The 142,153-nt window shown below is 46.7% G+C and overlaps 3 protein-coding genes and 2 long non-coding RNA genes across 23 annotated transcripts; 2 read left to right on the top strand and 3 right to left on the bottom strand.

The window, feature by feature from the left end:
* Positions 1-26,315: 26,315 nt before the first annotated feature.
* On the bottom strand, positions 26,316-38,934 carry LOC123617635 (uncharacterized). Of its 2 annotated transcripts, none has more exons than XR_012499153.1 (4): positions 38,726-38,934; positions 30,465-34,539; positions 30,027-30,156; positions 26,316-27,252 (listed from the first exon to the last, which is right to left on the bottom strand). It is a non-coding gene; the product is annotated as an uncharacterized LOC123617635 (long non-coding RNA). The 2 variants fall into 2 exon arrangements; XR_006725784.2 differs by having other exon boundaries at positions 30,465-30,636.
* Positions 38,935-51,834: 12,900 nt separating this feature from the next.
* On the bottom strand, positions 51,835-54,884 carry LOC141573444 (uncharacterized). The gene is made up of 2 exons (XR_012499152.1): positions 54,421-54,884; positions 51,835-52,513 (listed from the first exon to the last, which is right to left on the bottom strand). It is a non-coding gene; the product is annotated as an uncharacterized LOC141573444 (long non-coding RNA).
* ALKAL2 (ALK and LTK ligand 2) lies at positions 53,141-62,940 on the top strand. 9 transcript variants are annotated; one of them, XR_012499150.1, is made up of 8 exons: positions 54,219-54,594; positions 54,892-55,206; positions 56,533-56,586; positions 56,672-56,752; positions 59,417-59,482; positions 59,618-59,860; positions 61,668-61,898; positions 62,266-62,940. XR_012499150.1 is itself a non-coding variant. In XM_074341591.1 (7 exons), exons 3-6 carry the CDS (start codon positions 54,948-54,950, stop codon positions 59,479-59,481), a joined length of 459 nt encoding a protein of 152 aa, XP_074197692.1. In that variant the 5' UTR covers positions 53,141-53,495; positions 53,889-54,183; positions 54,892-54,947; the 3' UTR covers position 59,482; positions 62,263-62,940. The 9 variants fall into 9 exon arrangements, 5 of the variants coding, with proteins under 5 accessions (XP_074197692.1, XP_074197691.1, XP_074197689.1 ...); XR_012499148.1 differs by having other exon boundaries at positions 62,263-62,940; XM_074341591.1 differs by lacking the exons at positions 54,219-54,594; positions 59,618-59,860; positions 61,668-61,898 and adding exons at positions 53,141-53,495; positions 53,889-54,183 and having other exon boundaries at positions 62,263-62,940.
* Positions 62,941-64,948: 2,008 nt separating this feature from the next.
* ACP1 (acid phosphatase 1) lies at positions 64,949-79,719 on the bottom strand. 4 transcript variants are annotated; one of them, XM_010957847.3, is made up of 6 exons: positions 79,564-79,719; positions 73,668-73,741; positions 73,448-73,582; positions 67,405-67,466; positions 65,353-65,458; positions 64,949-65,227 (listed from the first exon to the last, which is right to left on the bottom strand). In XM_010957847.3, the coding sequence occupies exons 1-6, from the start codon at positions 79,604-79,606 to the stop codon at positions 65,150-65,152; spliced, it is 498 nt and encodes a 165-aa protein (XP_010956149.1). In that variant the 5' UTR covers positions 79,607-79,719; the 3' UTR covers positions 64,949-65,149. The 4 variants fall into 4 exon arrangements, with proteins under 4 accessions (XP_010956149.1, XP_010956150.1, XP_010956151.1 ...); XM_010957848.3 differs by having other exon boundaries at positions 73,469-73,582; positions 79,564-79,718; XM_010957849.3 differs by lacking the exon at positions 73,448-73,582 and adding an exon at positions 73,308-73,421 and having other exon boundaries at positions 79,564-79,718.
* Positions 79,720-79,771: 52 nt separating this feature from the next.
* On the top strand, positions 79,772-125,897 carry SH3YL1 (SH3 and SYLF domain containing 1). 7 transcript variants are annotated; one of them, XR_012499147.1, is made up of 12 exons: positions 79,774-80,273; positions 92,098-92,338; positions 98,315-98,425; positions 101,324-101,437; positions 103,554-103,618; positions 109,630-109,742; positions 110,590-110,718; positions 113,273-113,441; positions 114,046-114,124; positions 116,813-116,883; positions 120,490-120,546; positions 125,096-125,178. XR_012499147.1 is itself a non-coding variant. In XM_074341585.1 (11 exons), the coding sequence occupies exons 2-11, from the start codon at positions 92,218-92,220 to the stop codon at positions 124,684-124,686; spliced, it is 1,077 nt and encodes a 358-aa protein (XP_074197686.1). In that variant the 5' UTR covers positions 79,772-80,273; positions 92,098-92,217; the 3' UTR covers positions 124,687-125,085. The 7 variants fall into 7 exon arrangements, 6 of the variants coding, with proteins under 6 accessions (XP_074197686.1, XP_074197685.1, XP_045374669.1 ...); XM_074341585.1 differs by lacking the exons at positions 116,813-116,883; positions 125,096-125,178 and adding an exon at positions 124,568-125,085 and having other exon boundaries at positions 79,772-80,273; XM_074341584.1 differs by lacking the exon at positions 116,813-116,883 and having other exon boundaries at positions 79,779-80,273; positions 125,096-125,897.
* The last annotated feature ends 16,256 nt before the right edge of the window (positions 125,898-142,153 follow it).

The following is a 142,153-nucleotide window of genomic DNA, read 5'->3' as shown; positions in this document are numbered from 1 at the left end:
TGGACCCGCACCAGGGAGCTCCGCGAAGGGCCAGAGCATCAGACAGGGCCCAGAGCTCCCCTTCTGGGGCAGACCCTGTCACCCTCCTGCCACAGACGCAGGAAGCTCTCAGCTCCGCCCCTGTGATCGACAAGGAGGCTGGTCTGAGTTAGGGCGCCTCCGCCCGAGAAGACAGACTCAGCCTTGCTGGGTCGGCTCACGTCCATGTCTGCAGAGCAGCGGGGAAGACCGCCGAGTGTCTGTCCACAGCCCCATGAAGCTCGCTCCGAAACGTTACCTCCTCTCTCCACCCTCCAATTTATTCCATTCCCAACAAATTTCCAGTAAACATGAGAAATGAAGGCAAATACTGGTACAAAGGAGGTCATTTAAAAGCGTCATTACACTAATGCGCTTTTCCCGTTCTCTTCTCCGGGTGTGTGATCTCTCCCTGGTCAGACAGAAAGAGCCTTCTGCCTCGGGAAGATGCAAACTGCTACAGCAGAAGCCCGGAGGAGAGGGAGAGGCATTATCAGACTCCGACCCCCAGTGAGCGAGACATTCGCGTCTCGACTGAGACAATATTTTTAAAATTCACGTTGTGCGAGGATAAATAAATGTGTGCTCGTATATAAGCACACGTACACATGCGTACACACACACCTCTGTACACACACGTATAATACACGTGTGTGTGTCTTTCTACTCCCTGAAGCTTTTCCTAGGGCACCAAAGGCCAGGGTGGAAGAGCGCAGCAAAGCGGTGGGTGCGGGGATCTGAGGACGTGCTGAGGGCCCTACCTGCCCGGGGGAGGCCTTAGGACCAGGAAAGGCAGGGGTCCAGACACCACTACATTTTCTACCTGACCCCCAGGTGGCCTCTGCAGGCAGGACTCCAGGGAAGTGTGGGGTCCCCAAGGACATGAGGCCTCTGGCCGGTCGAGCATGGCTGAGCTGGTCCTGGCAGACCCTGAGCCCCAGCCCAGCCTCGCAGATGCTAAGCGGGTGCCCCTGCATGACACTCGGGGGCAGGGACCAAGGTTCCTGGGCATCTGGAGAGGCCTGGTCCCTGGACACGTGGGGCTGGTTTCGAGCCAGGGGACCACACTGTGGACGGGCCCGAGCACCAGCCAGCAGGCAGCACCAGCACAGACCTCTCCCCGGGGGCACAGGCAGCTCCCCAGATCTGGACGTGCCCCCAGGAAGCTGAGCCAGCCCGGAACTCAAAGAGCCCGAAGTCCGTCCCGTGGTCCGTCAGCGTCCCTTCTCCATCCGGGAGGCGGACAGGCGCCGAGTAGCACGTAAAACATCTGGTGGGAAACAGACAAGAGAAATCGGGAAAAGGCTGAGTCCTCCTCCCACCCAAGCTGGAAGCCTCTGTGACAACATCAGGACCGACCGATAACTGAGTTGAAATACAAACACAGACATAAACGGTCCTACGTTTACATGTGACTGTTCAGCCTTGGAGGACAGACCAGGAGAAGCCACTCTGAGCTGTCGTGGTGGTGGCACTGCGCAAAGCGAGTTTTTCTTTTCTCTATTTTATGTTTTTGGTACCATGGTCACTTCACTGCCGTAAAAAGAAGGTACATTTATAGGAATAAAATAGTCTTGAGTCCACATTTTCTCCTGAAGATCAGTTTCACACATGTAAAGTCAAATTCGCTTTCTTCCCAGAAATTTTCTTGCTATTTGAACTAGTTTTCAGCTGTTTTCTCTCCCTCGTTCAGAGACATTCACAGAATGAGAAGTTTAGAAATTCCATTTATCGTTTTGGCATGCCTGACCGGTGTGCAGCCCCCTCTGGAATGACGAAGTAGCTTGTTTTTAGTTAGTTGTGAGTGGTAGCTGGTCTAGAATTGTCTGTTTGTTTGCACTTTGCGTTTTACTGAAGGACCTGAGGAACATATAAGCTGTTACTTTGAGGTTAAATAAATAATAGAGAAACCTGTAAAGCTACTCATCTGATACAGATTTGAAAAGTGAACATTTGCAGTGAATCTGGTGTGGGAGCCAGTTCTGCTCCCTGCTCTCCATTTGACAAACCAGCATCTGAGGGTTTGGGTGAAGCGAGCACAGCCGTCCTGACTTTTGCTGCTACTGACTTCTAAAGTCGCTTTTTGGAGAAGACGGAGTGAAAGGGGCTGGAATGCGTGCGTTTGGAGGCAGAAGTGAGTCTGGAGATGAAGCCCAGAGCCAAGGCCCCGGGGGCGGGGGGGGGGGGGGGTTGCTGGGCGCGGGGCCGCGGACAGGGCCCTCGCCAGAAGCTGAATAGAAGCGGACTTGGACCCAGTAGGATTAGTCTGTTAATCTCCTGAGCACTGACCGCCATGAGCTTTTCTATTATGCCCTGTTTTCTTATTTCAAAGCCAGACCCTTCACTAGTTTCCCACCGCCCAGTAAGTGCTTCAAACCAGCCTGGGGTCAAGTGTACCACACCTACAGTTGTTGCTTACATGTACTATTTCCACTTAAATCAAAATCATCCTTTATTATAAATCATATTTCACTGTATTACAATCTGTTATGAGAGCAATTCTGTCCAAATTCTGCAGCCTGAAGGTCTCTATACTATTCCTTGCATGAAATAGGGAGTAAAAAGAAACAGAACTTGGCCACAGGGAGTCCCAGAGTCTCCGAGGCCGTGTCCATTTCTTGTGAAGTGTCACCCAGACCCGCGTCCTCGGCCCCGGGCTCCTGAGTCTCCAAGTCTCCACCCCCGTCCGGCATTGCTGTGTAGACACCGCACAGGTCACCTGCTATGTGACATTCCGACATTCCTTTTCAGTTCATGCTGTTCAAAGAGATAGTTGTAGCCAGAAAAAATGACATTAATTTTATAAGCAGAAGAGTCAGCTGGACTTGTATATGGACTTCCATGTACAAGTGTGTGCAAATGCTTTCAGACACTTCATCACAATCTTATGCAGCCAACCTGTCATCAAAGCTCGTCAAGCACTGAAGAGCATGAGCGACACTGAATTACACGGAGAGGCATCACCAGGGAGGAAAAGAGGCGAAGAGGGAAACTGGACGGAAGCGAAGCCAAGACAGAGGCTGCTCCCTCTCCTCACGGACAGAGACGGGCGCTGAGGGAAGCACCGCCACCGCGTCTCCAGCTCAGAGCCTAGGTCCAGGGCCGTGTGCCTGGCAGGGCCGTGTGCCTGGCAGGGCGGCGTGTGGCTGGGGATCCTCCCGCCTGGACCAGAGAGGCGGCTTTGTGCTCATCTCTCCTCCCAAGGGTCAGGGCGCCTTGGCCATCATTTCCTCATCAAAACTTAATGGAGCAAAATGTCTGTAATTTGGTCCCATTTCCTGGCCGTGCTCACAGCCACCCTGACCGAGTCTTTCCTTTTCCTTCATTGCTCTGTGGGTTTTCTTAACTACTTTTTCATACTTTTTTCTATTACAGGGTGACAGCAGGCATCTCTCGTCCACATCTGAGCCCTGCACATGGGTGTCCCGGGGCTTTCCCATCATGCATCGGTACCTGAGCAGGTCGTTATTCTGGATTTTAACAAAGGCCTGTCCCAGGAAAGCGCCCGGCCTCGGCAATGGACAGACGCTAGGCTCAGCTCCTCACGGTCACTGCCTAATCCGTGACCTCCGTGGGCTATGCAGGCCTCCCAGGGCTCAGTCATAAACGTCACCGTGAAGTGGGGCAGTAGCGGAGCCCGATTCACAGGACAAAACGCCCCCATCTCCCACCACACTCAGCCTCTGGTTGAAGGAGCTGATGAGAACGTCCCCAGGCCTCAGAGTCTCTGGGGTGCAGGCTGCCACCTGCTCCGGCCCCAGGTGCTTCCGGAAGCTTCTACCTGTGCGCTTGTCCTGGGAGTTGCCGTGTCCCCTGAGCATGGCTGAGCTGAGCACCACAGACTCACTGAGAAACAAAATTCCACTAATGATCTTGGATGGTTTTTGTCTTACATTCTGTGCCTGTGTTTTATTTTTTATAGAAAATGGTTAAAGATTAGCATCAAAACGTTTTTGTGACTGAGATGCACACACATATAGCTGCATGTCAGGGTAACAATCTCCCCATGGGTGTCTGTGGTTTGCGGGTCTCAGGCCCTCAAAACCCTGAGCACAGCACCCCCATCAGGTCACAGCCCCTGAGCATCTGGGTTCCGGACCTCGAGGGACTGGCCAGTGGGAGCTGAGGTCCACTTGGTTCCCCACTTTGCCGAATTCTGGGTTCAAGCAGCTTTAAAGGGAATTTCCCCCAGAGGGTCTCAGCTCACCCATCAAGAGCTTGTTGTTTCTTTTATTAAGTGCGTGTGCTTTGGTCTCTCTGGAAGGCTTTGCTTCTGAAACCTGGGGAAGTGAGGAATCCCACTGCCGCGTCCAAGCAGGGTGGCAACGCCAGCTGAGGCCAAGTGCCCCGTGTGTGGCCGTCTCTGCCTGTCGGCTAAGCTGCCATGCTTTGCACCTGCTCCACACAAGATACAACAGCAGAAAGGCCTGCTTCTTCCTGGACTGCGTTTGGGTCGAACCCCCAACTCGCCTGGAACCGTTTGTGGGACGAGGCATCCGTCCGGTGAGTCAGCAGGACTTCCTTCCGTCTCACCCCCTGCACCCCAGGAAGCTGCCCGAGTCTGGGGTTACAGGGAACTGTGGACGGAACTCTCAGGGCAGGGCGTCTGCCGGTGCAGGGCAGCCGCGGACCGAGAGTGTCCCGTCCACGGCACTGGCCTCCCCGATCCTCCTCCGGGGACACGAGGGTGCCCAGCTGACGCCAGCAGGGCGTCCACATCCGGAGCCGCTGAGCCACCTCTCCTGTCGGAAGGCGAGTCCACTTCCCGTCTGTCCCCACGGACCTGCGTGAACCCTGCATTCTTAGAATTTGCTGAGATATATTACACCTACTTCATAAAATCAGCAAGTTATCTCAATAAAGTTCTGATAAGAATCCTCCTGTTTAGAGAGGTTCAGAAAACTTACATTTGTGTTTTAACAGCCGCACAGAATAGCACACAGTGGTCCAGCTGCCACAAAAATTTGGTATTTCTTTTGTAAAAGTAGAAAAGAGTGGAACCAAGGCTGCCATTTTTCAGAATCTTTCTTCATTCTTTGTATTTTCAGTGTCTGTTTAAAAGCATAATATTTCAAAGAAAGACAAGTATCAGTAAGTAAATCTTCATCCACACCAGAGACACACGTCATAAAGGTGTGTGTGTCTGATAAAGCCAGAGACGCCGCAAATGATCGAGGTTTTTAAGGGGAAAGTGATTAAAAAGAAATAAATGACAGACAGATTAATGTTCATGATCATAATTTTATTTCTACAACTAATCGTGCACATTCAATGTCTGCACTGTGGTAAGTTATACAAAGCTTACCAGCATGCTCGGCCCAGTGGTGCAAATGGTCCACGTGGCCACGCCACCTTCACCACCGTCCACCCCCAGAACACACCTCACCTTGTACAGCTGGGCCCTGTCCTGCCTGCACACTGAACCCGTCCCCTCCCCCAGCCCTGGCACCTGGAATCACGCCTCCCGCCTCTGTGATTTTGACAACCCTCAGCACCTCGTTTAAGTCGAATCACACAGTATTTGCACATATGGCTTTTAAGAGGAAAAACCAGAACTTCATCACAGAAGTTCTTCATCTTCTCTGAGTCCAAAGTAGATTTATTGTCATGATAACAATGAAATTTTATGAATCTGATTTTGTATCACTATATAAGTACATTACAAAAACAGCTTTTAAAAACCAGAAAACAAAAACAAAAAATTATTATTTTAAAAGCCAAGTTTTCACTTTATTTTTAGTTGTCTAAACTTAGCCTGCGCCCTCTGGCTGGTTTTTACAAGCTTGAAAGCAAGCCAGTTTCTTTCTTGGGGCGTTGATGGCTCAGGGGACTGGAAACAGGAGACAGACTCTTACATATGCTGCACTCAAGCCCTGAGGACCCACACTTGGGACTTGGGAAGTTGGGTACCTGTGGTCCCAACACTCGGCCCCTGGCCACCACTCAGTCCACACCTAAGCGGGGTGTGTCCTGGAGAGAAGGAAGGACCCTCTGGGCACAGGACGGCCAGACACTGGATTGTCCTTTGTTCTCTGAGAAACGTCTGGCTGCTGTCTGTTCAGGTAGCCGGTCGGTGAGCTGGACACATGACCACGGGGCACAGCTCAGGGACAAAACTCCACAGGGAATGAGGGTGCGTGGGTCGTGGGGAACTTCTCTGTCATAACCTGCTCTTGGAGAGTCTGGACATACCCTGAATGCCCACTGTCCTCAGACACACAGGAAACAAAAATGAAACTTTACTTTGAATAATATCAGAGAGAGAGAGGGAGAGAGAGGTTTTAAAAAGGAAGACAAAACTTCAGAACTCCAAGATTTTAGGACACACAACAAATTGAAGCGATGCCATAGATTTACCTGAAAACAATTGGACTTAATAAAATTTGCTTGGTCTGAGGAAGTTATGAGAGCCCTCTCACTTAATGAAATGTCAGCCAAAACAGCACTAGTAAACTTAACTCATCTTTCAAAACTATATTCTTGGACAAGAGAACTTCATCATGTTGGATGGAATCCACAGTAAACTGGTTCTTCTTAAGCTCCAGTGAGTGTGTGGTCCTTTATCACGTGAAAAACACACAATTTGGGTTTTATAATTAAATCAAATCTCAAAACACACTGAGCAGAATAGATATCTGTGTGAAAAACTGTAATTAATGCTCAGAGAGAACACATGTCAGGTAGGCTGTCACTTTGAAAAATCTCAGAATCAGCTCATCTAAGCCGTCCAGTACAAACATGGTATCTTTCCTCTTTCTGTAGCAACTCTATTTTCCAAACGTGACTGCTCTGGTAAACGGCCTTCCCGTCCACCCACAGGGAATCCACGAAGCAAACACAGCAGCTGAAGAGAACCAGCTGAGCCCGCTGACCCAACAAAGCGAGACCACCGGCTTCTAGAGGAGAAACACCTTATTCTCTTATTCTCTTTGCTCTGAAGCTTACAGTCGAAGCCAGCGTCTCAGCCAGAATCCAGATGGCTGAAGAGAGAGTTGCGTCTCATTAGGCAAACACACTGCGTTCCCGGGAGGGACTAGCCTTCAGCGACACTTAGGGAAGGTTGTTACCTAGACCTCGGAATTCTGAGCTGCTCGGGCCTGTGGTTCCGAGCAGCATACGGGGCAGTTGGCCTCTAAAGAAGGCAGCAAGACGCTGGCTGCTTCTTGGAGGAAGGGAAGCCTTGTCCCAGGTTGGCCAGTCTGAGGACACATGAATGCTGGAGAGGGAGCGGACAACCAGGTAAGGGTAGGATCCGACCCATGTCCGGCGGGGACCCTCTTGCTGGTTTGCAGATGCCCGAACGCAGCAGAAGCAGAATCTGGGACCTACCCTCACCAGGCAACCCTCCTGACCGGGTCACCTCTCAGAGGCCCCACCTCCCAGTACGACCACACTGGGGGCTAGGATTCCAACGTGAACTTGCAGGGGACACAAACATTCAGTCAACAGAGCCCTCGAAGGGTCACACTTTTTTCCACTAATTTTCTGTCCTTACTCTTTTTTCTACTTTCTGGAAAATTCCTTCAATTTGCTTCCACCCCTCTGTTACTATTTTTTATTTCTGCCAGCTTCTTGGTTTCAAGGCTTGAAGCTTCTTGGTTTCAAGGCTTGAAGCTCTTCTCTAGACGCTTCTCCTTTTACAGCGCCGTTTTCTCCTTTTGAAGTCAGTGTCTCATCTCCCTGAGGACACTGCTCACAGTCTTGGCCTGAGGGCTCTGGAAAGACCGTGGTGATGCTGGATGGCCTTCGAGTCCTTGCAAATCCACCTGCAAGCACACGGGCTAAACTGCCGGCAGAACCAAACCCCACAGGCAATGTTCACGGACCCCGAGGATGAGGTACCCCAGCCTCCACGGGGAGCGGACCTCCCCAGCCTCGGGACGGGTGGCACCTCCGTCTTCTCTTCAGACTTCATCCTCTTTCTTTTTCTGTGTGTGTGTTGTTCTCAGTCGTCCGCTTGGTCTTTATCATTCAGCTTTCCGTCTCCTTTGGGAAACTGCTCTTATTTTTCAGGAAAGCTGGTTGAAAACGGAATGGGCAGCTTGTGAACCGGTGGGATCCCCTGCGGATCGGAAGGGGCAGGGTCCTGAGCTGAGCTGTCCCGCCGTTGGGGGCGTCGTTCCAACCTGCACGGGGGTTTTCTTCCGAGGGCGATCCTCCCACCTCCTGCCTCTGTGTTGGGAGCCGAGTGACAGGCACTCTTGGAACAACGAGGAGGAAGGAAGGAAGGCCCACAGGTGCTCCCGCCACACCTGCCCTGGTGTCTCCAGGCCCACAGAGCCCTCCAGGCTCCCGTGGGAGGGAGGAGGCGGTTCCCTGGCCCTGGGATCTGGGGAGAAGACGCCCTAACGGTCCAGCCCCCACTCACACAGACTCTCTTTCTCCACCTGGCTTCCCTGCCTCACAGGTTCTTGGCGTCTCCAGACCCCAGGGAAACGACCACTTTGCGGTCACTTGGCTCCAGCCCTTCTCAGACCCCACTCGTCCTCCAGCCCCAGACTTCCGTCGGCATCGCTTGTCTGCTGTCCCCTCGCTGATGCTGCCGGCCCTGCAGGCCCAGCGGCCTTCACCTGTTTCTGCTGGGTCAGAGAGCACTGAGGTGGAAGCGGGACCCAGCCTCCTGTCAACACGTCTGCCCGTGGGCTCCTCTCTCAGAAGATGGCACGTGTCTTCCCGCCCTTGAGGGGCGGTGGCGGAGACCAAGCAGCCCCAGACAGCGGTGGGCCTGGCGCGTCCCACGCTCGGGGGGTGGGGGCTCTCTGGGTCTTCCTCCCTCCCCCCGAGGTCCTTTCTGAGCCCACCCCACGTCTCCACGTTCCTGTGAAGCAAACACCCCACTTCAGTTGTTGGTGTGGTCTTTGGGGTTAATCCTTTCAGCGCAGCTGTTTAGTTTAGTTGATAGTGGCCCTAAAGCACCAGGAAAATAAGAATAACTCACAGGGGGGTGGGGGGGTACGGTCCTGATGGCTTTGCCAGACATTCAAGCAGTGTTCCTACCGGAAATTAGTAATAAAACCAGTAAGCTAGTTGTCAGAAGCGTCAAACCTAACGCCACACACGTGCACCCAAGTAGCTCAGGCTGAAAACCGTCTGCGTCCCGTACCTGGCAGGTCGGACCGTGCCCAGGAGTCAGTGAGTTCCACCCTGGCTCGGGGAAGCCACCTCTGGTCACTCCGGGTCACTCCAGGCTCATCTTCAAGGGCAGCGAAACCCTCATCAAGTGTTTCTCCAGCTAGAAAGCCCAGGGGCCCCAGCCCAGTCTCAGGCCCTCCGAGTCTCCCACCCTCCTCCCGGTCACCAGCTGCCCAGAACCACCGTGAAAGCAGCGAGTCGTCCAGCGTTGCAGTCGGGATTTACGTGCGACCTGCGTTCTTCCCACAGGGCCTCACCCACAGAGGAAGACGATCTGCACTGAGCATCAGAGTCAAGCCTGAACTCACAGAGCCCACCAGCTTGTGGCCTTTGCAAAGGTAACTGTTTTCCCACAGTCTGAAATCTCAGGAAATGGCGGCTCCTCTGAGTGGGACAAGGCCCCTGAGAGGCGTCCCCATGAGGCCACGGTGCCCGAGCAGAGGACCGCAGCTAACGCAGTGCGTCCGCGGCCCCTGTTCTCACCTGCCTTGAACAGAGTCAACAGAGACAGTTCTCAGAATGCTCCAAAGCTGAGAGGCTTAGGAATAATATTTTAACATGTAGTTTTTGTCGTCATTGTTAATGTGCCTTCTGTATCTGTAAACCAATGTTCATCTAAGTATTAATTTGATATTGTGAAAAATAATATTGAAATATTGAAATGTTGAAATAATGAAAAATAACCATTTTTGTCCCTAAGTTTCATCTCAATTTTAAAAAGTTGCAATTGATTATATTGGGTTCACTAGATTAAATACGAAGCTGAAATTACCCAGGTTGGTGACATGCTCATTAAAGCCTGCACTGACCAGCTGCCCACAATCAAAACCCTCTGGCTGCCCGGTGGTACCAGGACGGTAATGAACTTGACCGCGGTGTGAAGGGGGCCCTTCTGGAAATCCGTACCTCAAGCTGTGTCTGTAACCGGGACCCTAAGGACCCTCAGGGAGGAGACAGCACTTAGACACGGAGAAGCGGGTGGGCTCAGTGGCAGGGACGGCACACGCAGAGGGATTTCTGGGAAGGAAACTAACCCCTGCGGCAGTGACTGCTGCTCGGCCACCCCACGGCCAGGCTCCCTTTTCTCTTCTTAAGCAACTGCCTGTGTTGCTGGGAATAGCAGTCGGCTCGGCCCAAGGGGGCTACTACATTGGCCTCAGGCCAGTGAGGTCTGGGATGGAAGCTTATGGGAGGCAACTCCAGGCAGGCTTCTCCAGGTAGGCTTCTCCAGGCAACGGGAGCTGAATAAAGCCCATTGCTGCCCCCCACCCCCCCGCCGACTGGAAGCAGGTGCAGTGGCTAAAGCTCCAGCAGCCTCCCTGTGACCTTGAGGATGGGATCCAAGGGGGAGAACGGTGCCCAGAGAAGCTGAAACAGCCCGGGCCCTGGCGCCCCACACGGTGTCCCGGCTGTCCTCGCTCTTCTCTGCGAGGGAGTAACCCTTGGTGGTTTGGGTTTCTGTCATCGCGGCTGAACCCTGACCTGATCGACACCTTTAATGGGGAGTGGGCATTTCAGCGACAGTGCGTCCACATTACGCTGTGAGTCGGTCACTGTCAGGAAGAGGGACGTGTAAGTCTTGCAGACGCCGTACCCCGAGGTTCCTGAAGAACAAGTCCAGGTCATCTGGGCCTGGAGAGCGGACCCAGGAGCCCCGTGCTGGCGACCGGGGAGAGGCCGGCAGTCGGGAGTCTGCCTGGAGGGGCCGCGGAGTGGACGAGGGAAGCCTTTCTCCACGTGGGGGGGCGTGGCTTCCCAGCGCCCCTCGGGCCTAGGTCCCCAGTCAGCCAGCCGGAGGATTCGGGTCGTTCTGGGGAGAGACCCGACATGGACATTCCTCCTGCTGGTGCCAAGCACCCTTGGAGCTGCCGTGGCACACGAACCATGGAAGTGGGGCGTGTGGCCATTTCTGATGAAAAACATGAATTTTGTAATAGTGAAGTTTGTGTCTTCAACATTAGCTTAGCACTTTTATTGTTAAATAAAATTTCTGTTATTTTTATTTCTTTCCGTTTTCATATTTTACATTGTTTATTTTAATTACTAAATAACTGCTTTTCAAGTTACTATGAATTCCTATTTTTATTTTTGAAGTATATATTAATAAACTCATTTTAATAATTTATCCCCTTGTATATTTAATCTTTTGATGAATTTTATACTTTTTAAGACACTTTATTCTCTACCTTTAACTTGCCTTTTGTTTGTCGCTTCACCCTGTGTTTCGTTTCCGGCACCCTTGAAGCAGACGGCCAGGTAAGGGCTGTGGAGGGGCTCCGAGGGCGGGCGCCGGGCGCTGGGCCTCTCCCCCCTCTGCCGGCTGCCCCCCTCCGTCACCTCCCACAGGGGTCGGTGATGAATCGGAAGGAAAAACGAAATCTTAACCTGGGGAGTCACATGTGAATGACCCGAAATGCATCTGCTCTCTCCGAGGACGGAAGTGCGTGGACTCCGGGTCTGGACACCTAGTGTGCGTCACCAGGACTGTGGTTTGCAGACTCAACATCCCCCCGGGCAGGCAGAGTGTGGCTGAAGTCCAGGGGCTCCCCCACACGCCCAGGGGCCAGTGGAGCCTGGAGGGCCCGGCACAGCCTGACCTCCCTGTTTTCAGAGAAAATGCTGATATGTAGCTTTCAGTGTAAACTCTCCTGATCTGTAAGAACTGTCAGCTTACTTTTTAGAGGGCCAAGAGCATGACTTCTGTGAGCCGCATACACCCTCAAAGGCACTGCCAGGCCTGAGGAGCAGCTGGACAGCCTGCTGGTGGAAGCCTGGACGTGGTCGAGCCAGGAAGGGGCCAGAGCCCCCTGGACGAGGTCGCAGAGCATCTGCAGACCTGCCACCCTCCTCTTGTCAGGACTAAGGTGGTTACTCCTGTTCCTCAGCAAAAAGCAACACCAGCGTTTACTCAGCAGGGAGACATGGGTGGGGGGAGAGAAGAAAATAACAGAACTGACGTCTGCAGACCCCTTCGCGGGCACGTAGAAAGGGGGCAGCCGGGCCAGCGTGCACTTTCTCACTCGCCGGGGACGAGACACCCGGCTGTAAACACGTGCCCCCCTCGTGTGAGCTGGGCTAACGTGCGTGGGAGCCCTGACGCAGTCTCTGCTATTTCAGTTTAAATTGAGATAGAACTTGGCCTGAGTTGGGTGCCTCCTGTCTTTTTTTTCCCTTGGATGAAATGAGACAGGGGACCACACGCAGCCCAGCTTGGAGGACCGTCCAGCTTTGACAGTGCCCACACGGGCGCGCTGTCCTCCACTGCTGCCCGCGACTCTGGACTCGAGCATCCAACTGCCTGCTTTCAGCCTCCTCTGAAGGGTCCACAGGCACGGAGGCCACCACATCCCCAAGCACCGTCCTGTCTCCCCGTCACCTGCTGCCCTACAGCCTGCCCGCAGCTCTTCCTGTTCTGGGCCGTGGCAACTCCACCTCCGGTCGCTCAGGCCAAACACCTGGGAGTCATTCTCTTTCCCGCTGTGTCTCATGTTCCAGATCCAACCTGGCAGGGACTCGGGTTGGCTCCACCTCTGAGCAGACCCAGGCCTGGTGTGTTTCTTACCTGGTGCGCTGCGTGCTGTCACACCTGTGGCGCCCCCAGGCGCCACACTTCAGCTGCTACTCAAAATGCCACATGTGTCCTTTACCTGCCGTGACCTCTGTATAGTTCTCACCTCCTCAGACGTAAGTGTGGTGGAGCTGGACACTGGAGACCAGTGCACTGGCGCCTTGTACAAGGGACTTGCGAAGTTGGAACAGACCTGCTTTCCTGACACAGCAGACGTGAACCAGCAACCACACAGAGAGCCCTGGGCAGACGGAGGGGCCCAGCTGAGCCGCTCTCGGCCTGGAGCCCCACCTGCAGAGGGAGAGGCCTGGCCAGCCTCTCACCTCTGATGCCGGGGGCCCCGCAGGACTCGCAAGACTTCCAGGTCTTCTCAGAGCCCTCGGGGTGTGACATGACAGGCTGAGCAAGATGGCCTCGTTTCGCTCTCTCCCCCTTGGTCAGCCCAGGAGCCTCACTGTCCATTTGTGGCCTGTCTCCTGATTAATTGAGATTGTAATCTCATTGATCAGGGCTCAGGAGGATGTTTGCCGCAACGGCTAATAAATTGATGGAGCTAATACACGTCAAGCCACAGCCGGGTCTGGGGGGCTGGGGCCTTCCTGAAATGCCGTGTTCAGGCCCCACCACCGGGGACCGGGGACCCGCTGGGAGTTTAACCTCTTCTCTAGGCCAGATGGCTTCATCCAGCAGACACCGTGGACACAGCACCTCAGGTTAGAAGAGGGCTCCAAAACACGAAAGAAACAACAGGATAAATAAACTGATCTGTAACTGGCATTTTCCACTTCAGCCACGTGGCCACGGCCCAGCACCCAGCCTCTTCCTCAGGTGTGTTCTCCTGAGACATTGCTGCGTCTCAACACCTGGGAGCGGGGCGCCGGGGTCCAGCCCCTCTGGCCCCATCTCTGGCGTCGGCTGGGACATCGACCTTGCAACCTCAGGCCCTCCCTGCACCCCCGACGACTTCTTTATGTTCCATGGTTTGGGGGTGAGTGAGCCTCTGACGTAAGGTCCTGAGACATCATTGCTAATATTCTCAGTGTTCAAAGTTGAAAACCTACCCTGACCACTTAGATAGGTTCTAAATTTGAGTAAACAGCTTCTCAGCCTACCTTCTCTGATCCCAAATGTCTATCCTTTCATGCTTGAAAAATAGCATTTTTAAAACCTGGATGGGAGGTGGTGACAAAGATATGATCCGGTAGAAAGAAAATGTTTAGCAGCTCAGTCATGATAAAAGTTTCTTTCTTTACTCCCTGAAGAAGGAAAAATGAAATCTTAAAACAGAATTACCAACTTAAGCAAGTTAGAAATCGATTTGCTAAATCACTGTCTAGACTAATAAATTCCCAGATCACAGGTTGTTGGAATCTGAGGTCAGTACCTGTGCCTTTAAGGTGGTCACTTGCGTTGACGCTAAAAAGCATCACTGTTTTCTAGCTTTTGTCCAGCGACAGCCATCGTTGTAGAAAGTGCAGGTCCCAGCAGATGTTAGCAGGAATCACACGGTTCAGTCCTCAACTTGTAAACTCTTGTCCCCAGCTCCCCACCAGACAAACCTAGGGTGGCTCGGCCCATTTTTAGGTGCACAGCTTATGGGCATTCAGGCGTCCACGTTGTTGTGCAGCCATCACCACCACCGTCTCCAGAACTTTCCATCTTCTCAAACTGATGCTCTGTCCCCATGAAACAGACAATCCATCTCTTCCTCCTCCGGCCACACACGGATCAGCCCATCCTGTGGGAGCACCATGAGTCTGCAGGGTGCTGAGTAGGGGGCCGGCTCGCTGAGCGTGGGGCAGGGGCAGCTGCTGCAGTGGTACCCCCACCCCCACCCCCACCGCCGACCAGATCCGGTTCATCCTGCCAGGGCTGCATCCACGACCACCACTCAACTCATCCCCACCAGGGCCTCTGCCGGGGCCCTGGCCCAGTCCTAGTGCTTCATTTGTGCTGAATCTGATGTGAAATTCTATCTTCTCAGCAGTCAGATCTTTGACCTTTGACCTCAGATAGGATATGAGAGGATAATGTGGATTGTTTGCGGAAGAGGTGGAAATGAGGCTGCTCCACTCACCGTCCTCACACAGGACAGGTGGGGCGGCTCAGTGCAGACAAAGCAGCCAGAGGCCGGGCCAGTGAGGGGCCCTGCCTCTGCAGACAGCTAAGGCTGACCTCCTGGGGCCCCAAAGGCACTCTAGAATGCGGGGGACAGCCTGCCTGAGCATCGCACGTGCTGGGTGATCCTTGAAACTCATTCCAGCCCCAAATTTCTGATTCTAATTACGCTAGTCTTTTACATTCTTGGGAATGTTGTCATTTGAAATATGATCTTGGTAATGTCCCAAGCTAGCAAATATTCATGAAAGAGCCTTTTCCCCTCCCTTTGCATGTGAACCATATGGATTTAGAGTCTCTTTCAAGCACAGTATTTGGATTTTGGAACAAATACAGCTCTAGTTTTTGGAACAACTGAAGCACTTTTATTATATGTTCTTTCAGTATTTGTAGACGAAAAATATCTGCACTTTAAAAAATTGAAATGTTCTCCAGGCCGACTGAAGCTTTGTAGCTGCATCAAGGATAAATTCAAAGACGTCAGTTGTTCGGGGAAATAACAGACCCTGGAAGCATGAAAGGCAGAAAGAACTGCATTACAGCTCATCAGTCTGCCGCGTGTTTTCTCGACCTTGGCCCTGCTGACATTTTGGACTGGATGGTTCTTCACCGTGGGGCTGTTCTGTGCACTGTAGGATGTCAGCCCCTTCCCTGCCCTCCACTCATTAAATGCCAGTGTCCTCCCCCCATGTGACAACCAAAATGTCCCTAGTCAGTGCCAAATAGTCCCTGGATGGGGTGGGAATCCCTAGTTAACAGGCAATGACCACAGGACCCACAGCACTGGACAGAAGCCCCTCATTTGCTCTCCCACAGACCCACCAAGTGAGCATAACGCTCCCACAGGAACAGTAAAAAGACCATTCACTGGCACAGATTGCTAGTGAAATGGCTCCAGGACCCGTCTCCCAGGGAACGGAATAAATCGATCACAGCAGCCTGTGTCTGAGATCTAATTAGATGTCCAGAGAGGTTAATATATTTATCAAATGTCACACAGCTAGTTAAAATTATTCACATAATCTGGAAATTCCTGTGAACGTCCTAGATTATAAAATAAACTTAAAATTCTCTATTTCTAAAATTTCAATGAAATTTAGTGAAAGTGTTTACTTAAAAATTTTAAAAGTCCTGTTCCTACACTCTAAAGTTTTTATACACTAAAATATCTTAAGGGTTTAAGTTCAGTTATATAAATTGATATTTGGCAAATAATCACATACCAACATGTTGTCCTAAATATAAATAAAATTTTTGGCAGAATCTAATTACCTCTTCCTCCTCCAGTTTCCCAAGCAAGTTAGAAAGTTTGTGGACAGACACATGGGGAGAGGCAGGACTGGGAGTTTGAGGAGTGATCTAATGCAGCCACTGCACCTCTCCAGTGCCCTGGTGTCTCCCCCTCTTCCCATGAAGCCACTAATGAAGAGATAACATGCTGAGACTGATCATGGCGTCAGCCTGATGGAAGAGGCTCTTCCCTCTTCACATAGAGGGGAGACAGAGCAAAGAGAACATGCCCAGGCTTAGCATCATACACTGAGGACCCCTCCCCAAGGGGCTCTCACCAGATTGCCCCTCGAGTCAGGGGTGCAGACACAGTCGCACCCAGAGTTGTGCTGCCCACCACTCCGCAGTGTTTGCAGCGCTGCCTGCTCCCCACCCATCTTCTTGGACCCTTCGGAGGCAGGGATCTCAGGGAAGCTCCAGGTGGGGAAGCAGCTGCTGAGGCTGAGGGTGGAGCGGGGCACTGCGGTCGTCACTGAGGCTCTGAAGAGGCAGAGGAGGGTCTCGGTCGTGATGTCTGCAGGGACTTGCAAGCGGGAGTTGAGTGACCATCAGCTAGATACATGCTCTGGGACGTGAAGGGAACTGAGAACTGCTCTAGAACATAAAGGAAATGGGAGAAAGTCATGGGAATGAAATGGGTATTTGTGGAGGACAGAAAATTGAGGATTTTTATAAGGATCATAATGATATAAAGAAAGCTGCCAGGAACATGCAAAAACAATAGAAAAGAAAAACACAGGACACTTTTCTGAGCTGAAAAGCAGTGTATGCAGTCATTCTAGCTCAAAAAAAAATCAACAGTGACAGAGCCGTGTGGACAAGAATAAAGTAAAAACTGAGGTTCTCTCAGCACCAGGGCACAGGGGGGATGGCCATCTTGGCAACTGAAATATCATTTCCTCTCAAACATGAAATGTCAAAATATAATGGATGAAGGCCACCAGTATTTGAGGGTCTCCCCTCAAATTTTAACCACAAGGGTGTGTTTCATAAAATAAGCACAAATAACAGAGTTCAGAGTGATCCCACTCACGGACTTTCCTCAAGGAGTGGTTCCAATCCAGGGCGACGTGACACTGAGAACAGAAAAGCCACGACATGGCAAGATCACCAGTGAGTGCTGAGCTACCTAAATGGGGGCATGTCCAAGAAATCTGCACAGAACAGGCCCAGATGTCAAAGACACGTTTTAGCCACAGACTCAGAATGTGAGGCGTGTCCTGGCGGGAACTGTGTCCCCCAGGTCCGCAGGCGGAAGCTGTAACCCGCCGTGACCGTGTGTGCAGACCGGGCCTCTCAGGAGGTGATCGTGGTTCAAAGGGCCCCAAGGACCGGCCTCCCCGTGGGAAGAATGCAAGATGCTGGTGCTCACGGAGGGGTGGCCATGTCCCCGAGCCAGGCAGACAGGCACCACCAGAAGCCAACCTGCAACTTTCATCCCCAGCACTGAGAGAAATTACGTTTCTGCTTTTCAGCACCAAGTCTGTGCTGTTTTTTATGGCAGGCCGAGTAGACTAAAATAATATACCATAAAATGAATGATCCCTGCTTTGAAAGACAGAGTGCTGGGAAATCAACAAATTTAATTTGACAGTTGGAGGAACACGGGCCCAGGTGATTTTGATGACAATGACCAGCCAATAAATTATACAGTCAATAAATAGCACCTAAAGTGCTGGTCAATAGTGTTTTATCACCAACATTTAAAACTGGAAATAGAGCAAGCATGCAATTAATAAAATAAGGATAATGGTCAGAAAAAATAAAAATAAAAATAGGGAATTAGAATATAGGAAAATAATAAAAACCATACAATTCAAATGCTAATTCTTTAAAAATAAGCAATAAAACAATCATTTTATGAGAGTGTTCAATAAAATAAAACAAAATCACAACATTGAGAGCACAGCTATGGGGGATATTTTCCAGTTTAGAGACATAAGCCCTGTATATAACGCATTTACACATTTAATAATAGGCGTTTTAACATAACCGTACATTCTGACCAAGTAACATTCACATCAAAACTGCAAGCATGGTTTAATGTTAACATACGCATTATCATAATTCATCACACCACTGCTGAAAGAAAAACTAGCATTTTTATAGATAATAAAGCTATCTTATAATCAAATCCAACATCTATTTATGGAAAAAATCTCCTTTTATATAAAAATTGGGCTTAATTACAAAACATCATCAAAAATGTCAATGTCAGGCTGATACAAGAAATTCATTCTTAAAAATGAGTAAGTCAAGTGCAAGCACACGTGCCCACATCACCACCACCTTCAACATGAACAGCAAGTACAAAAAGATGCACACTTCCAACGCTCTGGTCCCCTGGCCAGGAAAATGACAAGATTATCTCCAGTCTTTACATCAACCCACGAGGCAGTGTAGTTTCATGAGGACGCATGGAGGCCCAGGGGAGAGTCTCCCAGCAGTGAATGCAGGACCGGTGAGGAAGCCGAGTCTGTCTAAATCCAAAGACATTAACTGACCACTTGCCCCTGATTGCCTTGTCCTGGACGGGCCACCGAATGAAATAAAACCAAAGGAAGAAATAAGAGACAGTATGTGGACATGGGGGCCAAACCAGTGTTGTTTGTAGATCATGACTGTTAGCAGGCAAAGTCCAAAGGCGCCTGGTGAACTCAGCAAGAAATAAGGTGGTCAGACACAAATAAATGTGGGAAATCTCTGCAGTGGCATTAGAAAAAATAATGAAAAAGACTCCCTTTATAATAGCAACAAAAAGTACAAAACACATAGGAACGCACACCTGCAAATGTGAGGACCTGCGCACAGGATCTGTCACCTCCCACTGGGAAGACTCTAAAAAGACCTGGGTAAGTGAACAGTTAGGGTGTGAATAGAAACAAAATATTATAAAGATATTAATTCTCCCCATATAATCTGACAGAACAAGTCAAATTTATTTATAGAAACAGAGAAAAACTAATTTTAAAACATATAAATGCAATAAGGTGATACTTGTACAAATAATATTAAAGTGTCTTTAAAAGTTGTAATAACTGTAAAAGTATTACAATGATATAGCAACTGATAAATACATAAAAAGAACACACTAAAAATAGACTCAAGAAATACATAATGTTCTTACACAATGAATGTTGTTTTTTCCAATAAACAACATGAATGAGGTGAATAGAAAGCAAAGAGATCCCTAAAAGTATTTAAATTATTTTTCAATTGAGCTGTGATTGACAGACACCATTATACTAGCTTTAGGTGTACAACACAATAATCTGATATTTGTGTATGTTGCAGAGTGACCACCGAGTCTGTCTGATTAACATCCATCACCTCCCCTACTTACAGATGTTTTCCTGTGATGAGGGCTGTCAAGATCTACTCTCCCCTCAGCTTTCACATATACACACAGTGCTACTAACTCCAGTGCCCGTGCTGTGTACTACGTCTCCAGAACTGACTTATTTCATAACTGGAAGTTGGTATTTTGACCACTTAAGGGTTAAATTTTAAGAAAACAAGCTGCTGTTGGGATTTTAGATAAAGCAGTGTCTTCCGGGCTGTATTATGCATCCAGTGCTGATAAACCAGGTTTCTCTCGAGCAGAGAACATGCAGTGTCATCGGATATTCATAATGCTAATCCTGAAGCAAGACTCTGAACTGCTCTGAATCACCAAACAAGATTAAATTATGTGCACTATGACTTATGTTCTCGGTATTTTAATACATCTGAACCCTTGGAAACTGACCAGGGAGGAGGCTGGCCGGCGGCTTCACCCGCAGGTCTCTGCTTGCGGTCTTCCTCACTCCATCCTCCGCTGTCCTGCCAGAATTCAAAAACAATCCATTTCTCTTCGAAAAAATGATTATTTTCTTGATTAATCAGATAATTTCTCTTCCTCAGCCAGGCTTGGAAAAAGACTCTTTCCTACTTAGATAGTTGAGACAGAATCTGGACACATTTCCAAAAATACAAGCCCTATTTTGCACAGTGTCTTTTCATGAAGGAATTCAAGTCTGTTTCAAAAGACATGTGGGTGGTGTGGGTTTTTACGACTTTGGATATTGCACCTGAAAAAAACAACAATGGTGTTGAGCCTGAGTCCGCGGAGAAAGTGAGTGGTGGTGAGGTAGGATGGGGCCAGGTCTGCCAGGCAGCCCTGAACTTCAGCCTGACCCCTGACATCCGAGGGCTGCGTTTGCTCGTGCTTCTGACTTCCTTGTCCTAAGAAAACAGCTGAGAAGAGGGCGTTCTCCCAGCTCTGAGGAGCCCCTGAAGGACAAAGTCTCAGAGCACAGAGGAGCGTCCTGCATCAGGCGCTGTGTTGGGCCTGACTCACTTCTGCAAAAGCTGGGAAATAGCTGGAAGTGAGCTCTGTGGAGAGGGTCTGCTCCACCCTGAGAACCCTCTTGCTTTTCTGTCTTCTGGCACCCAGCCTCAGGTGTCCACACAAATGAGATTTAACCTAGCAATGACCGGAAATGGAAAGCAGCTTCAAGGTTTCTGCTGGTAATAAATCAGGATTATCAGAGTGCATTTATTACATTCTCAATTTTATTATTTTGTTCTTTGCAAAATACCATATGAAGAGTATTGCGAAGAGGAAAGTATTTCAAACACTTGAAACTGCCTGCAGGGTGCTGTGGAGTTTTCAGGTTCCTTTCCGGACTCAGTCTGGCAGCTAACGTTCAAGGACTTCAGGAAATGCACAAAGGCATATTTTAAATTAGGTTTTCTAGATATAAAATCACTGCTTAAGGCTGCATGATTTTTCATTCAGCAAACATGGAAGAAGGAAATAGAGATGGGAGAAAAGAATAGGAGAAATGAAGAAAAATAAGAAAGAAAAAGAAGCCCAAAAAGAAAGACCAGAAGGAGGACAGAAGTCAACCCGAAAGAGCCCAGCACCCTTGGGGCTGTGGAGGTAGGCGAGTGGTTGGGCCCTGACCCCCAGAGAGCACACCACCGGCTGCCGGCAACACAGCACAACATGGTCCTGAGAAAGAAGGCTGAACATAGACTTTACATACATACACTTAACTTTAATTATCAAAGTTGTTTTAACAGCAAAAGTTGAATACTATGATAAATCAAATTTTATAAATAGTTATCTAAAATAAAAGGGAATTTTAAACTGTCTTGGATTTTCATTTTTTCTGGAAGAGCTAACTTTTTAAAAATGTAAAATAAGTATATATATCCTCTAATATCTTCAGAAGCACGTGAGGAGAGAAGACAGACATGAATTTAGGAAATTGGATATCAGTTCATCCACATGTGCCACAATTTTATAAAGGATATCTTGGGAAAACATAACTATTTTAAGGATGAGACCATTTTTGATAAAAACTCTGCATATCCTATATATTATTAATGAAGGCACAACTGTACAAAATCATTAACTTTTGTAATCCAAATGAAAAACTAACACCATAATGGAAATTACTTCAAAACGTCAGCAACAGTACTACAGAGAAAAAGCCAGAGTCAACAAATGTTACGATTTTGATACATCTCACCTAGACACACAATAATGCTTAGGAAATCTTTACCTAAAGGAAAACATTCCACAGCTAAATTTGATTACAAATCACTATTGATCAAAAGAAAAAAAGTGACACTGAGCTTGAATTAAATCAGATTTCATATGTTCATATGTTCTCTGTGTGAGGTCAGATAACAATAAACAATGTTTGACTATTCTTATCTTTAAAACCTAAATAAATTTGTTATGAATTCATGGCAGCATTATAAACTTGCTGACTAGGTATGTTAAATAATTTATTATGGAATGGAAGTGTCCATAAACAGAAATAGACTTTTTGTACATTTATCTTAATATGGTCAATGTCCACTTATGTAAAGCCTCTGACTGGCAAAAGTGTACCCAACATTATCCAGGTAACTGCAGCCTTGGGTCTTGACCTGGGATCATCAAATAAAGCTCAGTGTAAGTGACATAACACAGGTGTGAACACGTTTACAGACTAACAACACTTTCTGGCAGGCTGAACCCAACAGCACATTAAAAGGATTCTGCACAGTAGGATTCATACTGGGAATGCAAGGACGGCTCAATACAAGTAAATTAATAAGTGCAACATTGCATTAATAGAATGAAGAAAACACACACATGATCATCTCAAAAGATGTGGAGAAAACACTCAACAAAATTCAACACCCTTTCCTGATTAAAAAAAAAAAAACTCAGCAAACTAGGAAAAGAAAATAACTTCTTTAACATGATAAAGGGCAATTGAAAATCCCACAGCTAAAATCATACTTAACAGTGAAACACTATAATCTTTCCCCCCAAGACCAAGAACAAAACAAGGATGCTCACTTCCACATAGTACTGGAGGGCCTGCCCAGAGAAATTGGGCAAGAAAAAGAAAGAAAAGTCACTGAAGTTGGAAAGGAAGAAGTAAAACTGTCTCATTTTGCAGATGACATGATTCTACACATAGAAAACCCCACAGAGTCCATGCCCAAACAAACTTACTACCAGAGCTAATAAAGAAATTCAGCAAAGTTGCAGGGTGTGAGATCAACACAAAAAATCAATTCTGTTTCTAAACACTAGCAGTAAATAATCTGAAAAGAAAGTAAGAAAATTAGATTTATAATAGCATCCAAAAGATTAAAACATCTAGAAAGAAATTTACCCGAGGAAGTAAAAGACTTATACACTGAAACTACAAAACATTGTTGGAAGAAATCAAAGACCTAAATAAATGGGAAGACATCCCATGATTATGGCCTGGAAGACTTCATATTGCTAATATGGCAATACTCCCCAACATGGTCTACAGACCAAGCATAATCCCACTCAAATGTTATGGCATTTGGGGGCAGAAATAGAAAAGCTGGTCCCCAAATTCATATAGAACCATGAAGAGTCCCAAAATAGTCAAAACATTCTTGAAAAGAAAAAAAGTAGAACGACTCATATTTCCCAGTTTCAAAACTGACTACTGAGCATTTACCAATTCCCCTACTTCTAGAATTTATTGTTACCCCAGAGTCCATATTGGAAGCACCTGCTCACGAGGTTACTTGCAGACATAACCAGGGTGGTGGAAATTTGAGTTGCCCGAGGCCCAACAGGACTACCCTCTGCCTTTCTGTCTCAGGCCTCAGCTGTGAACCGGGGAGCAGGTGTGCTGTTGCAGCATATTCAGAGCCAATTCTGTGCATTTTTGTGCATTTTGGGGGTGATTTTGCTGTTTGAAATGGCCCCTATCCGTGCTCGCTGTGTCCCTAAGGGAAAGACGACAAAGTCCCTGAAGAAATGGCCCTCATGTGCAAGTTCTAACAACTTTGTCATGAGCACCCGTATTTTGGCCTCATTAATTTTTAGTTTTACTTTATCAAAGTTATTCAGGCAATGGATTTTCCTCTTCGTACCCTTCGTACAATAACTCCTTATTCTATGTCACCTGTTTGAGTGGACTAGGCCCATTCCACTGTGTCCCCACTTCTGCACCATCTGGCCCCGTTTTCTGTCCTCCAGGCCCTGCGTGAGCGCCCATCTTCCTCAAAGAGCCGTCTTGTAATTTGGTTTTGATCAACTTCAGCGTTCAGTTTGTCACTGCAAAGCCAGCTGACAAAGACATGCAATAAACTACGGGTCTGTTTTAAAGTGGTTTTCGCTTTCTCCAGAGTTAGTAATTGCCTTGTTTTTCATCTGGTTGTTACTCAAGTGACACAAATCTCCTCTCCAGGCTTTCAAACACGTCCTCAAGTTCTCTCACAATTTCCTCTCTTTGGAGACAGAACTGTCTACACTGAGTACGGTCTAAACTGGATGCACGGGGCTGGGACCGCACCAGCCATTGTCCTGCGAAGGCTGCTGCCCCCTCTTGGTGTTTCTTGGTGAAGGACACATTCCAGTGGCTTCCTCAGAAGGGCAATTATGAGGCAAATTTCTTTGTCTGAAAATATCTGAAAACGTCTGCATCCCACCCTAAGTTTCAGTCAATAGCTTGGCTGGATTTGGCACAATACAATGGAAGTCTTTTCTCATCAGAACGCGGGCTGCTCTCCAGCCTCAGGGCTGCTTTGTGGGTGGCGGTCCTTGTGTTCTGCCTCAGGGTCTCAGCTCCCCTGCTGTCCTGATGGCCCCTAGCCCCGTGCTTTGCCTTGGTGGGGTTTTCATCAGTTGGATGGACCCTCGGTGTCCCCTTCACTCTGGAAAGCCATGTCTTTAATCCTGAGACTTTGTCCTGGAATTTGTTTACAGAGGTCAAACTGGCACCTTCTCCTTCTTCAGCAAGAGCAGCTTTGTCCCCAACACGGCATGGGGACAGAAGAATCTTGAACTCTCCTCTCGGGGGATCTCTAGGACTGGCTCGGCCAACTTGCACCTGCCCAGTTTCCACCTCGAGAGTGAGACAGTTTCCATCCTCAGTTAAAGCCCCACCAGGGAGTCCAAGGCTCCGCTGTCCTGTGCTGTGTGAGGTGGCCGTAGCTTCTCTTGCTAAGAAGGAAAAGTGCACATTCAGCCTCTACAGAGAGAATAGGGGTAGTGGGAGAAAGAAGGCAGCCGGGGGGAGGAGGGTGCTGACTATCTCCAGTGCAGTTGGCACCTCCAGGAAAGGGAAGTGGACCAGCTGCTTCCCCACGTCCCTCAGGACCTGCCAGGCAGCCTCCCCAGCGACTCACCCTGCACCTGCAGGGGCCACTGCCGAGGGAAGGTTCAGATGCCCCTTCTGCAACAAAGGAAAAAAATAAGAAATTGCCTAATTTGATATAAAACTCAGTGTGCACACAAAGACATGACAACCAGGTGGAACGTCCTTCAGAGTCGTCTGTAAGCGTGGCTCAGGCTTCAGGACCACGTGCTCCCTGGGAGTTATTCAGCTGAGGGTCGGTGGCGCGGGTGCGCGCCTTGGTTGGGAGTTGGGGTGGACGAGGCGCGTCAGCCTGAAATGCACAAGGGCTGGCGTTCAGCAGAGCCAGCTGAGAGCTGCAGACTGTGTATCCAAAGCAATTACATTTTTAAACATGTTCAAAGTTATTTTTAACCTTTTATAGTCCTTTCTGGTTTTCACTGTTCAGAGATTATTTTAAACCTTTTCTTTCTTTATTAAATGTGGAAATGCAGAAAAGGACATTCACTGTAAAATGTGAATGAAAGAGAACCTGGGGGCTGACGGAAGGGCACACCTGAGTCTGGCAGGTCCGGGCCCGGCCACCCCACCTCTGCCAGGCCAGGCCTCGGTGCTGCTCCGGGCCCAGGCATGTGGCTTCTGCACCCCCTCGAGGGCCTGTCTCCATGCTGCCTCAGGCACAGCCCCACCTTTACGTCCACCTGCGGTGGGTGTAATGCACCCAGAGCCTCACAGGTGACTGCTCACCCTCCCTCCACCTCTCGCCCTGAAACCGGCCAGGGCACCAGCAGGCAGGCCCTGCACCCTGTGGGTCAGCTGCTGGAAGCCCTCCGACTGACGAGGATGAAGAGGCGCCCCCTCTCGCAGACACCCTTTAAGATGTCATCCTGGGGCATCCACGTTCCCCTGCCTGTTTCTCGGTCCGGAGCTACCTGTTCAATCTCGCCCTGCGTCCCTCGCTCTGAAGGAAATCACTCTCCCCAGGTCTCCAGTCACCCCCAACAATGCTTTGATCTTCCAAGGCCTCTTTTCAGGGATGTGCTGTGATTGGGAGGAGGGACAGGAGGGGCAGTGGCAGCACTGGTTCCTTGGGGGAGGGAGTCGGCTAGTGGAGGGGATGTCGATGGAAACCAGTGTGAGGAGGCAGCTGGAAGCATGAACACCAACGTGAGGCAGAGTTGGTCTGACTCTGTTGCTGTGATTTAGAGGAACTGAGGTCTGACAGGCCCAGCTGAGGACTTTTTCACTTTAAAAAATAAGAACCGTGGAAAAAACATCGTATTTGATTTTCCCCAGAAGAGCACATCAGATATTACGGACTCCCATCTTGTGGATGTGTATATTTTTATGTCTAAGCATAGGACAGATGTTTTTATTTCTTTTTCTTTATTTGTTGTTTTTGAGGGTTTTTTTTTTTAATTAAGGTAAAATTTTCATGCAGTCAAATTTACAGATCTTAAGGGTACTTTTTTAAAGACTTTCTTTTAGGTTTACAACAAAATTAGGAGGGAAGTATAGTGATTTCTCACACCCCCCCTCCCCCACCACACAGCCCCCTCCACCCCAAGGGGATGTTTGTTACCAAGATGAACCTGCACCGAAGCATCACCACCACCACCCAGAGTCCAAGTGGCACAGACTTGGTGGTGTCCCAGTGGGTTTGGACAGATGTACAATGACATGGCCACCGTGGTGACGTCTAGAGCATTTCACTGCCCTGAGCACCCCTGTGCCCCACTCTTTTCCCTCCCTGCTCCCAGACCCTGGCCTTTTTATTGTCACCATAGTTTTGTTAAGGGTACGTTTTGCTTTTAAGGAATACGTATAGTCATAAAACCAGCTGCCAGTTGTATCAGTTTCCTGGGACAGCAGAACAGAGCACACTCACGGGGGCTTGAATCAGCCCACACTTACTCTCCCACAGTCTGGGCAAAGTCCAGGTGGGCTTCACTACACAGAGCTCAGGGCCCGGGAGGGCAGCTCCCTCTGTAGGTGCCAGGGTGGAGCCCGTTCCCTCTTTGCCCTCGCTGTTTCGCCCATACTCCATCACCCTGTCCCTGTGTCCCTGGACTCGGCCCTTCCCTTCTGCCCCACACCTCCTGGGCCTCTTCACTGGGTCCCTGTGATTATATGTGAGGCCCCCGGAGAATCCAGGCCCATTGCCACACTTAATCACAGTGCCAAGTCCCTCTTCCATGTAAGACACCATCCCCGCGTCCAGGGGTAGGGCCTGGAGTCTGGGGCAGCCGTCCAGCCCCGGCCAGGATGCAGGCGGCTTCCGTCACCTGGGGAGGCTCGTCTGTTCCGGTCGGCAGTGGACACCAGCCCCTTGGGCAGCCACAGTTCCAGCTCAGTCTTCACTGAGGGAGAAGATTTTCTTGTCCATCTCGGGTGAACAGCAGGGTGGCATCCCCGGGTTAAGCGGCAGGTGCATTTTCACCTTGTCGGGAACTTCTCCAGGTGGTCCAGCCGCCCACCATCAGCACAGGTGAGTTTAAGCTGCTCTCCAACCACCTACACATCCAGTGGGATTTTAATTTCAGCAAAATGGCATCACACTGTGACGTTAATTCACACTCCCTGAAATCTCATTTCTGACCACCTCTTCCTGTTTGTATTAGCTGTTCGTGGGTCTTTTCTGTGTACGTCGTTGAGTCGCTCTCATTTGTTACCTACCCTCTATTGGTGGTTGGATTGTTTGCACACTGGTTAAAGGTCCATTGTCAGATGTACGTGCTCTGAGTGTTTTCCAGCAGTCTAAGATTTGCCTTTGTAAATTCTTAGTGATATGTTTTAAAGCTATCTTTAATTATTTTTTATGTAGGGGGAGCTAATTGGGTTTTTTTAATTTATTTACTTATTTTTAATGGAGGTGCTGGGGATGGAACCCAGGACCTCGTGCTCGCTACGCACTTGCTCTTCCACTGCGCTACACCCTCCCCAAAGCTATTCTTAAATTTTGATGCAGTTTGATTTTCCAATTTGTTCTTTATATTTTTGTCTCCTTTGTCCTCTTTAAGAAATCTTTGCCCATTCTAAGGTTGCCAGTGTGCCCTCCAGCATTTCCTTCTAGAAGCTGTATATTTTTTGCTTGTATTTGGTGTATGAACGATAATGTGTTTTATGTATAGTGAGAGGCAGGGACAGAGGCTGTTTTTCCCACGTTTATTCTATGTTGTTCCAGCGCCATTTAAAAAAAACACCTTTCTCCACGTAATTTCTCTAGAATTTTTGTCAACAACAGACTGACCACCTACGTAGGCGCCTGCTTCTGAGCGGTCTGCTCCTCGCACCGGTGGGACTGCTGATGGGGGCCAGTCCCAGGCTGTCTCGTTAACGCGCCTGCAGGGTACGCCTTGGATAAGGAGTGACAGGGCTTCTTCATGAGAAGGACCTGGGCTATGCCAGGTCCTTAACATTTCCATCTAAATCATCTAAATTTTAGAATTAACTTACAAGTTTTTAGAGAAGCAGCCTGTTGGTATTTTGATTGAAGTGATGTTGGATTCATCTGTGGGTATTTGAATTCTTAACAAATTAGAATCTCTGCATTATGAAAGCAGAGCTTCTCTCCATTTACTTAGGTCTGCTTTAATTTCACTGCACAATTCTTGCTCATTTTTATGAAGTATAACTCCACGTATTTTATATTCCTTCTTGATTCTACTGTGAATAAAGTTTTATTTTATTTTCTGCTTGATCAATGCTAGTATACAATTAATTTTTATATTTATTTTCTGTCTTATGGCCTTGATAAGTTCACTTTTCTTCCTAGTAGTTATCTGTAAATTTCTTAGAGCTTTCTGGATGAATGATTGTAACATATGTAAATTTTAAAGTTTTATTTTTTCTTTTCCAATCTGTATGCATATTTCTCTCTTTTTCTTGCTTGAATGCACTGGCCAAGTGCTGCGCACGGGAACAGAGTTAAATGGGGATCGGAAAGAGCACCCCATCTTGTTTCTGGTTTTAGGGGAAAAACCTTCACTGTCCCACCATTCACTGATCTGCAGTTTTTTCACAGGTGCCTTTTATCAGTTTGAGGAAATTTCTCTTTACTCTTTGTTTGCATTTGCTATCATAAATGAGTGTTTAATCTTGTCAAATATTTTTCTGCATTAATTGAAATTATCATATGATTTTTCCCCCTTATTTTGTTAACATGTTGGTAAATTGATGGTTTTTCAAATATTAAATCAATCTTGCTTTCCTGGGATATATCTCACTTGGTAATGTCATAGTATCACTTTATTTTCCAATATTTTGTTAGATATTTTTAGGGTTACGTTCATGAGGAATACTTGTGTATATAAACATATATACATTTTATGCCTTTCTCGTGTTTTGGTATCAGGGTGGCATGGCCCCAGAGAGCATGTGGGGATGTGGTCCTTCATCTCCTGCTGTCTGGTGAGAGTGCAAGTTTGTCTGACTTACTGAGTCAGCATGTAGGTGGGGGCTATAACATCCCTGTGAGATATTAATGGTGTTAAAAACCAGAATACATGGAATATCTGTACAGCAGACTCTTGGACAGCGAGGAGGTTAATCCGAGTAACGTATAGTTGGCCCTCCACATTCATGGTTCCTCCAATGCTGAGGATTCGGTCAACAGCGGATTGTACGGTACTGTGGTATTTATTGTCGAAAACTATCCAGGTGTAAGTGGACCCACACAGCTCAAACCCACATGGTTCAAGGGTCCACTCTATATTTACATACGGTTATCCCGAGGTTGCTCTAGCAGAGAATGAAAATGTCCCAGAGAAAGAACGGGACCCATTAAAAGCATTGTTGGTCATTAACTCACAAACGTCTTAAATACAACAAGTTTGTGTACATGTCTATGGGCACACAACCCTCAGTATGTGCCACTGATGAAAAAACAGCTGAATCAGAACATGAACAGAGACTGTGCCACGACCCGTGGGGGGCGCCAAACCGCAGTCACTAGACCGTGGTCACATGTCATCAACACTGGCAGGAGTTCCCACGCTCTTACTGATTGTGGTATGGAAAAAGACTTTGCACATAAATATTTTAACATTTTATATATAAATTAAAAAGAAATGAAAATTTCAACTCAGTAACACTGTGGAGCCCCAGAATCATTTTCTAATATAAACTTCAAGATCCCTAAGAAATCACCCAGGGGACTAGATTATTAGGTACTGCGTTGGCTAAACTCTTATTTGTTTCCATGTCCTCACAGCCTCAAAACACAACGTTTTATTTATGGGAACTCTTAAACTTGGAAAACTGAACAAAAACAAACAGATATGGCTTGCCTTTTCAGTCATGAGAGGCCCAATGAGTTCGCTGGACCTTCTGCAACCACATCAGGGCAGGCATGGCAAAGACAGGAGACACGAGCCACCGGCCACTCCTCTTCTGAGCCATGAAACTGTTGTCTTGGGCCTGAGATAGAGAGAGTTCCAGGTTCAGCAGGAGGCAACCCAAGGGTGGAGAGAATAAGATTTCTGCCTTCTCATCCTGTATCTATAAACCATGAAACCTGTGGCATCTGGAAACTAGACTCATGCATTACAGGATGGATGGGGGAGTCCGTCCGGGGCCGGGGCCTACAGGTTATCTTTGCCGGCCGCTTGGCTCTGGGAAGAGCTATGTCTCCATCCGTCTTCTGCCCGTGACGGCTGTTGGGCATGACCAGGGAATTCCAGGACACGAGCCAGAGTTAGAAGCCAGAGGTCTGTTTTCACACTTACCTTTGTGGATTCCGGTTATCCGTGTGCCCTGGGAGGTCTGGAGACCCGCGCACCTGCACTGAAGCCGTCACAGCCTCCTCAGGCAGGTGGAACAAGTTACACCCTCCTAGTGCCATGCTGAGAACTGAGGGCCACGCTGCCCACCTTGGGGGTGTGAAGACCCACAGTTAGCCTGCAAAGACCAGAGAGAAAAAAGCATAACTTAGAGCAGGCGCGCTCCCTGAGAGGCGCTCCTCCAGCTAAGCCGTTCTGCCCTCTTAGCCGCGATGCCCACCTTCCCAGAAACCCTTCTCCGTCCTCCGTTTCCTTTTAAGGCTTTGGGAATGACAGTTGATACAACAGACAAGTGGGGGCTGTGGGAAATGCAGAGGCTAGAAACAAAAACTCTATCCTTCATGCAAATCTCCACAAATTTTTGAAAGAAACTGGCTTTTCAAACTGGCACTGCACTCCTCACTCAAGCTGCAGAAACAGCCTCCTGTTTCAGCATGAAGCCACACCAGAGGCTCTGAACTGCAGGCCACATTCTGCTCCTCCCCCAGAAAATTCTGCGAATCCCTAGGACTCAAAAGGTTCCAAAGGAATAGACTGGAGGACTTCAAGGTCCCCAGCTGCTCTGCGGGCTTCTAGTCACAGTGCCGTGGCTTGTGCCCAACCCGGGCCGCCTAAGCACAGGCTCGGCACCCGGTCCAGGCGGAGGTTGGATTCTCCTTCCCTCAAACGACGCAGGGCGGCTCCGTGGCCGATGAAGGACACTGCCCCTCAGGACCTCCCACAAGCACCGAGGACAGTTGTGGAAAAGAGCCCAAGAATTCTCACCGAAATCCGTGGGACCCCACTTGGGAATCTCCTTGGCTCTGGGAGCTGCGGAAGGAAAAGGCCCCCAGCGGCCGGCGGTGGGATGGTGAGGGCCCAGGAGAGGCCAGCACACAGCCCCAGGAGCCCGTAGACGTGAGCAGTGACTGGTGGGGGATGGGGGCTCCCCACAGCAGACCTGCTGCCTTCCCAGGGCTGATGACCCTGCAACACGGGCCCCGAGGCAGCCCCCAGCCTGCAGGGCGCAGCTGCACCCTGCTTCCCAAAGCAGCGTGTGTTTCTTCCTCTGTGCTTCGTGGGGCCTCAAGACCAAACCTCAGATTCGAAACTCCCCTCCTCCCAAAGCAGTCAGCCCCAGAGCAGGCAGGTCACCTGCAGGCTGCGTGGGCCCAGCCAGCCCTCTGAGATGGTGGCCAAACGCCAGTCACATCACCCTCCGCAGTGCTGTCCGGCCTCCCCCTGCAGGTGCTGGAGGACAACACTGTCCCCTTTACGGGGCAGCTTTTACCTAAAATGTTACCATTTCAGATCCAAAATAAATATATTCAAACACCTAAAATTGAAAGTGTTTTAGATGCTCAATATATATATATTTTAATTTGTTACTATTGGGGGCTGACTAGATTTATTTATCTATTTTCTCTTAGTGGGGCACCAGGGACTGAGCCAGGGCCCCGTGCCCGCTGCGCCTGCTCTTTGCTGCTGACTGCACCCTCCTCCCCAGGTGCTCAGTGTGTTTTTAAGTTTCTCTCATGGCAGTTACTGCCCTGCCTGGGAAGCGTGCCCTCAAGTCATGTTGGAAAAGAGGAGAAACAGCCCTGACTGTCACCCACCCGCCAGACCTGTGTCCACACAAAATGTGCTGCCTTGGGTGTCAGCCGTCTTACAGACGAGAGACCTGGGGACTGAACTCACCCGAGGGCACACAGCCTGACCCCACCCTGCCAGCCCGCCCCCTCTTCTGCCCCCAGGGGACGGGGACGTCCCTCCTCGCCCCTCTGGCCTGGACACAGAAGCCCCTCCGCGGCTGGGCAGACGCCCTGGGACCCTCACACTGGCCTTGTCTCCCGGGCTGGGACCGACGCCCACCTGCACCTCACAAGGCTGCACGCCCAACCCCGGGCACAGACACTGCTCGCGATGCCTGTCAGCGGCTCAGGTGGGACACTCCGGCCCTGCCTCTGTGGTCTCCCGCTCAGGGCGGTCCGGGCCCACGCTCAGAGGGGAGGCACCTTCCTTTGTGGAAGGTGTGGGCATCTGCATGGACTCCTTGAATGGAACTCTTAACTTGTCTGTTTGAATATTGTATAGAAATATAGGAAAACGTCCTACCGGAGTGCCTTCGACACCCCGGACACTCCCTCCCGAGAGCTCTAGCCACAGGTGACCCGGGGCTCGGGCTCTCGAAGCTGTGCCTGGGGCTGGCCTCCCCGGGACACGGTGCGCCCAGAGCTGGCAGGGCGAGGCCCGGCTGTGTCCACGAAGGCTCGCGGGCCCGTCCAGACTCCCCTCCTGCCCTTGGCTTCAGCCCTGCTCTGCCAGGCGGGGATTTCCTGACTGACCGCTCAGCAGAAGGGCTTCTCTCCAAGACAGGGCATTGTCCACAATGACTGGATCCCATCATCTGCTTCTTCCTAAAAGCGGAGCTGTATTCACTTGTCAGTCCTGCCTGAACCGCACGGGAAGGAAAGGGGGGAAGCTGGCAGATTCTGACATTTCAGACACAGCAGTTTTCACACCAGACTCACTTTGAAAAAGGTGTGTCCAGAAATAGCCCCACATGCTCAGCATCTACCAGTTGGAACCTGTAATAGGCAGATGGATCCAGACTTCAGCTGCAGACGGGGCCGGCCGGCGAAGCGCAGGCACCACGGCCAAGGCCACCCCCACCCCGTGAAACCTCACCTGGAGAGACAGCGGAGGGAGCGCACATCACGGAGCAAAGTCAGGGGGCGTGCACATCCTGGAAGCAGGTGTGCAGACCCTCGAGGGTGCTGGACAGTCACGTCTGAGCAGAGAAACTGTAAACGGATGGGATCATCTTCCGCTTCTATTTTACATAATCGCCAACAGAAAGGAGACAGAGCCACCCAAGGTTGTGGAAATTAGCTGGTAGTCCTAATACTCAGGGGTCTGTAAACTCTTTTTCCTTTCTTCTATTTAAAACAATAGACTTTTTTAAAAGCCCCTGGCATGGAATTGCAAAGGTACAAGGCTGCGTGGTAAGGTCACCCCAGGGACGGGGGCCAGTCCTGCACCTCCTGCCCAGTCTCTGCTGATTCTTAGCTCCAAGGGGCGAGCCTGCTCCTCTGCCCCTGGGAACAGCACAAATCAGGGTCTCCCACCTACACTCTGCTTCTCAAAATGTCAAACGCTCCCCTCTCTGAGGCTCGGAGCACGACCGAGACCGCCTGCCTTTGATTAAAAGTCGGCCCATTGCTCGGTGCCCTTGGAGAACAGCCCGGGTCCAATCTAACTTGACATCTGACTCGAATCACCCTTCTGTGACTCGCACGTGCTGTGTTGACTGCACATGTCCAAAAGCCCCAGGAGCGCGAAGAGCCTGAATTGCTGCAGGTCAAGCCCGGCGACGCCGTGTCAGGGCAGGGCGGGGCTGGCCCCTCTCCAGCCTCACTGCAAACACAGGGCGGCGTGTTTACATCTCAGTGCTTTTCCTGTCACTTGCTAAGCCACCATGGGGGAGATGAAAAATTCGAGTCCTGGTGGTGCAGGAGTAGTTTGGCCAGATGCCGAGAGTGGCCAGTGGACAGCCATGCAAAGCTGATGGTGGAATTTTGCCTTTATTTGGTGCCAGAGGAAGAGAGAAAATGAGCAAGTGGGACGAATGGAAGCCAAGAATATCTTCTCGATGAAAAACCCTAATTTCTTTTTGCATTTTGCCTCTGGGGGGCCAGGGGAGCTCTCCTTACAGTTTGGTGCCAATGAAAGAAAACTCCCACTAGTCCTGGTCCACGTGCACAGACCACCCAACAGATGTCCTGTGTCAGGAGCAGGATGCTTGTGTGGCGTTAAACAAGGACATATAAGGTGGAGGGCACACGGACCCTTTGCTCAGGCCATGTCACTGGGGATGATTTACAGCCGGGCGGCAGAGTGAGTGGCCGTGCCCTACGGTTAGGCTGTAACTGGCTGCTTGTTAGAAGGCGGGTGGAGGGGGGTCGGCGTGTTTGCTTCTGCCCCTTGAGACGGGCTCCTTTTCTCGGCTGACGTCACATTCTACAGGTATCTGGTGGTGGTTCTATTGTGAGAACAATAAAAAATTAGGGTTCTTAATCTATTTTTTCTTACATCATCATTACTACAGCCATGACTTAGATTTTAAATTTGCGTGTTACTAATCCTGAAAGTTCACCTCTTATAAAACAAAGCTGGTATGTTGCAAGGCAATAGGAAATTTGAATTTTAGAGGATAAGAAGCCAAATTTTTTTTTCTCAAAGATAGGATTAACTTTTTGCCAAAATGACAGAGACAAGCTCCCCTGAAGCCAACAAGGGCTTAGGTACCGATCTGATGCAATCTGCTGTCACCCCTGACTCATCAAACATTCCATGTCACTCTTCTCACTAAGAGCGCGGTGACAGGGGCACGCAGAGGAGCTGTTGTGACCTGGCACGTGGGACTCTGATGAGGCTCCTCTGGAGTCACAGACCCTGCTCAGCAGCCGGGGTCGTGGCTGCTGCCCCCCGATGTTCCGCGGACCCCGGGCGCCCGCCAGGCAGGAACGAGGCCCAGCAACCTCACAGCTGCAACACCTCTCGGGCTCCGCCCATCACAGAGCCCCCTACAAGATCCCTGCCCCCAGCGGGGCTGACAGTGACAGGCCCTGACTTTCATTCCATCTCAGTAATGTGTTAATTAAACTAAAGCCTCGAACTCGGTTCTCTTGTGTGGGTTGACAGCTCTGACTTTACAACAGAAAGCAATTTAGTTGAAAAGTGAAAAACACAATTTACTGGGGGAATGGTGAGTCATGAAACTAGATCATCGAATCTGTACAGAGCATGAGTGGTCCCAAGAGTCTGCCTGATTTCGTCTTCTCATTGCACATTTGAGGGCACAGAGGCCGAAGTCCAGGGTCACAAGTTAATGAGCTGCAGCTGGAACCAGAAGCCTGTCCTGAGTGTGGACTCGGCAGCCAGTGCAGGTCGCTCCCTCTGCTGCCCGGAGTTCCATCTCCAACGAGCCTGACTTGGCTCGGCCAGACAAGCTCACTGTTCACTGTTCAGGGACTGAAAGTAAATGTTCTGCCCATCATTTCAGCCAGGCTGACTGCGGTGGGTGGTTTGAGAACACCCAGTTCCCTTGGCCAACATCGATTTAAGTTTTCCATGACACTCACGGACCAGGGTTGGGGGTAAAAGAATCACTACAGGGTACCTGCCCTTCCCACTCGATAAATACCTGCTCAGCGATGATTCAGAAGCCCACCTGAGCTCCACATCAAAGCCCGGCTGTGAGTCGGCTGAGAGGTGTCCACCTGTCCAGCGTCAGTGCAGGAGGCACTGGCTGCTGTGTGACGTATATTCTAAATGTGGAACTCGGGGCACACAGAACCTGCCTGAGACGCACTTGCTGGTGGTCCTAACCAAAGAGACGCTTCCTCTAGGAATATTAACTGCTATTTTGACTAATTAGGCCTTTCTGAGTATTTTTCTGTGATAACCACTATAGCTCTTCAGATGTCAAATAGCTGTTAGTTTTAGGGCAGAGCTTTCAGTATTGCGCATGCAAGTGGTTTTGATTGGAAAATAACTAAGAGCCTAAAAATGTCCGTTCTTGGTCATTAAGCTGAGTAGAGGCGTTGATTCGCTCATTCAGAAATATTTATGGAGTATCTGCTGTGTCTCAAACATTCCCCTTAATGTGGGAACAAGACAGATGTGTTCTTGCTCTTAACAGGCTCACAGTCTCGGACAACCAGAAGCTCCTCTGACGGGACACAGTCACTGTCTGCCCCACCTGCGGGCACTCCACGAGGACACAGGTGTGCACTGCTGACTAGGGTTGCAGATAACTGGATGCTCTGAGGGTTTGGACCCACAGCCGCAGCCCAGAGGGCCGCTCCCCACATCAGAGACAGTGGCTGAAGGAAGCGAAGCCTCTTCTTTCTCAGGAAGGAGAACCGCAGAGGCCCTGCCTTCTGCCCTGTGTGGACCACACCGTCAGTAGCTACTTGGTGCAGAAACTTACAAGGTTCACTGTTGAAGGCACCGGGTGACCTTGGCTTTATGTGCAAATAAATTATCATTTTTCTTTTTTCTCCTCCTTCCAATTCAAAGATATTCTTTTCATAAAGCCCAAGGGGAAAAATCAAGTAAATGTTAAACAAACGCATTTAAGAATAAAAGCTAAAGACTGAAACCAAGCAACATCTCGGCAGACTCAGGTAAGCAACGCTGGGGGTGGCAGCAGCCTCCGGTGTCGGGGCGAGGCCGTGGGAGAACTGGGTGCCCCGGGCTGGGCCCTCAGCAGTGGGTGGCCTGCTCCAGGTAGGGTTGGGCCTGGGGCTTCGGGGGAGTCCTCAATGTGTTTCCAATTTGGGGAACAGAAATGCACCATAAAAGCTGTTCATACACAGCCTGTCCTCCCCATGCAGCTGACCATGTCTCCAAACACCCTTTCCAGTGGGCGGTGGTGGTTTCAAGAGAGTCAAGAGACAGACAGGTTTGACCCTGGCTCCAGACCAGTGAAGCAGCAGCCGGAGGCTCGTCCCTGAACCTGGCGACAGAGGAGGGAGGGCTCAGCCCCAGCTCCTGTCCGGACGCGCAGAGAACAGAGTGCGTCTGTCCTCCTCCAAGTCTGGGCCTCCAGCACCAGGCTGCAATCTCTCTGTTTGCTTTGGACTCACTTCAGTGGAGGGTTGTTGCGCATTTCTGACCTGCACCAAACGCTGCTTTCAGACCGTCCTGGGATGAGGAAATGCTGAGAAGCCAACTGGGGGCCAAGCCCTTAAGCAGAACGTAGCCTGAAAGTGCACTGCCCCCTCACGGCCTCCCTCTTCCGTCTGAGTGGAACTCCAGATGTTTCACGAGCACAAAAGGTCTGTGTTGTCCTCTGGTCAAGTGGGGATGCCATCCCCCACAAGTGCAAACAGCACCTACAAAGCGCCCCCGCCCACCAGCCCCGGCAGCGAGAACGTGGGCCCCCTGTGCAATCTTCTTTGTGTAGAACCAAGCTCGCTTAAGATACAGTTGTAAATTCAAGTGCAGACCTGCACCGCCTCACCTCCAGCCTCTTCCTCGACACGTGTATCTTGTACCTTTCTTACTCAGTACTTCTAAATGCCCAATTTCTCGTCAGACTCCCAGGATTAAACTCCAGGTCTGCCACTTACTCCTTCGTGAGATGTGGAGGGGGCGTCATGAAGGCTCTGAGACTGACTTTCTGTGTCGGGAAGTGGGACAGTCTCAGTGCACACTCCCGAGGCGAGGGGAGGCCCAGGCCCCGCCGCAAACTGAGCACCCGCCCTCCCCGCTCTGCCTGCCGGCTGTATTGTTCTCCACGGCGTTTCACCGTCTGACACACTGTGGGTTTATTATTTGTTATTTGTTATTATTTGTTTATCACCATTCCCTTCTCACTGGAATGTAAGTTCCATGAGAACAGGGTTTTTCTCTATGCACTTCTGTATTTCTGGCCCTGAGAACACTGCTTGACACACGATGGGGACAAATGTTTGTTGAATGAATGTGTGTTTCTAGCTCACTACATGTAGGACACAGCCCCTAAGGGTTAGCAGCCGTGGTGCGAGCCATGGGAGGTCAGCAGCAGAGGGTCTGCTCCCTTGTTTACAACCAGGAGCAAACAGTATTGTTTTTACATGAAACAGTCAATGTGTATTTATAGATCAGCTTCTCCAAAGAACACTGAAGCATATTTTGCAAAACGTACTCTAAGCACCAGCATCAGATCAGTTGAGGGAGCTTTAAAGCAGATTATATTCTGTGTGTGTGTGTGTGTGTGTGTACATGCATATATATACATATATGCAGGGGAGACCCAGGGCCCTATTGCAAACTGCACCTGCCCTACCCTGTACACACACGGAGAGCCATATACCTGTACACATACGTTCACTACATACATACACGTGGGTGTGGACGTGGTTTCCTCACTGAATCTGAATTCACTGCTGATAAGAACAGTATCTTGCTCTCTTTCATGGCATTCATAGTTGACACAGGAATCACCTGGCATCTTGTTCAAGGAACAAAGAGCTCTGGGACCCCTGCAGACACCTGGGTGCAGCAGTCCTGGGCACATCCAGCAACCTGCCTTTTGAACCCCCCCCCCCATCTGATGCTGGTGGTTACACAGCACGTTCTGCAAAGTATGCTGCAATGTTCTGTGCAGAAGCCACTCTGTAAATACTTGTTAACTGTTTTCCCTAAAAAGAAAGAAGTCATTCTTTGTTCCTACTTACAAACAAGGAGTCGAAGGTAGATCGTTTAAGCAGAAAAGTAACTCTTTGAAAGCTGTAAGGTGGTGAATTATCTCCAAGAGCCAGACTGTCAACTTTCAGGGGCTGCTCTGAAAGGTGCTTCTGCCGCATGGCGTCTGGGAGGCTGGCTGGTGCCAGAGGTTTCTCCCCTGCCCTTGCAGGTGGCCACCTGGTCTGACTGGGGCTGAAGCCACACACCTGCAGTCTGCACCTGGGACACACCAGACAGGGGAGGGCATTCAAGATGCCTCACAAGCATGAGGGTAAAGTCCACGGCAAGAGCTGAAACCACACCCAGTGAAACTCTCCTCCCTTCCCAGAGACCATGAAGCACTGCCTACGACTGAAATGCATCAGAATGGTCACTGCGATCACTGCTTCCTTGTCAGGGGTGCAGTCCCCATGTTCATGGTCGGAAATGCGTTAGTCCAGAGACAGACACCAGCCATAAACTTAAATGTGCATTGGGGTGATCTCCTGAAGCAATCAGCCCCGTAAGTCATGGTAACTTCCTGCTGCCAAATCGTGGCAAGAGGTGCCTGTTTACCAGCATCGCTTAAGGAAGTGGGGCCGGACACTAAGCACCAGGGTTGGTTAGAACTTTGATAAAAACGTCAGGAGATTTTAGGAATGTATCTCAGGAGGCAGATTTCCTTTCACAGTGCAATGACATGAGGTCATTAATAACTGAGAACGGCATTAAAAATAGGCAAAGCTGTGTAGCACAGAGACTAGACAAAGCGCTTTGAGTCGGGAAGGCGAGTCACTTCAGAGTAAGGGCATCAAGGTCCAGACCCACAGGCCTATGCAGCCAGTCCACGCACCGCCCCGGGTGAGACTGCAGGTTACAGGCTCAGGGTTCCAGGTCTGAACTGACGCTGGCACTGCCGACGCGCACACAGCAGATCAAGTCTTCTCACCTGTGCTGCCTCTAATCCACGGGGAGGTCTTTGCACCCTCCGTGATCTGGGGGAGGAGGGTGACACTTCCCCTAGGACAAAGTGCTTTCTGTGACAATCGGCTACCTGAAATAAAACTGGGAAGTAAAGCTACGCCTCATTCCTGGGCCACTGGACATTGCCATGTTTCAGTGCAACATTGAGTCCAAGGCAACCAGTTCACTTTGTTGAACCCACAGAATTATATCAAGTCAATTATTAGTGGAAGTAATGAATGTGTTTCCATTTTATTATTTCAAAAGTTTTGTGGAACCATTTAAGGAGATGTTTTATCCTCTAGTGGAGGAAATCTTGTACATTGGAGACATTCTTCAATTAAATGGTGAATGTATTTCCAGTCAGATTCTGAGTCACCGACTGCCAAGGAAAAACACTGATCTCTGTCTGGATAAGCAAGAAATGTTCAGGAGAAAACCTTGGGCAAAATAAATGAGTTGTGTTTTATTTTTAATGTATAAAAGATTCAGAGGCAGAGAGAACAGGAGAGAGACAGGGAGAAAGAGAGACCGTTAACATAAAATGTGTAGGGACAGACTATCAGGACCTCTCCCAACCACTTAGGAGGCACGTTGAGCAGGGAGGAGAGTCCAGATTTATTCTGTATAAACACAAATTGTGTATTTCTTTTACAGAGAAAATGTATTTTCACGTTACTGGTGTTATTTAACAAAATGCAAAAAGAAATCTGTATCACACTGTACTTTTAGATATGTGTTAGTGAAAGTTAGCCATCGACACACACAGTAAATAACCAAACTGTTAGAAAAAGATTCAGGAGGGAAGAAACGCTCGCAAGCAGAGGGGCAGCCGGCTGTAAAATCCCCAGACTGAAGTCCGGTGGCCAGCGGAAGGCTGAACTCGAATGCTAATTAGCGCTCCATTTGGCAAGAAGGATAAATTAAGAGAGTGGTTACTGCAGCAACAGAGGGAGTCTGAGGGTGTCGGGGCACCCCGTTAAGACAGGTGGCATCCTTGCTGATACACCTGTGGGATGAATTTACGTGGGTGATCCATCGCACTGACTCTCACCTGAGAGTGTATTGCCCTGGCTCAGAAGAACTGGGCCAGACAGGACCAGGGTACTTTTCACAGATCACGTGAACAAATGAACCAACAGAAAATACTAAGGACATGTAAGACAGACTCATTTTGTTGCCACCAGTTGGCACTGGGACTTCCCAGCTAGGAAGCTCGTTCACTTCACCTGCCCTCAGTGTGGAGGGGTCCCAGCAGGGTCCCACTGGAGACCCTGGGTGAGCCTGCCCCCACCAGCCTCCTGACGCCTTAGATGCTCAGGCACTGAAGCTCCGGTTCTGGGATGTTGGGCTCATGGCCCTCGGTGGCTCTGCCCTCACCTTTCCCTCACGCTACTCTGTGAGAGGCACAGCCCAGGCCACTGGTCCCTCTTCTACCCAACTGGCCCCCAGGGAAACTGATGTCCACTTGTGTTATTTTTATAAAATAAGCCTGCATTTCCATGTTGTTTACACAGTTACCTTAAAAAAGTTAGCACAAGAAACTAGGAAGCTGGGGGAAGAGTCTGGAGTCCACATCGAAAGCCTGCCTTCCTGTCCTCTATTCTGGCACTTAATCAGCAGTGTGATCTTAAACTTAACTTCCCTGAATGCATTTCTACAAAGCTGAGAACAGGAGAATAGATTAGCAATTTTTAATTTTTTAAAGCAGTAAAATTCTTTATTTTTTCTAAGTGTAATATTAAGCAGAAGCTTAATTTGAAAAAGAAAGTAGGGTTGTTCTAGATTACAGGACCTAATATCACACTTCCTGCACATCGTGGAGGTCCCTGGAGCTCTGGAAACACCCACACGAGTTCCCATGAAAGATTATATGATTGTATGAATTAACTCAACAGCAGGAAAAACAACGGAGATTTTCATACAAAGATATGGCAAGAAAAAACTCATGTTGTGTACAAAAGGAGATGCCTCAGCTCTTGAAGACAAAAGATAAGAGTAAGTTGTGATTTGTAAAGGAAATAACCCAGGTTAATATTTACAGAGCAGTGAGTCCCAGCAACTGATGGGGTGTAGGTTGCTTCACTATAAACTAAAGTAACGTGTATTAAGACTGAGCTTGGGTACAGGGACCAGGAAACCCAACTGGCAGTGGCTCCACCAAACAGAGAATTGTCTTTTGCATAAAACAGGCATATTTTAGGCAACACAGCATGCACACAGCATGCCCACAAGACCAGCAGAATCCCACTGGTCTGCTCCACACGTCCTGGGCTTAGCTTTTGCCTGAATGGCTTCCACGCAGCTCTCGCTGGACGCAGACACGTGCCAGGCAGCTGGGTCTCCACCTGACCTTCCCACGGGCTGCTCTCCCTGCGTCCAAGCCTGGGGCTCGTGTACAGCACCTCCGACGTCCCTCCTTCCCGCTCCAGTGGGGCCTGAGCAAAGCCCAGCCGAGGGAGAACACAGGCCTGGGCAGCACCCCCGCTCCCTCCCTGAGAGTCGCCCCAGACTGACTTGTCCTCCCCTGAAATCAACCCTCTGCGTGGTTCTCACCCTCGTCCTCTTGGGTCTGGGGGTGTGGGGCCTAGGGGAGCAGTAGCCCTTGTGGTTCTCCGAGAGCCTGTCCACCACCTTGTAAGTGATGCGTCGTTACATTTCCCCTCGCTGTTCTGAGGACAAGTGAAGTGTGTCCATGAGCAGCAGGGTCTCTCTCTCCATCTCTCTCTCTCTCTCCGTCTGTCTCTCTGTCTCTGTCTCTCAGCCCCACCTGTGACCAGCACCCATGCCATCCCCTGTCCCTCTCACCTCATGCTGCCCTCATCTCCAAATCCGGGACCACAGATAATGTGACCCCCTTCTGGTGAGGACCAGACCCACCAACCCATTCTCTCAAGAAAGAAGAGCAGCCGCCCTGCCCACACGTCCACTCCACTCGGGGGAGAGGAAACGGGAGCAGCACCAGGCCGCACGGTGAGCCGCAGGCCCAGACACACTGCAGACACTGGCCCGTGGCCCTCGTGCACCGGGGCTGAGGAGGCTCTCCCTCTAAGAACAGGGAGGCGCAAAGCCCTGGGCCTCAGGCGGCCGGCGTGCGACCGAGGTGGAGCGTCCAAAGGAATGGCATCTGAGAGCCACTGGCCAGCCCAGAGTCCCGTCCCCTGACGTGTGTGTGTGTGTGTGATGTACACACATGCGTGTTGACCTGTGCACGCATTGCACGTGCCTGTTTTAAGCCACCTGTGAGTTCTCTGTTACTTATTACAAAAATCATTGCTAATCATTCATCCTCAGCTTTCAGGTCAGCTGTAACCAGTGACTGACAGGCTCTCTGGTGGTCTGAGCAGGACGTGTGAGCTATGAACCTTGGCGTGAGCAGCAGAGTCCCTGAAGCCAGGTGGGGGAGGGGAGAGCAGAAGGAAGAAAACGCCTGCGGAGAGGAAGGTCTGTGACAAGCGTGAGATTAAGATGTGCGTATTGGGAAGTGTCCAGTGGGCCCAATGGAAAAGCAAACACAGAGAAGCAGTTGTGTTTGTACTGGGTGGAGGGAAGAGTCGGTGATGGTGCAGAGAGCTCAGACATCAAAGGACACGATTCAGAACCAGCCGAAGTGTTTAACCTACTGTAAATTCACGCTTCTAACCTTCATGTGTGCGAGAATCACCTGCAGTCCTACTAAAGTGCAGGCTCAGCTTCTCTGGCTGCAGGGGGTGAGGAGGGGCCGGGGAGCCAGCGCCCAGCGGCACCGCTGCACCTGGTGGCCAACACTGGGTCGTGGGAATGGTTTCAGCAGTGGAACCATCACCGGGGAGGGAGAAGGGAATCAGGGCCCGTGTGTGGCTTTTCCCTGCCTGAGTCTTGTTTCCTTGATCTGACCATTAGAGGTCAGCTTTTTGGAAAGGACAGTGTACACACAGAGAATGTGGACACGCTGCAAAGATTTCACGGAATGTGATGAACGATGAAGATGAGAATGACATCAAGAAAGGTGCATCTTTCCTGAGCAGTGGTTTTACTTTCACGGATTTTCCAAACCCCTTGCCCTCACCCCGCACTCGAGTGCAGCCAAGTCCGCCTGGTGGTAACGAGGCTCGGGATGCGGAATTCCACGGCAGTAAACACAGCATTTTTGTTTATCTGCAAATATCACAATGTTCTTATGGAGCTTAGTGTAACTTAAACATTAGGATTAAAATAACTATTGTAAAAATGAAAAGAAATAATCAAAATAATTCTGAAACGTCCAAGATTGTTTGAAAAATCCATTTCTATGTAGGGACATAAATTTAAATTTACGAAAAGATGAATAGCGATTTTCCTCATGAAGTGCTTATTTGCTTTAAAAATAAATTAACCAGATTTTTTAAAGAACAAACATCCTTAGCACATTTAGGAATCAACTCAACTTAAATTTCACCCATGTTCTCAAGGATGTACATAAGTAATTGCAGGCATCTTCTCAGGGTCAGCTCTGCAAAAATACTTTCTAAGAAACAGCTAGTCATTCAGATGGAATTTCTACATATGCCAAACATTTGAAGCATCTGAATGATTGATTCCATTTTTCACTTTTCATTTGAATGTTCTTGCCTTTTGCAGAGTAGATACTGCCATCGTATGTATCAGTTTCTCAAAACTGAGTGTGTTTTAAAAGACGGAGGAAATTAAAATTACCAAACCCTTACATATGGGACTATCCTTCACAAACTTGCTAGTCAGAAGGGTTCAAATAACAGTCAAAAATGTAAAGAGTTCTTTTACCTCTTGTACGTACAAGTTATATCAGAAAAAAGCTGGGCCCATGAAAGCTACAACTTGGGAATTGATATAAATTTGCCTACTATTTTCTATCGCTCTGATTTCAACATGCAGACAATAAAAAAGACATTTCTTCTTATTGTGGTAAGAACGTGAAATTCATCATTAGAAACATTTTTCAAGATTGGAGTAAGAACATGATCCGGACGTAAGAAGAGCGGTCACCATTCGTCCCTTGGAAACTTCAGCAAGAAATGCTTTTAAAATTATGTCAATCAATTCCAGGCTGTTTCAACACAGAGCTTCGTTAGGCTGGCTACACCCTCATCAAGGTCACCGTTACTGGTGACCTTCCGTGAGGGCCCACCTGAAGAAAGTCGATGGCCAGGATTCTGAGCAGCATGAGCTGTGTGCACTTTCCACTGCTGATGCCCAGCGACTGTTTCATGACAGAAATGCAACATAATGTTGAAATAAAGTGCCCCTTTCAAAGATGCTGTCTCCTCTCAAACTCCAATGCTCCCACCCCCTGGGAGGAAACTGCCCTTGGCCCGAACCCTGCTGGACAAGACGTCCTTCTCATTTTGCTACGACTCAGTAGAATGGGCTCACGTGTTCCTGCTCTAATTTTGAAAGGCTGTTCCTGTAACTATGCAGTAATGATCACAGATGAAATAAAAACAACCCATTAGCGAGACTCAAACTTGCAGCTTTCCTGTAATTCTCAGTGAAGGAGAGTCTGGACACCCAGGGAAGGGGCGTCCCACCAAGTAATGAACCGACGTTGAGGAGGATGAGGGAAACCAGTGACCTTAACTCTCTAGGTCTTTAAAGCATCCGAAAAGGACCCACAATAGGGCATAACAATTACACAACCGTGGTCACTTGTTCACAGGTGGAGGGAAAAGGCAGGAATAAAATGGACGTCTCCTGGATCCCTGAGTGTACGCGACGTTGCCCCGCACACTGGCCACACGTTCTGAGTCCACAGGCCGATGGCGTGAGAGTGTCAGGTTGCAGAATATTAAGCTCTCAGGAAGCATCGACCGGGGCTTCTAAGCTGCGAGGAAACACAGTGGATTTCAGCCTGAACAGATACGGGGGAAATCATCTGAAATGTGTCTGGTGCACGTGATCAACGTTTAAGCACCCAGCAGAGAGCCGGGGGTCACTGCGGGCTGCGCTGAGAAAGAGACGGACCCGTGTGCTCAGGGAACCGGCCCAACACCGTGGCCAAGGCAAGGGTGGCACGTGCAGTAATAACGCTTTGATGAAGTTGTCAGGGCCACTCGTGTGACAGGTTCTAAGACCAACAACAAAAGACAAACATTGCCATATAAGGACAGTCACCAAAAAGTAGGATTCAGAAAGGACAAAAGCCAGGAGTGTATTTGGTCAAAGGCAACCAAATCATGACTGGCACGAAAAAGCAACACTGCCTGCTGCTGAGTTTACCAGAGACATCTGCGTCTTTTACCCAGGCAGCGTGGGAGCAGACCCATCACTGCAAAGGACAGGCAGGAAGCCCATTCTGCAGACGGGAACTTGAGTGTCGGGGTCCCTGTGGCTCGCAGGCCAACACACGGCCTCGGTGCTGGATTCCGGCAGCAGAGGACGGGCTGGTCCAGGCAGCTCCAGATCATGCTTCAGATGAACTAAGAAAGTACTTTAATGAAAAGTAAACTTAGGAACTCACTGCCACAAGATGGGGCATAAACTACAGACGTGAATGTGTCCAAAGGCATCTGTGGGGAACTCTCCAACACTGACTGACATCCTCAGGGGTGACGGAGCAAAATGAGGACTTTGGCAGACACCTGAGGTTAGCATCCACGTGTCAGCTGGTACCATCCCAGCGGCCCCTGGAACCCAGAGCTGGAGGGACCTGGGGCCCTTCCTGGAGGGTCATAGCTTCATGCTCTCGGCGCAAAGCTCTGCACCTGCAGCCAGGTGGGCTGGGCCACACCCACGGCATCCACCTGTGCACAGGTGCTCAGCACCAGGGTGGCCTCACAGATCAGCTGTGGCCATGCGCACAGCAGCAGAAAGTGGCCACGTGGGCGGCGGCATCCTCCTTCCCACACGGAGTAGGGTGGAGTAGAATAAGACTTTTACTTAAACTTCTGCTTTGCAGTTGTTTTTGTGTTGCCTGATTTTTCCTAAGTAGGCTAACGTTACCTCTTAAGCCAAGTAAAGAGCACCTACTCTGCACACTGCAGGTCCCCACATCTGCAGAGACCACGTCGGCACACGCTGAGCACGAGGCCAGGACTAGCTGAATGGAGGAACGCAGGCTAAAAAGCTCCAAGTTCAAGTTCACGTTTGTTCTTTTCCCTGTGTTTGTAAATGCACACACAGAGCCACGCGGCACTGGGAATGCTGCTCTCAGGACGAAACAATAAAGAAACTCTTCTCCCCAACCCTGTTCCCACGACTTAGCCCCGGCTTCTTCCTTTCTCACCGGTATTCCCACTAAAGCGGCCACTTCTACCCTTTGGATTTCAGCTCAGGTGGCACCTCTTCAGGGACGAGTTTCAGACCACCCAATGAAACGTAGGTTCCTCTCCACCTTATCATGCCGTCTCTCTCTCTCTCAGCATCTCTTTATTTTTTTCTTCTGCACTTTTTATAACTTGCTGGTTTGTATTCTGTCACCTATTTGACGGCACAGGGTGGGGACAGTTCCACCCTCCCTGGACACCCTGCAGGTCCACTGTCTCTGTGGAAGGACAGGGTCTACCTGGAGGGAGGGGTGGGCTTGTGAATGAACTAAAAGTCTCTTCCTGTCCACCCGCCGCTGGCAAATCCCTCAGGTCCATTCTCCACCTCCACCCCCAGCATGACCTACATCAAGTGCAAATCTGAGCCTCCACCACCACACGTCACAGAGCCCAGGAGAATGTTCGCAGAGCTTAGAATGGCTTCTCTTTTCATGTCCTCCCTCACTCTGCTCCAGAGAGGAATTCCTCAGATTTTCCAAATACGCGATGACCTTTTAAACTCAGACAACTTTCCCTCCTTATTCCCCATCTCCATCCATAAACCACCTGGACTCCAGCCCAACACACATGCACTCTACCCGCCTTGGTCTCACCAAGTGACATGTCCATCACTCCAACAAACACGAGGTCTCAGAAGCAGAAAATCTCCCCCCTGCACCTTGCACATCCACAGACTTATAACAGTGGCAGCTGAATGTGAGTTAAGGCTTCTCAGCATGGACTCACCCTCCCTTGGTAGAATTATAGAACTGTTTCTGTTTGATGTCAGTTAAACTCGGAGTTCCATCAGCCCCAGGAATCAGCCTGTGTTTGATGGGCACTAAGTAACCCAAATCCTGTTTGTCTAATGGACTGCATCATAAAAGTGGCAAACAGTCAGAGGAAGCAGAGCTGCCATGTTCAAATGTTCCTGTGATTACAAGGAAGAGTCAGGTGAGCAAAAATGACCATTCTTATATATTCATATCCCTGGCCAACCATACATACACATCATCTTCACCTAGGAGCAAACTGTGTGCCTCCCCAGGCTGCAGCAGTAGCCCTCACCCACTGGCCCGAGCCCTCACCCACTGGACTGAGCCCTCACCCGCTGGCCCTAGCCCTCACCTGCTGGCCCGAGCCCTCACCCGCTGGCCCGAGCCCTCACCCACTGGACCGAGCCCTCACCCACTGGCCCGAGCCCTCACCCACTGGACTGAGCCCTCACCCACTGGCCCGAGCCCTCACCCTCACCCGCTGGACTGAGCCCTCACCCCTGGCCCGAGCCCTCACCCCTGGCCCGAGCCCTCACCCCTGGCCCGAGCCCTCACCCACTGGCCCGAGCCCTCACCCACTGGCCCCTAGCCCTCACCCACTGGACTGAGCCCTCACCCACTGGCCCGAGCCCTCACCCGCTGGTCTGAGTGCTGGCTGGTCATGTGGACAGTTAATAATTCAGGATATTTCAGTCCACTTTCTAACTATAGATTTTCCATGCAGCTGTGAACGAGTCACAAAATTTTGCTGCCCCAGAGAGTCTATAGGATTTGAATGATGCTCTTCCATGGCATTTTATAAGATATGATGAAGTATAAAAAAAGGCTTTGAGGCCAGCACACACTACGAAAGACAGAAATTTTTGATCAGCTTTTTAAGTATCTTAGACACTGTACTACAAGGTTAACATATATTATCTTGTTTTAATGTTCACAGAATTCCGGCAGTAACAGGGTCCTATCGTATACTTGCAGACGTGAAGGAACGAGGTTCAGAGGGGAGTCCAGCCCGGTTCACACGGCTGGGGAGTAGGGATTGGACTTGGGCCCAGGCTGGTGCCCTCATGGCCCGGGTCCTTTCCCACCCACCTCGGCACGTTGCTCAGCGGAGCTTCCGCCCAACCCCGCCACCTGCCTTCTCACGGCCAGACTCGCTGAGGCTCTGCGCTTCCACCTCCAAGCCGTGCACGCACGCCCCCACCCCAGCGGGAAGGCCCCATCATTCCAGTGCATTTCAAATATCTCCTTTGCTGCAAAGGGTAGCTTCAATTGGGTACCATCTTTTATTTTCAGCAACAAATTGGTCATAACTTTACTCTGTGATCAGATACTTTGTAAAGAGATGGTCTATGTTCAAGCCACCTTGGTAATTCTACAATGCTAGTTTTCATAGAATAGACACCTGGTAAATATTTGTTTAAATTATGTTTTATGAGCATCTGTCTGAAAAAATACATAAAAATAGTATCTTTATTCATCTTTTCAAGAATATATACTTGGTGTGCACAACATTCCCTGTGATACTAAGCATTGGTGAAATAAAATAGCCCCTGGCTGCGAATGGTCCTCTAATAGGAGACAGAAGAGTCGGTCGGGCATCTCGGGTAGGTGTCCTGACAGGAAGGAGTACGAATGCAAGGCTTCCAGAGGTGAGGGCAGGGGTTCCCAGAAGATCCGTGTCTGAGTTGAGAATAAGGATGAGTTATTCAAGGAAAGCAAGGAGTAGAAGGGAGGACAGGAAGTTGTCCTGGACAAAAAGAGCAGTTCGGGTGAAGGTCTCGGAGGCGAGGATATGTGAATAGCTCCATGTGGCTGAGGCACAGACCCTAAGACTGGGGTTGGCTTCAGGGAGGCAACACTGTGGTCCTGCCTTTCCGCCCTGAGTGTGGCATCTGGCTGCTTAAAGGAGGGAGGCGGAGCCTCCCAGCCCAGGGCCGTCGCTGGCACACGCCTCCCTGCCCAGCCGTCCTCGAGATGGGCCAGTGCCCAGCCCTCAGCCAGGGGCTGGGGATGGTTTCTTCCTGAACTGCTCAAGGGAAAAGAGAACAAACCAGGTATTCGTTCTGGGAAGAGAGCCTATGCCTCATACTCACCTCGATCTGAACCACCCACTGTGAGAGCACAAGCTGGCATGTTTGGCTGAGTGGTGACCAAGGGAACGAGGGCAGAAGTGCCGGGTGCCACTTCCAGGCCAGGTGCAGAGGACCCCGCGTGGACTTCCAGGCCCTGAGAAGGGCAGAGCCTGAGTCACAGCGTGAAAACATACTGGACCACGACTTGAGAGAAATCAAGCTCCATTACATTAAGCCACTAAAACACGTGGGTGATTTGTTAGAGGGGTATCTCACCCTAAAGAAACACCGCTTGGCTTGGGAGCATCTTTGGAATATGGCCCCCATACGGCATGTGGGGCATGCCTACCTGACCCCATTCATTACATCTGTCACTTTTGATCAGGACATTTGATCTCCTGCAGAAAAAAAAAATCCAGAAAACATCTGGTTGTGGACACATTGTGTTGCTCCTCAGCCTGACTCTACTTTGTACAGATACTCCCACGGACAGATCTGACTGTTCATAAACTTGAGATGCACTTTTTACCAAACAGGAGGGTCTGTTTCGACCTGTTGATGCCAGGCATGTACTCTTAACTTCACTCTCATTGTTGCCATCAAAAGGTGCCAGGTTGGAGCCTCAGAGGGCAGACTTGTGTCACCAAGCCTTGAAATCTTCTCCAGCTGGATTTTGTAGCCAAATCCGTTCCAAGGAGCAAGGTAAGGTCTGTACCCTCTTTAAGCCTTTGCCTTGTGAGTGGTCTTCTTCCGCTTGGCCAGGGGACAAAGTGAGTCCTGCTACAGTGCAACCTCAGCCTGTGCTTAACAGTTGCTCCTACCTCTTCTAGACTAGCAGGCAATGTGGTTTTGCAGATGCAAACATGTGTATCAAGGAAGGAAAAGAGGGTGAATCACCTACACATCCTTAGAATAGCGTGTGCCCTCTTACAGATGGGGGAGAGAATTTGGTAGAAGCTGTATTCTGTTCGTCCAGAATACACGGCTACATGGCGTTGTCACTTACAGTGGATTGCAGGTGTTACATTTATGCTAGGAAGACAGGTCCTCTTAGAAAGGGTGTCTTCCTAAATGCTTTGAACAATGTCTAGTGCATCCTCGCATGCTAGTAACATACTAATAGTGAAAATAACAGAGCTGATAAAAGCTAAACATTAAGCAGTATTTCTTCACAGCACATAATATTACCCTTTATGAAAGGTAAGAGTTTTCTCTCTAATAAGAGTTGTATTAGGTTATTAAATGATAAAACAATGGTTGAACAAATACAACAATGCATTTAAAAACATAATTGGTAAATATCTACTTTAGAAGTCTTTAAAGGTAGTTAATGTTCATCTCAAATAAAATACATTCTTTTTGAAGGGAAAGAGAAAATTGTAATTGAGACACTGGAGTTACACTGTTTGTAAATTGACAAAAACAGCTTTTGCATCTCGTTACAAGGACCTGCAGTAAAAGTCAATTAAGCAGAACTCGTCCCTCTCTGGTTACTTTTCTTTCTGTGATCCAATGTAGTTTCCTCAAAAAACTAAGTCAAATCTAGCAAGATAAATTACTGATTATTTTTTGGCCAATAATGCTAGACTATAGTTTGTTGTGTAATTTTCTCTTATCTTTTTTGGTATTTTATAGTAGAAAGTTGTTCACTTACTAAAGGAGGGGATTAAATTACTTAATATGAATCTATCACCTCTTCTTGTCTGAAAACAGATGTGAAACTTAGTGATTATTTCAGTGAATTATTTTCAGCTTTTTGTAGGAACATTGCATTTTGTTGTTTTTAAAGTTTTTTGGTAACAACCATAGAATTATATATGTAGACTTCAGAAACCATTCAGTCCAACCACCTCATTTTACACAGAAGTGACGAGTCTAAGCGATTTGCAGTTACAACTTCACATTTCCATGTAAGTCAGTTTACATACACTTCACTTTGCCTTCACCTGCACAGATTAATTTAGCCAATCAAACTGTGCTAAAAACCTGCACAATACACATGCTCCTGGTGATTGTAGTGCTCCAAGGAATTCATCCTGACAACACCACAAACTGAAAGGCTCAGCAGAGATTCTAAGTCAGCACGCTCTTTTATTAAGTTGAAAAAATCTGTAAAAATGGCTCATTAAAAAGGAGTTCACCAAGTCATTTCAGCACAAGGTTTGCAAAAAGGATGAATTAACACATGAGCCGTCTAATCTTTAATTGCCAGATCTCATGAATCTGAACACCAAGTCCCAGTTTTGTCCCTACTGTTTACACATCCAAGTATCTAGTAAGCTGTCTGAAGTGTTGGCGCGCCATGACCGGGTGGTAGGAGTCACTCAAAGACTCCATTTGTCTGTCCCATTAAAGACTACAAAATAAAAAAGATGAAGTCATTACTAGCAAGACTTCTTTGGTTCCTATAACTTGGAAGAGGGGGTGGAGCATAGTTCTTACCGGTATTTTTTAGGAAAAAAAAAATCCAGCTTTTGATACTATTCAGAAGGAAAGATTCTACATAAATTTAAAATAATATGTGGTTGGGCTAATTTCTTTTCTTTTTTACTGAAGCAAGATGTTTTTCCAGAAACAGATTTACACTCAAATACTTTACAATGGAAGCTTCGCATGTTCCCACTATGCTGGGCACTGGCGTCCGGCCCCCACGGCAGCCCGGCAGCGTGAGGGACGGGTGAGCTGAGTGCCGGCAGGAGGGGACACTGGTCACTAGGCGGTGCTCTCCCCAGAGGAGCTTAAATCTCCATCTACACACAGAAAGGGGAAAGAGAAAAGGGGAAAATTGCTGATTTTATCTGCCTAAGGTCAGATTGATACGAATTTTTACTTTTTCTAGAGGATATCTTGACAGAGAAGTTCACTTTTAGTCATACTGCTTGAAAAAAAAAGGCTTACTGAGAAATCAAACCGTTTCCTTTAGACACATAACCCCCAAAGGTGTGTGCATGGGAGGGGGTGGATTTAGATGATCACAATTTAGAATCCTCCTCTCTATTCTGTTTACCCCACCTCATTCTGCCAAACACGTCTTCCTCCAGAGGAAACAGCGAAGGGAAGGGAGGCAGAGGCGGAGAGAGAGGTGCCGCCCCCGCCTCGGGCACCCCCCTACCGGCCCACCACCCGCCTGCGGCTGCCCTGCTAATGGTCGAGCCTTTTAATTCTGGCCCCCACGCTCCCTTTCTGGTAGTGTACTTAGAACACCTTTCCCAACCAGATCGCTGACTTGGAGGATGTCCAGCTCTTGCCCAGAAAGCGCCAATAAAATGGGAAAGTGCGCAATTGATTGATAATACATTTTACAAGAAAAAAAATTAAAAGAGATACATTGTTGAACTATCACAAGTGTGCCTGCTTACATCCAAAGAACCAAAACTTTCTGAAATACGCGGGTCTGGGGGGAGGCGCCCCAGGAGCGCTCTTGGGAAGAGGAGCGGGAGAACCAAGCCGGCGGCCCAGATTGGGGTCCCCACGCCTGGGCTCCGGGGCAGGCGGGGGAGGGGTGCTGCCGCGTGACCTGCGAGGCAGCTGTGTCCGCTGGTTCCCATCCCAATCCAGCCCTTGCCCTCTGCGCTGCCCGCCTCGGGTCCCGGGAGTGGCCCCAGCCTCGCCCTGCGCAACCCTCCAAAAAGGAGAGACTCCCATTGACTTATTAAATGTCGAGGCAATCAGGCAGCTCCTTTTTTAATAGCCCAAGATCTACATTTAGACAAAAACAGATCCGAGTTCCTGGTAAAGGCGTTTCTTCTCATCCTGTCACAAGTGACAGGAACGGAGGGAAATAGACTGAGGGAGAGAAGGGGGGGTGAAGGGGAAAGAGAGAGGAGGGGAGGGAGATGGGGAGAAGGGGGAGACGGTGGGGAGGGGAGGTGGGGAGGGGGAGGGGAGCGGGTGTGGGGAGGGGGAGATCGGGAGAAGTGGGCGACGGGGGAGACGGGGAAATGGAGGAGACGAGGAGATGGGGGTGGGGGAGGAGATGGGAAAGACGCGGCGGGGGGAAGGGGGTGCGGAGAGGGGGAGACAGACGGGATAGGGAGACATGGGAGGAGTTGGGGCGGGGGGGGGGCGGGGGTCTGACGAAGATCCGCGCGAGGATACGAACACTTCAGCGTCTTCTAATTAAAGCCCCGCGCCGGGCCCTCGGGGACCTGCCTGACGTCGGCGGCCGCGGGGATAAGAGGCGCCCCGAGGTTCAAGGCGAGACTCGTCTGGCGCGCACCCCAGGAGGCTGTGTGTCCCCCTCTCGGAGCGGCCGAGGCAACACGTCCCAGTCCCCGAGCGATCAGCGCGCTCCACCAGCCCGGGTGCCGCCGGCCATGGAGTAGCGAGGGGGTGCGCGGCTCCAAGGCTCGGGGAAAGACGCCGGACAGACGCCGGACAGACGCCGGAGGACACCCGCGGCTCCGGGGCGCGGAGACAGGTAACTCGGCCGCGCTCCTGAGCGCAGGTGGCCCTGGGCAGGTGTGGGTCCAGCCCGCTCCCCAGGGGCCGAGGGTTCTCTAGAATCTGGCTCAGCGGGCGCCGGAGCGAGGGTCCCCGGTGCGGGGGTTCCTCGGTGGGGTTCGGGGACACGGGGAGGAGGGGGCGGCCGCCACACAAAGGCGCTGCTGGAAACTTGAGCGCAGCTGCAGGGGCGGGGCGCGCGGCCCCCACTCACCCGAGCGCGGCCACCGTCTCCGAGGGAGATGGGTGTGGGCCGGACCCTCCGAACCGGCCCCGCTCGGCTTCTCCAGGTGACGGAAAGTTGTGCGGATGCCCCGCTCGGCGGAGCACAGGCGGATACGCCATTTCCATGAAAGTTCGGGGGGCCAGCGGCAGAGGCCGGACGGAGGTTGGACGAGGGCGAGGCCCGTGGCGCCCGAGCGCGCAGAGGGCCAGCAGCACCCGAGGCTCGGCGTCCGCGTCGCCGGGAGGGACCTCGGTCGGGTCCTCCTGGAGACCTAGGCCCAGCCTGCCGCCGCTGGGCCCTCACCTGCCCTCCCCTCCGGACGGTGCAGGGCGCCTCTGCGCGGGGTCGGGGGTGTGGGGGGTCCTCGGGGGTCCGCGGGGCCGGGGCGCTCGGTCTCCCCGCCCTCCCCGCCATCCCGCCGACTTGCGTTCCGGGTCTTCCCACACCCTGTCCCTCCAGCGAGCCGAGCTCCGGGAGCGCGTCGGATCCGCCCAGCCCGGCCGACCGAGCGCACGATGCGCGGGCCCGGGCGCCCCCTCCTCCTGGGGCTGCTGCTGGTGCTGGGGGCGGCGGGGCCCGGCCAGGGGGTCGCGGAGCCCCGGGAGGCGGCGGACAGGCAGACGCTGCTGCGGCTCATCCTGGAGATCGTCCAGGAGCTCAGGAAGTACCACTCGGCGGAGTCCAAGAGGCTGCAGCTCTCGGGCCGACAGGACTACACCCTGGGACGCAGGGAGGTCGCGGACTACGGGGCCGACCCCGAGGAGCAGAGAGTGGGTGAGTGCCTCTGACCGTCTGGCTGTGTAGACGGAGTGGACCGCCGCCAAAGGCTTCTCCTGTGCTGTGTAGACGGAGCCTCCAGCGTGTTTGCCTGTCATGTCTCAGGAGACGCTGGCAGAAAGAGTACTTGCTTGGACATAAAATTGCTTTTGAGAAAACGCACATATTTTTAAAATATGAATACATTTCGAGGAAATATATTTTTTAAAGAAGGAAATAGGAAGTCCATGAATGAAGCCTGGCAGGTGACAGGTATCTTGTCCACGTCTAAGACATGAGTTGTTACCTGGGTCAGAAATTTTGGCATAGAACTCTCTCATCTGTTATTTTGGAAATGGAAATACTTTCAGCAAAGCAGTTTCAACTGAGACAGAAATGTTTCAGATCCCACCCTGCCCCCTCCCATGGCAGAGTCTTCCCAGAGTGGCTGCCCCTTGGGAAATTTCTGAGGAAAGCATGCAAGCTTTTAATGCTTCCATGACACAATTAGGTCAAATATGATAAGGTCAATTTTATGTAGACTGACTAAAGTTAGTTGTAAATGAAGACTGACATTTAGGAGATGTCTAAACCTTGCAAGTAAGATTCAGGTGGAAATGAAGTGAATTTGTGGTAAAATGTGGCCACATGCCATCACAGCTAAGCTGCTAGTGCAGAACAGGTGAGTGACAATGAATCCCGATGACAGAAAAAAGCAAAAGCAAGGCTGGAATCAGAATGTCAGTCAAGGACCATTAGTTTCCAATACAAACTAAGAGCTGTGCTGGGTCCAGTCTCTCCCTAGGAACTGTGCTTTTAAAAAGCTCATTTGCCAGGATGATGTCTGTTTCCATGCATTCACAGCGGCCTTCAGAACAAGTGGTTTTGAGGCATCTCTTTTTCTAAGTGTGTACCTAGAAGTAAAATTCCACAGCAATTTTTTTGTTTGAAGTATCAGATCAGATTGTCCTTCTAGAACCTTGAGAGACTGTGCAATTTGATTCCCAAGCTCTTCAAGAAGAAAACTTCTAATAGTGATTTTTATTCACTGGATGCTGACACACACACACACCCGCTTGCACACCTCTCTCCTCCTACAACTTGAGGGTCACTACCTCTATCCTCTTGGGAGAGACCAGCAGATAGTACTGGAGATTTGAGAGAAGTTAATACTACTTGAAGAATACGTGCCCGATTGCCGGCCTCCACACTGTGTGGAAGCACTCAAGGGGTGGCTGCGTTTGGGGCAGAGCTTCCAGTAACTCTCGACATTTACTTCGGGTCATGTGAAAAAAAATGCTTCTTTTAGGCAATACAGTAATTAACTTCTTTCCCCTCAAACAGAAATTGTTCCTCGAGATCTAAGGATGAAAGACAAGTTTCTAAAACATCTTACAGGTAAGTTTTCTCCTCATTCCTTTGCCCTCCCCGGATCCTTGCATCCCATGAACCCTCACCATCTGTTTCTTCTTCCATGTTCCAGGCCCTCTGTATTTCAGCCCGAAGTGCAGCAAACACTTCCATAGGCTTTACCACAACACCCGAGACTGCACCATCCCCGCATGTAAGTGACTTTAGAAATGCCAGTTCGAGGGAGACGTGACTCTGTGCCCCTCAGTTAGTTGACAGGCCCCTGCCTTCTGTCGCCCGTATTTGCTAATAATTACTCCCTGAAGGCTATGCGGTCAGGGGCTGGGGTGACCAGCTTACTGAAGGTAACGACATTCAGCAGCAGCTGGTGCCACACTGAGCATTATTTACATTCCCTGGAATTAATCAGCTCTTGGAATGGGCTGGACCCTTCCATTCACAGTCTCCGTTTGTTTATGAATTCTGGCCTGATGCCTGGGCTTGTATCTCCTCAACTCTGACAATGGAGCAAACTGAAGAATCAGTTGCTAAAACAAGGGCCGCAGGGTGTGAAGTGCTGACGGTCGTGGACCGTCTCCACCACCCAGATCAGAGACTTCTTGTTTCCCCAGCAATTGTGACCTCATCACCCAAGAATTCCATTGCTGTTTCAAAACCCTGCTCTTCCGCATGGCTTCACCCCTACTGCAGAAGCGCAGGTGCCCTTCCCTGTCTGGCTCTCAGCTGCACCTTTCTGGTTTATCCACAACAGAATGTATTTCGTGTCCCCAGAAGTGGTTCCTTGTGCTCTTCACAGAACATGCAATGATGACAAGTAACTTATTAGCTCGAATCACGTCTGCTTAGGGCCCTAAACCCTTTTTCTTTTTTTAGAGTGGTAACTTTCCTTTCACTTAAGGCTCACAGGAGGAAAGTTGTGCAGGTGAGCCTGTTGTCTTAGCAGCTGCTGTCGGGACCACCCCAAGGGGCAGCGGGCCAGACCGCCTGTCGTTTACACGGAGCAGACACTTCTCTGTGTGGGCAGCAGTTACTATACAGAACTCCTTGCCCAGCATGTCCCCAAGCATCGCAGGCCAGGAGGGAGCTGAGGTGCCCCGGGTAAAGCTGTCCTGGGGACAGTGGAACAGGTCAGCAGGCAGCCTGCTGACCCAGGCAAGTGGCACGTGTCCCAAGGGCACCGTGCTTCTGTCTCACCCTCTCATCCAGGCCACGGGGACCTGGAACACGTGACCTCCCTCTTTCCTTCCTCTGAAATGGAATCACCTGTTTGAGAATTACTCACCTTCTTCTAAAGAACCTTCTCATTTTTGTTTAAATGTGTATATTTTTTAATTAAATCTCACCTTACAATAACAGGATCATAGATTCTAAATTTGAAAGTGACCCTTGGGGTCATTACTTCTGATCCTTTCACTCATGGGTGAGGAAAGAGGCAACACACTTAAACTGTGTGTGCCCTGTCACAGACTCCGCTCGTTCTATCCGCAGACCCTCCTCCAGGACCCCCTGCCCACACCTACTGCCTCCTTTGCTGACATAACTGAGCGCACGCCACCAAGGCTGCCAGTCAGGTGGGACCAGGAGAGGCAGTACCAGGACCCATCAGAGCTGCTCCTGGGCCTGGAGACGGATCTGTGTGCTGGACAAGTGGCTACTTACATGGTTTCCACCTCTCTCAGCCCACAAAGAGCTGCAAAGCCAAACGTGGGCCACTTCTGTGCTCTCTAGGCCGGCTACGACAATTCTCAGAATCCCGGCGGGTCAGACGGGAGGGAACCACAGGGCCTTCTCACTCAGGTGTAGTCCTGGGGGGGCTCCTTGGAGGAGCAGGGCTTTCAGGCCCCACCAGACCTGCTGATCGAAGCCTGCACATTGGCCAGACCGCCAGGTGGGCATCAGGGTGGAGGACAGTGGCCCTGGGGGTCTCAAGGGGTGTGGCAAGTGCAAGTACTTCATGAGCTCACATGCTCCACTGCATCCACGAGTGATCTGTGTAGGAAAATCACACCTGAAAAGGCGCAGTGCACCTCACAAAGAGCAAAAAGCCAGGAACCCTGTGACTCTGCCTCCAGCGGTCAGGCCACTTTTCCTCAGAGGCCAAGCCACCGTGTCCTCTCAGTACTTGGGGGTGAGGCTCAGAGGAGAGCTGGTGGCTCGTCTGAGGTGCTGTGCATGTTTCTCTCTGTCGGTTACTCAGTCACTCAGATTTCAGCTAAGAGCATGAACTCTTCCATTTCTAAGTAGAGTTTTGTGACTTCTGGGATGTAAGCGTCATGCTAAAGAGTTCCCTTACTCACAGTGTCCTCTGAGGCAGAGTCCTACCCGAACATGGCAGGACAGCACAGGGGACGTCTAGGAACACCAGCCTCCCTCAGGTCTCTGTCACTCTGCCAGGCTTTCTGCTCTGCGGCTCGGCCGCCGCCCCACTGTCTTTGGAACCTTTATGGGGAAAGCTCTGTGTTACCATCTCAAGTGGGGACTCAGCCTGCCCAAGCCCTGAAAGTTAAGTGACATGGGGCCCAGCTGCTAGGAAGCAAAACTAAGGCTATTGCGATGAGCCCAGTGGCCACTGCGAGAGGAAATGTGCAAAGAGCAGCTATGTGGTGCCCTGCGCCTGCCCCCACCAAAGCCCCCCTAACTTCTGCCGCAGGATGCCTGAGGCCCTGGGGTACCATAAATAATCCCATCAGCAGCCTAGAGCCGCGATCGCAAGTGACAGTCTGGGTACCGCTCCCAGGGATTCCCAGTGTTTACAGAGATGAGTGGCTTCAGCAGCTGATATGCTTGTTCAGTAGGAATGCTGTTTACTTAGGGTGCCGAGGTCACTGACCACAGTCTGTAATTTATCCCACTACAGACTATAAACGGTGCGCCCGGCTTCTCACTCGGCTGGCAGTCAGTCCGCTGTGCGTGGAGGGGTAAGGTAAGCTGACAGCCCAGAGACCTGGTCTGCTTGAGACATGAAAATCCATGAGGGTTTAGAGACATTCATTCTTTGGCTAAAGTAGCCTCGCTCTGAGTAAGGGAGAGCGGACACTCCAATCTCGAATTCTGGCAGCAGGAGGAGGACCCTGCCAGCTCCACGCAGCATCGGGAGCCCGGGGACCCGGCCACCTATCCACGTGCACACAGCCCACTGGCTACGGACCTGCGTGTGACACAGTGCACCGACACCCGCCTGTCCACTTCGAGGCCCTCGTTCTGACATTCAGAGCTGAGATCTGACTAACCACATCCAAGCACATTTCAGAGGCACGCAGGCAGATGTTTGAGTTGGAGTCTATAGAGGAGCTAAGAATAGGTATCCTCTTTGAATGTTTCTGTCAGAGTTATTTTTCGTAGCCTCTGCTGGTAAAAATGCAAACGCACACAGAGTTTATGAACTAAACTTTCCGCTTGGCCTCGTGAAGGCTGACACATAACGTGTAACGCCAAGCTCTGCCCGACAGTCAGGATGGACTGAAAGGCTTTGTTTCCCTGAGACAAATGCCACCGATTTCAGCCCCAAACTGTGACTTCCTGACAGCACACCACCTGTGTGTGCTGGGCGCTGCCGCTGCGGGGCTCCCCCAGGGACCCCCAGGCCGCTGTCCCCTCAGTCCACTGGCCATGTCTAGGCTGCCGAGCAGGAGCTACTGGAGCGCCGTCCAAACCAGCTGCCCCCTTCCCAGGCCCTGCTGATAGATGGGCTCCGTGAGACGCGAGGCTGGGGGATGTGAGCCCACGCTGCAGTCTGAGAGACTCAGGGCACCTTTCACTTGCGAATGCCCAGCTTCTGGTGACGGAGCTGAGACATGCCTGCACCTTCACTTCTCACCTGCACACTGCCCAGTTTCTCTCCCACTGCCCACGTGATGAAAGGAAAACGTCTTCTCATAAACGAATGAATGGATTTTTGTGAGTCTCCCAAAGTACGTGCTAGGGGAAGTGAGAATGTTGTTTTTATTAAGCATTTCTTTATAGTTAAAGCATCATGGTTTCCAGAGATGAATAGGCACAGCCTTGGAAAACAACTCCATTCACTTACAAGTGGGAGACCCGCTGCCCTGTGTCCACATCCACAGGAACAACCACTCAGGCCAGTCTGCCCTGGAGACACCGCTACCTGCCGTTAAGATAGCACGTGTACTCATTACTCAGGGAATGGAGGCTTCCGTGGAGCTACCCCTGAGCGTGGTCTCCCTCCGCATCTGCCTAGGACGAACACGCCCTGGAGGGCACACCTGGGCAGGCACCCAACATAGAGATGTTCTGTGAAAGACAGAAGGATCAAGGTGTGTGCCCCCAGGTGTCCACTCTCAGAAGGGCACCATGCTCAGCATCACACTTGTCACAATTCAGTGATCGTGTTCATCTTGGCTAAGAAACGGGTAGTTTTTAAAAAAGATATTTCTGCTAAAATAATTTCGTAACATTTTAAAAGATTGATTTCTTCCAGTTCCAGTTCTAAGGTGCAACAGCGAGCTCTTAGCTGGTTGATGACGATGCAGACAGTCAAGGGTCTCTGTGTGCCCTGAAGTGCAGGGCAGTGGCATTTCCTTGTGTGGCCAAACACCTTGCTGCTGCATTGTCATCCTGAAGACGTCAGGATGGAGCTGCAGAACAAGGCTCCTCTTCCTGCTCCAGATCATGACTCAACTTTTTTTTTAATCTACAGGATGCTATAAATGAAAAAAATGTTTTAATTGAGGTATAGTCAATGTACAGCATGTTTCAGGTGTAGAACAGTGATTCAATTTTAAAGGTTATGCTCCATTTGTAGTTAGGAAATACTGGCTGTGTCCCCTGCTTTGTACAACATACTCCTGTAGTTTACTTATTTTATACAAAGTAGTCTGCACCTCTCATCTTGCCCCCGCCCTCTCCCCACCGGTAACCACTCTCTTTATCTGTGAGTCTGTTTCTTTTTTGATAGTCACTGGTTTATTTTTTAGATTGCACACGTAAGTGATGTCACACAGCATTTGTCTGTCTTACTCCGCTTAGCATAATACTCTCCAAGTCAGTTCATGTTGTTGCAAATGGCAAAACTTCATTCCTTTTAATAGCTGAGTAGTGTTCCTCATACATACACACATCTTCATCTGTTCCTCTGCTGATGAACACAGGTTCTTCATGACCTCAGCTTCTTAAAGGCTGTCTGGAAGAAGTAGGCCTTCAGCGGGTCCGAGCACAGGGACCCTCCGCACCTGTGATCTCACAGCAGAGCCCTCTGCTGCCTCTTTCTGAAGCTCACTAACTGCTGCTTCTCCAGCCAGAGGAGCTGTAGGCGCCCAGCCACCCTCCCACAGGGCAGGACGTCCTCACACACACACTCATTATCAGGACTTGCCCCTCAGGTAAGTTAAAAGCCTGAGCTCTGGAATATTTTCAGAGAAACAGAGTTTTGAGTAACAGCTACCCAGCCCATTCTACAAAATGCAGCCAAATCTGAAAAACCCAGGATGGCCACAAATCAACAAGATGAAGTATCGAGAACGTGACAGCCACACATCACCACTAAGCCCTCTGGCACACAGGCCCACAGCAACCGTAGGACCCAGCTCTTTCCACAGCAACATAGACCACACTTTTCCAAACACAGAGAAACACATGCAGACCGAGATTCCTATTCTTTATAAACACACTATGCTACACATAATTTAGTCTTCTAGGATCAACAAGTGTGAACCATTCTACGAAACCGCATGTGTTTGTTTCCAGCAGTGAGCAGAGGTGCAAAGGAGCGGCAGCCCAGGAACCACGAGAAGTGCCTTGGACACCCGCAGGCGGCGACCTGCTACCTTCATGGACACCAGCAGGAGGCAACCTGCTACCTTCATGGACACCAGCAGGCGGCGACCTGCTACCTTCGTGAACACCCGTGAACAAGAGGATTATTTTTGCAGACTGACTCTCCCACATTCCTTCACCGAGTTCTGTATGTTGCTGACTGTGGACACACGTGCAGTAAATTGGTGTACCTGACAGTAAAAGTCGCCACTCACCATTTTAAAAAACAGGAACACTCGAAGCGTCACGCGGTGAAACGGCAGAGAGAGATCTCATTTTCCTGATTAGATGACATCACAAGTATTTCTTTAGAAACATAAGCAGAATCAGCAGAATCTGAAACTATATTTTCATATAGCATATGGTATTATTTAATATTTTTTACTTTTACAATTAAATTCCCAGAGTGTTATTTGGAACTGCATGAAAAATTATAAAAAAAAACCAAACAAACGAACTTCAGTTGTGGAGACATTGGAGAGTAAATCTGTGAACATATCCAGGCTAATTTCATTTGTCCTTTGTGTAATAAATGTAAAATAGTGTCCAGATACTGTGCAATATGTAAATACTGTGAATAAACCCAGGTAATAACGGTGCTTGTTATAATGAAGTCTTCACAGTGACTCTTGACTTCCGAGCAAGTTCAGGGCTAGGAATTCATGATTTACAAATCTGCAAAGAGACCGGAATACTGGCAGAATGTCACAGGACACAAAGGGTGTAAACACATAAAACAGGAAGGCTACGGGTTCCTGTGCGGGACAAACATGTTAGCATTTTTTAAGAGAGCAGCCCCACACATTGGCAACATACTTATGACAGAACCTGACTTGGTGGCGAGTATTTCAAACAAGGTTGCAGCCATATTTCCTGTATGACTGTAATGGAAACACTAAACTAAGAGGGACCTTGAGGCTTCTAAGCAACCCCAGATTTTTACAGTCATTTTGATGTATTTTGAACAAATCTTACTGGATCTATTAAAAGACAAGTGAATTCAGCAATGAGTTTCTCTGTTCACGTGGCCCCTGGTCTGGGCACAGCCATCAGGACAGAGTCGACTTGAGAGTCCTAGCATTTGTCTGAGGATCCATATTTAACACACACCTGTAAACATTAAAGAGAGCAAACGACAGAGGTTTACCGGGGAACATACAGGAACACAGGAGAGGAGGAAACGTCTTCACTTGGAGACTATCAGCGGTCACTGAATGGTGAGGGCGCGAGGGGATCACTTCTGAGGTGCTTACTCAGTCCTGTTTTCTAACTACAATCAAACGTTTTTCTTAATCTTTACTTTTTAGGGCGACCATTATTAAATTCAATCTCTGTAGTCTCTCAAGTCCCTGCTGTCCTGTGGCGCAGCCGGTTAAGGCCCTCACGGAGCAGACGCCCGCACAGCCTCTCCTCACCCTGACCCCGTGCCCCCCCCAAGGCCCCCGGTGTCTGGTGCGGGGCTGCAGGCTTCTCCCCCAGGGCCACACGGCTTTAGGAGACACGGCCCCCACCTGGGACCTCGTGATACTGAGGACCGGACGCCAGCCCTCTGGCGTCTCCCTGCATCCCAGCGCCCGTCCACTCAGACTGATGTGTGACTCGGGGGCCTCCCAGGACTCGGGTCACCAACCGTGACTGAGACGAAGACAGAAGTGGAGGAGAGCTGCCACTCATCTCCTCCCTGGGCCTGACCTGGGGTACCGGCTTCAAGGAGGAGTGCCCGCCCTCTGCTGCAGATGGGGGAGGCAGGGACACTGAGGCCACGGGGCTGCCACCTCTCCCAGGAACGGACGTCACTGCCATGGAAGCCACGCGCCTCCACGTGCACAGCACCCCCACTCCTTCCCACGTGCGGACGGCACACGTCACACGTCGTCCAGAGGACAGTGAAGGCAGTGGTTCTGACTCCTCTCCACCTGCCAGCAAGAAAACAGGGAGGCACCGGACCTGTATGTTAGCTGCACTTTTATGATTTCCCCAGTTTACTCTGAAAACAATCTCTGACATCATCCATGAGGATTTTAGTTATCTCACAGAACTGCACGGAAATTACCTGTATTTGCCTATAAACTAAGCACTGATTAAAAAAACTCTTAATATCTCCATATTCAAGCATTCCAATGTAAAAGAACCTTTCCTAACTTACTGTTTTTCCTACCTGCATATAAAAGCAGACATATTTCTCAAACTGACCATAAGCTAAATCAGCACACAAGTGTCCTTCTTCCTGATACAATCGAATTCCCAGAGGCAACGTGGTTCAAACGGGAACAAGCTGAATCTCCTCACGGGCTTAACCAGACACAAACGATGAAGGAGGAGCGCTGCAAGGTCACTCCCACCAGGGTTCCTCTCCTGACCCGAGACTGCGGGTGAGTGCTTGGGCATGTGAACGAGCACCTCTCCGTGGCTGTGCTCCTCCCACGCCAGGCCCTGGCTTCCGTCCACACAGGGAGAAGGAGTGCGGGTGACCTCAAGGCCCTCTGGCTCTGATGCTGACCGGGGCCTTAAAGCAACGCTGGACTTCACTGTGGTTTGTTCTCCACTGTTCCATCTGCCCTAGTATTTCTGTAACTGGGGTGAACGGAGGTCCAGCTAGTCCAACACTTACCCCATGAACTGTCTGAATCAGAAATTTTTATTTATTTTTCCACCAAACACAACAACTGATTTTCATCTACAATTATTTTTTAAGGTAAGAAACAGTCAACTGAAGGAAGAAGGGCTGTGGCCTTGAGCCAGCGGCACGGTTACACGGTGACACGTAGCTGGGACTGCGGGTGGGAGATGAGCCTGGGACCCGCAGGAGCAGAACCGGTCAGTGAACCTTCTCCAGGAAGGCCCTGCAGCACCTCAGACACTGCTGGTAGACGGTCTCGAAGTCAGAGTCGTTGCCCTAGAAGGACAGGGAAAAGAAAAAGTAACAAAAGCGGCCCAAGAGAAATGCCCTTCCGACAGCCTCGCTCTGACTTCCGACGGCCGGGCGCCCAGACGGCAGGACGGGGTGAGGGCCGCACTTACATAATAGGGGTCTTCGATAATCAGCTGCTTCTGTGGGTCGTAGCTCCCAAGTAGTTCTATTTTTGCTTTGCAGTTTTTAACTTGATTACTTTTTCTATTCAAATCTCTGTAAAATTGAAGCATGAACTTAGTTTTCTGACCTATGGTTTAAAGTTAAACTGGGACATCTGTTAGGGTCTTATGAAGTCTCCAGATCAAAATCCAGCAAAAGGAACTTGATTTAAATAGGAAATCAAACACTCAGCAGCACAGGACGGCCTTCCAGGGAGCTGCAGTCACTGGGCTCCGTGTCTCCAGCAAAGGAGCTGGGGACAGCAGTGACTCTCACACCTTCTACACAGAAGGTGCAGCTTTACGACAACGATAGTTACATATCCTCCCGTGAAGTGCAGGTTCAAGAACATCCTGTCTCAGAAACTGAACAAAGGTGACACAGTGGAACTCAAAGGCCATGAGAACCACGTCCCAGAGGGTGGCAGGCTCCACCTGACGCAGCCGTTCCTGCAGCAAGCCCGCCGTGCCGCCCACTGAGGACACTCCTCCCTTGCTCTCACTCCTGGACGCAGCGCCTCAGCTTTCTCACTGAGCCCACTGTTCCTGTGTTTCGTTAACAAATCCCTGTGAGAAGCTGGAGTGGTGGATGTGAGTGTCCACCCGGAAACCTGCAAGGCCTTGGAGCAGACCCCTCCCTGAGAAGCGACCTAGGCTGAACCCTGGGGGGCAGGTGGGAGCAGGGCTGACCAGGCTGCACCACCGAATGCCAACCATGTTTAGAAATTTAATAAACAGAGTACCACACAGAGTCCCCTAACAAGTTATTGCTGATAATGCTGATAAGCTATTCTGAGAAAAAATGAGAACAAAACAAACTGGAAAACAAAAATGGAAAGTTTATGTATTTTACTGAAAACCCAGGTAAGCCTGTTGCATCTGTGTCTGCCCAGCCTGCAACAGTGATCAGAAGGAGTTTCTCCTAATCAAACACATGCAGTATTTTTGGATCAGCAGTGAAGCATGTCACTGTCCCCTGCTCCCCCAACCCCAGCTCCTAGGGGCTGCAGGCCCGGTCCCAGCATCTCACCTGGCAAGATCTATCATGTGACCACAGCACAAGGCCCGCCTTACAGGGGAACAGGGTTGCATATTCCCTTTGGTCACGAAACCCCACCCAGTCTGCTTCTAAATCTGTAAGACACGTTGTATTCACTCATCTGGTAGGCACACTGTGCTACACTATTTCTCTGTTAAGGTGAATGTTAGTACAGGGGAGCCCACACCAGTCAGGAAAGTGCCTCCTCGCTGTCACCATGCCAGGTGCACAGCTGCAGAAATGCCACCAGTGCCCTGCTGCCCAAATTCGCATCCTCCCAGGTCAAATGCACGTGCAGGCGACAGGGCCCGGGGTGAGTGTGACTCACGGGCCTCACAGAGCTGGGGACGCAATGCCACCACACCCGCCTCTGAGTCTGTGGACTTGGGCCAGTAACTTAACGTCTCTGTGCCTCAAATTCCTCTGATGAGACGCAGCAACAGTGCAAACCTTCAGGATGAGCGCTCCAGTGTGCGAGCACAGGACACTGCTCACCACAGTTAGCCATCTGCACCTAACACCTCAGTCTGACAGCTGGTGTTTCTTAAATCAATGGAGGCAATCAATAATTTAAATAGAGTAAAGTTGTCTTTGTTGTCAGTCTTTCTTCTGGGGTTGGGGGCAGGGCAGCAGTAATGGGGAGTAAGATGAGAAACACAATAAAACACCACACTGTCCACAGATCCTTATAACAGCGACAAACTCATTCTCCTGTGAAACAAAACGTCACCTTATATAATCAGACTCCCCCTCGCCAAAGGTGTGTCTGGCAAACATACCCATAACACAACTCTACATTACTCTCTGGATTTCCTTCTATTCTAAATAAATAATTCTGTGTATTATGACCTTCACTATGTATCAAAACTTTAAAGTAATTTTAAAAAGTCAGTTTGGACAATGACTGCTTGGCCCATTACTGAATCAAGTTGAACAGAAACACCCTTTAAAAGTGTGATTACCTCAGGTTGCTCTCATCCATACAGAGTATATAATCAAAGGTGACAAAGTCTTCTCTGGTAACCTGAAAGTAAGCGAGAAATCAAACTTAATGTTTACATTTAGACCAGTTAAGCCTAGAGGACCTAAAACAGAACTTTAGGTTAAAAAACAAAAGCTATATTAAAATCTGTTACTAATCAAATTAAATCACTTAGGTACTCTTAAGCTAACATACAGTTAGCCTAATTTCCTAAAACTATCGCAGAGAAATTTTATAAGGTTCCTTGGAATAATCATGAAATAGTATAATATGTGAATACAAACTTTATACTTCATCTTCAACTTCAGAAACAGCCTTCAGGGTTTTGCCCTGTTTTTCATTCTGCAAGTACGTAACCCCCTCTGCCCCTGGGATGTGCACCAGCTGAAGGACAGACGGCCGTCCCTCCCATGCAGGGTGGCGGCTCAGGGGCGACAGCGCCTCACAGAGAAATGGAGCGGAGAAGGGGAAGAGTTCTGGGGAGAGAAAGAGGAAATCTTCAGTGGGGTTCGGGGGAGAGCCACCCAGAAAGAAACACATGAAGAGCTGAGTGTCTGGGTCTTTATTCTGAATGAATTCCATAATGTAAACAAGACACTGAATATTTTTACTGATTCTAACCTAAACCTTGTCATTGTTTGCTGTCGTCATTTATAAATACAAACCACTAAAATATAAATGAAAAACTATTTTACGATTTTTGACTATTATAATGACAGAATAAGAAAGGGACAAACAAACATGCCACAAAACAAAGGTGAAAATAATTTCTAAGAATGCAATTCCAGTAATTATCTTCCTCACTAAAAAGCCCTCTAAAATACAGCTGTACAGTGAAACTACAAAGAAGACACTGAAAACCTGGTTAAACAGAGTCATGACACTCTAATCAGTGCAGCAAAGAGACAACAATACCCTCGTTATTCTTCTGGGAAGCATCGGTCTGGACTCTCTGTGTGCACCTGCACTGATGTTCAGGGCAGCACCTTAATCAAGTGCTGGGACTGAATTCTGCTCACACTCCCAAGGTGCTAGCTTATTTCAAGATCTATTACAACAAATATCAGAAGCTATTTTCCCAAATTAGCTGTATGAGAAATGTCCTGGGATTAAATATTAAACATTCTCCTCAATTTTGGAATGACTGCAGTCACAGAATCTAGGAAAGACAGACTTAGTCAGTGACAGCCACATGTAGCTACATGATGATTAATGTTAAAATAACTGAGAAAGAGGAGGAACAGCTAAAATTAACATCTTAGGAAGAATGCATGGTAAAGGATTTCCGCTTGCAGCTATAAATGAAATAACTTGTGGCAAAACAAACCTACTGCCAAAAAAAACTAGAAAATGCCTATCAAATCTAAACACCTCTGCAGAGTCACCGACATGCTCCCATGACAGCCAGGCTCAGAAAGGCCAAAACCCCAACCGCGTGCACAGGGCAGGGTGCACGGATGGGGACCCTCTGCGGGCCAAGCCCCACCCAGTGCCCCCACCACTGCTGCGGACAAGACTGGCCTCCTGGGAGGGGCCACTGGAGAGAACTTGGAGGAGAGCCCTCAAGCTTCTGGCCTGAAGAAATTTTTAACTCTTAGATTATTTAGGCCGTCCCTATAAGCAACTTGTTTTATCTACCGAAATTTACCAAAGCTATTAAAACCTGAAAATTTAAAAAATCCATTATTCACTTAAAAATAATGAAAATGCATTACCCACTATTACATCTTTTTTAAAGGAAAATCAGCTATACTCTCCAAACTGAAACTCATGGAGGAGAGTGGACTGTTTCACATTTGTGCAAATCTCTTCACGGAGCATCTACTCCCTCAGAGACAGCCGGCCTCCCGTGCGCCTGGGCTCTGAGCTGTGGAGACCCCCTCCAGCCCAGCCTCACACGAGCGCACGGGCTGACGAGCAGGGAACAGCCGTGGCAGACAGTGGTGGACAGTGGTGGACGCTCTCCACCACAACACCAAAGCCCACTCAGTGGTGGCTGCTCGCAGGTTCCTGGCAACACAGAACATGAGCTCGCACCAGTCAGCTTTACCTGCTCTGTCCACGGCCATGGTCAGCCTGACCCTTTGATCAGAGCCCTTCCTCGCACTTTGGTCTCATGGGCCCAAGGTCCCTGGACCCCACTCTGGGGACTGTGCTCTAGACTCTCATGGGGGGCGGTTAGCTGTGATGGGCAGGGTGAGGAGGACAGGGGCGCTGGGCAGCGAGCCGCTGACAGAGGCAGACGCACGAGGACCACACTGACCGCCCGGGCTGGAGAAGCTGGAGGCGGAGCCCTGGGAGAAGTGAGCCTGGCACCCCCAAGTCCTCTTCAGCTACTCTGCGCAAGAAGTCAAGAGAACAAGCGGACGGCCCCAGGCGGTGGCAGGAGCCCCTTGTGCGGACGCCTCACCCAAGAGGCCCACCCAGCACAGCCCCGGCCTCCAGGGCAGGACCAGTTCCAAGTCAGCTCCAAACCAATTCCCCTCCCCATGGGGCAAAGGGCCACCGTCCAGACTTCTACGTTTTTAATACATCAAGTACAGCATTTAATCCAAACGAGCACGCTTACCAAGCAATGACATAAAGAAGAAAAGAAAAAAGGGAAGGGGAGGGAAGGAGGCTCCAGGATGCCCCAGGCATTAGTTACCAGACTTACTTTAAAATAACTGCCATCTGTATTGTTCAAGAAATATATGGCACCTTGTAGAATTTCACCAGAAAACTGGAATCAATAAAAATAAATAAAACTTAAAGAATTAATAAAATAATAGACACTAAATATTCAATAAACAGAGGCTTACGGACTTGAAAACATCAGAAAGACAAGTACATCAGAAAAGAGGTCAGTAGAAGATTTCAGACTGAAAACCAGTGAAAGGTGTGGAGAAAGGAGAAAAAGCACAGGGAATTCACATTCCAAATACATTCAGGTTGAGTCTCAGCAGAATGAGAGGAGGGAAAATATACAAAGACAACAGCCCTGAGTTTTCCAGCACCGATGAAAACCATCAAGGCACAAACTCAGGAAACAGAGTTGACCCCATAAAGCTGCTGGAAACTACACACCAAAGAAAAATGAAAGACACCAGGAGAAAATGACAGGAACTGCAGGAAACAACAAAAAAAACAATGTATCAGATGAACCCTTCCAAAAGATTAAAACAGAAATACTATCATTGTTTGACAACTTTTTTAAGAGAAAAGAAAAAGGAGCATTAGCCAACTTGTCTTATGAGGCCGCTCCACTCTGACAGTGCGTGATGCCGGGTGTGCGTCCACCTGACACAGTGTGTGACACCAGGTATGTGCCCAACAGAACTGCACACATACAAAAATATTCACAGTGGCATTCAGCCCCAAACTACTAATGACCCAAGTGTTCGTCAGAGTGGAACTGACAAATCGACTGTAGCATGACAGTAAAACAATACTGAATCCATAAATGAAGATGACTGGAGACTCTCACAAAGGAGAAACAGGACAGAAAGATGGCCACTACAGGGCTTCCCTACCGTCACAGTAGGGGGAGGCAGTTTTAGCGCTGAGCCCTGGAGCAGAGGCCGTGGTGCTGCCCCTCCGGAAAATGTCCAGAGAGCACTGACAATCTGCGTATGCGCCCAACAGAGTTTACGGAAAGGGGTGAGGATTTACAAGAAAGTAAACGTCCCCACAGAACCAACCAGATGTGAGTGTTCACACTCCAGAAAACTGGTTACATGGGTTAAAGGGAAAAAGACACCCTGAATGTATTTTATTTATTAAACCCCGGGTTTGATAGAAATACTACAAATCGTTCTCAAATTGTGACACTCGCTGAAGAGGAAACTGCAAACATTAGAAAGATGCTAAAAAAATAACAATACTCTGACATGATACTGATGTATAAAACTAGGACCTAGTATCTTACTAGGACTTGGAAATTTTTTAAAAAATCATTGTTGAGAAAACTTTCTTAAAAGCAACAGGGAAAAGAAAAAAAAATGTGGAAATACTACTTCTAAAACTGGTAATTACTTGTGTTCTTAAAAAATAAAAGTTTCTAGCTTTGTTTTTTTTAAAGGCATGTGTATTTAAAATATTTCATTTGTATCCACTTTTATTACGTATACTTTGTGTATGAAAAATGATTTTAAAACAGAAAACATGAAAGTATGATTGCCCATATTTCTGAAGGACTACTCAAAAAAATCTACATTACTTAAAAAACAGAAAGTAGAGATTGGCAAGGTATATAAAATCCTGAAGAAATTAGAATGGACAAATGATATAAAAAAATGTTTAATCTCTGTCCAATGTAAATTCCACTTGAGAAAAGACCAGGTCCTTAAAACAGTTCATTTAAATAGTAACTTCTTAACAACAAGCAGCGTCTACTGACAGAACCAAAAATCAGAAGTTTACAGGTCTCAGAGTAAAGTTATCTAAGCCACGAATAATGTGTGTATTACTAATTCCTGAGACACCATTAATGTATTGGAAGTGTTTCTATGGTAATTTTGTGAATTTTCTGGCTCACATGTCTAGATGTTTTTTATTAAAACAAATAAACCTGCAACTAAATTCCAGTTCTACCACTTGGCAGCTGGGTAATCGTCAACAAGTCATTCATTTTCTCTCCAGAGCTGTTTCTTGATTTGCGAAATGGGTTTACCAACTACTCCCTTCCGTAATGAGGTAAGACAAGAATAAAGAGAGGCAATCAAAGTGTAAAATGCGACGCGGTGACAAAGCGACCTGCAAAGGTTAAACAGAGGTGAGACTTGGTGTAGCACTCACAGAGGAATCTTCACCCAGTCTCACGGGGGCTCTGATTCACACATGAACAATAAACCACCCAGAAACACGTGGTTCATCTGACAACCGCGCTCAGCATGCCTGGCTCCCAGCTGCACCGCCTCCTGCTGCTGACACCCAGCAACAGCCCTTCTTGGCCTGCAGAGCCACACACTTCATGAGGATGCACACAAAAGGAAATGAGCAAATTTTAGCTAGTTTTTTTAAAAATCCAACTGAATCTCCATAAAAGCATCATCATACCGATAAAAGTAAGAGTCCCTGCAGAACATGCTGGGCACTTAGTATCAAAAGGAAGCCAATCTCTTTAGAAGCTGGTCCCTGTGATTATGGCCAGTGGGTCCCAGCACACACACCTACCACTGGCTCCTAGAGGGGCCCGGACATGCCCGCCCACCACCCCGATGTCCCACCACGAATGCTGCCACGAAAGCCTCAGCCTACTGTGGTTCTTCCTGAGTCTAGAACCCTACAGCCCAATGAGGTGCCCACCAGACCAAATGGCTATTTAGTTAAAATTTAGAATGCAGCCCCCTCTGCCCCCCTCCTCACTGGACGTCTCTCAAACATGCAAGAGCTGCACGTAGCTGGTGGCGTCCACACCAGGGAGAGCAGATAAGGTGCATGGCCCTCAGCCCAGGATGCTCTGCCGGGCACACTCCAGAACCTAAACCCAGAAGCGCTCCCACAGCAGGACATGCAGCCACAGTAACAGCGGTGCTGGCCTGGATTCCTAAGGCACTGTGCAGCTGAAATGTCCTTGTCTTTGTAACAGAACTGCACTGTAGCGGCGCTCCTATAAGGGGGGGCAGGCCAGCCACCATGGCGTAAAGGCTGAGACCACAGACAGGAGGAGGTGACTGCAGCTCCAGCCTTCCAGCTCGTGGCCAGGGGTCTGTCCACGAGGCATTCTAATAAGTCAATTCCAGGACCATGCAAATCTTTCAGAAGTGTGGAACCAGAATGGGAGCGCTGTGGCCGGTGAGGCCAACCCCAAACACCCTCATTATACGTAAGTCTGGTGAAGCCCCTCACAACTTCTCAGCACAGGGGCTCAGCGTACTAGAAATTAAACAAGCTCTCCTCTACCTGTCTTGCTTTATGGGCTGTGTTAATGCCGTGATTTCTTAGGCAGCTCACAGCTCTTGCATCTGGTGACCGGCCCACATTCCAGTCAGAAACAGCGCCGCTGTCAGTGACCCACTGCAACACAAAACACACAAGTGCACCTTCAAGTTCCAGTGCGGTACCTGCCGGGCCACGTGGTTCATTGGGACCCCGTGCTTCTTCATGCAAGCCTGCCCCCGGTGATCAGGAGGGTTTCCTATTTCATACGTGGACGTCGCCGCACTGTCTATCCTCCACTGCAGGAGAAAAGAGAACTTTTTCACAATTTCCTGCCCGAGAGATATTCAGGTCGGCCTCTTTAAGACAGTGAAAAGTACTTACCTTATCTGAAACGTTTTGATCAGTTACAAGTTTCCTGAAAACCGCTTCCGCGATGGGTGAGCGACAAATGTTACCTTAAAAAGGGGGGACAGGGGCAGAGAGTAAGCGTCAGGTCTGAGGGAAGGGCAGTGCTGAGTCCACACACCCGAGGACAGCGAGGGAAGTGAGGCAAACACTCTTCTTGGAGGTGACGGTCCTGCCAGGCATAGTGGACCTGGGAACAGCTGACTGAACCTTGCTCAGCAGTTTCACACCCACTGTCCAAGCACCCCAAGTACAAATGACAGAGACATCAAACAAGTACAACCAAAGCCGCTGTTTCTCAGGTTGCCTCACTGACCCAGAAGTGAGTCATGAAATCCATGAACTGGACTGCAGCCAGTCCATTTTAAAATGCAATACAACAAAAAAGAGTTAAAAATATGTTTTCTCATGTATACTGCACATAATAAAGATGAATATTGTTTCATAAAATACACAAGCAAATGCACTGAGGCAGAACAGTAGTCCTTCTACACAAACTTCTACCACATGATCTGCACGAAGCCCCTGCTTGAGTGCTGTGGACCCAGGAGTCAGCCAGCTGGGGCAGGGACGGTCCTCCAGGCCGTCCAGTCTGCCCACAACTTATATCATCGGCTGCAAGTTCACGGAGCCCCAGGGCCCTCCTCACTTCAAACCAGCTGGCCACAAATTCGGGGGTCCTCACAGGATCAACCGTTCTCTAGAAGGATTGCAGAACCCAGGAAAATGCTATGTTTATGATTATAGCTTTATTATTACAAAAATATACAGAGCAGAACCTGCCAAAGTTAAAGAGCATAGCAAAGATTCTAGAAGAGTTCCAAACATGGAACTCTCTGGTCCTCAGGGACACGTCACCCTCCCATCACCCATGTGTGAGCACACTCAAGAGCCCTGCAATCCAGAATGCCACTGAAGCACCAGTGCCAGGGCTCCTGGGATTTCATAAGTAAGCACAAGTGACTGAGGTCAGTGTCCAGCCCCTTCTCTCCCGTGGGTGGCTCACGGCCCCCACCCCAGGTTACCACCTCAGCACACACCAGGTAGGGCCTCCCCTGAGCACCCAGATACTCCTGCTGCTCCAAGGGAGTTCCAAGGGGTTTGGAGGTCAGCTCCAAGGGAGTTCCAAGGGGTTTGGAGGTCAGCTCCCAGAAGCCAGGACAAAGGCCCGAGCTTCTACCTGATGGGGCCAAGCTCCTTACTGCACAGGGAAAAAGATATAAAGACATAAAATCTTCTCTCAAAATATTTCTACCACAAGCAATGCATTTATGGGAGACATGGAGTCAGCTATCATAAAAACAAGGAAATAAATGCTGACAGACAAGCAATATTCTATAGGAGCACAGGACAAGCACAAAGAAGATAATAAGAAAATTTCCTATAAGGGAAAAAGAAAGAATGGTTAAGGCTGATCTTTAAAGGGTTAAGAGAACCTTATCGGGCAGAGCCAGGGAAAAGGCATTAAAACCGGGGCGGGACTGTATGAACACATGGGCGAGGCTGCTTCGGGTGGAGATCGAGTGAGTGGGAGCCGTGGGCCCACGATGTGGGCTTAGCACCCACAGTGGGAAGAAGCAGAAGGTCTGGGGAGGAGAAGTAACGGGATTCACTTCACACACATATTCTGCACACCTGCTACTGTGCACGGCACCAGGGCTGATCAAGGCACAAGTGAGGAAAATGACTGCAAGGCCGAGGAAACATAAGACTTGAGACTGGAGGTGGACAGCCGGCCTCCCTCCAAGGCCGCAGAGGGAGGCCACAGACAGGACAGGACTCGGGAGGTGGTACCCGGCAGTGAGGGGAGGGAGCCTGGGACCCGCGGCCCAGAGGACAGACCTCACTCTACTGACATCGGAATCTTCTGGTTCATGACACACACGTGGAATTTGGATTTTCTGAGGTGCTGTTAAACACGACTAATTCCCTACTGCAAGGAAAACAGCTTCAGTCCGATATTCTTCAGTTTCTACACTATCCGGGTCTGATGATGCACTTACTATAAAGCACATCCTTCCCACAGAGACTGGTTTCCATCAACTGCCCAACCATGAAAGGAATTACATGCCCTCTGTAAGCTGGTTTGTGCTGTGAAGCCTTCCCTTTCCACATTCTAATTCTGTTAGTTTTTAAGTCAGGTACCATCACCACTCCTTTGATTAATCAGTCTTTCTACAGATGCGTGGCCACTATACTTGTCACCGTATGTCCAGGACTACCTTGAACAGCACTCTATTCCAAATTAAGACAGTTTTTATTATTTGGAACTCTAGAGTAATAGATGCCTAATATCTCAGCATCTAAAGATACAATAAAAAGACTAGCTTCACCCCTTACAAATAGTTATTAACTATAATACAAATACATTCCCATAACAAAACAAAAATGTGGACTATTTACTGCCTTAAAGTTCAGGCATGTTCATCCACACTTACTTTTTTCCTAGACAGTCATGTTTACAGCAAGAAGATGTGTGATAAGGGTAAGGAAGAGATTACTACTACAAAGATTAGAGATAAAGAAAAAAGATTATACTATCTATAAGATCAAAAGATAAGAAACCCTGCCTGCTTGTAACTGGCCCTCTTGATTTCAAAAGCTGACATCACCAAATTAATGTATTATTTTAAAACAGGGCACATCCATAAAAGACAATACTGCAGGTTTCCCCAATGGAGAAGTTCTAAAAACTTAAATGTCACCTTCAGATTTCTTTAGGAAAAAGATTCAATCTGAGAAGCCTCAAGTTTGTTTCTTCCGAATTAATACATGGTCTTAGTCACCACCTTCATCTCAAGGAAGGAAATTCTCCAAGGGTATGGCTCTGTCTGTCCCACCCAGCACAGCACCTGACACCCAGGCCAGCACACATAACACACTCAGGTACTGAGTAACCAAAGGAAAAAGGTCATCTGACACCACTGACCCAGCATTTTCTCCAAGCAGGCTGGCTGTGCCACAACTAACAACACACATTCTCCAGTCCGTCTCTTATCTCCAAAAACATAAAACACTCTTAATAATCTTGCCAAAATAAGGGGCAGTTCCTTCTCTCCTGCCATTACCCTCACCAACAGAATACATCTGACACCTGCCTGCACTTCAGTCTGAAAAACGTCCAAATAAATGCTTTGAAGGAATAAAACTTTTACATTTCATAAATACACTGTTCTTACTGCCCAGCACACTGGCTACCACCTGAAATGTCACACAGCGACTTCCTCAGTCTCCCCAGGACCACATCTCACCACCTCCACCAGCGAGACTCTGGTCCAACACACAGGCTCTCTCTTCAGGCTGGTCTCCCTCCTCGCCCCTCCTCAGTCTTATCTCAACACAACAGCTGAACGTTTCTATTTAACCTCCCCACCTCTTCTCAAAATCCTCCAGTGGCTTAACTGGTTGTAAGTGAGCCCAAGTTCTCACATGGCCTCACCAGATCTGCCCTCCAAAGGCCCTAAACTTGGGTCCAAAACGAGGGCTCACTACCACCACCTTTGAGTACAGTTCTCGATGCTAAAAATAACTTTTACATTTTTAGGATCAATTGAAAAAACTCAAAAGTAGAATATCTTGTGACATGAGAAAATTATATGGAATTCAAATCCCGGGGTCCATAAATAAACGACTACAGCCCAGCATAACGTACTGGCTAAGCTGCTTTAGCACCACACCCTTTGTACGACCTGCAGAGCACAAAATACTTGTCCTCTGGCTTTTACATAAAGAGTCTGCGGACTCTGGCCCCAGAACAGTCACTGTGTGTGAGGAAGTAACTCCTCTCTGCACCAAGAGCGGTGTGACTTATGCACCCGCTGGGCACCAAGAAAACAGTCCCTCACATTATCTCCGAGTCCTCAGGTACAGAGGAGGGTCTGAGAAGGTACCAGGTCACAGGCTCAGCTCTGTGGCTTCCCTGCCGGTTCTCCAACACGGCCAGCACTCTCACTCCAAAACCTTTCACCTGCTTTCCTTGGGGTCCAGGACGCTTTTCCAAAGTACCCTATGCCTGCTTCCTCATCGCTACCAAGCCTTTGTTCAAATGTCACCTTTTCAGTAAGGCCCTCTCTGAATACTCTGCTTAAAACTGCACTCCACTGCCATCTCCTTGTCTTGCCTTAATTGTTCTTAATACAATCCACCTGACAGAGTAACCAAGCACATGACTGTTGATGACAGAACGTGGGCTCCAGAGAGGCAGGGATTTCTGTCCCTAGTGTATCCGCACACCCAGAAGAGTGCCTGGTAAACGGTAGTTGCTTTAAAAAAAAAAAATTGTATTGAAGATAAATACTTCCACAAATACATACCAGCAGACGTTTCTCATGAAGAGCTGCCACGGTGCGGTGTCAGCCTAACCACCAATTCTAAGTGAAATAAACAGGGCCACGGAATTCTACTAGATGCCCAACCTGCCCTGAACTGCCCTTTGGTAACTCTGTTGATTCCATCAGCCAGCCTTCAATGGAAAGCTTAAAAAACAAATGATGCCCACTGTCAAAGGGAAACAAGGAGGCTTTCCACTTGTCCCCTCACAGAAATTCAACACAAATACCTAGTGATTATCATATTTGTCCTAAAGCTGGAAATACAAAGGAAAATAGGCCCTCAAGAGGGCTAAATCTAGCTATAATCTCAAGAGGGTATCAAGTAATTACAATAAAACTTGTGTGAGGAAAGGTGTCTATGAAAGGTCATAGGAACAACTACCTCCACCTGCAGGATCAGGGAAAACTGAAAAAGGGAATACTCTGGCCTGACCTTCTAGAAAAGCTTTCCAGGCAAAATGCAACATGGGCTCCTGGGCGCCCAGGAAGCAGCACACAACGGAAGGCACAACAAGCATCTCAAGTGCTGGGAAGCAGGTGCCCCAGAGGGCATGGGTGGGGAACCAACAAGGAGATAAAGTGGGAGAGGCCGAGCGGACTTCTGTGGTCTTCTTGAAGAGTGCACCTAAAAGGGGGCAGAAATGCAAGTCTGCAGGAAATGCAGGCTCATCTGAAGACTTTTCAGTCACTGGACTAGTAACCAATTAGGCCTTCCTCCCTAGGGAATTAACTACAGCCCTGTGGTGCTCTAACAAGGGAAGAATCCCACAAGCTAAAGGGAACGTGAACTCTATTTTAAGTAAGGGAAGCTAACTGTTGAAATCTTAAAAACGAAAATAATTCTGAGCTGGAAGGTACCTGAAGAATTAAAGATAAAGAATGTCTTCATTTTCATGTAGAGGAATGGAACATGGGGCTGTTACACAGCGACCTGGGGAACCAGATCTCCGTGGTGTGGCTTTTACCACCAAGAAATCCTGAACGCTGCGATCCATCTACCTTTGGTTCAGATCCCTTTCTGGACATGGGCCAAGGAAAGCCGGCAAACCGGTGTCGGCATGGATGTCAGAGCATCAGGAGGCCCCCAAGGCACAGATCAGTCCAGCGGCCTCGGGCCTACCTGATGCAGGGGAAGGAGGGATTCCAGGCAGGTGTGATGGAAAGAACCCCGGCTTGGAGTGAAGGGGCTGCAGGCGCGAGGCACCCAGGCTTGGAGAAGGGGCTGTGCAGAAACTAGAGGTCGGGCTTGCACAGAGGCTGGGCAGGTGACAGGGGATCCGACTTGGAGACGGGACTAAGCAGGTGAGAGGGACCCCGCTTGGAGGGAGACCCGGGCAGGTCAAGCGGACCCCGCCTGCAGAGCCGCCCGGGAAAGTGCGCGGCGCGGAAGAGGAGCGCGGCGCCGCATCCCGCCCTTCAGTCTCCCCTCCCCGGCCTCCTCCGGATCACCGTTCCCGGCCCAGCGGCGCGGCCCAGAGCGCACAAGGGCCCCCCGAGCCCTCCCGGAAAGTCAGAGGGGATAGAGAACAGCGCCGTCTCACCCAGACACACGAACAGCACCGACTTGGTCACCTGCTCGGCCATCTTCCCGCGCGCACACAGGCGCCCACTGACGGCGTCCGGACGTTTCCGGCGGGCGCACGCGCACGGCGAGCAGCCCGCCCCGCGCCTGCGCAGTCCTGCCTCAGCCCGGCGGGTAGGAGGCGGAGCAGAGAGCCACGGGGCGGGACCGCGGGGATCGCGGGCCTCGGGGAGGGGCGGGGCAGGGGCGGGGCAGGGGCGGGGCCGAGAGCCACCTGGGAGGGTGGGGCCCGGTTGGGGCGGGCTCGGGTCACGCGGCTCCGCGGAGTCACGACCTCAGAGCCGGGGCTGCGTAGCCCCAAGCCCTGAGGGTGTGGGGGCCACAGACAGAAGCCGGAAGGGCGGGGGATGATCGGACCCGAGGGACCTCGGAGAGTAGAGGGGTCAGTGCTGGGGTTCAGGTGAGCGCCCCTCACCTGGGCCGCACGGCCGAACGTGAGGCGGGCGATCCGGGGTGAGCGGGGTCCTCACGTGACCAGACGCAGCTCCCAGGACCCCGAGACCCCCGCCCCCAGTCCCGAGTCGGAACTGCCGCGCACCTGCCGCTCCGCAGCAGGGTGGCCGCGGGCTGCGCGGTCGTCCTTCACGGGAGGCTTCGGAGCTTGGGGACCAGTGAAGGAGAGCTCACACCTTCCCTCGCTGCAGTTTCTGTCCTGTGAATGTATATAAAGTAGGTACCTTGCCCTGAACGAGAGCCGGTGTTTACGTGCTCCTTCACCTGTCTCAGGTGTGCACCTCGCTAGACCGGTCCCTGCCCTGGGAGGCGGAGCCGGGCGGGGAGCGCCCTTCCTCTTCCTGGGTAAGTGTCCGCAGCTCGAGGGGCGCCGGAGCGGACCAGGCTCGGGGTCACAAGTGAGTACAGGTGTCGGTGACGCCGCTGAGCCTCACCTGGAATCGGGAACCCCCCCACCGCCGCCGCCTTACCCTTTAAAAAAGCTTTGCTAGGGTAAATCTTTGGTGAAAGAGGGAGGAACGATGTCTTTGGGATTTTAGCTGTTGCGCATGTAGCACCTGCAGACTGTCAAAAGTCAGGAGGAACCAACTCCCTGGACTCTCCACAATGCGGCTGCAATTCAAGTTTAGACCCAGTCGACTCAGTTCACAGAAAAGCCCTTCCCAAGTTTTTATTTTAATGATTGTAATGAATTTTATGTTATTTGTAAATACGTAATATTTGAAAAGCCAGCGTTAGTTACTGTCTTTTCCGTCCGCATTGGTTTCCATAGAGGACAGTCTGGACCTTTGTCAGACGGTTGGGTTGGGTGCGCCTGGCCCCTGAGGCAGGAGTTAGAGCCTGGCCATCTCTCATTGGCCTCACCTAAGTGGAAGGGCCAGGCGTCCACCGCTCACCTGGAGCTGCCTGCTATCGGCCACAGTGTGGGGGAACCTCTTGGGGCAGAGTGGCTGCCTGCCTGGCCCTGTGAATGCTGGACCTTGGATCTCATTGCTATGATGGTTTTCCTTGTTTAAGGAATTGTGAAACTGCTCTGAATTGGTAGACGGCCATAAGGTAGTGAGATTTACCCTGCTAGCTGGAAATGTGTCATTTTCACTTTATTTCAACAAATACTTTAGTGTCACCACTGCTGCTGCCAAGGCTGAGCTGGAGAGAATGACACAGACATGGGACCCCTGCCGGCGAGGAGTAGGAATCTGATGGCCCCAGAATGATCAACCAAAGGGGAAAAGGTTTTCAGGTTTTCTTCTGCATATAGAACCTGCATGTCCTGCATTCTTGTCCTCATGAGAGCTTTTATTGAGATGTGGGAAACGCCTGAGATAATAATGGGTTAGTCAGAAAATCTGCACACACGCATCTCAGAGAAATAACAGGTCTCCAAGGTGCTGTTTAGTCTTTTGTGTGTCCTGCTACTGGCACACCCGTGGAGGCTGAAATAAGTTAGAACGTCCATCCTGTTTATCATGCTTAAATTAAGTAGAATTGGTTATCTGGTTTACAAATGTTCTATTTAAATGAGTTACTACTATCCCTGACCTTTTGTCAGGATAAAAAAATTATTTGAAGGAAATATTTGCTCACCAAGAGCGATTTGATGCATTTCTTCCGCTTAGGAACTTTTCTCAGGGGACTTCTCACTGTTTAGAAATAAGGATGTGGTGTTTGGAAAGAAGAGAATGGTGCTGTGCTGGCGGGGGAGGCAGGTATTGCTGCTGTCCTGAGTGACCGGTGGCCACAGAAGTCCTTCTGCACATTGCCTTATTTACAAGTGTATCATGATAAGACACCATCCTGTGCAGTTTATAACCCAAGCACAGGGAATTTTTTATTTTCTTTGAGAAGAGTCCATTTACCACACCGAATGACCAGACCAGAGTGGCATGTGTGGTCCTGCTCTGAGCCAGGATCACTCTGCAGTTTGGGAAAAGGTAGAGCGAGTGTAAGTCAAAGCTTTCCATATGCTGGAAGCTATGTTTCTTGTCACTCTGTGGGCTTGGTCCCTATCCAAAGCCTGAGGTCAAAGGAACAAGAAAAGAGGCACAGTCCACACTCATGTCTGGGGTTCAAATGGTCTGTTTGGTTTGAGATTTGGATTAGAAGTTTAATGATTTAATCAGAGAGAAAGGTTTGATTTCTACAACTGACAAGCTTTGTCTCCTTAAGACAAAGAAAGTAGTTAAACCCAGGCCACAGAAAGAATTGGTTTAAGAAACAATGGCCATTGTTATCCAGCAGTAGTGTCTAAGATGATAATGTTCTAATAAAGCTGAAGGCAATATTTCAAAGGCTTTTAAAAGATTACATAGATATGTAAAGTTTGTAATGGCTAAGGCTTAGAGCCAAAATAAAAACCTGTAACAATTTCCTTTAAGCAGCCCTCTCGTAGTTGAGTCCATTGAGGAAAACAGCAGATGCAATTGCTTGTTGATGGGAGTGAAGTGCGAGAAGCCCTGAACTGTGTGAGGATGAGCTGTTGGCAGGGACTTTGCTCTCCTTGCTTTCATCCCAGGCCCTGGGAGCCTGGATTGGAGACTGGTCAGTTTTCTCACCCCAGGTGGCAGTTTACTCTGAGTCTACTGGTGATATTGCCCCCAGTGGCCCCAGCCCTGAGTTTATTGCCCTGTGATCAATATGGAAATTATCTCCACATCTTAAGCTCATGTGAAGCTTTTGAGGTTTCTAAAGTAAAACATGTCTCCCCGGTATTTTATAAACTTCGTTAAGGAAAAAAGCCTTAGTATGGAAATTTTCAAACATTTAGTTACTTTTTAAAGAAAACTTTACATCTCTTCTTGGCTTGAGGTTTGGCAATTATTCTTCTCTTAGGAGGAAATTCAAATATTTATAGATAATTTGCTTTGCCTTGGAAGTCAAGAGACTTAAGACTTAGGAATGTTCAGATGCAAACTATGACTTAGTAGTGACCTGTATTTTCATAATTTCAGCAATATAATGATCCCCACATTCTGCTCAGACCATGCTCATCCTGCCTTGTGGTACAGCAGAGGGAACGTGGGCAATGCCAGGGACAGAAACTGAGTTTAGCTCTGAATCATTATTATTGTCTGTTGGCTCTGACAGAAATTCGCTGTGCACAATTACAAGCAGGCACTATGCTTTTATCAGGTATTGAATAGGATCTGTACTATCCAAAGGAGCCACGCTCTTCTGGAGTTCAGCTGAATGTGAAGGTACCCTCACCACCAGCAAACTCGAGGTACCCAGTTCCCGGGGACACAGGACCATGTCCGGAACTCAGTCTTGTGCTGGAGCTCCATGGTCTGCAGGCATCCTAGCTGCATCTGAATTCCAGTCCTGTTGCTTTCCTGCCCATGTTTACGAAAGAGGCCGTGACCTTCCCAACACAGGATGTTTGCAGTAGCAACTCTCAACTGTGGAATTTGCTTATTTGACTGTTTTACTGCTGGTTGGTTGATAGAGTTCGAAGTAGAAAGTCTTTTGGGGGTAAGATTTATGCATTATTTACTATGCTTTAGTTGCATGCATCAGAAAATCTGGTCCAAATTGGCTTTGGTGGATGAGGATTTTACTGGCCCATGTGACTGAGCAGCACAGAGCTACCTCTGGCTTTGATGGTGGCCCAGCCCTGGGCTGAAGCAGAGCCCTCCTCATCTGCTCCTCTGCATGGCTCTGCCCTCAGGCTCTCCCCTTTGGTGACAGAATCTTGCAGCAAGTCCCAACACAGGTGCTTTGAAGGAGACAGTTCAGCAGCTCAGATGCTGATGTGGGTCAGTTCCAGCTGGTTCTGTAGCAGATCACCTGCCCCACACCAGGTGCAGCACGGATGGAAACAGGCCAGCTGTGCTGGTTCTGAAATAAAACTCAGCAGCAGAAGGACCGGATTTCCACTGCAGTTTGTTGATGCCCGTCAGTGAGCGATACTGAGCATCTGGACATGTATACGAAGCACTGCGGGGGCACTGCTCTGAGAGGCCCTGCTTCTGGCCTGCGGGGACTGCAGCTGAGTGGTGGGCATGTGTGAAGATGAATCGCAGATCACAGACTCAGGTGCCAGAAATGTAGATGTGTTCTTATGAGCCCTTGTTTTCAATCTTGTTTTGGGGGGTTGTTGAGAAGAGGTGTCAGGCCTGTGCCATCTCTGCCCACTCAGACTTCCTGTTGGTCTTCAGTCAGCGTTAATTCTGAAGCACACCCTTGTTGCAGGCACATGGCCCTGACACTCAGCTCTGATGGAACAACCTGCAAGCCAGACCACTGGCTCCCCTGGGCCTTCTGGGCCAAAGGGGACTCAGGGGTGAACCCCCGCTTGGCAGCTGCAGGAGGCTTCTTGGGTTACTCTGCTTGTTGGCCTCATTGCGCTCAGAGCTTCCTAGCTTTTGTTTTGTCTGGGGTTTGTCCTCCCTTTCCTGGGAGGTCCTAGAAGGACTAACTCTGGGCACTGTACCGTCAGCTGGAGCCTCGCTTCCCAGTGGCCCTCCTCTCCCTCAGGGTCTAGGAGACACTACAGAGTTGGAGAGGCAAGGAAGTGTTGCCCTTACGTAGCACACATGCTTCCAAACCCCCTGCACTTTCTGTATACATAAGCCTCTCCTACTCCTCACAGGGATTTGACCTTTAATTCCAAAAAGCCATACAAGTACTATTTATCCATTTAACAGGTGTTTCATTGAGCACTTTCTATATGTCATTATAGTATGTGTTGGCGATGTAACAGTTAATTAAATAGTCAGTGTGCTTAACCTCATAGCACTCATGTTCTAGAGGGAAAGATGAGATTAGAAAGATTAGGTAGGTAGGTAGATAGATAGATAGGCAGGCAGATAGACAGATGACCACAGTACAAACTAAATATGATGAAAAATGTTTGAGGGATGTTAGCAGTGGAGTAATATTATCTGAGATATTACATAGAGCATTTCTTTGGAGAATGACCATAGGTGATCAAGACTAGGAACAGAGAAACTGCACAGGAGTCTGTTGAACAGAAACAACTGTTATTCTGTGGGCCAGGATGGTAGCAGGGGAGGAGGTGAGGAGTAGTCAGTTCCAAGCCCACTGAAGGTTGATATTCTGACAGGGCATGCCGATGGATTGGCACTGGGTATGAGAGAACTGGAGAAGTCATAGCCGGCCCAGGTTCTGAGTGTGAGCTGGAGAGGAAGCTTGGGGAGCAGGCTGGGGAGGTGGTCTGGCACCACAGTTAAGTGTAAATGTGTTTGACTTGAGTTGCTTACTTGATACTTGATACCAAGTTCCAGTAGGTAAGTGATACCGTGAGTCTCACATTTAGGGGAAGGTTAAAGACTAGCTAAAACCTATAGGATTATCAGATATAAATGTGCTTCAAGTCACACCTGAGGTGTGAGTGTAAGCAGAAGAGGGTGGAGCCTTGGGGAAACTGAGATGACCCTGAAAGAAGGATGAGAAAGAAGGCTGGCCTTCCCTTCTAGGTTCCTTCCTGGAGGTTGTCAACTGAAAAAAATGCCCAGTGTGGACCTGTGAGTCACGCTTTATTTGGGACAAAATGAGGACTGCAGACTAGGACACAGGTTCTTAGATAGCTTGAAGAACTGCTTCGAAGGCGTGGGGATGGGGGGTCAGTACACATGTAATTTTGAGGAAGAGGGACATGCAGTCAAGCACGCGTTTTGGCAAAAGGTTGCTGCTAGTCATGAGGAGCACATGTCTCTATTAATGATGTTAGTGCTTTTCTAGACACGAGGAGATGCAAGAATAAAATCATAAATTCTTTGTCTGAAAATATCTAACTATCTGAAGGCCTGTTCTGCCAGTTTTCCCAGAGCACAGAGCGCCTCATTCCTGATCTCCACCCCGAACTCCTTTCAGACTATGTTGAAAGTCAGTGACTGCAGTGGCTAGTAATTTAATCCAAGCAGAGGTAGCTGGCAAGTAACAATTTTTAGCTGTCAGGGCTCCCTCATGTTCATAAATTTGACCATAGTTCGGGAGGCGTTTCATGACCATTTTTGTCCCACAGTGCTAGGACTGCTCATTCTTAGGTCAGCACTAGATATAGATAATTGACCATAAACCTAACAATTTTATTAACTTTAACTGCATGAGGCTGTGGAATACATTTGATTCCTAAGCAAAGGTGGGAGTGATTATCAAAGTAATCGAAATACAGGCCTGGTCTGGCTCCTTGGGTCAGCTGTATACCTCAGACGTCATCTTCTTCTCATCCTGGTCTGGTAGTTCCTCCTCTCTTTGAGCATTGTTTTAAGGTGATTTTGAGGTCAGAAGTCCTCTCTGTAGGCCAATCCAGTGCAGGGGCCCTTTCTAAATGGAAATATTAATTCAAGAATCAATTCGCTTCAGTTTCACTGTGCATGAACCAGTTAAGATACCTGATAAGAGTTCTAGATCGCAAGTCATGGGGCATCTGATCTTCAGCCAGATATAAATTACTGATATAAGCTTCAGAAACAAGCTTAGAGTGTCCTTTTAATAATTTAATTAAACTTAACAGAAATATAACATAACAGCAAGGAGCTTTCTGGGAAGTCTCAAGCAGTACATACAGACCTCAATTAACAAAATTAGAATTTAATATCCACTGAAACAGAATCTTTTTATCTCTAAAATTACCTTCATTTCTATCAAATATAGACAAATTAAGACAAACAAATTAAAATTATTTGTTTGCAAAGTAAGTCTGATTTCAATAAACTTGGTCTGATGATTTGTGTAAGTGTAATTGATCATATGGGCTTTTAAAAAATTGATTATGATGGAACTTTTTATAAAAAATCTCAGACTAAAGTTTTTAAAAGGCCCCTCAAGGCCAGGAGAGCCACTCCAAAGCTTCTCACAGATTTCACCTGTGATACCTATATATTCAGTTGAATTCCTTCCTTTTCAAGGCCCCCAAAATACCTTGAGATTCTGTCCCCATTAGGAGATAGCCTCCTAAGTTACCTGATAAGGCTGTTGGGAACCTAAGAGTTTCCAATCTCTGGAGGGATCAGGTAGAGAGAAAAGATAAATGTTTCAATTCTCCTTACAAAAGTATAATTTACCAAATTGCTACAAGTCATAATTAGCTTGAGGTGAAGGGTTTTCTTATATCTGGAAAACACAGATTAAAAGCTAGTAATATTCCAGAGAGGAACCATAAAAATTATAACCATATGCACCAGTTCACTCAGTCCTGTATAACTAATCCTTTTTGTTAGCAGTTTTATGAAGCCATCAGGTTTTCCATTAGAATTCCCTAATTTCTTACCCATTTCGGTGCTATGATCTGGAAGTTATCAGAAACCTGTACTTATCAAAAAAGTCCTTGCTATGAATTTTCTTAAACAGAAAGCACTTTTGCAAAGGCATCAGTGTAAAACAGTAACTGCCTATGAATGACAGAGACTTAAAAAGGGCACAGTTAAAACCTGACTACAATGCTGTTGACAAAGACACATAGTTACTGTTGTGATATACAATGTTTTAAGATAATGACTAGAATTATGACTGATAATATTTTACCAGGACATACCAGATTCTTAGGAACTTCATATAGTTTCTAGGGTATCCATGTTCATGACATTACCATACAATATAACCTAAGAAGATTTGTTACTCATTTGACAATGCTTCCCATGTAATTTAGCATACCAAATGAACCTAATTAGTTTAGTACCTCTCTTTGGGTTGTTTCAGGGGCCCTTTGAAGCATTACAAAGTTAGCTAGAGGCCAAAGGAACTTCATTAGAATTTGATTTGGGAAATTTGTAGGAAAAAAAAATATATAAAAAATGTTTAAAACACTTGGTCAAATAAAATCATAGATCACTATGAAACAATACTTATTCACTTAGCCAAAGTGACAAAAGGTTTCAAAGGCAAATACAGAACAGACCACTTAAAAGGTAAACAAACAAACACAACTTAAAATCTGTTATCAAAAGCAGCTCAATAGTCTAAGAAAACTGTTTTCTTAACAGAAAGAAAAACCAAATTCCAGTTTGCTTCAGCTTACTTTTTAAAATTTATTTGCTCAATTAAATTTATTATAAACTTAATCCATCCTGACCATACTAAAAACTCTTTTCTCATGGTTCTTTTCCCACAAATCTTCTATAACTTTTTGTATTCATATTAGTTTGTCCCTTATTTTTTTCCCATTTAGAAATAACCAACTCTAGGACAAAACTACTTTCTTTTCCCTCAACAAACTGCAAGTCTGTTCCTCATACTTTTTTTTAACTGAAAACACACATCCAATGTTCCTACTGTATGCTGAAATGTTTCCCTTATTATTTCTAGTAGTTTTAATTACATATTTAAATTAGAATTCTCAACTCTTAAAAATCTTAATTTTTAGTGAAAACTAAGAAGTAAGCAATTATGAATTGTCTTTTATGTTAGCATTTTGTAGAATAGCAAATATAAATACCAATAATAACATCTAAAAACATGTACTTCCTTATAGAAAATATTTCAGTGTGGTACCAAACATATTTTTATTAGTCCTGAATACCTTTAGTTTCTCTATAAAAGGAAGTCAATGTCTAGTAATTAATGTTGCAGTATCTTATGACTAAATAGCTAGAAATGACCTGGCTATTCAGTAAACTACCATCATTTAACTTAATTTAGCACAACTTTAAAATTTTAAGTTACCAAATATCTGGAGAGATTACTTTTAAGTAAATAATCCTAAAACATAATTATTCCTAAAGAGTTCACCCATCGCTTCTTGGCCTTTTGGCTGAGATCAAGTGTGAAGGGTTCACCCAAAAGTTATCATCTCATTTATATTTAATTTTCTTATAAAAATTTCATCATGCCAAGTTATTTTTCTTGCTGACACATTTGCAACAGATGCAGTAAGATCTTATTTGACTTCTGTTAAACCTGGGTACAATAAAGGCATTATATTTAATGTTGATAACTGTAAAGACAAATCTATATTAATTAAATCAACAAACAAACTGACTTTAATACCAAGTACTTAATACTGAATATTTCCCAGTTCATGTGAACCTGAAATTCATTTTGGCCAGTTTTCCTTTTATATTTCTGAAAATTTATATAAGCACTTACTTTCCTTTAAGCCAATTAAGTAGAGCTCATTTACAAATTAATTTTGATAAAACCATCCAAAGGTAAAGACATATATACGTACACAGACATACAGACAGACACAACCAGAGATCTCATAGCTTTATTTTAAAACTTAGTCATGAATCAGGTATTACAATATAAAACTCACTAGTTTACAAACAAGAGTTGGAATAAGTTAAATTTAAAAGGGCCTCATTTCCCCAACCACCTTTTTTTTTTCAGTGTCAGGAATTAGAGATGGTCTAGATAAGTGCAAGGAGAGAAAAGCAAATTCTCCTAAAAGGACTTGTTCTCTCAGGGTCAGAATTCTGGGAAGATGTTTTATCAAGCCAGCTTTTTCTAACAAATGTGTACACAATGAAAGAGCCCATATTGGCCATTTTCATGGCAAAATTTTCCCTTTAATTCCCAATTAAGTAAGTACTTGTAAGTATAAGTTTCTTAAGTGCATAAACCTGGCTGGGGTGTTAGTTGGAGGCTGGCTTTCTGACTCACTTTATTTCTTTGAGAAGCTCTACTTCTCATTTTAAAGTTGAGTTTATTGGGGGTGAAATTTACTAAGGAAATTGTGATGTGGGCCAGTGTGCTGCTTGGGAGCTTAGCTCCTCTGGGCTTCCCTCCAGAGTCAGTGCAGCCCTCTTAAATGGCTGTTTCTCCCTTCAGTGGTCTGAGACCACTGTGGTTGCTTGGATCATTGAACAGCCAGTCTCTACGCATGAGCCCTGGATGAGCAAGTCTCTTAGTGAGTGGCTTTCCCTGGGGGGCCATGGCATGGTAGGATGACTCTCCCTCCAGCGCTCCCGAGAATTTCTCTGTTGCCTGAGAAAGCCATGCCCGACCAGGAGGAGTCTTATCCCTCGTCTTCCAAGGAGAGCTCTCACGTAGGATCTTCCCTTTCATCCTGACAAACTCTGTTAAGGCTGCCAAATTGAGGAGAGGTGTCAGATCAGCCCTTACCACCCACTCAGCCCAGACCACTCAGTGTCTTTCAACACTGTCAACGGGAAAAAAGCACAGCGTAAGAGTTGTGCGTTAAGTTTTATTTGGGCACCATGAGGACTGCAGACTGGGATCGTGCCTTAGAGATCTCTGAGGAGCTGCTCCAAGGACGCTCCAGGGGCTCAGTACACGTGATTTTAGTGAAGGGGGTACATGCAGTCAAGCACACATCTTAGCAAAAGGTTGCTGCTGGTCACAAGGAACAGGTGTCTTTGTGCATGACATTGATACTTTTCTAGATGAGAGAAGAGACAAGAATTTGGGCTTATAAAAAAAATCTTCTCCTGAAATATCTAACTATCTGAAGGCCTATTCTGCCAGTTTTCCCAAAGTACAGAGTGCCTCATTCCTGATCTCCACCCTGAACTTGTTTCAGGGTATGTATGTTGAAGGTCAGTGACTGCAGTGGCTTGTGACTTAATCCTTATAGAAGCAGATGGCAAGTGACAGTTTTTAGCTGGCAAGACAGATAAAGTCAGCATTAGCAACCACAGTGCTTCTGGGTCCTCCTGGACCTCTCACTCAGGTCACCAGTTGTTCTGTGTGGCCCTGATGGGGAAGTTCTGCTCAGCTGCCCTAGGAAGGGACGGCCCCTGGTTGAGGCGGGGGGGGGGGGGGTCTTGCAAGTCTCAGCCCTGGCCTAAGATTTCAGTTACTCAAAGGGCCACGCACAGTGGTTTCAAGTAGAAGCAGCATTTAAAGTTGGTCTTGAAGAATGAGGAGTGTTTGAAGAGGTTAGAGGTTGGCATTTTTCCCCTTAGGGCCAGAAAAGCCATATATCAGGTTTGGGGGCCAAGAGACAAAACTGAGGATATGTTTTGACCATCTTCCAAAAATTTTTGATGAAAACTAAATTATAATAACAACTGAGAACTTTTTTTTGTAATCCAGCCCACTGGTGGGTACAGTGTGGTTCCCTCTATGGGAGACGTTCCCTACCTCGGCTCACTGTTTGGTGGTCCCAACCACCGCGATAGACCACAGCTGTTCAGTTATCGGTGCCATCTATGATGCAACTGAACCTATTTCATCTCTGGAAATGTGTTCTCATGTAAAATATCATTCTTCTTTTACTTTAATTTTTTCAACCATCAAAAGTGTAAAACTGTTCTGGCCCCAGGAGGACAGATGGTGGCTGGATCTGCCAAGCCTTCCGGTGCCTCTCAGCCCCTGATGTGCCCTCCAGGACATGCTCTAGGATGAACCATGGAGCTCCTTTAAAGGGGGTCCAGTGCTAAGCTTCCTCAGGAAGGGCAGGCAGGGGTCAGCGAGTGGTGAGGTGCCAGGCAGAGCCCACCCAGCCGCAGGTCCACAGAAGACCCTTCTGAGATCTGGAGGACTGGGCCTGGCAGAGTTCTCCCCCTATCCCTTCCACTCAGAAGCCAGATCCCCCACAGCTCTGAGGACTCCTGTCCCTGCTGGCACCTGGACACCCACAGCATGGCCTCGCCACCAGCTGCTGACCACCAGCACCCCAGAGGGTGGCCTCTGCTGGCCCAACAGCCCCTGCCCAGGCCCAGCCATGTGGGCCATGACTCTCTGCTGCCCACAGGCTGAACCACACCTTCTCCAAGGAGACGTCCTCCCCAGGCCAAAATGGATGAAAAGGCCAAACCAAGCCAAGATCTATCTTTTTATCCATTTTAAAGGTCAAACCACTGCTTTGCTGTTTTTAGAAGCCTTGCAAATAGTCTATTATGAATACTATGTAATCAGAGGTAAAAATATTAACATGTGGTGTGTCATATTTGATTAGTGTTTTTACCCATTTTTCCACCTTCCCAGACTAAGTGATTGTAATGTATATACAATAAGTCTAGTCTAAGTTAGAAAATGAAAATTACAAATACTTCTCCATCTTTCTTTTTCAACAAGTACCACGGAGAGATCAGAAATCAGTTTTAAGCATAATAATTAGGGTAACGTTAAGTACAGTAAAAAGCCCCCAAATTTCTTTTCTTTGATTTCTTAGTGCAAGAAGAGTTCCTTCTCCCCCGTGTTCTGGGCCGGGGCAGCTTCCTTGTGTGCTGATCCAGCATGTTCTGTCCATCCACTGCTGGCTGTGCCCAGAAGCCTCTTCGGCCGGCCCAGGATGGGAGAGAGGGTGTGGGAAGACTACTTCCTGCTGCGCTGGTGTGGAGTGACACACGCTGCTGCCTCTGGGCGGTGCTCCGGGTGGCAGCGAGCTGACATGGGAAGTGCGCAGCGTGCAGGTGTGTCTCACTTACACAACCAACAGAGCAGACCCGCGGCCTGCACTTACTCGTTCCGTAAAAAGTGAGGTTGCGTCATCTTAGACAGCAACAAAAGTTAGGAAGACAACGGCTTGTCCAGTTACAATGCAAAGTATCAGTGCATGTACCTTTCAGACAGACACATGCCATCAGCATCTGGTTGTGCTCAGTCAATCCTGCCACCTGCTGCCTGCTCAGCAGGAACTCAGGTGGAAATGAGGTGACTCCATCAGGGACACACACACCAGCTGTGGTTTGCAGAGTCCGTCCATTGGGTCAGTGCTGCAGTGGAAACTCACCCTGGAAAACCAAAACCACTGCATGTCAGCAGCCTGCCACTTCAGATCATGACTAAAAGCTACCGCCATAAGATGTACTTGAGAGGCCCAAATGTATACATAAATATGTTCATCTGGAATTTTTCTAGTTTATATCTTTTCTGAGACCTTCTAAATACAGACTGTATAACCAAAGCATTTATAATAGGAAAACGTTAAAGGCCACTAGTAAACTGATGTAATTTTCAACAAATGTCTAAAGATTCCTTCCCTATATAAAAATTATGTGCTTCTGAGAATTTCTGTGTCCATCTCTGGGCTTTGTATGCTCCATTGCAAGTGGAGACTGAGAGTGTCAGCCCTCAGTGTCTCAACACTACCAGCAGATGGGATAGTCTGATTTTAAACAAATGCATGATTGTGAAGATAAAGAGCAATTTTATATTAGTTCCTAAAAATTCTAATTCCAGAATTATCAATGATAATACAAATGCATTTTAGTGTACGGCCTCTCACCAAATCCCTGTCCTTTGAATTTTGTGTGTGTGTGTGTGTGTGTGTGTGTGTGTGCGCGCGCGCGTGCGCGCTCTTGTTTGCATAAAACATGAGAATACATTTTTCACTTTTCTACATCTCTTCCTGCAAGACATGTTGTTGGCTATGAGAGGCAGATTTTAAACAAAAGACAACTTATGGAGTAATTATCCATTATATTAATTTTTTACAGCTGGAGTCATATGTTCCCATGGATATATATTAAATATTTAATTATACAACATTCAGTTTATGCTGAACAATCTTTGTTATATAATATTTCAGACATACAAGGGACTATGGAGAATAACAGCTGATTTACATCCATGACCTTATACACAGTCTAAGGGGAAGAAATGCAATTCTCAAGTAAGCCTCCTACAGACGCCTTCCCCAGGGCCACCCACCCCCCATCAAATGTCATTACACTTCATTTTGTAAACATTTACATAAATGGAGGAGACTCTGTATGTCTTTAAGCAACTTCTTTTCCTCTCCATGCTGTTCACGTTCTCCCATGTTGGCACAAGTATATCTAGATTACTTGAACTTCTGTAAAGAAACAATTTTAGCTATACCAAACTACATCCTCCATCCTCCTCTTGAGGGAAATTTGTTTCTGTTTTGAAAGTATTCATTTTTATGTGTTATGATTATTTTGCTATTGAAGCATTGCCTCAGTGGACATTTGGATACATGTTATATTAGTTTCCTGGGCTGCCCTAACAAATGACCGTGAACCGGCTGGCCTGCGACAACAGAGATGTGCTCTCTCAGGTGGAAGCCACGTGTTGGGGTGTCTGAGGGCCGTGCCTCAGGGCGACCCATGCCTCCGGGAATCCTTCCTCCCCTCCCAACTCCTGGGCTGGTGGCTGATTGTCCAGGCTCTGCCTCTGTGGCCGCGTTGCCCCCTCTCTGTTTTTTGTACGGATGCTCATGGTTGGATTTAGGGACCACCCAGCTGCTCAAGAATGACTAACTTAAAATGTTTGCAAAGACCCTTTTTCTAAATAAAGTCCCGCTGACAGGGTCCCAGTGGACATGAGTTTCACCGCCTTCCAGCCCACCCTCAGTGTCTCTGTGAGCACATGCAGGAGAACTGTGGGCCACCTCTGCCAGCCCTGAGAACAGCCCCCACGGCACCCCCACAGCAGGCACAGGCTTTCCTCTGTGCCCCGGCAATCGACACAGGCCCGTTGGCAGGCTTTCGCTTCCTGCCAACCTGAAGGACCAGGAGTGTCAACACAGGCGGCCTGGCTTTGCACACCCCCGGGTTCTGGGGAATCTGGTCAACTTCATCTATTCATCGGCCATGGGGGCTTCCCCTCTGTGAATTAACTGACTGAACACTTTGCCCAACTTTCTACTGTGATTTCACACTTTCATTGACTTTTAAGAGATCTTTATATCCTGGATTCTCAATCTCTGTTAAGTATATTTATGGCAAATATTTTCCAGTCTGTGGTTTCTATTTTTAAGTGTGTGTTGATACAACTTTTTAAACTTTAATGTAGTGGAATAGATCTGTAGTTTCCTTTTATTGTTGTGCCTTGTTTATAGCATTCCTCCATCCTCAAGTCATAAAGATACTCTATTATTTTCATTCTAAAAGTACTAAGTTTTGCCTTCAATATTTGGACCTTCAACTGCACTGAAATTTTTTTGTGTGTGATGTGGTATTTGTAATCTAATTTTATTTTGTTTTCTTTTGAATGAACCAGAGTTGTCCCAGAATAATTTATTAATCTACCATGCCATCTCTGTCATATATTTTTAAATATATGAGTATACATATGAATATTCCTTTCTTGTTTTGTTATAAAGATAGCCTTCTTTATTAAGCACTGTGGATTATTCAGTAAATTTGTCATGTATTTTAAAAATTTTAGGTTCTTGCTTCACATCCTATACCAATGCAAGTTTGAGGTAGGTCAAATATTTAATGAAAAATAAGAACTCTGGAAAAAAATAAAGGATAACAGTTATATAATTTTTTTCTTAAATTAAGGCCTTTAGTCACAATAATAGATAGAAAGATGATAATAGTAGACAGCCCAGAGAGATGTTGCTATATAAATAAAAACAAATACTGAAAAATTATAAACAAAATTATAAAAACGAGAAGCTGAGATATAAACTTGTGACATGATTAAAATTATAGACAAGAGAAGTACGGCAGCAGGAAAACAGGCAAAGAACATAAACAGAAAATGTGAAAAAAGCAAGTGTGAACAAACAGGAAAAATCACTAGTATTCAAACAAATTCAAATAAAAGTTTGTTATCCTGTCTTTCTGATGTGCACTTTGTCCCCATCAGCCTCAGGCTACAGTATGAGTTTTTTACGATAATACCCAGTGGCTGTAAAGTTGGGTAGTATTTTTAGAAGGTGATTTGATAATGAAATTAAAAACCCCAAATTTTTTTGAATTGCTTTGAGTTATTAATTCCAACTCTTAAGATTCTATATCAAGGACCACCCAACAGTGGTACCTATAGAAGCTCAAAGTGGAAATAACCTACTTGCTATTTAGCAATAGGAGCCAACTGATGCGCACACCAGAACGCGGACAGCAGAGCTGGTGGATGGTAGGGGTAGGGGTGCCGTTTTTCTGCAATATTTGTGTATCTATACTTTTCCCTTTATTTTTACAATGTGCTTACGCCATGATTTCTGATTATTTAAAAATATAGAAAAACTTTTATCATAGTTGAGCCTTTTGCACCATGAATTTGAAAAGTATTTCTCGCATAATTTCTGGTTCTTTTATGGTTTGATTTTTGATATTTTAAATCATCAGTGAATTTGGAGTTTATTGTTATGTAACATGAAGCTGTGGATGAAAGTTTTCCCCCAAAAGACCTTTATTGTGTAATACAGCTTTTCCACATTAATTTGAGGTGTAACCTTTATCATATATTAAATGCATTTATATATTTGGGTCAGTTTCTGAATTTTCTATTTTACAAAATTGACTTTTGCCAGTATTTGCATCTACTATACGGTAAATTATCGAGGCTTTATAATATCTTAAACTCCTGGCAGAGCTTGCCCCCTCATTATTCGTCTTTTACACATTTTTTTTCTAGCTTTTCTTGCTTATTTTTCCATATGAATTTGAGAATTACTTTGTTAAAAGACACTTGTTAGACTTAAAAGAGAATACAATTTTGATTTCATCTTTTAAAAAGTAGAAAAACCATCGTAAGAAAATTGAAAAGACAAATGACAAATAAGAAATCAGTATTTGTAACTCATATTCTAGAAAAAAGTTAATTCCCTTGATATATAAATCAATAAGAAACAGAAAAATACCTTCCATAAATGGATAAATAATATGGAAAAGATTTGACAGAAGTGGAAAGTAGTCAGTATTACTCATCATAAAAGAACAAACTGAAGTACACTGAGAGCTTCACGGCAAAGAAACTGGTACTGGAATTGCCATGTGCTGTAGACACCTAGATACTGGGAAGCATGCATGGAACACCTGTTTTCACACGTTGGACAACAGGCGAGTGGGTCTAGGATCCTAGAGGGGAGGGGAAATTGACGTAAACTTCACAGTGGCCCATTTTCCTGCCTGGCAGCGCTTTCCAGGCTGCAGCACCAGAAGGGAGGACAGCCTAGACATGTGTTCTTTCTGAATGGGAGAGACAGTTGGATATTGGACAGGCTGAGGCAACTGGAATTTGCAGAGCAGATTACCAGCAAGGGGTGAGCCAAAGATCGAAAGAGCTCAAGAAATCTGCAGAGGGACCCTTGAGTCCTTGGCTGAACATGAAGCATTGTGTGTGTGTGTGTGTGTGTGTGTGTGTGTGTGTGTGTGTGTTGGCGGGGTGGGGGGGGGACACTTTCAAGATAGGGCAAAGAACAACTATCAGGAAGCTGTGAGGCAAACAGTTCTCAGAGCTAACACAGGGTTGGGGGCAGCAGTTCCAACCAGCCAAGGAGAGAGACCACATCAGACCCTCAGGCATTCAGGAGAGAGCCCAGAGTCACACTGGAACATAGCCTAATGTTCATCTGAAGGCTACACACACCCAAGCAAAATAAAGAAGCAAACCTTGAAAAGACTCAACTGATCTGCAAGTAACTCACTCTACACTAGCACAAGCATTGACACTGTCCAAAGAATATGACAAAATCTAGATACTTAATGTGGCAATGTTCACAATATCTAGCAACCATCAAATTTCACTGGGAATAGGTAGAAACAGTAAAATATAACCCATAAATAGAAGGAAAATCAGTCAAAAACAGACCCAGAAGGGACAGAGATGATGCAATTATCAGACAAAGACATAAAAGTACCTTTTAAAATATGCTCAAGGATTTAAAGAACAATGTAAACAATGAGGACAGAAATGGAAATAATGAAAACAACCAAATGGAATTTCCAGGACTGAAAACACACTCTTTGAAATGAAAAATTCATTTGATGGTCTGAACAGCAGACTTTACACTGAAGCCTTTCGATTTCTCTGGCTCTTCTGGTTACTTGTCCCGTGGTGAGGGAGTGGCCCACCCCACATGCGTCAGAGCTGAATAGGTTGAATGAACACTGCTAGGACAAATCAACCTTCGTGTGAGTTTATAAATACCCAAGCAGTGCTGAGAACGTAGAATGCTGTACAAATGCAAGGGTTCATTAGTTGGAGTAATCACTCAATTCTTGAGTGTACTAGAATTTTACTAATACAGAGAATCTATGGAAATAGTTCAAACATTTTGGACAAAAATAACCAAATATATAAAATTTTATATTATCTGTTACAGACAGTTGTAAAATACATCTTTTTAATTCTTAAAAATTTAATATTTTTCATTAATATTGAGGTGAGTTAAGAATTACTGGGAGAAGATACATAATTGGGAGACTGGATAAGATTGTGTTTAAGATCCTTTAGAATCCCAGGATTTTATAATTTCTGAGAGTTTGAGACTTTAAGGTTTCCCAATCCAAATTTAATTTATTAGGATAATAGAGATGAAATGATCAATAATTAAGGATTTCCAATTCATTTCCTTTAGTAGGATATAATTTGCTAATGTTTAATTGTATATGATAAAAATGAAATTACAATAAATTTCTAATTTCTATTTATTTTTAATTAAAGGTTTTTTTTTTTTTATCTTTTAGTGAATAACCCTATACCTTCCAATTTGAAATCTGAAGCCAAAAAGGCTGCTAAAATCCTAAGAGAATTCACAGAAATAACTTCCAGAAATGGACCTGATAAGATCATTCCTGGTAGGTAAATAAAATATGTTGGTTTCCTAAATTACCTTTGCCTCCTTCGTCTTAGGCAGTCGACCACCTGTGAGCAGCACATCCTCAGACCTCTTTTCTCCTCTTGGCCGATCTCCCCAGTGGGTCTCCTGGGCAGCCCCCCGCCCTCTCCCCTGAGACTTCCTCCCCTCTCCCCTTTGGTACACACGGACCTAAGTGCCATGTGTCCTTCCCCACTTCCACTTTCCTTGAACTCACAGGTCCTTGTCTTCAATTCCTGAGGACCTTGGAGTTCATCTTACAAACTCACTAGCTAATCTCATACATAAAATTTTTTTGTTGTTTTCTCTTTCTAGAGAAGATAGTTATATTTTATAGTGGTTTAGAAAGACATCACTCAATAATTCCCAGCACAACTGGATATCTGTATTTCCAGAGTCATTAAAGTTCTTAAACTCCCCCAGACCTGCTGAATCAGATCCCAGAGCAGTGTGGCCAGGAGGGCAGATTTTTAACACATTTCTCCTGTGATTCTCCTGCAGTCAGGCTGACCACATAGGACCTGGCCCAGAGCCTTTGGGAACCGCTATCTCTTCTTTACTACTACAGTCATTTCTAAAAGACGTGTCATATGATCCTCTCCTGCAAAGAGACACACATACAGACCAGCTTGGGCTGATTTCCTTCCTGGTGCATGGCTCTCACCCTGCATTGAAGAAACCAGCTTAATTTCTGAAGCCAGATTTTCTGAAGTTATTTAACAGAACTTTAAATGTTTAAAAAGTTTTCTAATTTGTTGTTGTTGTTATAAAAATAATATTAATAATCATAATTGTTGATATTTTGGCCCAGCCACTCCTCCCATCTTAAGAAAACAGTGCTTCCTAGAGCCTTGTGTCCAAGTGTAGACTGGACACATACAGGCGTCACCCGGGAACTTGTTAGAAATGTGGAACCTCAGGCTCCACTTGGGCCTAAGGAATCAGTTTGCATTTTTCACAAGGTCTCCAGGGAGTTACATGCATGTACAAGTTTGAGAAGCACTGCTTAAGACTTGAGGAAAATCTGACTCTTCTGCAGCACTCTTCTGAAGCAGAAGGTAGAGACATTTGTGGGTATCATTTCAGGCTAGCCCCGCTGATGGCTGAGCTGTGTTTCCTACCAGAAAAACATCTGGGTATGGGTGATTCTGCGTGGATTTTGTCCAGCAGAATTCTGTCTTGCCTTCTTCTGCCTCCTGTCAAAGGGCACCCAACTCCCTTTCAATGGGCACAGTGCCAAAAATGAAAATCCATTTACCTAGCACGGGTACAAGTGTACCCCATGGGGGTGCCCACAGTGCATGTGGGGCCGGGAGACAGGAGCCCCATGTCTGCCAGAGGACCAGCCCCGTCTTTCCTGGGCCTTCCTTGGGATGATGCTTTCACTGAAACCAGGGAGCTCTATTATATAACACAAGATAAAATCCACAAAATATTTTAAAACCAAATGCTTAGGGTGTGAGTTCACTGCCCACTGATGTGTGGGGCCCTGGGATGTACGTGAAACTAAGCTTAGAGAAAATTGCAGTCAAGTACATCCCACATTACAAAGGAAAAGCTGACTGGAAAGTTTCTTAGGGATTATTGGTATTTTAATGTCCCTGAATTTGGGTGGATAAGGCTGTAAAAAAAAATCGCCCCTGACATTGGAAATACATTCATTTTAAAACACATTTTTGTTACATCAAGGGCCCCCAGCGCACAGCACAGAGTGAGCTGGGCATGTGGAATTGCGGGCGCCCTGTGGCAGGTCTGTGCAAACGGCCCTCCTGATCTTTGGTGAAGCATGCAGCGGGAGTGCGGTATACTAATTAGGCTCCTGTAAAACAGGGCAGAGGGTCTCAGTCATGGCCAGGCCCTGCTTCAGCACCCACAGCCCCGGGGGAATATGTATGAACTTCTCCATGCTCCCAGACAAGTCATCTCTGAGAGCCATTATTAATTTAAATTTTGAAATTGTGTACATAATATATTAGAAATTTAGTGTTTTCCTAGGGACACCTATGAAGCCTTTTTTTGTGTATTTGAGTCCAGTGTCTGGTTTGACTTCCTTGACAGAATATTTGACTAAAATGATGATAAATTAAACTACCTTAAAAGTGATATTGGGGTCCAAGAATACTTCCCAATGTTTAGGCTTCCTTTGTTATTTGAAAGATGTGGTATTGTGTGAGCAAATCCACAGAACAGTGAGGCACTGTGTTTAGTGGGTGCAGACATTAGCAACCTTCTTTTTATACAATGAACTTCCCCAAAAAGTGAATAAACCAATACTTTGAATTTTATTTTCGGTGTACTAGTTGTTGTGTGTTACCTGAGTACTGTGAGAGATCACTTTAGAAAGTTAAGAAACTTTTTAAAGTGGCTAAATCACTTAATTTTCCTGGTTTTATATCCAGATTTTCATATTGTTAGAAGGTGAACTTAACTATGTGGCTTTAAGCCACTAGTGGCCTGTTGGTCACCTTTTAAGTTTCTCCTTGATAGTGTATGGGTTTTAATTTCTTTCAAAATAGTAACTTTGGGGTTTTTTTAATTACGAATTATGTTCTAAGTTAATTGAAATCTCCGAATTGTTTGTCTTGCTACTAGGTGTCAGTAAAGTCTCATCCAAGTTCCGGTTTTTGTGGCTGTTGCAGGGTTCCTGCGAACTGGCCGCGTTTGTTTAGCGCTGCAGAAGTAACAGCCCGGGAAGGAGCAGTGGGAGGCGCGGTTCCAGGCCGCCCGTCCCATCTGTGGGTAGCAGGTGTCACTCGCACTCACTCATGCTGCCGAGACTTGGGAGAACCGGTCCCACCACGGAAACCTCTGGGCACCGGCCTGTTTAGCTTCCGCCTGTCCAGCGTGCTCACCTGCCTGGCGTCTTCATCTTTTGCAGCTCACGTGATCGCTAAAGCAAAGGGCCTTGCGGTTCTGTCGGTGATAAAAGCCGGATTTCTTGTGACCGCTAGAGGAGGCAGTGGGATTGTGCTGGCGCGTCTTCCCGATGGAAGTAAGTCGGGGTCTCCTCACCCGGAGGAGCAGGGGCCCTTCACCCTCGTGTTTGTTCTGTCTGCACCGTGCACACACTTCACAGGGAGTGCGGCAGGCTTTCCAGGGCCCCGGAACCGGCAGCCTCACGGCTGCCCCCCGGGGCGCAGCGGGGTGTCCGCCGGCCAGGGAGCCCCGCCCCCGCCGCGTCGGCGGGACTCGGGGTGGAGGCGTCTTCTCCCTCCTTGCGCAGTTTGTCATCCTTCCACGGGGCGGGTGCTAAGCAGTGACAACATTGCGTTTCTGTTGTTAAATGCAAATTCTCACCCCTCACCTTCATGGTGCGACTGTGTCTTTTTTTTTATGGAAGTTGATAAGGAAATAGGGGCCGTCTGTACGCTTTCCCCCCATTGTTTCTGTGGGAGATCACAAAAACTGAACCATTTTAAAGAATATCCCCAGGGCAGAATCATGTCAAGATCAATATAATTTGGTCTTACTTTCTGTGGTGAAATCTAATACTTGATGTTTCAGACATCAAAATATGTTTGCCTTTAATCCCAAGAACAAACATTTATAATAATGTTAAAACGTACATGAGTGGGTCATAGCCAACTAAAATGCTTTTTATATGAATTTAACATTTCCTGTTCAGTTATATAGTTGAACACATTTTTCTGTTATAGCAATTTTCGGTGTAGATAACTTAATTTTATTTGGAGAGAGCATGGAACACTCACTGGCCATAGACAGATCTGGTACAGGCCCTGGACATGCGTTGGTGGGAGCCACTGTCTCCTGCATGGTGTCTCCTGGTAAATGAGTCTCCTGTGACGTTGTGGTTCAGATTTCATAGCTCCATGCTCGGCTGTGAAACAAAACCAGCCAAATTCTCTTCTCAAGCATTGCCCACATTTTCACGGGCAGACTTCCCAGCAGCACAGGCAGAGAAGTGGAGGCGCACTCACACCGAGTCCACTGCCAGCTGGGCTCCAAGTCCATGAGAACCCTCCCCCTGCAGGTCCGCGTGGTGGGCAGGTGACCATCTGGAAAAGGGCAGGCTCCTCTCAGAACCTCAGGGGGACCTTCCTTCTGGGTTAAATACCTGAATTTCTCTCTGCCGTCTTCCCAAGTGGCAGCTGCTCACTCTGCAGAAGGTAATCTAAAAGCCACACAGCGCGGCTCAGCAGATCCCTGGGCCCTGGCCAGGTGGGCGGTCCTTAAGCAGGGACAGTCCCTAGCGTAGGAAATGGAGAACAACCTTGGGATTATGATACATTGATTTTTGTGATCCAAACTTCTCTAGGCCCGGGTAGATCAGTTCTGGACACATTCCAGCACGATCCTGGCATCCAGAACGCACGCGAGCAGGAAAACTAGGCTCAGCAGCTGAGGCGCAGTTTCACAAAGTGCTTTATCTGGACCATCTCGCCCCCAATTATCCTTTCCTAGACGTGTTTAACATAACTGTTTCTACATCAGGAAAATAAGCAACAATAATCCTGAAATGTACCGTATCACGCAAATGGAATTATTTTACTTAGTTTCCAAATGTAAGGAAATGTGTCCTGTTAAGAATTTTAATAATCTTGAGTTTATAACCTATTTCTTGTGCTCCTACTAGGCACAAAAGATGTCAAAACAGTTTTTGACCTTGGTGATTTACAACAGAAACAGTTTAGTGTCGTATTCCCCTAAGAAGTGATTATAATAAACTCTTTAGAACTTTTTTGTTCTCGTAACAATGATTAAGTTTTAACTAAAGCCTAGAATTCTAGCTCAGTTATTTTGTAAAACATTATAAATATTTATAGTTGAATTTATCAAATGCTATGTATGTTTAATTGGTGAGAATTCAATAGTTTGGTATTATGCATTTGTATAGGGAAAGGTTAGAATACATGGATTTATGAATCTTTGAGGCTCATGTGAATATCTAATACCTTTCAACTATTTTTAACTTAAAAAATTATACATGCTTATTAAAGAGCACTTAAAAACAGGCAAAAATGCCAAAGTCTCATTATTTTAAAAAGAAACACTATTCATTCACATTTTAGCATTTTTCCTCCCCGTATTTATGTGCCAAGGAGTTTTAATGTTAGACTAATGTTTGTTTGTTTGTTTGTTTTTACTAGAATGGTCTGCGCCTTCGGCCATTGGCATAGCTGGTTTGGGTGGCGGATTTGAGCTGGGAATAGAGGTGAGTGGTGATGCGTGCACATCCCGTTGCTGTGTTCTCCGAAACAACTGATTCAGGACAGTGGAGAGGTTTCCGACCGTTCTTGTTTCACTGCCTGTGGAAACTGTTCCCTTTTGTTTCCTTGAATCTCTGCCTAAAGCTGTGTAATGTGTACCACGTTCTCCTTTCGCTCCCTGAGAGCACAGTTTCTTTCATGCATCTCACCGTCTCCACCTTCAGCACCTACAGAGAGCAGATACCTCAGATCCGACACACTAACTGGCAGGTCATGGCTTCCAAGTGCAGAGCGTACTGGTGCGTGGCATCACTGGCGGCAAAGCCACTTAGTTACAGCCATGTTCAAACTGCTTCAAAGTCTGCCAGTAAAGATCACCTTCGAATTGCTTCACTTGATGGCTTTGCTCCTAACGATCATGGTTCTAGCGCACGGACTGGAGAGCGTGTTCACAGAGCGTGTTCCTGGAGGTCCCCCCGTAAGATCTGCTGCAGGGTCGCTGTCGCTCATCCGCTGCTTTGTTGCTAAGTGATCGGTAAATCAATCCAATGTTCTCAAAAAACTTTCTTCTCAAATTTCAGTCACTTTCTTCCTAAGCTTTCCTTTAATGAATTTGCCCTGTGGTCGTAGCTTTACATGTCCTTGGACTTATTAGCTGGAAGTATTTCTGATACTGTTTTCCATCTTTATTGGAACTTGACTTGCTGCTGCATAAATCTGTCTTCTAAACAGAGGAACACATTTTAGTTTTGCAATCATGGCTGCCTTTTTCTTGTATGTTCAGCCAAGTCAGAGCCTTCAGAAACATCGCACTCTTGTGGAAAGCGCTTTTTCAGCAGCTGTTGTGTGTCCCTGTTCACAGCCCCTCGCACTGCACACAGATGTATGTCCCTGCCAGTGGTCCTGAGTCACAGCCTCCGACTCCATGCACAAGGCTAGGGGCACGCGTTGGGGCTCCGTCTCAAATAGCGTTTGTTTAAAAATGACAAGAGACTAAGTAGTAATCACTGCAGTAAGTTTAATATATTGAAGACTTAAAACGAGTCTCCATGCTGGTTCTTTGCAAATTGTGGAGTTTTGGCCATAATGCACATTAATAGCCTGGAAAAACAAGTGCAGGTAAACGGTAGTCCTATCCTCCAGTAAATGTAATAGAAAGATTTTAAATCAACTTTTTATAAGATGGTATTTTTTATTATTTTCCAAAGGCAGTGCAGTGAGAGCAGAACTCATGAGTGGGCCGCTGGGCTTGGCTCTGACCTGCACACCTCCTGGCTGTGGTGTCAGCCAGCTCGCCTCTCCCCTCTGCCCTTAGCTTCTTCACCTCCAAGGGGAGATGAAGTAGCCTTCCCTCTGGGCTTATTAACTGAATGAGTTTATACATAAAAAATACTCAGAGTGACATAAGCTATTATAATTTTTACTGTTAAGATCTTTATCTTCGCAATGCTTATTTATATTTGCCATATGTGGGAACTTTGAATGCTAACTTACCCTCATAACTCTGGAGTTCCATTTAAACACCTCGCATAGAAGATGACTTTTAAAAATACCCATTTCAAGTGGAGATTAGAGGACTGTCCTCGGGGCTGGACACCCTGCTTGTGCCTCTTGAACATGGCCTGACTGGCCCCCTGAGACCCACAGACACGTCCTCTGGTGCCATGTGTGCTGCGGTCGGTCCCTTCCAGTGTGTGTGCTGGGGCCCTGTGAGTGTGCCCAGGGCTCTGCCTGCTGTGTCAGGCTGCGTGGGGAGGCGGGGAGTCTGCAGGCCACGTGGCCGGAGCATCCACCATCGGTGGTCTTGTCCACCCGCTCGGGCTCCGACAGGTGCGGCAGCCCCAGAGCTGCAGGGCAGCAGAGACACGGCATCCTCCTCTAAGGAGGGAAGCCATCTGCAGCAGCCGGCAGATCAGGCTCCTTGCGGGCCTTCCTCTTCCTCCAGACGCTTGCTCCAAACTGGACGGAGGGCTGGACAGCAGCACCAGCCTGTGGGTTTTCTCATCTGGCCCTTACCTAGCCCATGTGTCCTCCATCCCTACATCCACAGACCGGCCAGGTAGACACGCAGGATAATCTGCCTCTGTATCTGGGAGACGATGTGAATGGCTCCATGACCACGCAAGGTCGCCGTGCACGCAGAAAGCACTGGCATCAGTGGTGCAGACTATTCAACGTTTGTCAAATAATGTACCTGTCCGCCACCCTGTTTTAGAATGGAACAATGAGCAATAATAGCCAATGTTTTCATAAAACTTGGACGTATATTCTTAGAGCATCAGTTCCACACCACGGCCGTGGAGGGTGGTTCTCTGCACCCTCGTTCTGTGGATTAGCTGCTGAGTCACAGGCTGCTCCAGTACCAGGCAGCCAAGGTGACAGGCTGGTCACTCACAGGAGGCCCTGGTCCCACACCCAGCCAGGGGGTCATTGGCAGCACTGGGTGCTGTTTCCCTTATAGGGCGTCTTGTCTGGGCCTCCCTGCGCAGGTGCCAAGAAGGCTCTGAGAAGCTGAGGTACGTATTCTTGGTTCCGCAGGTACTTCATGGAGAGCACACCCCGCATCTCCTCACTTCTAGTGCACCGGCTGGTCCTAGCTGTAACTTCCATCTGTGTAACACACTATGGATTTTAGGGCCTGTATGAGGGAGGAGGGTGCAGGCAGTGTCTTGCCAAGGATCACACAGGTGGTGTGTGGTTGTCTCTAACTGGGCTCCCTAGAGACGGAGCCTGAGACAGGGGTCTGGGTGCACGTGATTTCCTGAGCAAATGTCCTCAGGAGAAATACTACAAGGGGTGCAGGACAGAGAAGCTGAAGGGTCCAAACAAGGTCCAAACTTGCCCTGGTGTGATGACAGGAGGAGAAGGCAGGTACAAAACAGAGGCAAGGGAGTGGCATCTGGGGACGGCCGCTCTCACCACCGTCACACAGAGGCTGGGGAGCCAGCAGTGCCCACAGTGGTGGGGCCAAACCCTCTCCTGTGTCTGGATACCCAGTGAGCTTCCACCCACCACGCTGCTCCCACAGATGGGCACATCTTCAGGACATGTGAGATGTTGGTCTGATCACCAGGACTCTAGATTCAGGCTCTGCTTTGGAACCTAGAACAGGTTCGGTTCCAAAGGTGTCAAGTTAGGGGCTGTATCCTTTTTTGACAAGACCTGTTGGCCTTCATCAGCTCAGACATTGGTTAGAGATAGACTATGGCACTGGTCCAGTTATGAGAACTGCTGAGAATTCCCAAGGTTGTGTAACTCACACACACACCAAAAGCAAAAACAACAACAAACAAAACACGTACAAGTCCATGGAGGAGGGAAAGGTAACCTAAGACTTGGTTTAAACATTGTTAATGTTTCCTTTCAGGGCATTTATAGCAGAGCCCAAAGCCCTGAAAACCCTGATGCCCTGGACTGCCCAGTGGTTCGCTGGACGTCCCAAGCCAGAGCCCACACTGGGCCGTCAAGTCTGGCCCACCTTACTTTCACCCAAGACTGTGGCTTGAGGAAAGTGACCCAGCTCTTCCCGGAGGAATTCGCATAAACTCTCTTACCTTCATGATGAGGACGGCATCTAGGCTCACACTGAGGGGCTACTGTTAGAGACTAGAGTTCGGTTTCTAAGCCCCTGAGGTTGGTGTGCGGGGTGGAGGGGGGCCCTCAGGGTTGGGCAGAGGTTGCGACTGGGGATGCCGCGTCCCGGGGTGTGACGGTCAGCACCGCACGACGGGGCTTTCTGGGGAGGGGCTGACTCCGGGCAGAATGGCTTGCGAGGACAGGAAAGAAGACCCTCTCAGCTTCCGCGGAGGCGAGGGGTGGGGCAGGTCCCACGAGAACCGAAGGCAGGAGGCGCGGGCTTTCTCTCCAGGAGGCCCGGCTGTGGACTTGTGAGCTGTCAGCTCAGCGCAGGGTGACGGCACAGGGCTCAGCGAGTGGGCTTGAAGGGGTCAACACGCTGGAGGGAGACAGGGCAGCGCTGTGCCAGAACAGGGCGTCAGGAGGAGGCCTGCAGCTCCTGAGAGCACGTCTCCCCAGCTTTTCCTGCAGAGTAGTTGTGTTTTGTAAATTCTTAGCTTAAGAATTGAATTTAATTGTAAAACTCACGTCTTATTTATTGTTAGTTGTATCGCAATGCAAACTTCTTAAGAAGCCTCCATCAGATTCTCAAATGTCTGTCACATCCTGTCCACCTGCTCCGCTGCCCCCATCTTCTCCCAGGAAATCGGTTCTGCTTTCTACTGCACGCTGTGGAGACAAGCCTAGAGCCGTCAGCACTGCTGCTCCTCTTCAAACCCTCCGGGGGCCTTTTGACCTGGTTCTTTGTCTATAGTTGTGTCACCAAAGAGCACAGGACCATCTTACTCTTATTTCAGGAGAACTGAATTGAGATTGGACAGAAGGGCAAAGGATTGATTGTTTGCTTACTTTACTGAGATGCACCGAGCAGAAGGGTCCATGGCAGCCAGAGGGCCTGCAGGGTCACGGCTGGAGATTTATACTTCCGAGTGCGGACGTGCCAGCCTTTACGCTTTACTCATATCTGTTATTTTTAGAAGTATTTAAGATTTGGTTATACAGTCATTGGCAAAATTGCTTAACTTTGCTTAAGAAATGCTAAATAATTCTATATCATTAAGCACCATGATCCTTAAAAATCGTCCATGTGTGAAATGAAAACAACAATTGACATGAGTCATGGAGAAGTATTTTCATGGGTCAATTAGCTGGAACTGGAGTGTGTTTTTCCATAAAGTGACTCAGATTAAACTGTATCAGGAATCCCACTGGGCCCTCCAAGGACAATCGCATTTGGTAATAATCAGCTTCTTCTGTTAGACGAAAACATCGATTTTAAAACACTTAGAAAAATTTAAAGAACAATGTAAATAATCCAATGTGTTTGGCCTCTGCCGACTTAAAGAAATGTGCTGAACATGCCAGGCCTTACAGTGATTTCAGCTCAGCCTTCAGACATGCTTGTATCTGTGTACATATGTATACACACGTATACACACATGTGTATATGAATATGTAAACGCTGATACATGTGGTTGCTATTATTATACCCACTTTGCAGAGAAGGAGGCCGAGGCTTTGAGCTGCTCGCTCATTTGCCCAAGGTCACACCATGTGCGAGAAGCAGAAGTAGTTCAGTGGGGCAGGTCCTGTTATGTGGACTTTAAATATGGAGAAGCCAGAGAGCCAACGTGCCCCAGAAAGGCTGTGTTGGGAAGAGGACCTGGGGTGGAAACTCGGGCCTCTGTCACCCAAGGACCCGGCTGGTGGGTGCCTCTTGTCTGGTGGGTGGTGACACTGCTCCATCCTCACCGTGGTTCTGCCACGGCCCCGGGGAGTTTGGAGAACACGCCTTCCCCAGGAGCCCTCCCTCATTCTGGTTTTGCTTTTACTTAAAGAATTAAGCCATGGCGATAGTCATAACTAACGGTGACTAATCTCCCTGATATTTGAATGTCTGTGACCTACAATGTGTACATTTTCCCAGTGGTGGACGCATGGACTTGCACAGATATCGCCAGGGACATCTGTATGGAACCGTCCCAGGAGCTGTATCCCCACTGGCCTTTGACCTTATGACCTTGATCCTCGTTCTGTATCCTTCAGTGTCTCTTTCCTGAAGTGTTTACTGTGAGGAGGCGCCTTTGCTCTTTCCCATGTGGCTGTGCCTGACCTGTTCCAGTTGTGTCTGGGACGGCCTGCCAACCTCATAAACCGTGGTCACCACGCCATTACAGGCCAGTGAGAAGACAGTGCAGGTGCCCATAAACCCAACGCCTGTGCGCAGTGGGTGGTGACCAGCAGACGCGTTTGTCTAAGTACCTGTGCACGCAGCCCCTTAACCCTCAGCTGACAGCAAAGCGTGACTCCTCTTTCATATCCTTTCTCTGTCTGCATTGTCTCGCTACGTTACATAGAGTATATTTGAGTTTAACTGACATACGTTTTATATGATATTTGGACATAATTACATTAAAATAAGTGGGACTTTACATTTCAGGTGTCAGACTTAGTGATAATTCTGAACTACGACCGAGCAGTAGAAGCCTTTGCAAAGGGCGGCAACCTGACACTCGGAGGGAATTTTACTGTGGCGGTTGGGCCCTTGGGACGGTGAGTGCATGAAATGCTCTCTGCACAGTGTTGGGCAGTAAAGGCTTCACAGTATTGTTTTGCATTAAGAGAAAACGTGAATTAAAATGAAGCAAATTTATAATTTAGTTTGTTTGAGGTAGCTTCCAAATAAGAAATTTACAAAACACAGCCAGTGTGATCAAAAGAGAAGATTTGAAACTAGCACATGCAAAACAGAAACTAAATATTTCAGAAATGCAAGCTGTTGTATCTATTGGAATTGAACATAAAATTTACCTTCAAGCTTTGAAGGAGCTGAGTCAATTTTAAACAACTGAGAAAGGGCAGCATTCATCAGGAGAGAAAGCTATTTCTCAAACTAGATTGTGAAAAATTGGAATGGAAGTGTTTTACTCAAGTGGTGTTTACAATACTTACAGTGCATCTTACTTCTCTGTTAATGAAGAACTAGTCTTGGGTTAATTGAGCAATTAAATATTTTAAACTGAGACTATTTACAGAAGTTACACAGTGAAATCATCTAAAAATGTTCTTAAGTTCCATGCAAACACTAGCTGTAGAGAGAAACACAGCCCATGATTCTTGAGACGCGTCTCCCTGTTTGGGGAGGGAAGACAAGGCTGGAAAACACCAGCTGTGCACGTGTTCTCTGCAGCGCCACACGCCTCTGCACATCGTACGTACCATGTCCTTGCCAGGACTGCTTTGAACATGCCTAGCTTAGACCAGCAGGAAGCAAAATACATGGAAGCACTGGAGTCAGCACAGAGCAAGGTCTTTCTTTTGGGTCAGAAGCGCGGTCTGGGCAGTCAGCTCTCAGTGCAGGTGCTCACCATTCTGTGATGCATGACCTTCTGTTTTGCAGGAATTTAGAAGGAAATGTCTCGCTAAGAAGCTCAGCTGCTGTCTTTACTTACTGCAAATCTCGAGGCCTCTTTGCTGGCATATCTTTAGAAGGTAGCTGCTTGATTGAGAGGAAAGAAACTAATCGAAAGTAAGTGCAAGGCAGAGAATGCTCATCGATTGGAAGAGTGTGTGGTGAGCAGATGGTACTTGGTGGACTCGTATCATTCTGAAGGGTGCATGGAGGACCCTGCCTAGGCAGACATCCTTCTGCTGGCTTCACAGACACGGCCTTGTTTACAGGCAGGACTGGGGCCACTGTGCACAGCACATCTATCGGCAACAGTTTTCCAACCACTTTTGCTCACTTCATGTCTCTGTGTCACATTGTGGTAATTCTTGCACTACTTCAACTTTTTCATTATTACACACGCTGTGATGATCTGTGATCAGTGGCCATTGATGTTACTATTATGATTGTTTTGGGCTACAGGAACTGCGCCCACAAAAGATGGAGAACTTAAATGCTGTGAATCCTGGCTGCTCGCCTGACCAGCTGTCCTCCACCCCCGCCCCCCGTGCCCCACTCTCATTCCCTCTCCGGGGGCCTCCCTGTCCCCTGAGACACAACATTGAAATTAATGACCCTACAGTGGCCTCTAAGCCTTCAAGTGAAAGGAAGAGTCGTGTCTCTCACTTTAAATCAAAAGCTAGAAAAACTGAGCTCAGTGAGGACGACACACCGAAAAGCTGAGCCGAGCTGAAAGCTGGGCCTCTTGCATCAGACAGAGAGCCACGCTGCAAAAGCAAAGGGAACGTTCCTGAAGGAAGTTACATGCGCTGCTCCAGTGAGCGCACAGGTGCTAAGAAAGAGAAACAGCCTTACTGCTGACGCGGAGAAAGTTTGAGTGGTCTGAATCAAGATCAAATCAACTGTAACATACTCTTTAAAAAGCCTGATCCAGACCCAGACCCTCACGCTCTTCAATTCTGTGAAGGCTGAGAGGTGAGGAAGCTACAGAAAGAAAATTTGCAGTGTGAATGAAAAATACTGCAAGCCATATCAGTAAACAAAGAATGCTGAAGCCATCAAGTCATCAGCTGCTGCCGCCACCCCCCAGGGAAGACAAGCCTGCAGCCCATCCTCTGCAGCCACTCACAGTGGTGCCCTCTGAGGGGACTCAGAATAAGAAGGGACAGGATACTGGCCCTACATGGCTAGGTGCTTGTCAAAGGGATGAATTCAATGAGCCCAAATATTTGCTCCCTCCCATACATAGAAAAGCACTAAATTCTTTAACTTGAGATGCCTGGTTTTCTTTAGTTAACAAGTAATCTTTTATTGTTCCAACTACCTGGTCTTTGTTGTAAAGCTTCTATATATCCTAGCTTCTCCTCTGCCTCTTCAGAGCAGCCCCTCAGAGCCATCTGAGAGGCTGTCATCCCGGGCTGAGTCCTCAGAATTGTCCACCGAATAAAACATAACTGTCAACTTTTAGGTTGTGCGTTTATTTCAGTCGACAGCAGGTAGCAGAGTTTGGTTCCTGAGGTTTAAGGAAAGAAGCCATCTGCGTGACGTAAAAGAGCAGTGTTCCTCATTATGGGAGGGTTCCTACTATTATGCTTGGCCTCTGTCTTTCCTTGGTAAGATAGAAACAAATTTTGTTAAAAAAATTTTCTTGAAAATATCCTAGCTGGCGAAGAGGAACTTCCACTGTAAACTGGCATCTGGCTAATTTTTCCCCAAACTGCTCTTCTAAATTTCCACTAAAATATGTCTGATTGCCCAGAAAAAGCTTAAAAGCTGACTGACAGGACAACTTCTGAAACCTGGCAGGAAGCCCACTAACCACGACCCTGAGAGTGCCAGACCGCTGGCGGTGGACAGGCGTCTGCTGCCTGCAACAGACAGAGCTGCGTCCAGAGCGCCCAAGCCCGTTCACCTGGAGTCTGGAGTCCAGGGCACGCCGATGACATTCGGTGCAAACCTCAGCCACCAGCAGATGCGGGGATGGGAGAGTAGGGTTTGCAGAACTCTGCGTCTTGCAAAGTCAGGAGAAATGTTCTCACTTCTGGTTTTACTAATTCGAGACATTCAAGTTAGGAATGCTTTTAGAGATTCGCGATTCTAGGCCTTCGGAAGACTTTCCCACAACGTTCACCTGAACCCTGGGTGATCTAAGACAGATGTACCTCTTAGCCCCCTGCAGGTCTTCCAGACATGCAAGGCAGCTCCTTAGATAGTCCTGATACAAGTAAGCATTTTAAGGAAATTTCAAAGCCATATATGTTGACACCATTTTTATAAGAAACTTAAAAAAGTGAAAACATATAAAAGTATATGTGCTTGTGGGCATATGTTCACCTGTGTTTCTATACATACTTATACATGTTTATTATATATGTTTATATATGTGTTATATATATGTTTTTATGTGTAAGGGCATGCATATATGATGTGCTTTTGTATTATTGGAGGATGGATGTGCCTGCCAGACCATTTACGGTGGCTGTCTCTAGAGTTGCGCGTGGAGGGTGAATTTAGGGGCTTAACATGGGTTATGGCTTGTAGTTAGGGTTTGAAAAGTAGCATATACAAAGTACTATGTATGAGTAAATCACACACAGATGTGTGTCCTACGTTTAACACTAGAAAAGATTGATGTCTGTAAAAGAAATGTTCTTAATACAATGTTTCTTATTAGATTCTACTGTCAAGATATTCGTGCTAATGACATTTTATTTGGAGATATACCACGGCCTGCTCAAGCAGAAGATCTTTATGAAATTCTTGATTCCTTTACTGAAAAGTATGAGACTGAAGGACAACGGGCCAACGCCAGGAAAGCAGCCTGGGAGCAGAGGAGGGCTTCTGTAAGGCTCAGTTCTGTTTCTTCTCAGTAGTCACAGAAAAGCAATCCCTTTATGTGGATGGAGCATTTTGTCCTTGACACCAGGTTCCTAATAACCTACTAACTTCCCTTGCAATTTCATTTACATAAAGTTCTTGTGAAAGTATCGAACAGCCTTGACAGTCAGCTGTACAAGTTTCAAGGAGGAACGTGGTTTTCCGTGACTGCATTTCTGCAAGGTTAGCGCTTTATAACATTAGTTAATAACGCTACCAATAGCTGCTGACATCTGGGGCTTGCAGAGCTCACCTGGTTCACACCCCTGCCGGAGGGGCTGGGCTCCGCAGCACAGAATGAAAACGACAGAGTTGGAGTCACTGCTGCCTTTCCCCATTGATGCCCCACCTCCCTGGGGGTCAGAGGTGCCGGGATGAGGAAGCTCCCAGTACAGACAGGCACCCCTGCCGGCAGTTCAACCGAACGCGGCCCAAGCAGCTCATAAGCTTTGTTAGAAAGTGCAGAGGATAGAACTCGCCACGTACGCTCATTAGGACAAAAAGCCTTATATGCTCCTAAGTAAAAACAGGGTTTTAAAGTCATGCACTTTTTGTTGTTGTTCTTCTCAGGCTAAAGAACTGCCTCCAAAACCATTGCCAAGACCACAGCAGCTGTCTGCACCAGTCCAGCCAAACTATGCCTCACAAAGTAAATACTTATGTTGAAATTCAAATTAATAATTAATCAATCATGAAATATTATTTAAAATCAAGCTACATTTATTAATAACTGTAAAGTGATAGCTTTAGAGTCAAATGAAAGAACAAATGAGTATTAAAGAGAGAAAAATGTTCAGCCTCTTCTAAACACACAAAGCAAATTCTCATTCCTGTACTTTGTAAAAACCTCTATTCTCATTCAGAAGATGCTTTTTCCAATTGACAGATTTACTTTTGAAGTTTTTCTTTCATTTGTTTGTCATTTCTTCCAAACACAGTTATCCTCCAGATTTGAAACAGAAACAAAGTAAGCCTATTTTCCTTGTATATCCTTAGAGTTATATTTCTGAATATTAATTTTACCGTACGTTCTTGGGAGCTCAGGGTTTCATGAGGGAGTTTTAAAATGGGCTAAATTTAGAAACGCCAGGGTTTTGGCCTTACCCCTCTCTCCATTACCCAGTTTTATGACAGTCACTCTTAGAATTCTGCTTTTCACGCAGAGCGGTTACCAGTAAGTAGCAACGCATCAAAGTGGGTGCCGCTTCATGTGATGAGTGACGTTTGCACAAGTGGCACTGGCTGTGGCTGCCGACAGCACAGTGCAGAATCTCACTTACAGCCCACCTAAAGAACCTTCCGCCTAGGAGAAGAGATGCCACCTGAGGTAAACCAACTGCAAGCTCTGGAAGGAGGGACAGTGGGCCCTTAAACAGTCTGTGGGTAATGGCACCAACCCCCCATGCAGTCAAAGTTCCACAGATAACTTTTGACTCCCTTAAAACTTTACTGACAGCCCACTGCTAGCCAGAAGCCTTACCGATAACACAGTCAATCAGCACATATTTTGTATGTTACCTGTGTTACATACTGTATTCTTACTAGAAAGCTAGAAAAAAAGAAAATATTATTAAGAAAACCATAAGGAAGAAAAAAATGCATTTACAGTGCTGTGCTGTACGTGTCATTACCGAACGTCGACGGCATCTATCTACACGGTGCGTCATCTACACCGATGTTGTCTTAGAGGGTACAAAGCACTGTAAATGTTACAGGTACTAACACCAGACTTCAAAAGTGAACATATAATGTGAAAAATAAATTCATATGTGCAGGTATAGTGATAGATAAGAAAGCAGCAATATTGATTGCCTCATGGTGCCTAGCCCAGCCTGTACCCTGATGAATGAGTTGTTATAAAATTTTTAAGGGGCATAGTTTTACAGTCATATTCTTAACACAGTGTTGGAAACACTGTTACATTAAAAAAAAAAACCACTTACCTGTGATGATAGACTGTTACAGAGTCTCTCTGATTATCAGAGAGGGAGAGTAGGGGGCATACTGTACAGCAATGCAATTCTTTGAAAACAAAGTTATAAAACAGTGAGAAAACGAACACATAACTTTGTATTAGCTATGACTCCCCTTGTGTCTGTGTGAGGATGGGCTCTCCACTTCAACACGAGTCTCACACGTGATGCTCTAGGTGAGGGTGATGGTGACACAGAGCCGTCTCATACAGTTATCAGATTTTTCACAGGATGACACACGTACACAACAGGTAAGTTTATTAACTGCACGACATGGTAATTATTTACTGTTCATTAAGTGGAAGTGGATCCTAATGAAGGTCTTCACCCTCTCATCTTCACGTTTAGTAGGCTGAGGAGGAGGAGGAGGGGGAGGGGGATCCTGCTGACTTGGGGGTGAGAGGTGGGGAGGTGGGGAGGTGGGAGGGGGCAGGAGAGACAGGTACACTCAGTGTAACTTTACGGAAACACATCATAATTTCTGTCTGCCGTTGTGCTTTTTTATTTCTCTAAGACTGTTTCTGTGCAGTGCCAACAATTCTTCCACCGTTTGCTTGAGTTTCTGTGCCATATCGTACAAGGGTCCATGTTATAAAGAAGCAGTCGGAAATACTCAGCCCTCTGCCAGGTTGTCTGGTGTTGGTTCTGTTTCCTGGCACCGCTTCTTCCGCGCCTTCCTCACCATCTGGCGCTGATTCAGGAGTGCCGTCTCCATCAAATCATCCTCTGTTGATTCCTCTGGTGTGGGGTCTCTTAGCTCTTGAAATTCTCCAACATCCATATCTTGAAACCCTTCACACACACACACACACACACACACACACACACACACACCCTGTCTTTCCTGCCACATCCACAGTCTTTCATGATTTCCTTGACTGGCTCTGTAGTAAATCCTGTGAAGTCGTGCACAGCATCTAGAATGGTTTTCTCCAGCAGGAATTAATTGCTTCAGGCTTGATGGCTTTCATGACTTTTTCTAGAAGAATATGGCATCTTCGATAGTGTAATCCTTCCAGACTGTAATGATGCTCTCTTTTTGGGGTTCTCTTCCACAGTGTTGACAGTCCTTTCCATAGATCACCATGTGTAATGAGCCTAAAAGGTCCTTTTGACCCCTGATCTGGAGGCTGAATGAGAGACTGTGTTTGGGGCCACATACACCACTTGAACTCATGAACTCATGGGGTTCTGGGTGGCTGGGGGCATTGTCTAATTTTAAAAGGCAGTCCCTTATTACAAGCAAGATATTTCCTGACTTTAGAGACAAAGTGTCAATGGAACCAATCTAGAGAATGTGTTGTCCAGGCCTGCTTGTTACAGAATGAAAAGACTGGCAGCTGGTGTTTATCTTTCCCTCCTAGGTTCGGGGTTAAAGCCTCACAGTCAAGAGCAGTCCTGATCATGCGCCTGACTGCATTTGCACAGAAGAGTAGTAAGTCTGTCCCTCCCTGCCTTAAAGCAGGGTGCTTTATTCTCATCTTTACTAACAAATGTCATTTTTTATTCCCCCTCCCCCCAGAATGGGGTACATTCATCTGCATTAAAACCTTGTTCAGACACATATCCTTCCTCCTCAGTGATTTTCTTAATGGCATCTGGGAACCCATCTGCTGCCTCTTGGATGGCAGAAGCTGCTTCTCATGTTATCTTGACATTTTAAAAGCCAAATCTCTTTCTAAAGTTATCTAGCTGTCCTTTGCTGGCATGAAATTCTCCAGCTTTAGATCCCTCACCTTCTTTTTGCTTTAAGTTGTAATATGGTGGCTCCTTTATCATACGTTAATTGGCCGTAAGTGTGTGGGTTCATTTCTGGGCTTTCTATCCTGTTCCATTGAGCTATGTGTCTGTTTTTGTGCAAGTCCCATACTGTTTTGATGACTGTAGCTTTGTAGTATAGTTTGAAGTCAGAGACTGTGATTCCTCCAGATTCTGTTCTTTCTCAAGGTTGTTTTGGCTAGTTGAAGTCTTTTGTGTTTCCATACACATTTCAACATTTATTGTTCCAGTTCTGTGAAAAATGGCATTGGCTATTTGATAGACATTCCACTGAATCTGTAGATTGCCTTGGGTAGTATGTATGGCCATTTTAACAGTATGGATTCTTCCGATCCAAGAGCACGACATATCTTTCCATCTGTCTGTGTTGTCTTCAATTTCATCAGTGTCACAGTTTTCAGAGTAGAGGTTTTTTTCCTCCTTGGGTAGGTTGATTCCTAGGTATTTTTTTCTTTTTGATGCAATGGTAAATTGACTCATTTCTTAGTTACTCTTTCTGATATTTCATTGTTAGTGTATAGAAATGCAACAGATTTCTGTATATTAATTTTTGTGTCCTACAATTTTATCAGATTCATTGATGAGCTCTGGTAGTTTTCTGGTGGCGCCTTTAGGGTCTTCTGTGTATAGTATCATGTCATCTGCAAACAGTGACAGTTTTACTTCTTCCTTTACAATTTGGATTCCTTTCATTTTTCTTCTCTGATTGCTGTGGCTAGGACTTGCAAAACTATGTCGAAGAAAAGTGGTGAGAGCGGTCATTCTTGTCTCGTTCCTGACCTGGGAGGAAGTGCTTCCAGCTCTTCACGGCTGAGCGCGATGTTGTCTGTGGTTTGTCATATACCGCCTTTGCTATGTGAGGCATGTTCTCTCCATGCCCACTTTCTGGAGAGCTTTTATCATAAGTGGATGTTGAACTTTATCAAAAGCTTTTTCTGCATCTGTTGAGATAATCATATGGGTTTTTTAAATTCTAATTTTTATTTAAGTTTTGTATTTCCAGTCATGGTTAAGGTCTTCCCACCTCCTCAGGAGATTGCACTCATGGTGTCCTACATTTTCTTGCAGTACTTTATTCTTGCAATTACTGTACGCTTACTCTTTTTACCTTAAGACCACTTTAGCAACATACCCCTCCACCCCCAATATGCAATTCTAGTTAAAATAATATTATGTACTTCTATGAATTCTGTGATTTATGGATATTAATTACAATAATAAATGCATACAATAATAAATGCATACACTAATAAATTTGGCATTTGTATGATAATCTTCCCACTTTATGCTTTCCGTTTGTTATTATTTTATGTCTTTCCTGACATTTTGTAGGTTCTGTGCTTTTCTTGTTAAATGTATAAGTACTTTATAATTTTGGTTTTCTGTGGTGAGTGGAATGTACTGTCCCACTTGCATTGTAGAGTGCTTATTTTCATAGCTGAGAAAGCCTTAATTTGCATGTATTTTGTCTTATGTATTGTCACCTACCTGAAATCTCTTATTTCTAGTCAGTTTTTTGAAATAGATTCTCTTGGGATGATTATGCCCTCTTTCCCACTTTGCCATTGCTTAATTCTGTATTTTTATACAAGTAAACTTCTTAGGCCAGTGGCCTTCAAGTTGGAGCACGTCCCTCCTCAGGGGCCACACAGAGACTGTGCAGGGCACGTGGGCACAGGTAATTTGGGAGATACGATTTCCAGATCTCCAGTTCCCACAAGTGTTCATCCTTAAAGCTGACCCATGACATGAGGCTGTCCTCTGTCTGCTGGCCTTTCATGGGAGCTTTATTCGCACTTGAACAAAAGCACCGGCAAATCATCTTAACCATTTGCACTGAGTAGTCCGCACAATGTGAGGATAATGATCCAGTTTGAAATGTGGATGTTGATATTGGTGCAGTCAATAAGGCTGATGAGCAGTAAATAGTTTGGTAGATTAGGTGATTTCTATTTTTTTTGCTTTTAGCAAAGTTGAAGGGGGAACCTAATGACATTGTTATCTGAATTTACAGTGAGTAGTAATTAATATTATCATTATATATTAATTATTTTAAAAATCACATAGCTATTTATCACCAAAATAAAAAGTTATAATAGTAAGTTTATTACTTTATAAGTAATATTTTATTATTGTTGCTTTTAGATGATAGATCACTGTATGATTTTTTACCTCTGTCTTGGAAGGGATATAGAAGAACTCTGTCACATTGCTATAAAATATCTCTTTCTTGCCCTCTCTAGTTTTTATAAAAAACAGCTTTCTTAGCACCTATATCTTTAAAAAGGAACACTGAAATACAATTTGATGTTGAACTATGTCATTCCAGAAACAAGAAATAGTCATCTTGTATGTCAATTGTTAAAAGTCTTGCCCATATATTGAGATGCATTTCAAATAAAATTTTACTTTCATGTTTAGTAAATTAACAAATTCGTAATATAGTTCACATTTTGATCAATATATACCAACATGAAACTCAATCTAAGAAATTATTTAATAGAGGATTGTGTTACTTAAAATTTTTAAATAAATTTATGTACAAATTTTTGTAGAAACTTATATAAAAATACATTAATACATTAGTAAAAATATTTGTGACAAATAGAATGAATATATGATTTGAAGGTTAAAAATGAACAGCATGTAATCTCTGACTATTAAAAAAATCTCACTGATTTTCTTTAATGAATGATGGTGAGTTCGAATCACTATCACATTGAGATCCTTTTATTCAAAAAAGGGGAGATATGATTAAGTAATTGATAGTGAAATATGCTGAACATTATACCCTTAAGCTTATATTCAACAATTTTAGGTATCAATTAAAAATACACAAGTGAATACTTGCTGTTTAAAAATTATCTTAGGTGTTAAGCAAGCAAGGATGCTTGAAAATCACTGGCTTGGGGATTGGAGGGTTTTTATTTGGGTATTTTATAATCACTTCTGGAAAAATATGTGCATGTTTTTCATAAACATGTAACTGCAAGGCCCTGAACTGCCGTTTATATGCATCTGGTCACACAGACACCAGATGTTCACCCTCTGCATTATGCTTGATCTATTTCCTGTGTTTATTCGGGTACTCCTCTTGATTTAAAGATGACAAATTAATGATATTTCTATCATTACAGTTACAGTAATTTAAAATACTTGCTCAGCAAGGACAAGATTTGGCATTCTGGAGTATCTTGTATACCATACACTAATAAGGGTTCTGAGCGCTGCCCCCTTATACTTGTCTGTTTCCTTTTTGCAGGTAGCAGAAGTGAAAATAAGCTCTACCCTGAACTTCCCAGCTGTCGTGAGAGAGCTGGTAAGTAAATAACCTCTGTTCTGAAATGATTCACAGCCATCTCCTAATCACAAACTTCCTGCTTAATCTGGCAGGATGTGACAGGATCTGGGAATCCCTCCTTGGTTTGTGGGCGACCCACCGCACCGTGAGAAGCGCTTCAGTTAACACGTGCCACGCACAGTTAGACACTGAGCTTGAGGGGTCGCCAGGCTGAGCTTGCGGGGTCGCCAGGCTGAGCTTGCTGGGAGGTGCCCTCTCTCCCGAGGGAACAGGGATGTTGGCCACGGTGCGCAGAGGCTGTGAACCCCCTGCAAAGGCCTGGGAACTGGAGTTCCTTTCCTCAGACTTCTCTGGAGTCTGCACCTGCAGCCCAGGTGCCTCAAACATATTAGAAATGTCTCTTTAAAAGCAAAGAGGGAAAATGTTTAGTAATAAGAAACAAAACCCTAGTGGGCTCTGGAGGCAGAGGCTCAGACTTAACACCCCGTACTTCCATTCACCAAAGATAATGTTCCCTCCCGTGGCTGGGCGGTTGGTTGGGTTTTATTTCTGTATCTGAAGGGGTAGGGCAAGTTGTACAAACAGTAAGTGCTAGGTTAATATTAATATTAATTTATTTTAGTCCTTTCTCAAAATATGAAGGACTCTGAAGAAGAAAATAAAAGAGAAAATTTAAAGTCTATTTAAAAAATAAATCTTACTTTCCATTTCTGTGTTTAAAAAAAAAAAAAGCAGCTGTGAAAGAGTTAAAACTCTTACCAGGGATGTCCTTACACCCTGGTCCATTACCCTTGTGGAGAGAAGTCAAAAGCCACGGGCCTGAGGCCCAAGAGGAAAAGCCCCCTGCGCAGGACACCGGCCCCCTGCAGGCCAGCTCTCCAGCCTGCCCCGGGCCTATAGATGGGCTGTGTGACCATCATTCTCCAGACGTGCACACTTCTACTTTGCACCTTTGGAGGCTCCAAGCATGTCCTCGGGTCTCCCGGAGGGCCGCGGCGAGAGCCGGCAGCCCTGCTCACTGGGCTTGGTAACTGAGCCTGTGTGACAGAAGTGACAATAAGCTCTATCCTGAACTCCCCACCGTCATGGAAAGTTCCTGGGCCAGCGTCCATCCTGGCCTCGCTCCCACCCTGTAACCATCCATGGGAACATGGCAGCTCTGTGTTGGCTGTTGTCCTGGCTGCATGGGGCTGAGTGGCACCTGTGGACTAAGTCTGCCTGGGGCCAGTAGTGTCCCCTCCCTGGCTGTGACAACCCAAATGCCCCAGACTTTGCCTTCTGAGAACCCCCTGGTCTGGTGGCCTCACTCGGTGGCCTATCCAGCTCGCTCAGCATGACACTCGCAGTCCTACAGAGGACGTGGCCCCATGTGGCCTAGGCGGAACGTGCATGCCAGGATCAAGTCACCTACCCAGCTCATCACTGCAGTAAATGTGAAACAACCCCAAGGCTGTGTTCTCTTACTTCTGGTCACTTCTTGAAAGGGACCTTCCAAAGGCTGAGACCCTTCTTCTGAGTCATGTCTGAGGCCAGATGTATTAGCTACACATGGGTCACACTATGCAGGCTCCACCGAGAAGTAAAGCAGCGGAGTCCCGTGGACCCAGCCTTGCTCGTCACGAGCCTTAGAGCAGCTGCCAATCACTGGAGCTGATGTGATCTGCTTCCTGTTACGTGTAGCCCTGATTTGGGAGAGAAAAATAACCTCTGTTTGAATTAAACTTGAGTATTTTGACAAAAAAGGCCAATTGCTTTAAAGATCCTTCCGATTTTTTTTTTAAGTGCAAAAATACAAAACTTGAAGGCATGTGTTACTCAGGAGGGCAGGCACCTGTGCAAGTGGGCTGCTCAGTGACCCAGTGGGCTTGGCTTCTGTGGCCTCCAGGGTGGCCTCCCTTCCTGGAAAAACATGCCTCCTTGGCTCATCGGGTTTTAATGAATCATTTTGTGAACATTAAACATCTCCTATGGAAATTGTTCCTAATACTCACAGTGAAGAGGAACTTCACCGAATTCCCGGCTCACTGAAGAGAAAGCTAGCAGCAGGGCGTGGCACCGAGCAGCCCGTGAGCCGTCCCGTCCTGGGAGCACCTGCCTTCGCTCAGGCCAGGCTCCCTGCTTTGTTTCCAGGTGGATGAAGTTTCCCAACACACTAAACTCCTGACTCCTAGACTCGTCCCCCGGGAGGTGGAGGGTTGGCCTGACGAGGCAGCTGGGTGAGGCGTCTGGCACACCCACGCCTGCCTGTCTTAGCCACGTCCCTCCCCAGCTCTGCCAGCATGAGCCCCCACATCTGCCTCGGCTTGGCTCCAGCCTGCACAGGAAGAGGGGCCTCCTCCATCCCAGCAGCGCTGCCCCTCCTCACACCATCCATCCCTTTACTGCTTTACCCTTGTCTCAACTGGAGACCACAGAGCAAATTAGAGGGCAGGGAGTGAACCAAGTCTGTGATCCCCTCCGCCTTTCCTCTTCTTTAGTTCGTAATATCTTTTTCCCCTAATTACTCGTCATAAGACATATTTCTGTGACCACTAGGAACCAATCCCGTTGTCAGTGATTAACAAGGATCATCAGCATCAGCTATTATTATTTGCACAGTCTGTATAATGCAGGCTTGCGGGAAAAGATACTGATTGTCCTTGAAATTTTGCCCTGCAAAAGCAAAATGCTCTGCTGAATCTCAGCTCAGTCTGTTGAATACAATTTAAGACGTGTGTGGTTGCTGAGGACCCTGGGTGTAATCTCAATAGTGGTTAAGAGCGCTGGAGACAGACTTCCCAGAGTCAGCTCCCACCCCTGGGACCAACCACTCAATGTCGGCAAGTCTAGGTTCGCATGCTGTGCAGTGGGGATGCGTGGGCACGTCCAGCGCCCACCTCAGTGCCCGGCTCAGCAGACAGGAGGGACTTACCGTGCGTATGGCGAGGAGCACCTGCTACCCTGCCATCAGCATTCCTACACATCTTCAGTTCTGCAGTTAGTGCTCCAAACAGGATACGCGTGCGGCAGCTGAGACGGCTGTGGCTTCCAGAACATTCCCCGATGCTCACAAGCATCTTTTACTCGCTTCTTTCTGTCATCTGTCATTTCTGGGAGACAAGAGGGTGAAGGAGTTACTTGAGGGCTTCCATTATTTAAGTTCGGTTACTCTAGATTGAGCTTTACATAGGGAGGTCATGACTATCGTTACTGATAAGAAAATCATGTTCAGAATGATTTTTTCTTCAACATTAACTTACGTTCTTCTGATCTGGTGACAACGTGGCACGGCATGAGGACTGGTCTCAACGTAGTGTGACAGCTACTTTCCCTGGTCGTCAGGGTGTTAGTAGTCATTCAGCTGGTTTTGATTGTATCCAGACTCTATCAAATTTTATTCTTTTAGTGACATACTTTTAACCTGACTTCTTAAAATTTATAGGTTAAAAATAAATATAGTATAAACTATTAAAATATGAAGAGCTTCATTTTACAGAAAAACTATGCCAGTAATATTGCTACTGTAATTAGTTATTATTAAGCTTATGTCTTTTAGGAGAACTCAACTATAAGACATGCTTTATAGAAAGAACTGTAGCACCATCTTGTGTGAGATACAAATTCAGTGCTTCAGTCATTGTAGTTAAAAGTGATGACTGTTTTTATTTCTTACTGACAGGCCAAATTCAGTTTATTTTTTATTATAGTAGTAGTATAGTCTCAAATGAGTAACTGGCTTTAGAATTTGGTTATTTATATTTTCTGTGTATTTGCTCTTAGATGCGTTTAACAAGCATCTAATGGCCTAAGGTATGCACAAAATTGTACGAAACATGGAAATGCTGAATTCCATGTAGCTGAGCGCACAGAAGGTGTGTTTCTGTAGAATTCTTGTGATGCTGCACAGTTTATAGTGTTGGCTGTCTTTTACTCATGTTGCCCACTCAGTTTTGAAGGTTTTTCTTCCCAATACAACACACAAAATTCTAGACACAGTGTAGAAGTTCTTGTTAAACATGTGTAGACGTGCTTGTTGATGTGCAAGTTTGAATTTCACCAGTGTTTCGCGAGAAGAGATCAAGTAAGCACAGCACGGAAAACAGCCATAAAAGCCTGGGGGAAGAGTGTCCGCTGCGGCAGTGGCACAAGCACCTGGGCCGGAGTCCTCAGAACCCCTGACTGCAGAGCACGGTGTTTGAATCGAGCCTTTGATGATCCAGTCAGGAGCATAAGCATCACCTTTTATCAAATAAGTATAATTCATGGGAACTATCACGAGTATGCTATTAAAATGGGGAAAACTGAGTAATATTATCTTACAGATTATTCAAAATTTAAACAATTACAACCACAAATATTTGCTAAACACATAGTTTAAGCACATAATTTTATGCAGTTTGACTTGTGTGGATTTAGGGAGTGTTATTCCCAAACATGGCTCTTCACAATGTGCTGAAGTCGCACAGCCCACGTGCTTCCAAGGCGTCCGCACACCAAGCCCTGAGTTGTTAAATGATATCTTATTGACACATACTTCCAGTTTTCTCATAAAAATGTGAATAATTTAAATAAGTTTTTCTTGTTTTAGGCAATTCAGACCAACCCATAGAAGTGACAGCACTGTATTCTTTTGAAGGACAGCAGCCAGGAGACTTGAATTTTCAAGCTGGAGACAGAATCACAGTTCTATCAAAAACAGACTCACATTTTGATTGGTGGGAAGGAAAGCTCCGAAGTCAAACTGGCATTTTTCCAGCCAACTATGTTACCATGAATTAAAGTTTATATTATTTCCTTCTTTGAGAATTATAAGAAAATTATTTCTACACTCACAGGATTTACTATCCAGTTAAACAATGTTTTTAATACAAGTCCAAAAACTCTTCTGTTTATTCCATAAACTTTTATCCTGTATGTAAAAGTTTCTTCTGTATATAAATGGTTACCTTACGTACCTTTAAATACTTTCCACTAATTTTATTACATACACTATTTAATAGTTAATGTCTTCCAATGTATGTGGTCACATTTCTTTTGTGTTCATTTTCAAACATCCATAAACGTTTGATTTGACTTTGTACGTGATGACTTTAATTTGGGAAGCTTAAGAATGGGGCATGAATTCTAACGGTATTAAGTAATACTTAGAGTTATAGGTACTAACTAGAATATTAATTCTTAAAATTATTTCTATACCTTCAAAAATTGCATATTTATATTTCATGCACATATATGTAACATGCTATTACACAAAAATTCAACCACTATTCATTAAAAAAGATGACATCTATTAACTTTCCTTCTTTGTGAGGTTATGTTCATTTGTAGCAGTAGAATAAACTTATGCTGACATGGTTCTGTTGTCCCAAAATAAATGTTTTAAATGCTAAGTTACTGTTTTTATCTTGTTTTTCTTATTTGCTTTTTGTAAAGTAACCAGAGGTCTGTGGTTGGTCTGCAGGTTAAAACTCACCTCCATGATTATATTCTAAATTCTTTTTTTCAGCTTTATTGACATAAAATTGACAAATAGAATTGTAAATTTTTTTAAAGTTCTGTGATTTGAAATACACAGACATTGTAAAAGGATTCTTACTGAATTAATGAACACATCCAACATCTCACATATTTTTTTATTTGATGAGAACCCTTAAGTTCTACTCTCTTACCAAATTTCAATTATAGAATGCAGTATTATAACTGTAGTCACCATGCTGTAAATTAGAGTCCCCAGAACATACTCCTCTTATAAACTGGAAGTTTGTACCTTTGATCAACATCTCTCAATTTCCCCCACCTCCCAGCCCCTGGTAAACACCAGTCTGCTCCCTGTTTCAATGAGTTTGGCTTTTTAAAATCCCATTTGAGATCATACAGTATTTGTCCTTCTCTGCTTTATTTCATTTAATATAATCCCCTCAATTTCATCCATGTTGTTACAAATTTCAGAGTTTTCTTCCTTTGCCCAGAGAATGAATATATCTATATTTATCTATAGATCTATCTGTAGATAGAGATCTCATATTTTCCTTATCCATTCATCTGTTGATGGACATTTAGGGTTTTCTAGATATAATAACATGCCATCTGTAAACAGAGATAATCTTACTTCCTCCTTTCCAATTTGAATGCCTTTTATTTCTTTTTCTTGCCTAATTGCTCTGGCCATGGCTTCCAGTACAATGCTGGAAAGAAGTGGTAAGGGTGAACATCCTGATTGTTCCTGGTCCCGGAGGGAAAGCTTCCAGATTTTCACTGTAGAGTATGATGTTAGCTGTGGGCTGGTCAAACATGAGCATGTTGTTTAATCTCCACATATTTGTGAACTTTCCAGTTTCCTTCTTATAATTGATTTCTAGTTTCATACCATTGTGGCCAGAAAAAGATGCTTGATATGATTTCAATCTTCTTAAATTCATTCAGACCTGTTTTGTGCCTAACGTAGGCTCTGTCCTGGAGAACGTTCCACATGCACTTGCCGAGAATGTGCATTCTGCTGCTATTGGATGGAAGGTTCTGTAAATGTCTGTTATGTCCATCTGGTCTGACATGCTATTTAAGGCCAGTGTTTACTTATTGATTTCCTATTTGGATGATCTATCCATTGATGAAAGGGGGGTGTCAAAGTCCCCCCCATAATTTTGTATTGCTGTCTATTTCTCCTTTTAGGCCTGTTAATATTTGCTTTATATATTTAGCTGCTCCGATATTGGGCTCATAAATGTTTACAAACATTTTAGCCTCTTGTTGAATTGACCCCTTTATTACTATATAATGACCTTCTCTGTCTCTTATTACAGTATTTCGATTAAAGTCTGTTTTTTTCTGATATAGCTACCTCTGCTTTCTTTTGGTTTTCGTTTGCATGAAATATCTTTTTCCATCCCTTCACTTTCAGTCTGCATGTGTCTTTAAAGCTGGTGAGTCTTTTGTAGGCTGAGTTGAGTCTTATCTTTTCTTAAATCCATTTAGCTACTCTATGTCTTTTGATTAGAGACTTTAGTCCATTTACACTTGAAGTAATAATTGATAGGTCAGGACTTACTATTGCCATTTTGTTGGTTATTTCTTGGCTGTTTTGTAATTCCTCTGTTCCTATCTTCCTCTCTTGTTCTCTGTCTTAGTGATTTGATAATTTTATGTAGTGCTAGTCTTAGATTCCTTTCTCTTCTTTTGTATACCTACTGTATGTTTTTGCTTTGTGTTTACCATGAAGCTTACAGAAAACATAACAGTCTCTTTTAAACTGATAACAACTTTGCACACATATTAAAGTTCTACATTTTTACTCTCCCTCCACATTCTATGTCTTTAATGTCACAATTTATCTATCTTTACCTGTATATCCATCAACAAGTTATTGTAATTATAGTTACTTCAACGCTTTGTTATTTAACCTTCATACTAGATTTATAAGTGATCTAACCACCTCCACCATTACAATAGGAGAGTATTCTGAATGTAACTCTATTTTTAATTTTACCAGTGAGTTTTATGCGTTCATATGTTTTCCTGTTACTAATTTGCATTATTTCACTTCCTCCTGAAGAACTCCCTTTAGCATCTCTTGTGAGGCAAAGTCAGTGGTGATGAACTTCTTCAGCTTTTGTTTATCTGGAAAACTATCTCTCCTTCAATTCTGAAGGACAGCTTTGCGAGGTAAAGGATTCTTGGTTGACAGTTTTTTCTTTCAGGACTTTGAATGTATTATCCTGAGAGCTCTCTTCTGGCCCACAAGGTTTGTGCTGAAAAATCCACTGGCAGTCTTTTGAGAGTTCCCTTGTCATAAGTTGCTTTTGTCTTGCTGCTTTTAAGATTGTCTTCTTGTCTCCAACTCTCAACTGTGTGATTACAATATGTCTCAGTGTGGGATTCTTCAGGTGCAGCTTATTTGGGGTTCTGGGCTTCCTGGGTCAGGACGTCTGTTTCTTTCCTCAGTTTACAGGAAGTTTTCAGTCGTTATTTCTCTGAATAGGCTTTCTGCCTCTTTCCCTCTCTCGTCTCCTCTGGGACCTCTGTAATGTACCCATCCACCTGCTTGGTGGTCCCAAAAGTCCCCTAAGTGTCTTTACTCTTCATTCTTTTTCCTTTTTGTTCTCTACTTGAATAAATTCTACTGCCCTATTTTCAAATTTGTTGATCATTCCTTTTTCTCAATCTAGTCTGCTATTGAATCTCTGTATTTGAATGTTTCAGTTAAGTTATTTTTATTCTGTTTTTCAGCACTATGATTGCTGTTTTGTACTTTGCTCATGGATTGCTTTCCTGAACCAGTGAGCATCTTTATGAGGGTTTTTTTGAACTCTCTATCAGGTAAATTGTTTCTTTCTATTTTATTAAGGTAAGTTTCTGAAGATTTATATTGCTCTTTTGTTTAGAATATGTTCCTCTGCTTCTTCATTTTCCTTGACTTTCTGTGTTTGTATCTGCACATTAGATAAAACAGCCACGTCTCCCAGTCTGGATGGAATGTTCTCATGTAGGAGTTGAATCCTGGCTATCAGCCCAGCCTGAGCTCCTGAGCTCTCAAACCTCTATGATTGTCCAAACTGCTATCTTAGTTTTTAGTGGCTCCCAGTAGTTGAGGGTGTACAAAGACCCGTCAGTGTTCCAGAGAAACTCTCAGTCAGCTCCTAGGTGTGGGCTGATTGGAAGCTGGACCCTCAGGCAGGACTGAGAAAGTATGTAATTTAGCCCTTTCTGTGGAGAAGCTGGGAGATGAGTGTTTTCACTTGCTCAGTCCATGCTGAGCTGCAGGGTATAGCTGGGGGTATTCCTGTGTCCAGTTAAAAACTGCATCTTGGTTTCAGTCCAGTGGGATTTGTGAGTGTCAGTCCTGCAGGCCACCAAACTGGGTGATTGGGGGCCCATCCCTCGAATGGCAGCTATAAAACCTGGGGCACTAGATGTGTGGACAAGCTCCTTCCAGGGAGATGCCTGGTTTTACTGTTGGAGTGAACCAGAGCCAGGTGGCAGGGCTCTAGGGAGGGTCACAGCCAGCACCTGGATGTGTGCTAATTAGATGCTGGGCCCCAGGCAGCAGATTGCAAAGTACACAACCAAACCCTTTCCAGGGAAGTGAAGCGGGAAGATGGCCTTTCTACCTGCTCTCTCCGAGCTGGGCCCTTGGGGAGCAGCCTCCCCCTGATTCCTCGTTTGCTACATTCCGGTGGGACTTGTGGACACAGGCCCTGTTAGCTTTCAGAGCTCAGTGACCTGGAAGCTCATCCCTTGGGTGGAAGCCTTAAAGTTGGGGTGCTAGTTGTTCAATTTAAACCCTTCACTCTGCAGGGAGAAGCTGGGAGTTGGGGGTTCCCTCAGCTGCAGGGCACTGTGCTGGGGGTGGGGTTTATGGTGTGGATGCGCCTTTCCTACCTTTTCTGATGTGGGTATTTTCTGTTACCTGATGTGTAGGAATCACTCAGCCAGGCTCTAGATTTCTCTCAGAGGAAACTGCTCCATGAGTAGCTGTGTACTCAGTGCCTCTGTGGAAGGGAAATTCAGGAGCCTCTGGGTCACCATCCTGGTCCTTCTAACTTCTTTCTTGAACTCCAGACCCGTATCTCCAACTGTGCATTTGACAGCTCTATCTGGACCTGTAATAGCATCTCAAACCTTGCTCGTCCAAAGTAAACCCTTGCTTTCCCGCCCCTAAAGCCTGCCCCTCCCTCAGTGCCCCTCTGGAAATCCCACTCATCCATTGCCTTAGACCACAGGATTGCTCAGGAGACATCCTTGATTCCTCCTCTCATCTCAAATGCTAAATCAAATGCACCAACTTAGTGTTGGCTTCAAAATACTTAGCATACGCAACCATTTCCCACTGTCTCTGTCACCACCACCCTTTAATTAAGGCAAACTCCCAGCCCCAGACTTCCCTCACAGATACAGTGTGGATTCCTGCTTCCACACTGCAGCTAAGTGAGCCTCACATGCCAGCTTTTCATCCTGCTTTGCGTTCTGACAGTCTCACATTATGTGCAAATGTGTGATGACCTTTTTATAACATAATTCTTAAGACATGGAAAAAGGAGAATATTATCATTACCCAGCAAGAAAGAAAACAAACTCTTCCCAACCTTCCTCCCTTTCTGACTCAAAGGTAATCAGCCTGAATTGGCTATTTATTAGTTCCATATATTTCTTTATATTTTCATTATATATGTATGTGTCCCAAAGCACTATGTCATATTGTCTTGGATAGTTATAAGCTTACAAAATTTACACTTTGAAACTTACAAAAGTGATACAGTGAATGCATTCATTTGCCATGGAATTATCATGTGTTCTGGTGTATATATTCAAGGAAGGAAAAGATATGGTGGAGAAGTTCAGCAGAAAGTTGGAAGAGAACTAAATGAAAAAAATTGGAATTAAAAAGTAAACTAAACCAAGAACACAATAAACAAATTTAACAGTAATTTAGACACAGCAAAAGGAGAATCATTGAACTGGGGTTAGGTCTAAAGCCCAGAGTTAAAAGAACTAAAACACAGGAAAATCCATTTGCTCATTTCCCTGCTCCGGTCAGATTTCAGGCCCTAAAGGTGAGCCGTAAATGCAGCAGGACCAGCAATGCTGCTCACTTCTTTTTCTTTTCTTTTTTTTTTTTTTTGCATGTTTCCTTGGCTGTTCTTTATATTTATTTTCAAGTGTGAAGTTGAAGAATCAATTTAACCATCTCTGGGGGAAAAAAAAAAGACTTAGTATGTTTTAGTGGGATTGTGTTAAATTCATATATTAACATAAGGAAAATTGTCATCCTAATGAAGTTCAGTCGTCCAAAGCAAGGATAAAGGATGTCTTTCCATGTGTTCAAGTCTAATGTTGTCTCTAGGAGTGTTTTAAAGTCCCCTCACATGTAATTTGCATGTTTCCTGTTAAGTTTACTATTTTTGTGGATATTTTAGTTTGGCATCTACCTACTTTCAGTATCTCATCCACACCCCTTGCTGCAGGGGCTTTTACATGCCTCCCGCTTCACCAAGGGTCCTGGAGGAGGAAGCCAAGTCTTCTTCAACTTTGCATTTTCAGTGCCCAGCAAGCAAAAGGCTCTGTTATTGAATGAATTTCCATTTCTCAATTGAAGAAAAAATAGGGAGAAGACAGGAAAATTAAAGTTTGTCAAGGGCCACGGACTCTAAAAGAACTAGAACTTAAAACACACCTTTTGAGTCTAGAGAAATTGTCTCTATTTAATGGAATTGAACTGAACCCTCCAACCATTATTCATAGACCACAAGATATTTGTTTTATATTTAAGGCCTCACTAGTAGTCGGCTTTTGTATAAAAGACAAATATTTTTTCCTAGTCCAAAATGCACATGAGCATTTCTTCAATATCATCTACAATTTGAAGATTTTTATCGAGGTTTAATTAGAATTAAAAATACTTTTTTAAAAAGTGAAGAGATCCAAACACCTTTTGAGTTTTGTCTTTTGCTGTCTAGAGCATTTCCCATACGCTGTCTCTTCAATTTTAGTTTTCTCATTTTCCTGCTATTTAATTACCACATTAATGTATGGTCACTTCAGATGGTCTGGGCTCTGACTCAGCACTGTGCTGTTAGTCAGAGCTGCATGTACAAAAGGTGGTAATCAATCTTAACAACTACCCCCAAATGTTTCCAATATCACCAGGCCACTTCTTTTTGCATATTTGTTCTAATTTTGTTTAAATGTGGCTTTATCTTACTGTTTCTAGGAAAGTTGAAAAGAGGCCACAGAATTTCCTGAAAACGTCTCCAGCAGAGTAACTAACTTGACCAGTCTGACCCGAGAGACACAGCAGGAAGACTCCCACCACACGGCCGCTGTCAGCTGCTGGAGCACCTGGGCCCAGAGCTCCGGACAGAGAGGATTCTCCAAACTGGAGGTCATGCCACTCTGCCTCAAAGCAGTGTGCATTTTAAATCTGACTGTCACAGAGAACTTAAGAGATGGTCCCTCTTCCCAAAATTCTGAAATAAAATAATGGCGTTGGTCAGATGCCTCAGTGCTTGGCATGGTTTTGTGGGTGGACAGTGGACTTTGGGGGTCAGTCTTCCCACACTGTATTCAGCCTGTTACCCATCATGACAGCTTGGAAATTCACTCCTGAAGACACCTGCTCGGTTGGGCTCCAAGGAGGTTGCACCAGCACAGAGCCAGTTGTGCGTGTTCAGTAAGCACCTGCTTATTCTTCCTGGGACAGCACTGGCCATTTTTGAGCAGCTTCCATGTTGTGGTGCACACCATTTTCCATGCAAAGGTAATGCACAGACTTTTTTTTTAAGCTAAACTAAAAACTGAGTGAGTAATCCTTATGTTGAATAACGAAAAGCCTTGTACTTACCATCAGAAGGTAGTTCTTGCATAAAAGCAACTCATTATTCCTGAACCTCCCCTGCAATCAGACTGGCTCTTAAAGTAATGATAAAAATGGAGTGAACAGGGCAATGTCTTCTGCTATGGATATAACAACTCATTCTCTGGCTTAAAAGTAAAAATAAATTTTACAGAACTGCCAAGAAAACCCAGCCCATTCATTAACATAAAATGAAATTGTAACAAAGGTACCACACTAATGCAAAATGTTAAAAATAGGGAAAACTGGGGAGGGTAGCTTGGGATTTGGAAACTTTCTGTACTAGTAGCTAATTATTTTTCTGTAAACCTAAAACCACTCAAAAAATAAAGTCTTAATTTAAAAATAACATGAAATTAATCCATTTGCTCTTATAACTTAATCCACATAAATAAATTTTAACAGTTGAGGGAAAACATAATTTCCCTTTTTGTATGGAAGTATTAGGCCTTATTTTCAAGTTTCAAACATCACTATATTCACACTGTGTAACTTAAACGTTTCAGGAAAATTAGCAGTTTCAGGCTAAGAATATTCTGGAAGGAACTAGGCCAGAACTTCTGAAGAGCACATGAACAAAGCATGGATTTGACAAGAATGTTGGCGTCCACGTGGCCTTGCATCAATAATGGAAATTCTGAGCCTCCGTGAGTTTCCACCGTACTCACTTAATATGGTTTTGGGAGGATTAAATGATCTAAGAACATGAACACTCTAGAAACCTCTGAGGGGAGCAGTCGCGGGGGGTGGGCACCTGCTCCCTCCTCCAGGGCCTCTTCCACCCACCCTGGGGGTGGTCTCTCTCCAGCCCATCGCTCCCGGGGTCCAACCCTCCTGAGTTTTGCCAAATGTAATGTTGGATCCAAAGTAGGCAAACATGTTTGGACATCTTGAAAGGCTATTTCCCACAAGCACAGGGAAGATGGAAAAGTACTTGAATATCTGTTTTGTAATTTCACACACACTCCAAGAATTTTCAACTGGAAGTTCCTTCTGAAATGAGCTAGTGGCCAGCTGATTACCCAGTGGGGTGAGGGAGAGACTCCCAGCAGACACAGAGCGGTGGTTTTGGTCATTCCCGTGAAGATGGGCTCGTTAGGTTGGCGGGAGGCAGTCTCCCCTAGTGATACTGTCAAGTTCGTCCTGTACAAGATTCTTCCACAACAGGAGAGGGAGCCCAGTTGTTAGGATTGCAGGATCTGGGCCCAGCCTCCATGGCTGGGATCACAGTTCACTCTGCTTTCTCTGCCTCAGTCGCCTCGTCATTGATGGTGACTGAAGTACTTAGAACAGTGCCCAGCATATAAAGAGCACAATGAATATTAGCAATTATTGATCTATTTCTTTGCAATCAGAGGAGTCCCTGGCTGACAGGCTGGCTTAACCAGTTTTTCAAGTGACCACCTGTTCTCACACTTTAGACAAGATGCGTCAGGAAGGGGAGAAACAGTTCTCCCCTGCTCCATGATGCGATGCCACGTGTCTACAGATGGGGGGTCTGGCTCCTTTATCTGCAGGTGGGGATGTTTCCTCTGGGTGTGGAACCATGACACCTCCTTGGATCTCAGTTCTGCAAGGGGGAGTCCTTCCCTCCATCTGCCAGGTGAACCCCTGGAGGAAGAGGCTTCAGTACAGAAAGCTTCATACTTGGCCCTACTAGGGGAGCCCCTCTCCCTCCTGTTTTACATGACCAGGGTTGGTTACAGCAGCAAAGTAGGGAGGTGGCTAACAGGGCAGGTGGGTTTTTCTTTGCTCTTTGGGGGTCAAGTGGAAGCAAATTCTAAGGAGGGCTCCTTTTGTTAGTTGACAAACTTTTTTGAGTATCTATTTTGTTTGGTATCTTCTGGAGTCCTGGCAATACTGAGGCTGTCCTAATGGAAGGAAGCACAATTCCTGAGAAATGAAAATAAACAACTACAATAATTTCATGGGGTAATAAATGCTATTGAGAAAATAAAGCTGAGTTCTGGGGTCAGGAGGAGGGCTGTTCAGCCAGTATGTCAGGAGATCTCTCTGGGGTGAAATACTGAAGCAGGAAGTAAAAAGTGAGTAGAAAGCCAACTGACAAGGGCCAGGTGAGAGTGAGGACTGGTCAAATCCGTCCCACCTGCCCTTGGTAATGAAGGTCATTTTAGGACTTGTGTGTCCTCCGGGTGGAGTCTAAACAGCACGCTGTTTTCCAGGAACTTGGAGTCAGCTGCCTCCAGTCAGAGCTGAGCTGGTTGAGACTGAGCAGGACGCCCGGCCCTCCAGCTGGCATGTGGGGGTGCCGCTAGTGACCTCCTGAGGGCGGAGGGCTGAAGCTCCACCCTCAGGTCATGCTAAGCACCTCCATTTTTGAGCATGCAGAGGCCAGTGTCTTGATTACAGATGACAGAACAAACACAGCACCTTTTCCCGACCACCCGTGGGCACCTCGCCTCGGGCAGGCAGGTCTGAGACTTGTTCTCCCAGCTTCTCACATGGCTGCCTTGAGAATAAACCCACTCTTCGCTGTGAACCTCGGAGTCTCAGTGTCTGGAGGCCAGCTGGGGGTCAGTCCAGAAGGACTTTCTGCCCAAGGCTCCGTGGGCCCTTGGAGGTCCTGAGAGCCTTTGGACCAGTCCCAGCAGCTGCCTGCCCCTTCGTTCCAGGCACCACACGTCCCCTGGGAGGTGCCACCAACCTTTGGAATTTAGTTTTGTTTTGCAGCAAAAAAAGACAATTTTGGGGCTTTGCTTTTGGGGTTTGGAAGATGTATCAAACTTGCATAACCCCATTACAGAAATGCACCTGTACCTAGAGTGCTTGGCAATCCTGGCCAGATTGTGGGTTGGAGGCCTGCCTGGCGGGATTCTGGCAGACTGTATAAAAGGTTACAGCTGCTGAGTTTCTCCGCACCTGGGCTAGAGGCCCAGCTGGGTCCACCAGTACCTCCCTCCGGGCCCGATGACTGTGATGGTGGGAAATCGACTTCTGGACTCTGGTCCACGGGGGGCACTCACTCCATTTCAAACAACCAGCTCTCGAAACTTACCTCTGAGACTGTGTTTGTAGTTAGGGTGCCCAGAAGACCCTGAAAAAGCCAAGAAGACCAGGCACGTACAGTCCTCGGACAACGACAACACAGGAACATTTATCCATGAAAATGAAGGGGAGAAATGTTAAACATTACTGAATTTTAAAAATCAGAATACAAATATGGTATGTCAATATGATTCCTTTTTTTTTAATTTAAAAATGTATATATGACAAAAAACAGAAGGTTTGATAAACATCAAACTATTAACAGTGGGTAGATCTGAGTAATTCGGATGGTATGAATCAACTGCATTTATTCATAACAAAAGTTATTTGGAAAATAGAAACCTGACCAGCCACCCTTGAACCAACCAGGAGCCAGGCCTCTGTCCATGACCCTATGGAGGAGGGAAGGGCGCGGGGCCCTGGGCCAGCATCACCTCCTGGTGGGTGTGGTGAGCGTGGTTCCCAAGATGCATGTCTGTGGACGTGGCCTGAGGGACCTCGAGCAGCGGTCGTGGGGTCATCAGACAACCAAGACAGTCGAGACGAAGACCATCCCGGGCAGATGGAACAGGAGCAAAGCCTCACCCAGGACACAGCAGAGGCCGTGAGCTCAGAGCAGGCGAGGGGTGGGGATCAGCGTGGGGCGAGGGTGGCAGGGGCTGCCGTGGAGAGTCTGCAGTCATTAAGTCCCTAATGAGTAACCCCATGTCCTCGCGGATTCTGTGGTCTCTCCCTCTGGTCCTTCCTGAGCCTCATCTCCAGGCCACCACTCACCTGCTTTCTGTCACTACGGACTGACCCTGCACTTCCTAGAACTGTATATACGTGGAATCATTACTGTGAACTCTTTTTGGTCTGGTTTACTATAGTCAGCATTTTTCTGAGGTTTATCAGTGTTGTTGCATTGTCAATAGTTTATTCTATGCCATTGCTGAGAGGCGAGTTGCAGTCCGTTGTGTGCTGTACCCCCGTTTTTATCCTTTCACCACAGACATTTCCCCCTAGTTCTTGGCTAAAATAAAACACAAGTTTCTTAAACATTCTTGTCCAAGTCTCTGCAATGGACATACCCTTTATTTCTCTTGAGTAAACACACAGGAATGGAAGGTGCACGGCTTAGTGATTAAAAACTGTCAACGGTTCTCCCGAGTGGCTGTACCTGTTTGCATTCCCAGCAGCAGCCACGAGGGGTCCGGTCCCTCTGTGCTTGGCTTGTTGGTCACTGAAGGGTCTGAAGTGTGATGTCATTCACTTCCAGTTTTATTGGTTCCGTTTCCGTTTTCGCTTCCCTGACGACCGAAGACACTGGCATCTTATCCTGTGCTTATCTGACATCTCCACGTCTTTAATAAACTGCCCAATTCGATTTCTTCTATTTTTATATTGGCTCTGTTTCTTATTATTGAGTTTTGTTACTTTATATATTTTGGATAAAATCAGGTATAAGATTTGCAAATATTTTCTCTCAGTCTATGGCTTATATTTTTATTCTCTTAACAGTGTATTTCAAAGAGCAGATATTTAATTTTGATGAAGTTCACTTTATTAATTTTTCATTTTGTGGATTACACTTTTAGTGTTTAATCTAAGAAGTATAACCTAAACCTAGGTTACAAAGATTTTCTCCTATGTTTTCTTGCAGCATTTTACAGTTTCAGCTTTTACATTTTAGGTCTATGACCCATTTTGAGATCATTTTTCTGCATGGTGAGAGAGAGATCTCAAAAAAAGTCTTTTAGTGTTGATTCTTTTTCTTATACTAGGAATACATTAGGCTCCCTGAACCCAAAAGCTGCCTTTTCAACAATTCTGAAAAAAATTCTAAGCAAACTTTCTTAAAATACTGTCGTGATCCCAACCTCTTTTTTCCTTTGAAGGTCTCATTAAGCATACATTAAATCTTCTCACTCTGACATACTTCTTACACCCTTCTATGGTTTCTGTCTTTGTCTAGTTAGACTGTATTTTGAACTATCTATTTAGATATATCCTCTAGTTTCCTGATTCATCTTCAGGTGTGTCTAATCTGCTGCTTAATACACCTGTCAAGTTTTAAGTTTCAGGTGTTGCATTCTTCACTGATAGAGATTCCGCCAGTTTCATTTTCAGATACGCTTCTTCCTTTGTCTCTGGTTTTTGCTTGTATTGTCAAGCTCCTTTATTTCTCTTATAGTTGTTTTATATTTTATATCTGACAATGTCAGTACTAGACATCATTGTAAGTCTAATTCTTTGCTTTGTACTCAGTTCATTGCTATTTCTCACTCATAATGCCTTGCTCCTTTGCGCTGTGTTTTTTTTTTAAATAGAAAACCAATTAATTTCATGGCAACTATTTTTATGTCTCAACTTAAAGTTGCAGGTCTCCAGAGGAAACTTGTTTCTGCTAGTACCCTGGGGCTCTGGAAGCCCCGGACTGCTTTACGCTGGAGTACCCAATTGAGACGTTTGGACCACACAGGTAGCAGATGCGGGTCCTAATCCTGTACACACAGTCTGCATCACTGTTGACACAGGACTGTTTGCTTCTCCCCTCTGGGTGCAGAGTTCTCCTCCTGCTGGCACCTGTGCCGAGCGCACAGTATTTCAGAGTCTCAAGTTACTTCGGGGTCTGTTCTTGGTCTTCCGCCCACCACAGGGGTGGCTGTTTCTCCTGTTCCGTATCCAGTTCTGCCTTCAAACTGGGTCCAGTCTGGGTCCAGTCTGGCTGAGGCATTATCTACCCACCGGGATTCCTGCTTGCACTGTTTTTGCCCTCTGCTTTCCTTATTTTTATGCCGGCTCATCACTGCTTGTAGAAATCCCCCTATTTTTCCTTTATCCCAGTTGACTTACTGTTGGAAGTGGACTGAGCTGGTAAAGCTGCTGGTGCACTCAGTGCCGGTCCCTCCAGAGTCTGCTCATCACCATCCAGAAGGGCGCCTGGTGGCCCCTCCACGCCTGCCCCCAGACAGCAGCGTCCAGTCTCTCTGCTTGACATCCCTCACAATTCACGTGGAGTCTGCAGATTATACCTGCTCTCTTGTTTTGCTGATAATTGTTTCCATTCAGTTTAAAAAAATTCATTGCCCTTGTGGCTTTTTAGTGATTTCCAGGAGGGGAGTGTGGGATACTGACTTATTCAGCTACATTCAATCTGGAAGTCAGGATTGACATGCTCAGATTTTAACATGTCACTATTTTTATGTGAACTGGATAAATATATAAATTTCACATCAAACACATTGTTTCATAAATCACATTAGGATAAGGCCAAAGGTAGACTTTTTAAAAATCTACATTAGATTTATACAAACCATAGGCATGTGCATTTAAGAATACAGATAAATATTTTTAAATTTTAGTTTAAAAATATTTAAATAGTCATATGCTTATGTTCTAAATTTTGGTTAGCATGAATAAAGTAAAACTTAAAAAGTGTATTTCCTAAGCTTCATTTCCATGCACACCTTAAGATCTGGATGTGGACAGTTTTCATCATAGGAAGGTGTTTTACATAGTGAAAATCAACTCACTTTTGGTTACACAGAGATACCCTTGCCACTAGAATTACACTGAAGATTTAATACAATGGTGAAAGTTGTCAGTAATATTAAGACCAGGATACTACATTCTTCATTTTAGAGAAAGACATATAAAACATTTCAAATTTGGGCTTCACAAATATTTTCTCAGACCGGATGGCAGTAGTGGGTGGAAAACAGACCACTCGTGCTCTCCTTCTGAACATGAAACAGCTTAGCACAGTGAAAGGTTAGTCCGTTGTTCTAGAAGACTCTTGGGAACAAAATTATTTTTAAAAAATAGTTACTTTCTTAATTTTGATTGTAAGTTAATGAGAAGTTAATAAGAATTTGTGGTAAAATAATTGTGATTTTTCAAACACGCGAGTTAGCATTTGCAGCATGGCTTAACATTGAGACCAAAGCATTTAATTTTCTTAAATAAAAACTTACTTTTATCTTAGAGTAAATGACACCTAAAAATCTGTTTGTTACTAACTCGTCATAAATCTCCATTTTCCCCCTCATTTGGGAAATATATTTAAGTTTTCATTCTATAAAATCCAATAGATATATTTAGATGTTTAATTTTATTTTTTTAAAGTGATATTTTTTGTACTCAGGCTTACATGTAAAAATTTGCTAATTTTCTAAGTCAAGTGATACCAGTTTTTCACTTAAAATGTCCATACAAGATTTCCATTTGAAAAGTGCTAAGTAGTGTGTTGGGGGGTGGATATAGCTCTGTGGTAGAGTGCGTGCTTAGCATGCAAGAGGTCCTGGGTTCAGTCCCCAGAACCGCCATTGAAAAAAAGAAAATAAAAGGGCTAAGTAACCGAAGATAGTTTTCTAAGGAGGTAAAAAATAATGTGACATTATACATAAATGACAGGTGTTTGAGGAACAATGCCTTAGGAGATACAGGCACCTGCTGTAAGAAATGTGGCGACAGTCTGTGACTCACATGATTCTGAAAACTAGGGTTACATGAGGCAGATGCTGTTAGCGCAGCAGAATTGTTCAGAGAGGTTTTGTACAAACGAATTACATAGCTTGATGTGAATGTCAGGGTCAGTGTTTGATTTCTAAACTACAAAATAAACAATGCTATGCACAGTAAATAAAATGCATCATTGATTTAATTTCACTTAAATTAAATTAGGGAGACAAACACAATCTGAGAAATGCAATGCCACAGACTCATGTTACTGTTATGGAAAATTAGAATAATCACCCTTCCTGACCCTATTTCTACTCAAAATCTTCAGTAGCATGTTGGATTTCACTATAAATGAGTTGGTTATCACAGTCTTAGCAAATTTGGCAGGGATTACAAATACGTAAAATGATAGTTGAGTATCTAAATGTGTTTACAAATTAGAGTAAAAGATCAAATCTAATATCATATAATTCAAGTACAATAAATAGCATTTTCCTCCCCTGTCCACAGCCCATTCCCCAAATTCAATAAACATAAGTGGCAAAGGAATAGCTTTCAAAAGTGAGCATGGCTATTCACGAATTTCCATGTTCTTAATTCACAGTCAATGCTCAATGAAATGTTTATCTTACACAAAGGAAAGGAAGGATGGAAATCCATCTTCTCAAAATCTGCTTTTCTCTTCTTGGGACCTGAGAGAAACAGGCCAGCCTGACACCCCCTCCCCTGGAATTTTATCCACAGTGTTCATGGGAGTGCAAAGGTGCAATTGTTGAATGACTACTGGAGCATCGAGGCCATGCTGATGTAACAACCCTCACAGTCAAAGTGTATGCGGATGGCCTGGCACGTCTGGGGTGCAGCCAGGAAAAGATGGGTGTGTCTGACTTGGAATCATCTGGAAGTGACAAGCTTTGTGCCTGTCTGGAATCCAGTCCCTGTCACACAGTATTTTTGGAAATGCCTCTATACAAGAGCCCAAGTGAGTACTTAGGGTGCCGTGAGATTAACGTTCACCTCCAAAAAGAAGTTTTCCACTAAATTTACCAGCAGTCTTTGAAGATCCACCATGAGTAAATAAAGCATCATTTTAAGCAGTATCAAAGAACACAGAAGTGACAAAAAAGGAGAGGAAAAACCACCCAGTGACCCTGACTATGTTGCAGGTGAATGACACCCCCAAACTGAAGGAGCAGAAGGGAGACAGCTCACCTGCACGACCTTGACGGTGTTTTGACTGAAAAAACTAAGCTAAAATTGTACACAAGTACTGTCCTCTAGTTGGTGAATTTGTTGTTTGGTGATGTGGGATAGCAACTCTAGAACAGCTTTATGGATGCACTAGGATTGGACAAGCCAGGAGGTACATTGTGGATAATGTTTCTGATCCTCAGAAAAAGAAGTTTCAAGTACATCAAGGAGTAAGACAGGAGTAAACCCTGGTTTTGGATAGAATCAGAGGCATCAGTATGAGCACATGGCTTCTAATATCTACACAGATAAGTGGAGAGAGACGTGTGTGTGCCTGGGTCATGCACCGCTCTGTCCAGGGAGAGGTCCCAGAGACAATGACACCCTGTTTGTTCTGCACTCACCACATCCTGGTTTCAAAATTCCATTAAAATACCATCTAAATATCAGTAAAAGGAGCCAGGGCTCCTTGGAGAATTTGCTGGTTCCAGGGCTGGGGGCAGGGAAAAAACACAAGATGAGCCTGGGAGATCTTGTTGGGCCAGAATGTAAGGAAGTGCTCAGAAAGGGCGTGGAAACATGGAAAGGGAAGAGGAGCTCACCTGCATGGGTGCCCAACCACCCAAGCCTGAATAATCTGGGCAACAAAATAAATAATGA

Source organism: Camelus bactrianus, chromosome 15 (genome assembly GCF_048773025.1).
Source record: "Camelus bactrianus isolate YW-2024 breed Bactrian camel chromosome 15, ASM4877302v1, whole genome shotgun sequence".
Lineage (NCBI taxonomy): Eukaryota > Metazoa > Chordata > Mammalia > Artiodactyla > Camelidae > Camelus > Camelus bactrianus.
The sequence above is the reverse complement of the archived record's forward strand: the minus strand, read 5'-3'. Positions and strand labels throughout refer to the sequence as shown.

Bases quoted from the DNA above. Each gene is read 5' to 3' on its own strand.
- ALKAL2 (XM_074341589.1), top strand. From the start codon at position 54,516: ATGCCCCGCTCGGCGGAGCACAGGCGGATACGCCATTTCCATGAAAGT. The intron at 55,207-56,532 runs GTGAGTGCCTCT...CCCCTCAAACAG, and splicing joins CCCCGAGGAGCAGAGAGTGG to AAATTGTTCCTCGAGATCTA. The intron at 56,753-59,416 runs GTAAGTGACTTT...ATCCCACTACAG, and splicing joins AGACTGCACCATCCCCGCAT to ACTATAAACGGTGCGCCCGG.
- ACP1 (XM_010957847.3), bottom strand. From the start codon at position 79,606: ATGGCCGAGCAGGTGACCAAGTCGGTGCTGTTCGTGTGTCTGG. The intron at 73,742-79,563 runs GTGAGACGGCGC...CCCCTTTTTAAG, and splicing joins GGTGCTGTTCGTGTGTCTGG to GTAACATTTGTCGCTCACCC. The intron at 65,459-67,404 runs GTAATCACACTT...TCAATTTTACAG, and splicing joins ATGGATGAGAGCAACCTGAG to AGATTTGAATAGAAAAAGTA.
- SH3YL1 (XM_074341584.1), top strand. From the start codon at position 92,218: ATGGGAGAGAGGGTGTGGGAAGACTACTTCCTGCTGCGCTGGTGTGGA. The intron at 98,426-101,323 runs GTAGGTAAATAA...CATCTTTTGCAG, and splicing joins ACCTGATAAGATCATTCCTG to CTCACGTGATCGCTAAAGCA. The intron at 113,442-114,045 runs GTAAGGCTCAGT...TGTTCTTCTCAG, and splicing joins GGGAGCAGAGGAGGGCTTCT to GCTAAAGAACTGCCTCCAAA.